The following is a 124,697-nucleotide window of genomic DNA, read 5'->3' as shown; positions in this document are numbered from 1 at the left end:
GATGCAATCCTGTGCAATGTGCTCTAGGTGACCCTGCTTGAGCAGGGGGGTTGGACTAGATGATCTCCAGAGGTCCCTTCCAACCTCAGCGATTCTGTGTGATCAGCTGGAGACTCAARGAAAGGGGACGTTCTTAAACTGCTGTTTTCATATCCGCTTTCTACCTTCCTGCCACCTCCTAAATGAAGAGCCCAGTCTGACAGACTTTGCGGAAACCTTTGGCTCCAGTTTCTGTGCACAGCTGGCTGCAGAGCGGTGCAGCTGCTTTGGGATGCAGGGGCTGGGCTGTCTCAGGAAGGAAATCCCTCCTGCCTGAAGTCCCTCTGCTTCAAAGGAAAATCACAACTGCCTCCTGCAGTTTGGCCTCGGTGCTCAAAGACAGAGAAGCATCCAAGTTATTTTTAAGCCTAGGTACAAAGCTGAGCTAAGACCTGTGCTGAAGGTTACATACTCTTCCTATTTTATTTTTAAGCAGTAGTTCAGGAGTGAGGTCAGACAGACAGAAAAGCAGCTCCAGAATCAGGATGCCTTTGTATCAATTCCTGAACCATGTGCTTCACAGTAGAAAGTGACTTTAATAAAAAGAGGATACTTTACATGGAACGGTTTTCTTCTTTCATTTCTTGTTAAGACATGCTTTTAGACTTTTGGTCAATAGCTATAAGGGTGGGGTATACATGAGAAACCCCATATAAAAGTCGGCATGAGACATTCCAAAACATCTCACCAGTTAAGACCAAACCATAAATATTTACTCCTCAGAGGATACTCATGAGATCAAACAGGCTGCTGAGACAATGCTGTTCTGTGCTAAGCCCACCAGAGTCAGGTGAAGTCTTTGATGTGTCCTCTAGCCAGCGTTTTGGTCATTAAAACATTCCCGCCTCTAGCTGATCATCCTGCACCCCTACTGGAAGTTACTGCTCTCACAGCAGTCGAAAGAATGGCCACAGCTGCCAAGACTCACAGACTTTGGCATCTCATTTCAAATCCACCTTTCTCAGCTGTTTGAGCTGAGACATCAGGTTTTATACTGAAGCGACTCCAGCACAAGCACATTGTTCTATCAAGGAAACTCTGCTGGAGGTGGAGTGGAGCAGACYGCTACGAGGCTCTGAATTCTTGCAATTATCGTAGCAAGGTTTGCTATGGGAAATTCACTGAAGACACGAGAGACACCAAGATACCAAAATGCAGCCTCTGGTACCCAAACCYTTTTAGTACAGAACACTCAAAAAAAACCCAAAACAAAACAAAACAAAAAAACAACACTGAACAAACAAAAAATTCCCACACCCTAATGGCTTTGGCATTGGGGTGTCACTAATAAGTCCTTCTGCAGGAAAAGAAAATGTAAACCTTTAGTTTCACTACAACCTTGGTTAGTGGCATGTTATGCTACACTGGAAACAWCAGATTTCAGGCATTGGCTTATACATGCGAGGAAATTTCTTTAAGAAAACTTCTTTTCAAAATGCACAAGTAACTGCTGAGAGTGTCAGTGTAAATAAAATAAATATCCCAAAGCGAAGGACACACCGTCCAAAGTTCATTTAATTTCATTTCTTGGTGCTAGAAAACACTTTGTCTCCAAATCTCCAACATAACCTCCTCATCAGCACTAGAAGCCATTATAGGCTATTTTTATTATTGTACTTACTACCTGCTGGTTGGATAAACAGGCACAAATTCCAAACAACATACAAGGAAATGCAAGCATCTTTAGGAACCATTTCATTTAGATCTGGCTTTAGTTAGTTCATCCTTCATAATTTTCAGGGATCTTTAGTAACTTGGGAAAAGTTATATGTAATTGTAATAGTAAAAGAAGAAAGGCATATTCTAGAATTGCAGCTTCAAACTGAATAATGCAACATACTACACCTTAAGTTTTTCTATGGTCAGCTTTCAGAGGGCTGGAAACAACTAACTGTTTACAAAGGGAGTAATTTAACTGAGATGTTTTTGCAGCAAACCTGCAAATATTTTTGCATTTTACAGTCTGCTGGATGACATAAGTGGGGACAAGAAAAACATCCATTCCAGATATTTGCAGCTAAAAACAAAATAAAAGCAAAAGGACTAAAAAGCAGTGTATCAAAATTTCACCTGTCCCTGCACTCAGGTCCTTTACTGGATTGAAGTAAAGAGAAAGAAACATGAGATTTCACCTTCCAGTGTGGCACAGAGTGCACCAAACCACTAAGAACTCATATACAAGGCAGACCTGTTCCTGCACTGGCATGACTCTAAAACAAAAGCCAGGCATTTCTAAAAACCATAACGATGAAACACTTGCACTCTTGGAACAGAATTAAACAGCTCAAAACCAGCAAGGGACTGCATGCTGTGAGATCTTAATAATATGTCCTTTTTGGCTCATTGAGTTTGAATAGGAAGACATAAAATTCAGAAATAAACGTWCATGCGTTACCAAAGGGAGTGCGCATAATGTTTTCTACTGGTTTGGCAGTGACAGCACTATGGTCTCATGTCCCAGGCAATTTATTAACTGAGAATCTCACATTAAATGTGTACCCTTATGGTAGCTGGCTTGCGACCAGGGAAAACACAAGACAGGGCAGACTGCTCCTCTCTCTTGCCACCATTTCTAGCAAACAGCATAGATTTCCCCTGTTGCTTTGCAATTTAACTCTTCTTTGACATCTGATTTACCTATTCTTTGACATGCAATTTAACTATTCTTTGATAAATAAAGCTGTGGCTCTGTTGGCAAGGGACTTGAATTTTCAGGGAAGGCCCTCACCCAGACAGCCTTTGTTGCTTAAAAGATTTGGGACAGCATTTTTCAGGACATATTAGAAGGGAATATGGGGGGGGGGGAAGACAAGACAGTGGGAATAGCATATCTAACTGTAAGCATCTTTGAAAGTAAAAGCCTTAGGGGTACATCTTTTCTTGTGGGCTGTCAAAAACTTAAAAATAAGCAGGTGAGTACTTGGATGTGCTATGCTTCCTGCCCTGTTTTGAGCCTTATTAACATATATGTATCAATCTGAAGGAGAACTGTATAACTAGAGATCTTGACCAGGAATTTCAGAAACAGTGTTGTATCCTGCTACCATGCTATATGTATAAAATGGTGATCCTTTAGATATTTGGTGAAAACAAGCAGAAAATATAACATGCGAGTTTCACGAGTTCCAAAATACAAGTTAACTTACCTTAAGCTGCTCTATTTCTTTAAACTTGTAAACTTCAAATTCCCACAGGTCTGTGTTTTTGCCAAGAATTTTCTGGCACTTTCTGGAAGGAAGATGAAAGGGGAGAAAACAAAGGTATGTACACAGAATAATACAAATGTGACAGCCTAGTGCAAGGCTTCCTTTCGCCTTTCTTCTCCCTGTCAGGACACTTTCAAAGGTCACATATTTTGGCAACCATTGCTTCAAGCAGAGTATGCCAGATTCTCCTTCTTTCAGATCTTATCTGCTCCATTTTCTTGCATCTAAGAAGACTTGACTGCCTACCCTGCATTCGCCCTTACTGACTAGAGCCATATTAATACAATTAGCCAATTTTTTTAAATCCCAGCTGAATGAAATTAAGCATTTAAAAGGATAAATGCATACATACATACATATATATGTACACACACACACACACGTGCGTATATGAAAACACAAATCCTGTGTAATTTCTGAGCCTTACTCTGGATACCCCAAACTGACTTTTTTTTTACACCCATGTAACCACAAATTGTTTTCTGTGTTACATGTATTGACACTGGTAAACTTAAACTTATCAACTTCCAAACTAAATGTCAGTTTTGAAAATCTAATGCGATTCTGAGGAATAAGGCTGTACTTTCAAAAATATTTATGTCTCAACTCAAATTAAACTTCAGAATGACTACAGTACTTTTTGGTTCGCTTCAGGCAGGAAAATACAGGACACACTAATGTATCTGTATGTTTTGAAATTCCAGAGCACCTGGAATATCTGTATCACAACATACTTCAGAATCAGTAGGTGCTTTCTCTTTTTCTCACACAGACACTCTTTACTAAGCAAAGAAAATCTTTAATAAGTTACCGAGCAGCCAGATCATACTCTCCTTTCTCCACTAGGTGATTTATATAGGCCAAACCAATGTCCTAAAGAGAAAGGGGATAAAAATAAGCCAGTACATATAAAAGTTTGGAGGTGAAGTACTTTACTGCCTCAGTGACTGTTGTTTCAGCAATATGCACTGTTGTTGGGTTAAGCACCAGTCCTAAGTAGATACCCCCAGTTCCCCATGAGCTGCAGGATCCACAAAACAGTAGAAATAAGATACTTGCCTAGACCACTCATACCTTCAAATTAAGATGYTCTTTTAAATATTTCTCATAACCTCATTGACACTGGGAAGGCCGTGCCACTTCTACATATTAAGGATAGTTCAAAACACGTAGCTGATCATTTGGGGCTCGTATTAGTTATCTCAAGAATAAAAACACCAGCAACAGCATGAGAAACCTTCTTTGTCAACACACAAAAAGTTTGCATCAGGGAAAAAGAAATATTTGTTGAGAATGTAAGTCGTAGTACTACTCCATAAAGTAAAGGAATTACTGATAATTTAGCAGGCAGCTCATTTTATTATGCAGTGATAGAGAACAGAAACTAGATAAGGTAACAGGCTTTTATAACTAAAAAGCACTAAATCACACTGGATGTGTTTCGCTTAAAGATCTGTGTTCATTTACATACTAAGTTCCCCTTAGAGAAGTTTATCACACTGCCCTGCTGTAAAATTATTTGCTAGGCGCTTAATATATGCATTTTCTCAAACAGTGARGCCTTCTTCTGCAATACCAACATTGGTGTAAAAGTCAATGCAGTCCAGTGTACCCACTGCATACCTTAAGAGTCATATCATTAAAAACACAGCATTTCCAGCTGCAAAGATGGCTGTACAATGACAAAAACTAACTGCCTTCATTTTCAGCAAAAATAAAGCATTTTGGAAGGTTTTCTCAGGTGCAACATAAAATTTTTTATGAAAATCCTGTGGGCCAATGCCCAAGTGATCAGAGAAGAGAGTAAAAGGAATGGGGCTGTAGGATCTCCAGTTATACAGGACCCTTGAATTCCGCTGAAGAGGTACAGAGGGGCTCTGAGCATAATTGTAAACCTGTAAAATCCCCAAGAAGAACAGACTTCTTGGGCACTGTGAATGTGGTGTCAGCAGTGTGGCCACTGCTGGGCAGAGAAAGCCTAAGTCCTTTTAAACACCTGTACCACTAATCCTTCACTTCAGGCTTGATGTCAACATTTTTTTTCCCTCAACATATTCCAAGGGTTTTGCATTAGATGCCAAACACTCAAAGACTCTACCTGTATATACCCACACTGACTTTCATCCTAATGAAACAAATTTTTTGCAAACCAAGAAAAAAGCTTTGAGTTTTTTTCCTACTATATTGCCTGGACCTTCTTTAGGAATTCTTTCTTTCTTTTGTAAAGGAAACAAAGCAGCTAAATCGTGCAACCTCTATGATAGCAGAGAGCATGCCATTAGGTCTTGATCTGACTTCTGGATTACACAAGAGGAAAAGAATTTTTAAGATGTATTGACATGTATATGTAATATAGTAGTAATCTGCTATAAATTAAACATCTGTACTAATACTTTGTACATAAGTACAACACTTCACATTTAAAGAAGCAGCAGTATTCAAAAAATATTAATGTGTTCACACCTAGGTCAATTTAAAGAGAGCTAAAAACTAGTGATTCTCTTGTGGCTGTTACATTATCTGTCCCCCACCTTCACCCCCATTGTTTTAAAGCATCAGTACCCTTTGTTGCTCTGTGAAGGAATTATAAACATGGGGAAATAACTATATAGGAGCGAAGGAGCTTAAATATATTAAAAAATGAGAATTGCAAAGTAACATGAGAGAGCTAGATGTGAAACCGCAACTGAATTTTAATAGGATTTAAAAGGTCTTCCATTTACCCCTCCAAAACTCCTGCCAAATCCTGTCACATGTACAAGGTAAAAGTTAAAGAGAAATGTGTCACCCCCCCCACCCATTCTCAAATATTGTAATACTGTGTTACTTGAAACAGCAGGAAATTTAATACAAAAATAAAAGCAAACAAAAAAGCCCATCAGCAGCAAAGTGCAATTTTTTTCTTTTTAATGTCTAGAGCACCTTCACAAAATCCAGATCCTTTTGTGTTTCACACACTAATATTGCTGCTGCTGCAGCTGAAATCAGGAAATTGAACACTAGTTGGAGTATGCATAACAGCTATTGTCTGGTGTGGTATGGAACAGGGAATGTATTTGTAGCATCTCACAGGCTTCTGAAAGAAATCAAATGCTTTGTTTTGAATAGAAGTTTTGAGACTTACCAAAATCTTGTGTTTTTTTATGGTTTTCTGACTTATCTCAGCTGCCATCAAAGCTTCCTATAGTCATAAAGTAGAAAAAAAGACATACCAGTCAAATAAATAAACCTTCAATACAGAAAGCTCTAGAACTGCATATATCCACTATTTTTCAGAGCATAGTGTTTGAAGCACTAGAATTTTTAATGCCATGGTTGGATGAACAGCTTTGAATTCATACTCAAACAAAGCAGTCAACCAAAGAGAAAACTATTTTTGTTTCCATCTGGGTTCACTCCACATTACTGTATTAGGATCAAATCTCCAGACTACAACACAACAGACAGTGCAATCTCATTGGATCATTTTCAAATGAGAACCCTTCACTATCAAAGCCTGTGAAAAAAATCATTRGGAAAGGAGGTGGGGGAAGGGTGCTTTTCTGTCCCCCACCCCAAAAGCCTTCTCCAGGCAGAATGATTTATTTTTCTTAAGTGCCACTTGCAGCTCTTCTACTTCCTTCAAAAGTACAGAAACAAAACTGGCACTTTTACAAAGAAAAAATGAAACCTTTAACAACACAAGCTACCTACTACTTTGAATGGCTTTCACCAAGACACATGCACACAGCTGTCACTAGCAAATTACTGGAGTCTTCGGGGACCAAATACTGTGATTTACTTAAATGGCAAAACTGCACTCATGATATGAGTTTGCTATTCAGAAGTGAAAGCATCCACAAGGACTTACACAAAACTGCATCAGGAATATCATGATTGCATTAACAAAAGGAATAAATGCTGAATGGCTTTCCCACATTTTTCTCCTCTTATTATGGGCATCCAACAAATAACATCTAAAGGAGCAAATGACTTCATGCTTTGTAGCAAGTGCTCTAAACGATTAATTCCAGGACATCAGAATCCAGAACACTGGGCACATGTTGATATTCCCTGTAAGGGTTTATCAGCAATATTTTAGGTGTTTAAATATACATGCTTAAACCCACCAATATTTAGACAACTAAATACTGAGTTGCTTTTTCCAAGGGAGCTGTATATCCTTGGTTTTTACTATTAGTATTGCTTCTTTCTGAGTAAGGCTACTTTCAGCACCAACACCTACAGTTTGAGCTTGTTTTATTTTACCTTTAAAAATTTCAACACTGGAAGTAAGTAACATGGAGCAATACACAGTGCCCTAAAACACCATTTTCATTCCATAGCAGAAGCAATTTAGAATGGGAAACTCCAATATCCTCTTTTTCTTTCCCCCTTCAGTATGGGTAGATGTAGCAAAATACCCACATAGCTCATCAGTTAACTGCTCTACTGCTTTAAAAATCAAAAACCCAGCTCTAATCAATTTTTAGTGACATCCAATACTTTTAACATCTGATGTTGTGAGCAGTATTAGCAGCCTCTAATTCAGCCACTTCATTGGGGTGCGATTCAGAAGCGTTGATCCAGTCAGAAATCTAGCAGTCCCTCAGAGACCACGGAGAGGAGCAGTAGCCCCTGTAGAGGCTGATTCCATTTCAAACCAAGCTGGGGTTATAGGGTGCTTTACTGCAAAGGTTTATCCTTGCATGGGCAACACCTGCCCTTGCAAGCGTTTACGCAGTGACTGTGGGAACAGGAACTCTCTCATTCAAATGAGCTTGCAAAGTCGCCCTCCCACCACAACTTCTGAACCAGGAAAGCCTGAAGAAAAGAATGTTGTAAAGATTACTTCATATTTCTTCTTTTCAAGAAGCCAGTCAATGTGGTCATCTTGGTCCCGTTCTTTAGCCACAACTACGTCTCTTGGGCTGATGATATAAAAAAGAGATTCACCTTCCAAATGCTCTGCAAATACATACACAATTTTATTATTATTTTTCCTAAAGTAAAGCCCTGTTTTTTAATACACTCTAGAGGGGGGGTTAAAAAAAGGAGAGGCAAGCAAGACAGCAAAGCCGTTCCTGCAGAACATGTTTGTTTGGGAAGCTGTATTCTCCAATAAATTAAAACTGTTTTGAATGGCAAAATAGCTTTCAAAAATCACTACAGCTTATTGCAAATTCTGATTCATCCACTATGTGTAAACTTTATGGTGGTTTAGAACACACTCTTATACTTTTAGAGGACTATTACACTACATAGCCTGCAATAAACTTATCCTCCCTATCAAGGTCAAGGCCATCAAAAGCACAAATGATAGATGCCATAACCCCTGGGGACACAGCACATCAATACAGCAATACATTTGCAATGCTATAAGTTAAGGTTATATGTATAATGCATTTGCTTATACCATAAGCCTTTATTTTTGAGTAAGCTCAAAGTAAAATGTACTCAAAGGTAAAACCAAGCACAGATGATTGCTCAGAATAGTTATTTTTTCTACAGAACACATGAAGAAACACTATCAATATTTTGTAGGTATGAGAATGAAATCCACCCCCCATTCCTTACAAATACGCGCATACAAATACCTATATAAATACCTATACAAATACATATACCCTACCTATAAGCAATGCACAAAATAATGCTTGTTTCAAAGCCATCTGAAAAAATTTAGACTTGTCAAATTAACTAGAATATGCATTAAGCAGAAAAGCACAACTGTGGGCATCAGTGTGCTGTGTTTAGGGACAAGTATAAAGCAATTCCAATGGAATGGCCAACTCTCTTGACAGGAATCAAGAGATTTTGGAGATCAGGAATAGATATACTATATTTCTAGCGGCTTAAGGGCATTGATATAGACAAAGAGGTCTGCCAAGCCTATGATTTGAAGTGAGCTGCCAGAGAAGTTGTTTAAAAACCAGATTCACGGATTTTAAAAGCCAGAAGGAATGTTTCTATATAACACAGGCAATATAATCTTCACTAAGAAATTCTGTCTCAGCCTTGCAAAGCATCTTTCTGAAATACTGCACATATATCAGAAAATCATCCCATCTTCATTTAAAACAAACAAACAAACAAAAAACTCATGAGCGATCAAGAAATCACCATGCTCTCCAGCATATATTCTGCTAGGTTTCAGTCTCCCCGACTGTTACATAATTAAACCCATCTTCTAGACAGAATTTGCCAAGCTCCAGTTTCTGTTCGTGAGATTTTACCATTCTGAGATCTGCTATATGCTGAGAGCTTTATCAATACAGAGAAGCTATCAAGGTGCATCTTACTGTTCAAATGACATTTATTCCATCTTTTGCTCTAAAGCAGCTTTTCCTGACACTGTCATTCACGTCACTATTTCTGAAGACCTAAATTTGTCCAAAGAGCCCCGAGAACTCTCGTAGATCGTATTCAATGTGTCTCTGTCAAAGGCACTGCCTTCTATGATACTGGCACATTACATGAGATCTATATTCCTCCCTTCCCCAATATGTCAGTCTTACTACATGGCATTATAAATTATGATGTTTAAACATGCCCCTCTTTGCAGGTAAACCAGATTTTTGCTCTCTAATATGAGAGATCCTTGCTGATTTCCACCTTACACTTAGGTCTCAGCAATTGTGTCACAAGGAGTTACAGACAGTTATTCAAGGAGATGGTACAAAAGTGACACAGAAGCTTTGATTCTTCACAGATGAAGTCTTTTTTTTTTTTTAACTAAGTTATGAAAGCAAAACAAAAAATATTAAGCTCACCTACCTAAATGATAATCTCTACATTCATTTTCCTGAAATCCTCTTACTGTTAGCGCGTCCGAAGAGATCTCCTCACAAGACTCARGTAAGGGTTGTACAATATCCAGTCTAGGTCTTGCACAACATTCCACTTCCTAGAAAAATGCAAACATCTTAGTAGCATCCTATACAGTTTACCTTACCAACACCAACTGACTGTCACCTATGAATAAGATTGAAATTCATCAAYTGCAAACATTCCCAAACTCCCAGTACCAGTATTCACTTTGCACTGGGTATTCAGTTGTGAACTATACAAGTTGTAAAGCTGTGCTCCACTGAGTAGTTATAATTGCAGCTGAAACACATAGGAAAGTTATTGCTACTCTTGGCTTGCTTCCCCTGACAGATCAGCACAGAGAAGGAGGCTTAGACAGGCACAAGTCTAAACTTTTTTCCTGAGTTTGCTCATTATTTTTCTGCTCTTGGTCACAGAAGTTTTCAGAGCTATCACAGATGACCATCAACCAGTGCATTCAACAAGCACTGGAATTCCAAAATTTAAGTCTGATTCTCAGCTGAGGTCATGCTCTATGAAACAATGTTATTTCGGTACTAGCTGGAGTTTAAAATTACACTTTTAAGCATTCAGCAGTGGTAGGGGCAAAATTAATTCTAGAATAACCTAAAACCCTCGGTATGCTGCTATCTTAAGTAACATGAACTTGGGAAGTGTAATGTAGGTCATTTTGTTAAGATGACATCATGGATTTTCATTTTATATCCAGGGAAAACTGCTGGCTTCATCTACCCTTAGTTTTAATTAAGTCAAGATCTAAGACAATCCTTTTTTATACTTCTGGCTGTGAATTAAAACTAAGCATAGAATGGAAGAACAAGATGACGTAAGAAGTGTCTTCACACTGTTTTTACCCTACACATTTGGCAGGGGCACCACTCATGTCTTTTCCTAGTTCAACTGTTCCAATTGCAAATGAAAAAAATCAAGCAAAGTCACAAGTTCAAATCTGATCTGATATGTAACAAATAAAAAGTTGTCATCTGAGAGCTGTGAAATCAAGCGTTAAGACCACCAGTGCTCCTCACAACCCAGAGCCATTTGTATGTAGGAAGCGGCACTTCTGCTGCAGGCTCAGCCAAGTAGGGCTCCGTTGAGCCCAAGACACTGATGAAGGGCTTCTGACCACACTGGGGCAGAGCCACGGTGTCAGAAAGAAAAATTCTTTCCTTGCCATGATTACTGAGAGGACTAGGAAGTTATCAAAGTCCAGCATCCAGGGTTTGCTGTTTGGTTTGGCTTTTTCTGTTTGCTTGCTTTAAAGGCAAATTAAAAACAAATACATGACAAATCTCTTTGCTCTGTTCTATTACTGTCACATTACCTGAAATTCTCTTTTCATCTTTCTTTCTTGAAGCAGCCAGAATGAGTTTAACCTTTCTCAGTTACTACCTGCTTTACACTAGCTCCCTTCCAGTGCTACTTTTCTGTTAATAACGGCTCCCAATTTCCTTGCTTCCTACCATTTCAACCTACCTTTTCTTCCCCCTTCCTTATCCCATTTGTTTACCTCCTTTTCTTTCACTGACTCTCAGGCACTAGAAGACTACTGCACTGGCTCTCTTGGGAAACACTGCTGTGACATTATTTTTCTCCTTAATATAAATAAAGAAATAATAATTTGACATCCTGCAGCAGAGCTAGGAGCCAACCCTATTGATTTCAGCAGCCTTGAGCATTTGTTTGAACCTACAGCATTTCATTGCCTAGCAACACGTGCACCAAGTTGCTTAAGGTTACTATGGTGATGATCGTCTAATGCAGACATCCCATCAAAGAGATGATCAAGAGCATCTGCCATTCTAACACTGCAACTTCAAGGATTTCCTCTGCTACCTCTCCTTTTATTTTGCAATATGAAATAAAGGCAGGAGACAGACACAGTACTCACTCACGCTCTCTCAGTAAAAACGACAGACACGAATTCTAATTTCTGCCTATCCACACAAATATCTTCATGTACACACTAAGGTCTTGCAAGCAAGGGGAACAACACTTGCAGTAATTTATCCCACCCCTGCCACAGTGACTCCTATTGCTGGAGTTGATCAACTTCACTACTCTCATTTCTTCTAACATGCAGTGTCAGCAAGCCCCTCCTGTGGCTAAAAACATCCTTCATTTCTTCTGCTAAACAAATACCAGGAAGAAAAAGAAAAAAGGAGAGAGAAAGACAAAAAGAAAAAAAAACGGGGCAGGGGGGAAGAGAGAAAGAATGTCTAGTGTGACTTTCTCTGCTTCCTGCAAGAAACAAAGGAAATCAGACAGGACTTCTAAAAGGTAAATACATTAGTCTTCACCATAACCTCTGTTGACCCTACTTGATAGGTCAAGGAAGTTTCAAGCACTGTTCACTACAAGCTGACTACAAATTCCCCCATAGATAATCAGATCTGCGCGCCTTGTTTAAGCCCCAGATTACAAGGCAGTTTATTGCTGTGAGGAAACTGTAACAAAAAGAATTACCGTTTTTTCTGAAATCTCCTTTACATAGGAAAGTACAACCAGCTGGTCACAGAGAGGTGCAAGTCCACTGATATGGAATTCAGTTTCGAACTGGAAAACTGGAATACAGGAAAGGAAACAGATTAAGTAAATAAATGAACATAATTCACTCCCTAAGAAAAACAGACAACTGAATTCCAGAGGCAAACAACAGCACACAGTAGAAGTACTTCAGAGAAACACAGACCCAATATGTATAACAAACCTACAGACTTCCCAGTTGGATCAGCAAGATGATGAAAAATTACATTTAACAGATTAAATTCCTCTAAGGGTTACAAAAAGAAAGGTCTGTGCTTCAGGACATGCTGGAGATGAGACATGTGAAATGAAGGGTCAGCTAGATTTTCCGTAATCACATTGGGGAGAAAAAAAAAAAAGCAAAACCCAAAACAAACTCAGTAAAGTAGGCAAAATATAAAACATCATCTTAGGTTGGCATGTTTGTAGCAAGTCATGTGGCCTTACAGAATCCCACCTGCTCTATCTGTTGGTATGACATAAAAACACAAAGATCATTATTAATTTATCATCACTTTAAACATCACAGGAAGATTTACAGATACACCCATTACAAAGAAAAGAAATGGTTAAAGAATAGTCCCTTTTCTTGTTCATAAACTGAAAATTAATTTCCTAAAATTGCTCCTGAAATCGGGACATTTAAGTAATGACTGTTTTGGGAAAGAGGTAGGAAAGAGAGCTGAATTGTATTTACAAAAGGCTTATTAAAGCAGAGTACTGCCATAGAAATAACCGTTTAGTTTTTTATTCTGCTGGGTTTACAGTGCAAGCACCAAACATTTGGGGAGCACTTTCTGTTGATGCTTTTTGTTGACGGGGCCCAAACCACAAGATGAGGAATTTGATGAAGCATCAAGATGTCCAAGCCATTTCGTGACTTGGTGCTTGTATTTGAAGAAAGATTTTGGTAAAAGCTTATAGGTATATCAAATGCATCATGATTTTCTCCTGAAACCTGTTTTTAAGAGAAACCATGTGTATAAAAGTTTTCTTGCTTGCTAACTAGCAAGCTACATTACTAGTATCTACTGTTTACTAAAATAGTTACTAATCATTTTAGTAAACAGAAAATGCAGCATAATGACAGTAAAAATAATTTTCTTTAACTAAGATAATTCTCTTCCTGCAAAAGAAGAAAAAAATACTGTCAAGTAAAGTACAGATTTGACAGCTGTCTTAATGATTAAGCAAATACAGTTTCTTATTTAATGCTTATAAACACTTTGACATCACTGGCGGATGAAAGCACGACATCAGGATAAAACACTCGATCTGTTCTGGGAGAGAACAGGGAGACATCTGTAATCCTGTATGCCATTATTTTGTTCTCGCCTGCAAGACTCATGACGTTACCTGGACTGGGGCACAGTATACCTTATCTCCAGTTTACAATTCAGTATTTGGGGGTTTAAAAGAATATGGAAGACGGGGGCAGGGGGGAACATGTTAAAGAAAAAACAAAGTCACATCCAGAACAGTGCTTCGAAGGACAGCAAAGAAACATTTATTGACAGTTTTTAAAAGTGACGAGAGATAGTCACTCTTAGAGGCACATAAAATGCTGATGTTTGAATTTGGGGAGGAAAACAGTGTGGTAAACAGTATATTTATAAAGATTACGGGTGCAGTTTTCAAAAATCACTGATGTTTCACTGACTTTTGCTAGAATTTCAGTGCCAGTGAAACCCACTTATAAATGTTTCCAACATCCACGTAATGGCGTATTTAGGATAAAGCAGTATTGCTCTTCAGCAAGACAAAAGAAAAGATAGCTGCAAGAAGTTCTGTTTTTAAATAGAGTTTAGTCTCCTAGGTTTCACTTTTAGCTTTCTTGCAGCTTGTCCTCCTCAAGAGGCATTGAGGAAACACAGTGCTCCAGCTCCAGCACTACAGCCTTGAACAACGAATATCTAGTATAGACGGTTCTTCTTGACCCAATAACAGTCTTTGATGCAATAAAAAAAAGTTTTATTGAAGAAATTATAGAAGTTATAGCAGCACAGACCACTAGATAGGTTAATCTGGCCTACTCCCATGTGGTTTAATGGTTCATTTGTTGTGATAAAGGGAGGGGGAGGGAATCCAACACAGATGTATTCCAGTAATGCTGTTAACTCGAAGAAGATCCAAAACAATTAAATCAAATGTAGCATACAAGTAAATGGGAATGACCTAGATATGGCCATGTGTTCTACATGTTTACGCCTGTCAGAAGAGAAGGAAAATATGCTGACATGGGATCTACTCTATGCTCAGCCTCTATGTAGAGCTGTCAAACAGATTATCAAGATATATAAAAAAAGAGAAAGCTGTAAACCTTTTCTCTTGTTCATTAAAAGAAATATGTGACAAATACCACACCGCAGAGATGGGACACTATGCTACTTTATTTATCCAAACTCTATAAAAAAAAATTATATTTTAGAGCTCCACATGCATGCAGTGGACTGAAACTAAAAAAAAAAAAAATCTATTTCATTTAATCAAATCTCCTAAAACTGCTCCTGCTTTAACACTACAGATTTATAAAGCAAAATTTTGGTTACAGAGATGTCAGAGGTTTTTGCTGTTGATTTCAACGGACCCAAGGTTTCAACATTATCTTTTGGGAAAGTAAGCAGGAAGCTGAACTAGAAGGCAGAGAATTAACATGAAACTTAACATGTAGGGGAGAAGAAGGATTTTTTTTTTAATTCTATACAATGTATGCAGGAAAAGGAGAAGCAAACACAGGCTAGTTTTCATGTAGCCCATTCATATATTAACAGCAGCACAGCCACAAAGCAATGCAAACTGGCCCCAGCCTAATTCTGGGGCGATTTTGGGATGCTGGGGTGATGTCATTACACACTACCAAATTACATTTTAACCAGCTATCTTGGGTAAATCTACAAAATTTGGTCATTGGTGTGGGCCACAGTATAGCATACCTGTAGTGTTTCTAAGATGGTAGCTCCACCACCAGTGCTTTTACAGGGCTAGGTTAGGTGTGCAAAAAGAAAAAAAATAGTACACARAATGGCATACTTTGATTAGCTATCATCAGAGTCATGTAATCGCATTTGATATAATATATTAAAAAAACATTTTTTCACAGTACATGCATTCAGTTCTAGCTACAGAACCAGAAAAGGCCTTTGTCCCATATAAGCATCATTTAAGCTGTTTTTAAATAGATATAAGCAAATCAGAGAGTATAAACATATACAAGGTTCAATTTTTATAGAAATAAAATTCTTACTTTTAGGTGTACTACCCAATATATGCATTAGTAAAAATCTCATTTTTCTAACATTCATATTTTTCTCTGAAAGTCTTCACAGATGAACACATGCTCAGGCTTTTAAGAATWTCCTTATTTACAACAGGTTTCTATTTTCCATTACACTCCAAAACTGTCTTCATATATTAAAATTTCCAGGACAGACCCAATTCTGAGTAGGAGCCTGAACACAAACCTCAGGATGTGCCCAGCTGAAGAAATGCCAACTGTGATTAAAAAGTAACAGTAAATTTTGGGGAAGGACCAAGGAAGTAACCCACATGAGTTTCCTTTAACTGTACATTGCTGCTCTTGAGTATCTTCAGCACTCCTTGTAAATTTTCACCCAAAATTACTCTATGGAAATTTAAGCAACTATTTAACTATTTATCATTACGGCATACTATTCTTCTTCTTGAACTCTAGTAGGAGGAGCAGTAGGGTAAACCTAAAATCAACAGCAGGTCCCATACCCCAACGATAACAGAACAGAATTTCTCAATCTATTCTTCTGAACTTGGAATTCACAACCTTCACTCTGTTTCCATTCAAAATGGTAGCAAGAACGGTCTTAAAGTTTCTTTTGATCTAACGCTGAAGGTTCACAATGTCTGCTTTGGAGAAAATTTAGCAATCGCTCATCAATCATTCTTAATACAAAACCAAATGCCATGCAGTAACAGGGATAAGCGTTTTCACTAAAGCAGAAGAGGGCAATGATAATGATACTATTAATTGAATGTGATCACGAAACAAAAACAAAACAAAACAAAAAAGACCACCACTCAAAATTCAGTCAGAGATCTGTAAAAGCCTCTGTGACTAAAAGCTGTTATCCCACTGGCTACCAGAGCAGAATGGAAACATGCAAAAATTTTACTATTAAAACAAAACAATTTCTCTCAATTACAGTATCACAATCATCAGAAACATCAGGAAAAATCTTTTTGGTCATGYAGGTCATCATCTTTCTGGTGTAACCTACTCTTTCAGTTGAATTAGTAAATGTTTTGTCCACTGTAAGCAGAATTACAATTTGTTGTTTTACCTGCAATCAGGCTTTGTGAAATGGAAATATGATGCTGAAGTTCTTATCCCCTTTCTATCTCACACAACAATAAAATCATTATTAGAAATATGGCAATCACCTACATAAATCTCCAGATACAGACATAAAACCTTTAAGGAAATCCCATGCAATCCTTGATGACTAATAAGAAATCAGAAGCTTAAATTTCAAAGTTTCAAAGTTGATTTTCTGGAAAACTCTTTTTTTCCATTAAACATTGAACTGAAAAACTTTATCAACCAATAGGAAAAATATTCAGTAGTGTGGTAGTCTTGACTAATTTTATCAAGGAACTTAAAAAGGATCCATTTGGCCTATGACATAACAGGATGGGTAATAGTCTAAGCGGAATTGGCTATACAGGGTTTTATGGGGGAGGGGTGGGGGGGAGAGGAGGAATTTGCTTTTCACAGAGTACACAGACTTGCTCCAGTGAAATGTTTGCATAAGTCAGCATATAAAGTTGATGACATTTTACCACTAATAATTTCCTGCTAACTGTATTCATTAATTAAGCTTTAAGTTCTACCTATATAAAGAGAAATATGCTGATATGGTAGGTCACAGTATCTCACTTTACAAGCCACATATTGGTGTGTGCCTTTTTTTTTTTTTAACGCCCCAAAATAAATATTCCCATGTTTTCCTTTCAGATGAAAAAGTACAATTACTCATTACTCAGTGGTAACCTGGCATGCATTTATGCAGCTTTTCCCCCACAAAATATAGATGTGTTGTTACATGCATATCCACAAAACATGCAAGTTTTATATCAGTAGGCTACTTCCAGAGGGACACACAGGGGAGACAATTGCTCAAAAGGCATTGCTGACCAGTTGGCACCTGGAATTAAGGTGAGATTCCTCAGATAAAATCTGGACTACAGTGAATTGAATAGGAAGTCTGTAATCGACTTCAAGTCTTTTACTGACTTTCACTGCTAATTTCTACTTTCCACTATTATTAACAACCTGAGTAAATTAACTGAGACACTGATGAAGTACTTCTCCACAAAAAAATATACAAAAACCTGAGCTACTTCACAAAGTCACTGGAAGAGTATTTAATGCTTGTAAGATGTCCTGTTTCACTTTGAAAAGGCATTATATTAACTGCAAAATGCTAATTAGTTCTTCAATAAGAAGCCTTCTAGCAGGCTCCCGTTGAGGAAGGGTTCCCTGTTCAGAAGTTGTCCAGTATTACAGCTTTTGTACACATATCAGGAGGCAGCACAGAGGTCAAACACTCTTTAAGAAAGATCACAATGGCATTTAGTCCACGTTAAGCCTGTAATTCAATACCGATATTCTCTAATCAATACAGTACTTCACTGTGGTAGCTGACAGAGCTAAACCGATACGATCTGCTCAGCTAACATGCATTCAAACCTAAGTAGAAACATTTCACTTGAGTTTATCTATGACACTGAATGAGGAGCCGCGTACATAATGAACTGCAACATATAGCCAAAGAGACAACAGAGAAGATTAGTAAAGAAAATCACCACTAATATACTGAAAGATGTAAATAAAGTTAGAGATGCCACATAGATACATGAAAACTGTATGAATATTTCATCTAATTTCTCTTACACAAAACCACAGCATCATCTTTTTTCAAAGAAAACAACTACCACTAGAACAGTTCAGTGGTGTTACATTCCCATGTTATGGGCAGCCTGGTTTAGGATCAGGGCAGATACCACACTTTTTCCTGCCTCTGAGTAAGTATGCTTGTACATTAAAACAGAACCAAAGAACAAGGAAGCCCTTGTTCCACAGTATTCTACGCACCTAACTTTGAGGAACTCACAATGCAGGAAATGCTCCGTTTCCTTATTTGCTGGGCTGGAAACCACTGAAGGGACATTTATGTTTTACCAATGCCAACACAGTTTACTACACTATTATTAACTCTGTGGAACTTTGATACCCTCAAAATGACTGTAAAACAGTATAAATCTGAAACTGTTGAGATATAGAAAACACTGTGTTGTCATAGGCTTCATATGTATTTCCCTGATAAGCAGAGAGCGAAATATGAATGCTTCCTAGTCCACCCTTGGTTTTCATTTCAGGTGCAAAATTGTAAAAGCAGAAAGAAAACACTAAACATGACAAAAGTTATACTGTGTTATCTGTTTGATTTTTTTCATGAAGTATGATGCCAAGATGTTATAAGCCAGAACATGAGAAGGATATTCAGCTATCCTGCCACTGAAGGATATTCTGACATTGTGTAAGTTCTAGACATTAAAAATACACACACTGAGAATGTATCAGCTTATGCATCCACTTAGCATACTAATGTTCTTCCCCCCCCCCCCCCCCAAAAAAAAAAAAGGCCTGGTTGCCAGTCTGCCCATGGATAATATCAAGATCTTCCAACCATGCATCTGAAAGTAAGTTTAAATCAGAGTAAAATTGAAATAGACACTATGGCACAATACAGGGCTCTTAAGAGCAGCTTCTACATGATTACATCAAAAGCTATTGTAATTTCCACTGAGACTTGAACAAATAATGCCTCCCCCCTTTTCCCTCCCAATTTAAAACCCATGCTGCAATGAGTGCTGCTGACAGCATTTGGCAGAGCTGTTTCGGTGCTCTGACCTGAAACCAGAAAGAAATCTCAAGCACATTGTTAACAGGTTAGTGACATAAAACACAGTCCTCAAAAATAGAAAGGATTTAGGCTGAAGGGTGTAAGATCAAGAAGTGACTTCCACAGAAATCTCTAGCCTTCTCTAGATTTGCACCTAAACAGTTTGATGAGAGCTTTTTATTATTTTTAATAAAGTTCCAAAAGACAGAGTCATGTAAGGCCAGTGTAAAAGTTGCCTCTGTTCATCTGTCATGTAAACCACCCCTTTTAATTATTTTCAAAAAGACTACTTACAGGTAGACAAAAGCTTATAGAAAGATCTGCGGGTAGAACTCAAGACTGAACTTCTCCTCAATTTAATTCTCTCAAAAATCCAGAATTCCAGAGTTAGTAATTCTTTTGGGAAATGTAATCTTAATCAACAAACAGCTTTTAAGTCTCAGTTTGTCAGGCAAGCCTTCTTCTCACAGTATCCAGAATTAATACAGAGTTTAATGAGTTTCCTAGTTGATTTTCAGGAGCTGTTTTAAAACTGCTCTTTTCTGAAATCATTAAGCCATATACATCTACGCCCTGCAACATTCTGGTCAGTATGCTGACACGAGACAGGAGTTTGTTTGAACACTCTAGTGTACCAACTTCAAGTCATTACAGGCAAGCCAAGGAAGCACAGAAGTTTTCACACTGTGGTCCACTCTGCTCTGCAGTCCCAGAAGGCCTACTTATCCTTCCACCGTTACCTCTTCAGAAATCCTTCCTCATCAGAAATTTCTTCTGGGGACACTGGAAACTTTTTGTTTACCTCCCCTCTGCCCCCAGCAAATTTCCTTCAAATTCCACTTTATGCTTTACTTCATATACATTTTTTGTCATGACTTTTTTCCATTAATCAGCAATAATGAAGTTTATTATTATCACCTAGACTGGAGAAATAAGAAAGCAAAGGAGAACAGACACAAAATGCAGAAGCAAAAAAGGCAACAAGGGAAAATTCAAACCAACTCTCCAACACTATGTAAAGAAGTGTTTAAAAAAAAGTGATGAACGATAAAATCAAACACATAATTCATTAAACTAAGGTCTATTTTCTCCTTAATATGCTACCACGATTATCATTTAACCAAGATGAAAAGACACATTCTCTGCAGGGATCTGTATGATGGGAAAGTGTAGACATCCGCTATTCACACAAGGATCTCTGATTTTGGAAGAGCACAGAATTTCAGACTCACTGAGATTACAAAAAACTACGCATGAGGACATTGTGACAACCTCACCAGCTAAAAATAGGAAGACATTTATGTTATAAGTACACATTGCCTCTGAACTGTAACAGCTTTTTCAGGCTAGAAGGCTAAAACAGACCTTTCAAAGCTTATCTAATTTTGAGAAGGAGAGCACATTCATACAATCATACCTATTTCCACATAGCGGTTCGGAAGGTCACGCATTTCACTGGCATGCCGTTCCTTTACCGAGCAAATCTAGGAAATAGATTTGGATCATTACGATGAACAAACTGTAACTCACAAAATAATATTAACTCTTTCCAGAAACTCTTTTCCTTATTGAGGCATTCTTGGACACGCATTTCTATATTTTGAAAAACACAGGCTGTAAAATAGCAATGATGCATCATTGAAGTAGAAAACAAGACAGGAAAGTTGTGACTGTAGCCCATAGCCTTATAAATATGCTGGGAAAGGAGAAGGAAAATGGACAGCAAGAGAGAAAGCATCTGCTCAATACTATTTCTTTACACTAGTACATGTSAGTTTGATTTTTGTATCTTCTCATACTTAGCATCTCATTACCTTACTATTTCAGTAAGAATATGTTATTGCAACTCACAATAAGAGGAAGAGAGTATGTACATTTAAAGAAATGCAAATACCCAAGTGTTGTAAAGCAAGCACAAAACACGGGGAAGACAGATGCCAAACTTAGACAAGCCTGCTGATTTGTAAAATTCAAAGCTTAATGCTGCAAAAGCTTTTTATGCTTCACCTACCTCACTTTACCCTCCCTTTCCATCGACTTCTAACAAGTACTTTTAATTTCCCACTGTGCAATGATGTAGCAATCTGTTATTAGAAAGCACCTAACAGGCTTGTAGCAAACCCGTGTCAGGTGCTAGTCTGAGCAAATCATACAGTCTGTAGTGCACAAGTTTGAAATGCCAGTTCCCTGCTGAAAGCAAAACAAAACTCAAATCAGCCTGTCCCCGCAACATTCTCCTCCCTGTCCCTTTTTTCCCATGGTTGACTGAAATTATGTGGCTGTTTTATCAGTCACAACCCCCTCCATCCCCAAATAACCCCCTCCAAAAAAATACCTCATGGTAAATTGTTCTTCCTTAATGCTAATCAAAAGAAATGAATTCACAACAGCTCTCTAAAAGCTTTCAAAAGAGAAAATCTCTCCAAGGCACAGAGGAGAGAAGCGTCCCTGAGGATTGCATTCACTGTGTGCTCACACACAGAAAACTGCCTGACCGCTGGGTGTCTATCACTACTCCTCCTCATGAGGGTCAGTCCAATGACATTTCTATGGCAGCAGGAGTTCTGCTGTAGACACTGCAGTCAAACCAAATTCTATTCTTTTCGATTGTCTTTGCTTTTCAGAAATAATCCTCTGTTTCTCTGTGATAACAGCAAGCATTTATTATAAAGACAGGTAATTGTACCTTTACTGAATTTCCCCAGCCAATAATCAGCGTTAAATTATCCTTCCAGCAAAGGCTGCAGGGATACATATCTGGGCGAAGGCTTATGTCGTCTCGAGGCACATTGGTAATTCTTTGCTTGGAGATCATGTCAAGTATCTTCACGCCCTGAAAGTTTAAACAAAAGAGAAATTTATTTAGTCTGACAAACTCCTACTCACCACATCCCAGATTATTCTGTACAGTAAGACAGTGATACAGTTTATGGCATAAGTTTCAGGGCAGATCTGTATAAACAGGGAAAGCAGTTTATACTGAAAGCAATCACCTCACAAGAGATGACAAAAAAGAATGAAGAGACTAGAATAAGTTAGATATTTTGAATTGACATGCAAAATGAAAAGATAACAAGTGAATGAGTGACAGACTACCAACTCCAGCCATGAATCAGTCCAGCATGTTGTGCTGGTACTACTACTGAAGGAATGAAAAAAAAACAGCTCTTCCAAAATAGTCCCTACAGAGAAGCAGAAATTTCCACCTTGGAAAAAGAAAAGATGAAGTAGCACCTCATTAACATAAAATAAGCCAACCTGCACTTCTCCTAAAATGCATTTTTACTCTTACACAATACAATAGAAACAAACATATTTAAATGACACTTAGTTTTCTTTGCTGTGATTTTTCACTGCCTCCTCAGGAAAGCTCCCAAATGACCAAAACAAAAAAAAGCTTTAAAGAAAGGAAGATTGAAGTCATTTTAGAAAAAATTAAAAGAGCCATTAATCAGATTTTTCCATGTTATTTAGAAAAGGTGAGCTGTAACCTTTCCAGTAMCAAAATGGAGATTAATTTCATGTTAAGTAATGATTCGTTTCTTAGTGATTTAAACACAGAAGTCCCCTAAATAAAATGAAACTCTTTGCTACATATTTCCTTTAAGCTCACCAAGCAGAAAAACCAGCTCTCATGATCATAGAAAAGCGGATGGAAGGGACCTTGAAAGGTCAGTGTCCAGGATGCCATTCCATGTTATGATTTCTCCGGTGACAAAATTGATTTAAGAGATTCCCCTGCCTGTTTCTGTTCCCCCCCACTGCAGGTTTCTAGGTCCTCAGCTGTACTGATTCAACTGTTCGTAAGTCAACAAGTCCAAACATGGGGGTCATGTTCTAAGCCTGGGTTTTCTTTGGGTTTTTTTGTGTGTTTTTTTTTTGCTTTTTTTTTTTTTTCATCCTACATCACAAGGAGCAGTAAGTGGCCTGGGGGTGGGCAGAAACATGCAGCTGGGGATGGGCAGGGGCTTCTTTAGTGATCTTTGTCACTGAAGAACTGCAAATGTGGAAAACTCTCCTACTGACATCTCTGAAGTTAACAGTCATTGCAGTCTCAGAAAAAACACTGTATACAGAATCTGCAGTGTAGAGAGCCCAGATCTCTGGGTAACATAAACAAGGAGCTTATGTTTTGTGTTTTCTAAGCTCATTTGATAAAATGTGCAATCTTCTTTGATCCATGTTTTAATGAAGTCTTTTATTAATCTTACTACTTTGTCTACAATCACGATTTTCAGATAAAAATGACACACATTCTGTTTTTCTACAATGCAGCAAATCTTGCATTAGGTAGACTAGTGTACTTTTAAAGTGCCCCAACACAACAGTGTAGAATCCCCTATAGCTAAAGCGTGCCATTCACGTCATGAACTGAAAAGACTTCCAGAGTCACCTTTCTTCCACGAAGCAGACAAAATCCTGTTGTTTTAATGTGAGATAGGCAGCCTAATGCCTTTAAGGATTTGGTCCTCAGGTCCCTCAGTCTGTAAAATTCACACTTTTGGCCATGGATGAAGGAGAAGGGGGCACAGCAACAGACATGGGTTACATGAGCATCTGACAGCAGAATTAGGCCTTGCCTAAATAACCTGGAGCCCATCTCAGAATATCCAAGGTCTAACAAGCTCACATACAGAGCGTCAAAAAAACTCAAAAAGCTCAAGAACATAAAAATTAGGTAGCTAAATACCAAGTACATTAAGTAGCAAGGCTATATAAGATTTTCTCTGAATGACTTGGGGGGGGTGGAGAAAAGAAAAAAGAAAGCAATAACCCTCCCTCAGCCTTGCTAGAGGAAGGAGAAAATTTTAAAAAGGTAAAGGTGGGGGGAAGGGAAAGACCAATAACCAAATATATTAATCTTTTGGAGGGCAAGTGTCACTTCATTTTTCATTGAAAGATAGGCCCTGACCATGGCTTTTTGTCTCTGACAGATGGTTCTCAACATTTTATTAGTATGCTGTGTTTTGATGTGGCACGTCATCTCTAGAGATAGCTCTCCTCAACTGTCCTATCTATTCCCAGCAGTTTCACCTAGAATATATATTTTAATTGTATGACTCTGAAAAGAACAAACCTGCAAAAGAGTTAATGCTATGAAGATCAAGTGCTCACTGAAGTTTCAAACCTAATGCAGTTATTAAAGGGGAGCACATAAACACAAAGTCCAACTCTAACAATTTCAAAAACTGTTTTTAAAGGAAGTAACAGAACAACTGCTTAAAGATATTTTAATAAATGCTTCCCTTTAGAAGGAGAACCACCCCTTGGGGGGGGAAAGAAGAAAAACCAAAACAGCTAATGTTTTCAAAAGTATCTGTGTCACATTTGAAAATAAAACTCTGGAACCTAGACATGTTACATACATAAAGTGTACCCCTCACTGCTGAGCTTCAAAATATAGACACTGACCCATCAATTAGATATACAGTGACAGGTGAAATGTAACACTCAGCATGACAACGATGGTTCCCTTTAAAATATGAATTATACTTAGAGCAAAAAGGGTCTACTTTCTCCTAAGCCTTTTCCAGTGGCCTACCCAAATAAGCAGTTATTACTATCATTTTCTGTAGCCTGCCACATTAGAAATACATACAGTAATGTCTCTTCAATACAAATTACAAGTTTTTTTTCTTTTTTTTTCCACATTAGCATTACTTCCTCAGGCAGCTTGCTTCAGTGGTGAAAACTCTGCTTTACAATAGTATATGGTGGCGACCTCCCTTAATGATTGTTTGTACAGCTACTTCTCTTAAATTTCTTCAGAAGCATGCAGTCATATGGAGAATGCTGAACAGCCAGCAGGAAATGCCAGCAGCGGGGTTGTCTGTGAAGAAAACAACTAAAACACTTTCCTTTAATGCCTTATATACTGGACTCTTCAAATGTATCATTTTTAAAGGAATATGTGGGCAATTTACATTATTTTGAGGCATTTACAAATATCAGTGTAGGTCAACTTTTGTTCATTTACCAGTGACATACTTACCATATTATTGGCCCAAGCAATCAAGTGTCCTCTCCATTTTACATTTCTTATATTTCCCTCTCCTTCATGTAAAACTGAGGGCTTCCATCTATTCATCCAACCTCTCTCATATAACAGCAACTATAAAAAAGTGCAACAAGAAACATTTCTGTAATGCAGTGCTGTATGTAAACACAGGAAGTGTTTTTTTGCTCTTATTCGGCTCTGATTCAAGGGTGGGGAAAACATATGCTTACCACAAAACAAAAGCAAACACAAGCAACCATTTTCACATATGACATTTACATTGAGAACTTCATATATCACAGAATTCAAGTTACTTTAATAAAATAAGCAGCCTTGCTATCAAGCTTTTCCAAAGAAGGCTAAATATAGCTAATTCCCATTTTAAGGATAAAAAGATTAAGGAATTTAAGAACCTAAACATACAGAGCTAGTGACAACAGTTACATGAGAAAGCTGCTAAAGAAAGTAGACTGTCTCACACCCGTCCACTGGTTTGGTGATGGGATCTTTCCTCCCTCCAAATAACAGGGGATAGAAAAACTGAGTCCCACATGTCTGGGGTTGTCATACAAAATTTCCTAAGAGCTGCAAGTGTGCAGCTTTTGGCTTGGCCCCCATGTGGAACTATCTGGCCTTCGATAGGGCTCTAGATATGCTGCGTATTAGTCCCAGACATGCAGACTGCACTGCAGTACAAGTGTTGCTGATTGCAAAAATTTTGTGATCGGGAGTCCTAGGTTGTCCAAACAAGGATTTTAGATTATTCTGGAATATCGAAAACCATAGGATATCATGAAATGCTTTGCAGCAGCAAATAAACAAACCCAACTATCTGCAGACAGTTTGCATGACAGTCCAACTCCTTTACCAGTTTCTTTATGGTTCCAGGAAGTTATTTAATAGGATTATAACATGGAGTCCCTTTGAGCGATGTGAAGGGCAGCACTTGGAGGGATACATCAAGGTTAAGAAACTGAAGCATCTGTGAAGGCTGTATCCTAAGGCGCCAGCCCTGCCAACCTGTGCCCAAGCACAGGCACGTACATGCAGACGCATGCACAACCTGAACTTCAGCTCACAGGATCGCACCAGCGCTATTAAGAAGTGTAAAATTACTGCCTGCCAGGACTTTCACCACATTAAGACCTACATTGAATTATTTTTTATGAATACATTTCTAACATTTCACATCTAAGATCCAGCTCTACATGCTTTATTATGTATGGCTTTCCCCCCCACTCCACATTTGTATAAAGACTTCAAATGATGAGAAACTAATTGTTTAAAATAATATTTTTTAATGAAATGCTATTTTTTTTAAATGGCAATTACTCCGACTGCTTCTCTATCCTAGAGCCACAAGAGGGCACCAAAGGACAAACATTTTCCCTCAAAGTTTAAACTAGTCACTCTCCAGGATGGTTGGTCAGAAAGTTGCACGTGGAGCACGCTGCAGACAAACTTTTTACTTATGTGCTTCCTGCAACTTTAACGCCACCAGAATAACTCGGTGCCCTTCACAAAGGTCGCATGTACCCAGCACACCTTTTGGAGAGCCTAGGGTATTTTCTCCCCACCTATGAAAAGGCTACTCAACCAATCTCCTAAGGGAGATGCTCTTGCGGAGCAACCCAGGCAAGGCCACTGMCGGGAGGGACAGCGCCTGCGCTCGGAGGCAGTGCCATGCAGAGGTATACGTGCCTTAGCAGCCTGCTAGGTGGATGTGAAACACGCAGGCAGTACTCGCCCAAACTAATTAGCTCCACTCAGACGCAGAGGGTGTCATCTAAAATTAAGTGCCACGCTGAGCCAGACTTGAGGATTATTTTGTAGCTCACAAATTCCTAAAGAGAGGCTTGACAGAAAACAAATTGCTACTCAAATGCTTCTTTCAATATATTCCAATTCAGGCGGCAGCAAATATGTAATATTTTCACTTGGACACACTGAACAAGGCTACTAAAACTGATGCACATGATGTGACAGGTAAAGCTGGCCGATGTCAATTATATTACCTGGAATTTGAATCTTTTCTGCTTATCACTGGATTGTGATTTAAGTTTATCACACACAAGATTCAGAGCAAGCTTGGAATGACTCTTTTCAGCTATTTTGTTAGTTCTCATGGTTTGTGAGCATTATGTTTTTTCTTGTCTCTCTACCTGAGTAAGAAACTGCAAGGAAAAAATAAATGACCTGAGAAAGACCTGGTGAAGAGGGGGAGGGGGAAAAAAATCCTGCCTCAGTCTATGATCAACTATAAGAACATGCTTAATTAAATTCTCAAACGAAGGCAGCAGAAGATTGCAGTCTGATATTGTTTGTAACAAAGATGGGAAGCAATCTGGCCCACCGGAGCACTCAAAGCTCCCCGTTTTATTCCAGGAAGTGCAATAGGTCTAACACTGAAGCCAAATTACACTCAAAATTATGGCTTCATTTAAAAAAAAAAAAAAATCTCAAATAGTATTTTAGTAATTTATCTGCAATGGAATTATCTGCTTTTTTTCTGATATACAATGTAATTTATTTATTTCTTACAACAGTGACACTTGGAAACAGTTATTGAACACAGAACTTCGCTACGGGTTTCGAAGCTGCTACCCACTGAACGCATTTCTCTCAAAAGACGCAGGCTAAGTTATTTCTTAGTCTTCCATTCTTTCTTCATATGGAAATGTTTATCGCACCAGAAAGCCATTTAAAACTTCAACAGAAGCTAGACACATAACAAAAAACTCCACTGTTTCTGGAGGAACTCCTCTTACCGCCTCCGTCTCTTTTTTTTTGTAGGGGAAAAATATTTTAGGGCTTTATTTCCCATAAATCCCATATTTTGGCAGTCAGCATTCACAGTACTTATATTTCAACAGCAGCCGCAAAATGAGTTTCTGGCACTCTCTGCAATACAGTTTGTATCTTCTTCTTTTTGATCTCCTCTGGCAAATCTTTCCAGTCCTTTGCTAAACACAGTAGCGCTTAAAACACACTTCCAGCATCTCTTGCATGTACAGCAACAATGATAATACAGCTACAATAACATAAATTGAACTTTGATTTCAAGGCTCCCCACCCACACTTCTTGATAGTACATTGCAATCTTCCAGTAGTTCACTACTAAAATTATTTTGCAGGTCTTCATAACTGCTTATGCTCACAAACCGGATCATTAAAAGAACAGACATATTGAAATGCATCACACAAGGTTGGTGCAGGACAATTTTTGATTCAAAGAACAAGTTGATATAATTCACTTGGATCGGTGAATACATCTCTAAGTATCTTTCACTACCAGCAGTTCAGCCTCCTCAGAGAGAGCTCAGAATGCTATTTGCAGAGTGCATCCAGTAAAGAGAAAAGACTAGTGCTTGGATTCAGTGGAGCCTGTCATGCAATTAACATTAATACTAATCACATGTAATCCCAGTCTTTAAACTACGTATAGGAATTCTCAATCCACTGAACAAAGAGGCAATAGGTAGTGACAAAAGGGAGAAATAATTCAAATTAATTTTTACCCCACCCCCAAATACCCCTTGAAAACACTGAAATAAAATAATTCTCACACAGCACAAACTTTCAAAGGAAACCTGCTTTTACTGAAGCACCATGCATGGCACTGTGCATGCAAAACATTTCCCTTGCGTTTTACTCCCCACAATCCCTTTGTTTTAATGTAGCACTTTCTTTGTAAAGATCTAGGAGTTCTGTAACAATTAATGCAAAAAAAGAAAAAGGCCGAGACTTTTAAATTTTTAACTGTAGAGCCATCCTTTCTTTCCTTACTGCAGCACTGTCATGTCAGTTTTCACATTCAGCCAAATAAAATCAGGCAAAACCTCTCTGTATTTATTCTTGTCCTAGTCTTTGTTTGCCTGAATGCAAAGAGGTGCCTACCTGTGGTGTGTGTTCTGCTTTTGGCACCTGTTTCACCAGCTCTCTCCTCAGCCAGGCAAGATCACAAAAACCTAACACATTACCATCATGGTTGCAAGCGATCAGTATAGATACATATTGTTTTAATACTAAAACCAGCGATGTTTACTGGCACAGCCAAGATTAACAGATAACTGAGAGTAACCCAGAACAGCATGCCATGTGGACTTATTAATTCTGCATTCATAGGAAAATATATAGCAAAAAGAAAAATTATCACTTGTGTTTGGAATAGGACTGGCCTGGATGAGTTCAAATGAGGCAGAGGCTCTTGTGGGCCTTAAGTTTTCAACTGAAGGTGGGCAACCAAAATATTGGCGAGACTTTATTGGTACAAAGCTCTTGTGCTTTAAGGAGTTGAGGAGAGGAAAAGAGAGGCAGCAGCAGAAGTCAAAGGAGATCAAGCAAGGATTGGAAAGCAAGTCTTGCAAGGACAGACACAAACTCTCACACATTTATGTACTTCGATCCTCTCTGCTTGCCACCTCAGACATAAAAAAAGTTTTCCATCAGGTGTTTGCAAAACACCCAACTGTAGATTATATTCAGACAGGAGTACAATTCATTCTCTCTTTACCCAAAGAAAACTTGTCCCTTACAGCACAGGGAGAATGTTTTGCTTTTCAGGATAAAGTGCACATCTGTTAAACACAGTCAAACATCTGCTTATTAAGCAAAGAACACATCACTATAGATCAAAGTCTCATTTGTTGAATAATACAGGCTACATCCAGGCATCATACATCATAAGAAGCAAACCGTAGACCCGTACTACTGTGGCTTGCTTGCTGCTACAGTTTGTTTCCTGTTTATGGTAAATTATCCAATGCATGGACAGAAATTGCCTTAGTATTTACTCTTTCTTCACTTAAACCAGACCTTTGAGTATTTACTGACTGACATTTTATAGCTTATAAAGCAATCTGCCTTTCTTGTCTGGTGCTCTTCTACCCAACGTAATGCCAAACAGCTGACTATCTGCTTTCTAAAAATGGACTGTGCTGCAAACAGCATCCTGACAATTTAATAATTTGTCAAAGTAGTCCAACCAGTTATTATGAAGTACATATCATAGGGTTCAGAGATAAAGGTCATCTACTTACTCACAAAGCAAAGTGCATCTGCTGACACTAAAAAGCAGACAATTAAAAAAAAAAAAAAAAAGATACATTCCCTGGCAGACTTGACTTTAACATACAAATTCCACTGCCCATAACAGCAGCTGCAGTTCTACAAGAAAGCTATTTCTCTTCCTGCTTGTGCCTTGTTCAGGACTGCTATTCTTTCAATGTATATGAAGTTGCTCTACCTGGAGTGGAAAAGAATTCAGAATATCTTCTTTTGTGTCTCGGGCAGGAGATACTGTGGGTCGCGCCCAGGATTCCAGCACTGAAATTTTATTTTAGATTTAAATATTAAATTTGCCCCAGGCAACACTAAATTCTCTCATCTTTTATAATACACAAGAAGGGGAGTCTAATGTTTAAACATGGATATCTACATGCTCAGATACTAATTCTGGGAGGATAAATGGGAACGAACAAATGTGTTGAGGCATATCTGCATTTTAAAATTGGTTCTCATAGTGTATCTTCTCCAGAAATACAGAACCATTCTCTCTATATATATAATTTATAAATATCACATATAATAATATATATTAAATATATCATGCATATGTATATATAGATATAGATGCAAATGCTCACAGTCATGGGTCAAATTTTTCACATCTATCTCAGCTCCTTAACCCTTAAAATCCAGCTTATTAAAAATGTTTCAAATTGGATACTCAAATCAACAGTTATTATGGAAAATCCATGCTCTAGGCAAAGTAGGAGCCCCATCCTCTAAGATGTTGAATATCCTGCTCTCAAACTAGCTTCAGAATTCATTTCCTGAATTTCCAGGCACTATCGCACCTGGTAGAAGCTCCCCCACAAAAAAACCTTAATTAACATACATTCAGCAGAGTGACTCAATCACTCCAGAAGATTCACCCTCCCACAAATAATATTACAAAAACATTCATGCCTGGTTCTTGATGTTAATCAAAACACGAAATAAAAAACCTCATCAATGCCTCCACCAAGAAAGGAACCTGCTCTCCTAAGTTATCTTTACCTAAGATGCAGTAGCCAATACCCTGATTTTGGAACTTCAGTATCCTTCAATCTTCCCTCGTTGTTGGTTCTACCTCTTTAACCCTCTGAATATAATGGATACTTGCACTGTGCAATAACATTCATTTAGTCTAGATGTTGGGAAAGACCAGTATTCTAAGGGTTAAGCAAAGAACACCTTTATTGCAGCTTTACCATCCTCATTTAGCTAGCTTTTTACCCTGTTATTTTTTAAGATTAGACCCTTTTTTTAAAAGGTAGAAGGTTATGGCCTTCAACAGCACAGTATTTGTCTTTTCCCTAGCTTTGAAGCTCTACTGTCTGCTCTGGACAGGAACGCCCTGTTATTTACAATATAAAGTATTATTATTGCAGGGTTACCATCATGTGCCAAGTCCTCACAATGGTGCTGTAGTTAATTGCAGAGATAAGGGTGAGGGGAGTGAGGGAGTGCTGCTTTTTAGTATGGTACCTATTGCTTCTCACTGAGCTCGTGCCAACATTTCTGCAATATCTGCCTTTTTTTCTAGGCACACATAATGCTCATCCATTGAAAAAAGTAAAGAGGGGGGGAAAAAAGCTTTTAAAGGCAAAATAGAAGGCCCAATAATAACCCAAGTTTAATGAAAGTTCTTTACTTAAAAAAAATATTTTAATAAGCAAACATTTTAAATTGGTTAATCAGTTCATAATACAATTAAACCTCTTGAAGGACTCTAGCCCATGCCTCATTAGGTAACTATATAAACAGATGCATAGTTTAACATAAGTAAAGTTTAACTTTCAACAATCTGTAATGATCTAACGGTCCCCCCAGGAATCACTGTTCTTAAGCCAGCTTTAGGTCAGGCTGCATTTCTAAGACATGGTAAATCTCAGGATCATACCACAATTCAAGCAAGTTCCAAACACCTTCCAGTGTTTGGGACAAGAAGCCCTATCACACATCTCCGAAGCACATTGGTTAGTGCATCCCTCTGCCTCTCAGTTATGAGGAACTGTTTTTTCCTTGAAAAGATTAACCAGGTGGTAATTTACTGTTATAGGCCCAGTTCATGAAAGTACTAATACTAAAGTATCCTATTCAGGCAGATGCTTGGCTATAAAATTAACAGGTTTAAGCAGATCTTTAAGTGCTCTCTTGAGATGAGACAAAAGGCTAATAAAGTTGGTGTAGGGTGAGTGTTCTTGTTTCTGTATGCATATGTGGTTTGGGTTCTTGATTTGTTTTACTATAAACCAAAATCAGCATGAAATTCAAGAAACCAAGAACATCCTTCTCATCTTCTGAAACAAAAATGTTGCTAGTGCAACTGGAGGGGGTTGAGTAAGTGTCCATATTCCATTCAAGGCCCTCCTTGAAGTGCTGAATCTCTGGCTCAAGCGATCTTAGCAAATGATTTTAAAAATATTATTTAAAATGATAAAATGTATAATGTTATCATCTCCCAGAACACCAAAAACCAAAGATACACCCCACATCATTTGGGCAAGCAGTTTACACCCTTTATACTCAGACAGAGAGCATCGCGTGAGGGTCACAAGCAAAGTTTTTCCCCTCGAGACTGCCCCAAAACGAGGGGTAGCCTTATTTCCATAGTAGCGACACAACACAGAAGAGCTCAGCCTTCCCGCAGCTCGTGCTCACTGCTCTCCCTGCCTCTGCACGGGTGGAGGAAGACAGCCAGGATGCCTCCAACAGCTGCTGGCTATAAGGCAGTTGAAGGCACTGTATCCACACAAAGGCTAAATGCATGGAGACCTCGGGAGCCACCGAGGTCCTGACCACCTACCCGGAGGTGCTCACACAACCACGCGACCTGCAGGCACAGGGCGAGGGGGCTGAGGTACGCAGCCTGAGGAGGTCTGCTTCAGGCCACCTTTTCCTTGCTCTTGTGGACCAACTCCTGCTGCTCCCATGTAACTCTTTGGCTTTATATTTAAGGAAAGAGATGAATAAAAAGCAGGCATGTTTTACAAAGCCTTTTATTTTCAGAAAAAAATATCTTAGATAAATAAGTAGGTGGAATTTAACTTTCTGAATTTTCACAGAGCATTTTGTTTTTATATAGGTATATACATTTCTTTTGGTGGAGAGGACAGAAGAGGAAGGGCTTCTACCACAAGCCAAGAGGTTTTGTTTGTTGGTTTTATGTATCAATAAAATCAAGTTACAGGTGTCGAGGGACTTATCTCAATGCTAAATACCTTATGTTTAGATGTCAATTAAAGTTTTCCTGAAGAGGAAAGTTCCTCAGCAAAAAAAACAATAATAAAAAAAAAACGCATTAAGAATGAGTATACCATTCCCCAGATGACAGAATATAAAACAACCTGTCAAGTAATCAAAGATAACCAAAGAGAATGTGTTAACTCCCTGATGCTTTTCTCTGTTCAGCATCAGGTGAACCCAAGTTCTTTTACCACCTGACGGAGCCCTCTTCTATTAATTCCCTGCTTCTTTCTGTCCATGCTACTTTTATCAGTACTAAAAAGCTTCACAAACTTGTGGCTGAGAAAGACATACAGTGACTGTGCATTATTTTAAGGACAACACCAACTCCGACCAGCAAACTCACTATCTTGAAAAACTGCTATTCTTCAAAACATATTGAATTGTTAATGAGAATTAAGTTGAACTGAGCACTAGAAGTCAGTATTTCTTACATGCTGGTAAGGGAGATCCAGCGCATTCAGTTTTATGAGTCTACAAGTGAGCACTGATCATCTTTAATTCATAAGAGAAGGCAAAAGTAAAATTCCATGAATTCAAGAAAGTCTTCCAAATCAAATTTTGTGTATTTTAGGTCAAAATATAAAATGTGATACAAGATACTTGTAGGGCCTGGAAGTATCAGTACTCTAGAAGTCAGAAATTACACCCTACACCAACAAAACACAGTAACGCACATTTAAAAGACCAAACTGCCCCAAACCAAAAGCTATGTCCTACAGATACAACTGTATGGGCAAGCAGCCTTTAGAATAGAGTTTGCACCTTTTACCCAGAGCCAGCAATAACACGCTTCCCTGAATTACTAAAAAACGCCAAATAAGATCTGATTCAGATACCCAGTATTATTTACTTTAATAAACAACGTAAGGGGAAAAAAAAAAAACCCAAACACCAAGACCAACATATATAGTAAAAGATCTGTATTAAGGTCTAACTTCTGTTCCCACTTCAACAAATTGAATAGGATGGAGAAAATCTGGCATAAAAAATGCAAATGACTTTTGTCAGAATATGAGGATAAAAGTATTTCTGTTCTCAAGTTCAATTTGTTACAACTTTTATTTGAACATAGGAAATGCACTATTTTCTCCGGAATTAATTTTTATTAAATGAGAATATTTTGGAATACAAGACCTAATTAGAAGGGAAAAAACACAGTTTTTCCTTCCAGGGTTAAAAACATAGATACAACCTTCTGAGCTATTTTTAAAAGCTGGTTAAAGAGAGCCTAAGTTCATTAGACTATGACTGCTTACCTTTTTTCCTCCTGTTACAAATTGCTTGAAGTGAGATCTTACAAAATGAGGATGAACAGCAACAATCTGAGTATAAAGCAGAAGGGGCGGGGGGGGAAGAGGATTATGGTTGAAATATAAGTTCACACGTCACAGGGAGGACTGCATCAATTTTTAAACAAGATAACCCTTTCTCAAATATCAAATATTACAGCCAAATTCTGCCTCTGAAGCAGAAACTAATCCTTCCAGACATCTCAATTTGGTCTTTAGTCCCACTGCCTTTTTCCAGAAAAAAAGAAAAATCTCCATATTGTAGGACACAAGCCTGACATTCAGGGTCATGTTACACAAGACAACTACAGCTCAGCCAGCAACAGAATGAGGGCTGTACAGCACGAGACTGCAGGTAGCAAGCATGGATTGAGTAAGTCTTCCTTGGCGCCTACCTAGAGAATACGTGTATCCCAGTATATTATCACACAACAATCATACAGCTTGGAATAGCTTCGTAACCTTCCCACACTAAGCACCAGCCTCACACCCTGACTGACCAACTGAGCTTGGCATGTTGAATCACAGAGCCAAAAGAAAAGGCTTTGTGTAATGTGTCAGGTGTGGGAGACAGTTGTAACAGCAGTAAGGCAGCAGGAGCCAAGTGAGTTGCATCTGATGTGTGTGAAAACTTAATGAGTTTATTTATTTATTTCCCCCATGAGCAGCAGCAACATGGGACACCCCAAACAGCAAAATGAAATAATTTCCACACACCACCTTTTCTTCTGCAAGAAAAGTTAAACAAAAAAAACAAAAAAACTTAGATCTTCCTATATGCCTGCTAGAGGTGCTTTTTAACAGCCAGACAAGACCACTTATCTCAAGCAGAGTATAACAGAAGTTTTCCCCTCACACAGAGTACATGAGCATGGCTACCCATTGCTTTTTCCCAGGATAGGTGTAACTGATATGAATTGGTTGCAAAATATCGACCTCGGAGTTAGCAGAACCCTCAGAATTTATATCACAGAACTATAAAGAGAGAAATATGTTGAGACAGGTAACAGCTGAAACAGGACAATTTCTCTTTCAGTTTGCCTTTTGTATTTGAAAAACTCAATAATTCTTCTTACAAAATCCGGATCAGCTTTCTTCCAACTTAACCAGATCAAAAGCGTTTTATTGAGACAGATAACTGTTTTCTAGTGACTTGAATAACATCACAAGGAAGCAATATTCCTCCCTCTCATTTAGTTTCAATGCAACCTTTCTGTTATTAAAGACAGTAACACAACACTTACTAAAGATTAAAACAAACACTTACTTTAATAGGACAGTCAAATGTTTCATGAAACTCTTCTGCTGAATATAATCCAAATACCTGCACCTAAAGAAGTATTAAAGCAAAAACAAGAAAAAAAAGAATTTACCTAATAACCACTTGACAATTGAAAGATGAATGTAATTCACTAAAAAAAAAATTCATGTTTAACAATTCAGAGTTAATTGAAACTTCTCTGGATTCCAGTATGGTAGATCTTTAAATATCTTCAGCTGTGCAAAAGTATTTAACTTTTTTTTCCTCCCCAAACACTGCAAGAACTAAGAGTTCCTTTTGCTTTAGGCCAATCAAATCTGTTTAACAGATACTAATCTAAGTAAGGTATGAGCAACACAGGGAAAGTAAATTAAAAGCTTTTCCTTTCCGAGAAGGAACTGGAAAGACTTTTTTTCCCCAAGCAATACAGAGATGTTTCAAGGAAGCTGCACATAACATTTTACATAGAAAAAAAGAACTTTGTGACAATAAAGCAAAACTAGCCTGAAAATCAAGCCCCATACCTTTCTTGGCATTTTTTCCTCCTCCCAAATGCATTCAGTACTATTTTATTTTATTCCATGACCACTGGGAATGTCTGTCTTTGAAGAATCCTCCCTTCTCATCGATGCTGATGTCTCAGTACATTTAATAGTCAGCATTGCAATTGTAACCATAGGCCATCAGAATATCTTTCTATCAGAATTAATCCCCCTGAAGAAGGCTCAACATAGAAAAATATGTTTCTACTGTCAAGAGAATTAACAGATTTTTAAATGTTTTCTTCTTTTGAATTACGAAAGATGTAATAAGGTATGAAGCGTAAGAAATATTGTTAGACTTCTTAGATGCTATGACCCTAGAAGAGGGCTTCTCAAGCTTTTTGCAAGCACAACCCTCCTTTAGGCTCATGTATCTTTGTGCAACATCACCTTCCCTTTCCTGTTTTTCAGATGAGATAGTGACAGCTCAGCTTCTCCAGAGTTTAGGAGTAAAAAAACCTGCAGTTTTTGCCTGAAGACCTTTGGCCATGAATTAGTAACAGATTTACTAATTATGATTTCCACAAACAATAATAACTGGTTTGCTTTTTAAAATGATTTTAAGAGATTTCCACCCACTCTCAGAAGTTGTTGCATCCTCAGCTGGAATACAGTCACCCCAACAGGGATGGATGCTGCTGGGGGGAGCAGGGAGGGAAAAGAGGGCCCTATATCCCATGGAGAGCATCAGGAAAAACTATCCGGCAGCAAATCTGCTTTGGAAAGTTCTCGCACAGGTTTAACCATTCAGCCCTGTTTTCTGGGAAAGGTAATCCTTTCACTAAATTCTGGTCTCCGTGTTCAAGAAAAACAGAACACAACACAAGACACACTCAGCAAAGATCTGCAGAACAAAAGCCAGGAAGTACCAGTAATGGGCCACAGAATAAGACTTAATGTCTCTACAAGAAGACCAATTCTGATATCACTGGACAAGAATCTACAGAATTCCTGCAGAGAGCCAAGGAGACAGTGCAAAAAATTAGACCTCAGGTAAACTACAAGATGGACCTTCTTCTCCCCCTCTTCCCCCCCAAAAAGTGTAAGAAGCCACATCTCAATGAGGAATTAAACCATCCTGCTCAAAATTCAGCAGTCTCAGTGAAGTGAAGAAACATTTCAAAACATCTCAACTCCCTTTCAAGCTTGTCTCCTGGATACATTTAATAAGCAGCATTATCAACTCTATCCATTACTCATTAGTGAATATACAGTCTCTAACAACATGCTTCAAAAATAGTGCTGCATGCACTGAATAGGGCTGAGCTATTGCTCCAAAGGATTGGAAGAAAAAAAAAAAAAAAAATCAATATTTGGAGACAGTGAGAAGCATCGCAAAGCTGTGATTACGTAAGCCAACCAAAGGGTTATATTTGAGCTGGGCCTGGCCGTAAGCCTAGAAAACCTTCGGGTTCATGTCTAGAGGATTTTGTTTTCTGGGTTTTTGTTTTCGTCAGTTGGCACAGTATATCCAATGCAACAGACTAAAAATAAGAAACAGAGGTAAGAAAGGAGGAAGAAAAAATGTAAGAGTGGTTAAAACACAAGACACTAAGCTCCATAAAATCAACCTGCTCAAAACAATAAAATTTGCCTCTCAAATTAAAACCAATTAATCAAAATTAACATTAGCAACAGTTCTTTCAACATTTTCATAATATTGCATGGGGTGTAGCAATATGATGTTTCTTTAACAGTTTGGAAACAAAATGAAGCCAGTTAATGGAAGAGGAAAAAACAACTCAGCATAAAATATGTGTTATCTTGTTTATTCTAGAGACACCATATAACAGTTTATGACTTCTTAATGTCTTTTATTCTACAGAGAGAAAGTGATTCTTTTGATATTACAAAGCTGTATTGGATTTATCCATTTCTACTTTCTATCCTTACTCAGATCATGATGGTTTTGGGTAGCTGGAAAAGGATTTCATGATAGGAGTCCATTATATTTTGCCAGTTCTCTCTGATTTTAATTATTCAGTATCCAACCAATTCAGTGCATCTAGACTTTGTTGTTTCTTTGCTTCCATATGTGAAAGAGGCAGCCAAATTTCTGGTGATCAAAACCTCAGGAAAACAAATACATTCTATCTAAGAGTCACATTTTTTGAATTATATGGAATTTAGTACTTCATGGATATTTTTAACATAAATGTTATTACAGGCATGAAATGTGACACTAAAATACATAAGAACAAACCTGTTTTCAATATAATATATATTTCTTTCTGTAGAAAAAGTTACAAGCCAAAAAGGGTGCAAATTATATTACTATTACATAATGACTTAACAGTGCCTTAGCAGAATTGAGAGTCAGACCCAGGTATTTCCTCACAGTCTACAAGTAGACACAAATGCAAAAACAAACTTAAAAATTAAAAAAAAAAAATCATAATTCTGAAGCTGCAGATGTGCTCGTCTTTTCTAGCACCAGCATCTCCTCTCATACCTTAATATTTCAACATCTAGCCATTTTCCCCAGCCAGTGGGCCACCCTTGTCCAGTTACAATTGGAGAGACCAAAGTGGTGGTGGAGTTTTTGACTTGTGTTCCTTTTATGCAGATGGTGACCAGCTGCAGAGTCCATGGTCAAGGAACATCTTCCAAGAACTGACTTTGCAGTACAGTAAAGCTGCAAGTGGTTGACAAGATACTAGCTGGCCAATTATGATACACAAATACCAGGCTGACATTAGGCCTGGACATTGCCTGACAAGAAAAGGGTTAGAGAATTTCACTGTGTTCATTGACTTCTATGCTCCCTCAGGCAACACAGCTGGTCCAATTCTACTTTGAGTGTTGGAAAAGTAAAAAAGGCAATACAGAAGAATAGATATGAGCAAGTTAGTTCTCATCATAAAGGCTTCCTTTAAGGTGACAAATTATTGCCATCTTCCTCATATTGGATACATTCTGATATGGCAAAATACATAAATCTTTTACAGTGGTCTAGAGGTCACACCTTCATTAATTCATAGAAAACACTGTATAAACCTAGTTGGCTCAAAATTCACAGGTCCTTTTATTATATTCTTTTTTGTTTGAAACTTATTTAACAAAACTAAACCGTTTCACTTTTGGGGTCACTATTTCTAACTATTTATCTGAGTTAGTGATGGCCTTGCAACCACTTGTACAACTGTTTTAATTTTTTTACAATACAAAAACTGCCATTGGAGCAAGTAAGCAGACACATGGGGTGTGAAGTTACCACCCAGAACCTGGAAGTGCTACATTGTCTGGCCAGGATTTTCAGCCATTCTTATACAGTAGCACAACATACAAATATTTGTTTTCACCCATTTTTTGCCTGGATTCTTTCACAGAGACACACCTTTCTGGGTCAAGTGGAAAAGTCTAACTTCTAAAACACCCAGATCTTTCAAGTCTCCAGATGCACTTTCCAATGTAAAATATGGTGAGGCAGCAATGTCCCTAGACTTTAGAGAGGAAAATATGATTAATATTGTAGTTGTGATTCTTCATCCAGCCTTGAACCCAGTTCTATATCAAAAACATCAGAATTCGCCCTTGTTTGGGGAAAAAAAGTTTAGACTGCTTTGTTAAGGTCACCTACTGGACCCACAATAGCTACTTCACTAATTAAAGACAGAATTCATCATTTAAAGTTATTACTTTAAATGTGTTTGTCCTTTTCAAATACAGTCACACCAGAGTAAAGATTATGCCTTTTTGCACATTCCTAAAATCARTATGCATTTTTTAACATTAATTTATTGTATGAAAAACGTGTGGCTTGCAGTCTTACTGCAATGTATATATTTCAAGTCAGTAATCCACAGCCACATCTGAGCAGCGTAAGAAGTGCTTGTCCCCCCCACCCCCTTCAAACATCCCAAACCAACAATGCTAGCTCAACATTTTTTTATTACCTTACATAATTACTGATCCTTCCTTTATCTTGCTTAGACAATTACGTTACTCTTGCTGCATTTCTCACAGGCTGTAAAATTCTACAACCCACTTTGATAGGCACTAGTATCCCAATTACTGTGTCAAGATACTGACATCAAGATATCTTTGAGAAACAAAAGGCTTGGATACATAAACTGGCTCCCTGCCTGTTGAGGAAAAAAAAAAAAAAAGCCATCTTATCTCTGAAGGAAAAAAAAGCAAATACATACAGTCTAAAGGGGTTGATTTCCCATTTTGCCTACTGCAAGATCCAGTTTTAGTTTTAATTTATAGAACTTTTACTGAATGGAATAGATACATTAGGATCACCAACACCTGTCCTCCCCCCAAGTCTACTCTGTAAAGAATTTTCTACTCAGCAAGTCAGATGTATACTGAGAAATGATTTAAATGATTTTTACTGCACTGCATTTGTCTATGAGCATTATATTCAAAAGTAAGCTTAAATACACCCTGTGCATTAGAATTTTCTCACTGTAAACCAACATTAGAAAAGACTGCCATCAACTTAAAAACAAAAAAGACATTCTTATAAGTGGAAAATCAATCACCAAAACCACTAAATGTCACAGCTCAACATTCCAGAAAAGCACTGATAATTGTTAGTTATACACTGCACAAATGATGTATGTCCTCAGTCAAGGAAGTAGGTGCTAGTTTTTTAGGAAACTGTACATATATTGATTTTACATTTATTTAATGTGGCTGTTGTAAGACACTTTATTCTTCTGATAAACTATGATTGCTTATCAAAAGATTCTATAATTCAAGAGAAACATTCATAACGTGTGTAAAAATGAAAACCACCAGCCCACAGAAATCATCCCCACAAAATCCAATTTTGTGGATTTATAGCAGAAAAGCATTAAACTACTGTCTTGCAGGAACAGCAGACTAGTCACTGAAGTATAACTGGCACAGCAGTAATGATTAAGGTGACATGTCCTCCTGCCACAGCTGTTAATCAGCTTAATACCAGTTACATTATTGACATGCTTGTAATTACTTTTCCTAAGGCACATTTGTGTAAAATATATTTGACTTAAATTTTGAGTATTCAAAGGTGAGCCCAGTCCCCCAAAATGGATGGTCAAAGTGGTGTTAAGCRTAGGAATTAGCTCCACAGGTATCACCATTATCTGAAGTTGATTACCGAGGACTACCTCCTTCCACATTAAATATATAAATCGTTTAGTTGTACCTTGCCATCTTCTGAGCATACACCCATGTGTTCTCCACTTTCATCCAGGCTGATCTGATTTATCTTTACTGGGCTCTACAAAAAGAAAAAAAAAAGAAAAAAAAAAAAAGCAAGCTTTTAAAGTTACATCAGCAATCTTATGCTTTAATCCCCCCAATCTTGAGATTTATGTATTAAAAGTTGTATAAACTTTAGTTGCACAAATCCAAAAAAACCCCATAGCATAGGTATTTCTATAATAATGCCAAAACATAGCCTTCTTTCTAGGCTTTTGCCCAACCCAGAAACTGGACATTTTTTCCAGCAACTTGCTTCAAGAATTTGGAGCCGTTATGAAGTGCCATGCTCCTAGAACTCAAGGATTTGATCCTGTGTACCACAGCTATTCATTAGGAACCTCTCCCGCTATCAAAACGCAGCATAGAACATGCTGACCATGGAGGCATCAAAATAACTGAAAAATTCTCCTGGTTTGGTCTGAYGGCCATACTGGTAATTATTTCTTCAGCAAATCCCTTTTCTAGCTTTCATTTTTGCCTGTAACTGTTTAGAGAAGCTAGTATTAGAAAGTATTGTAGTGTAACATAGGTGTAGTCATTCTTAGACAAATATTGAGATAAGCCTCAAAGCTACATCAATTTTAGTTTTCCCCATCCATTTAAGATATTCTTTTGGTTCTAACCTACACCGAGAACCTTCTTAACTACCATGATCCCGATTTCATCCTCTGTAACAAATACCTCATCATTTCAAGCATCACTGAAGGATCTTCATCCAAGTCAATCCGTTACATATTTAAGAACAACATTTCAAACTTTCATAAGATTTTGAATGGACTGCACCACAAAATACACATCAGTTATGTGATTCTGAGCATGAGAAAAGAGAGTTCCATCACATATTTGTGTGAAAAGAAAGTGTCACTGGAAAAGTGCTGGTGTTGGAAGGTCACATTAGATGTTACAAAACCGCATCTATAATATTACATGTCCTTATGTATGCTATCACAGTTGTAATTACACCCCCATAAAAGTTATAAAAAACTGTCCAGATGAACAACCTACAGGAGAAACTGAGGTCTTCCGACAGCTTGTGGAAAGCTGTTCCCCATAGATTTCCAAGAAATATCTAACTCGGGGAAAATTCAGTTTTCCTCATCTCCACTTCGGGGGGGAAAAAAAAATCCTAATGACATTTTCAATTCCTACAATTACTTTTTCTAATCACCATTGAACAACCACATCCTGCACTGCAGCAGTTTGCCTGATGCGTTGGGAATAGGATGCTGCAAGCCTTTTTGCTTTCCTGCTTCCTTATGCACAGGAGGCATCACCCTTGGTCTCACATTGGCTTACTGCAAAACGCTATGTGCAAGTATTGCAGTTACCGCCCATCACCAAGTGGTCCTCCCGCTGCGTGTTCAGTCTGCCAAACAGCACGCTGCTGAGGATGTAGTCAAACCGCCTTGCCTTGATTCATATGCTCTGGTGAAATTTTAATTAGCCACAGAGGAGCTATGCTGACTCGCTGTGTTTTGAGATCAGAAATGAGCACATCACTGACAGCACAGGCAGCTGGTCAGTCTTCGACAACCCCAGCATCACAGCCCATCTTCATCTGCTGACCTCATCTGTGCTTGTTCATGGGGGACCACCTCGTTCACTCTGCAATAGCTGCCCTGACTCCTCACAAATGCCAATGCAAGGCATATAAAGAAATATAGAGCAAAGGTCTCATTTCAACAGCAGAGAAGTACAAGAATCCCACCTATTTAGAACCTCTTTTGTGACCACCTGGTGCACAGGCCACCCTGAACATGCACCCCTGCACCACCCTATGTTTTATCATCTAAATTCCTGCAGTACTTCTTACAGTTCAACAGGTGAGTAATCAATCTAATAGGGGCAGAAATCCATCAGTTTCTTTTCCTCACAGGAAAGTTTGCCCTCTTCCAGGATGACTGGACACCAACATGTTTTGGTGACGTCAGCTGAAGAGTATGGCTCAAGCCCATCAGCCTGCTGGTGTGGTCAGAGTCCTCGTGGAAACTGCGACTGCCGAACGCTGTACACGGCTGGCTAATCCCATAGTTGGGGGGGGTGCAAGGATATGGCAAGACACTGTCAGATGTTAGCCTCACTTTCTGGAAGCTTTATAAAAATTGCCAGCACATACTTTTATTCCTGCCCTTACCTTACCTGCCTTTCTAAACTTCTGTTTTGCTCATCAGAGTGTAAGAGAAGAGTTTGTGTCTGTCTCGGGGAGGGGTGGGGGGAAGAAAGCCTGCACATCTCCACCATTCCCTCTACAATAACACCTTCAGCCTTGTAAAAGGACAAGCAAAAAAGAAATTCTAGATGATGTATGCAAGGAAAAGCAAATATGGACTAATTTCTTTTTTCTCCTCTAAAACTCAGGTTGAATTTGCACCGCTGCCTACTAGTAGGCTCTTCTGACAGGCCACAGAGCTCAGGAAATGATGATAAACCCAGAACTTCAAAACAGTCAAGCCTGAATATTAAACACATTTTTGGGGGGGAGGGGGGGAAATACTAGCAAAGGGAAGAATATCCCATGCCAGGAACTTCTTGTTCAGAGCTGAGTAACAGTCAAGCCAACCATTTCCAAAACTACACTCCCCTGGGCAACGTCCAAGATCTATGTCTAAAACTATCCAGAAAATCAGAAATTCAAAGACCATAGAAAATATTGGTATGTATGTTATCGAAAACAAAGTGTTTCTTCCAGAATCAGCTCTAACTCATCTTTTATTATCAATTATTTTATACATATGCTGCTGTACCAGTCAAAGCTACTTACTGTTTCAAATTTAGCCATATTCATATATTGTCAAAAGCAGGTGGATAATTTAGGGATTTCAGAAAACAGGAGCACAGATAATTTTGACAGTTCCCCTCCCCTGCTTTGCTTCTGTTTTTTTCTGGGGTTTTTTTGTTTGTTTGTTTTTTCCTCTATTAAGTGTTATCAGTTCAGTCATGGAGTCACAACTGTCTTCGCTTGTTTTTCTTAAACCTTATTCTAGATAATACCTACAATAGTTTTTGCTTTTTTTGCCTTTTTTTTTTTTAAGCATAGAAAATTAAGTCCCTTCCTGCAACAGCCACAGGTTGACAAAACACGAATTGCTCAAGATTAGAGAGGACACATGCAGTCACCACCTCGCCACAGTCTGAGGACTGATCGTTCTATACAGTTGCAACCAGATAGGCTCTGGGGTTTGGTCAGTTGATTGTTTTAAAGATACTTAAAATGAATTAAAAAAAAAAAAAAAAMCTCCAGAGTTGCAGACATCTTATTCAAAAATAAAAGTTTTAACAGCACTCTGAGGTCAAAGTACAAACCTAAAATTTGGAACATATTATTCCATAGCTATTACACAATGAATAAAGACAATCTAATCTTGAACCCTACACTATAAAAATGTGATTTCTTCACATAAAGTGTCAAGAAAATTACTTATAATTATTTAATTAGCACTATGCTGGGTAATTTTTTAATTTATTCAGGGCTAGATTTAGGTCAACAAAGAACACACAACTCTGCAGTCACAGGGATACTTATAGTACTGTATAAATAATATTAACACAATATTTAAAAAGCAACATAGTTCAAATCTAGCAATAAGGGGTATCCTGCTAGTTAGGGAGGGAAATATACTGAAATGATTAACCCGAGAACAGCATCAGAATTTTATAAAGTGTTGAAGTTCTAGTAAAGAAGGAAAAAATGCATTCAGCTGAATTTCCATTAGCTTCAGTTTTATTTCTGATGGAGACATGTTTGGAATTCTGGACAACATAAGTAAGTTTGACTGTTCAAAATCAATAATGTCAAGCGGGCATTATAGAACAAAAAAAATGTTACCTTAACGGAAGAAAGAAAAGTTTAGGGAGAAGAAAAAAGCTAGCAGGCATCTTGCGCATATAGATCTAAATACAGGCTTTAGCAAAATCCTAAATTTAAAGAAAGGAAACAAAAAACAAAAAAAMCCCCAAGCATCTACCAACAAATGCACCTCATGTGATAATCAATTACCTAACGTAAAACGCTTGAAATAAATGCACTTAGTATGGATTATGTCAGCTCTTCAATTAGGAGTGAATTCACAGCCACTCAGAAAGCTTCTTTTCATTGTGTTCTTTGTGGCAACTGCTTCTCCCCTGATGCTCATCATCAACCCACCTTATACTATCAGTCCCCCAATGGTGAACCTGAGAAATCAATCTGCTAATGTATAATTTGTAAAGCTTCTCTGACTAACAAATGGATAATTGATTCTTTYACAAATGCTGCATCCCAATGGGTATGAACTGGAATGAACAAGAAACATAAGACTGGATTTCACTCCAAGTCTGTGAAAAATGCAATATTTACAAGCTAGGAATCTAAATGTTTTAATAGCTGCCTGTGACTTCATGCCTCTTAGCCATGGTTAGCAGGCAAGCAGCACACACATTAGGAGCGTGAAAAGCAAAGAAGTGTTCGATCATACTTACAGTAAAGCTCATTTTACTTCAAGAAGTTCCCACCACTAATACAACCCACTTAAGCAGCACTTTCATCCACTCTGTAAGGATGACTTTCCTAAACTTTTCCTGAATTAACCCAAACATAGTCTAACTCAAGGTTTGGTATCATATATATATACCCCAAAGTTATCCATAGGTCTTTTCTGCTACATTATGTAATTATCATTCTAGATTTACACAACCACTATACAGCTGCTCTCCATACTACAAGCAAACTGTATGTATACAGCGTTTGAATTGTAACCAAAACAAAAAAAATAAAACCAGTGCGTCTCCCACAAGTGCCGACTCTTCATTTATTCACGTGCTTCCATCTCCACGACTTTCACATAAACAAGCATGTGTAACTTCCTTCAGAGTACAGCAATACGACTAATCAACCCACTTAAAATGTTAACGCACTGGAACAAGGGCTGTCATTTTTCTGTTTGTACTGTTTCCACCATGGTGGAGGTCTGCAAGCACAAAACACCGATTTATAAACAGGAACTGCCTCATCTACTGTCATGACATTAAATGAAGGTCTTTCGAGAATACAAGCCTTGCTCTGCATTGGATGAGGCACTTGCTCTGAACACAGCTCTGACTCTTCAGCTTTTACTTGAATAAATTAGAAGTTTTACACACATCACCAACAATGAATTATGAGAAACAGACAACGTCTTTAAGACTCTTAAAAAAACCCAACAAATCCCAAAACAAAAAAACCCCACCACTTAAGCAAGTATTGAATATCTAGAAGCAGTACTGAATAACAGCACCCACGGGTGCCTTTTCTAACCAGAAATTAGAACCTTAACACTTCTAGAAGAAGAAAGCCCAATTTTACTAACTTGCCAAAAAAGGAGGTTTTTATTTTCTAAGGACTTCTTACTTTGAGAAGTTATAGGAGGTGACAGCAAATGAAGTAAACAGTTGAATATTCTCTCAATATATATAAAAAAAAGGGGGGGCAATGGCTAAGCACATATATACTATGTATTGTATGTCCCATCTCCTTTGAGTTCAGAATACTGATGCCCAGAGACCTCTTGCTTTGAGGACCTTTCTTTAAAAGGAAGAAATTGAAGCAATGCACTTTATATGCCTCAGATATTGCAGTGCTGCACTGACTTATGCATATTTTTCATAGTTGTGGAGTTTTACGGACATAGTAGAGGGAAAAGCAACTCAGAAGAGCAAATTATGATGCTGTCTCATGATTTACATTTTAACTTAAGTTGCAAAGTACATATATGGCTATGTGTGTACACATGCAAACTTGAGAAACAAGATAGTAACACAAAGGTTTAAACTGAAAAAGCAGCTTTAAAAGTTACAGAATAAGCTGCTCACCACTCCCTGAAATAGAAATAATATATGCTGAATTTACAACACTTAAATATTCATTTGATGAAAATGTACTAATATCCACAGCAAAGAGGTTTTGTTCAACAGTACTGGCAGTCAAATTCTGATAAATAAGCGAGGATTCCTGCTCCAGTGCTTTTCCTATAACACTCTTGAATTTGTCACTTTCCAAAGGAAAAATGGGAGATCAAATTGGTTAGAAGAAAAGGGAGGGAGAAAAGCTGGGGAGAGTGACAAGGTCTGGGACATGGAAAAATAACAACATTAACTTTTATTTCATGTGCAGGAAGGCAGACCTTATTTACAAAAAAGAAAAAAAAAAAGACTGTCTCAAAAACCTGTCTAAATCTAAGGGAATATGAAGACAAGGAATCTCTCATATATGTTCTGAGAAAGTGAGAAAGACAAAAGCCTACATTGATTTCAGTATTTTTCACATCAGTGAGTCCCTTAATCTTGTTTGTCAACTACGGGGAGCCAAGAAAAAAAAAAAGCCAAAGAAAAAAATTAGCAAGGAATCTCCCTAAAGCTGGCACAGTTGCTAGATAATCAGAATGCTTGCTAGGAGTGATAGAACTACTATTTAAAATTAATCTGTATTGAAAGCTCACACCATTTCCAAGCAGAGTTTAACTGTTAGCTAATTTCTCACAGATCCAAAGCAGAATCTCGCATCTGTTAGAACACTGGTGCGTTAAGGATATATCCTTCCAAGAGCTCTGTGCCATAGAAAAACTACTCTCTCTTGCTCCTCTCCCCAATTCACCTTCCCCATTCATTCTGCAACTATAGGGCCTCAGAGAGGGAATCTGCTAAATCTGCCTCTACTTCTCTCTTGCTATTTGTATATCAAAGGCACCTGAGAGTATGAAGCAATATTCCCCATCACCTATCTCTGGGGAGGACCAAAGAATAGTTGGGGGCTGAAGGCTGCGCCTATACACATGCACCTCAGGGGACCAAATACAGAGTGGGAAAATACTATCCGATGAAATCTAGAGGCTCACCTCACCGATTTCTCTAAATGCTTTCATTTCTGGACTGTTCCCCAAGCACAGTAAGCATGGCAACTTCATCTTGGAATACTAACTTTCCATGCAGCCTCCTGAACTACAAATTGGGCTTTGGAGAACAATCCAAAAGACACACCTAAACTTCTGAGGATGAATCCTACTGGGGCAATTTCACAGGTTGTTGTTATAAAGTAACAATGCTCATGTCATTAATGTATTTAACAGGATTTTGTAGTATTCCACCCTCAAGAGGGGAGAGTATGAGATTTTCTCCACTTCTTGATAAACCATTATTCAGTGAAGCAACCAATGAAAGAGGCCAAGCAGGTCATATAGTGCACATTCTTGTCAGGAGAGGTTTTCTCTTTAGAGATTATTCTATTGGCACTTTGACCAGACAACCTTTAAACAAGCAATGAGGCTCCTGACTAGTCTTCTCAGGGGTCATTCATTGGTTTTCCAACATCATTTCCAGGAAAGTTTTCACAATAGCCATGATTACCACCCTCCCTGACCCAACACAGGAGAGAGGACATGACCACATGGAGCCTAGGATCCCTGCTTCTCCATACATTCTATTACAAAGCCATTATTTTCTCCACAAACACATAGTTTTCCTCCTTTTATCAGCTCCTGCAATAAAAAACTGGACTAAATTCCCTTTTTTTTTTTCTTTTTTTTTAAAAGGTTTAGTCTGTCAACCATTCTACTATAGAAGATGGTCTCAATCCACTGGCCACTGAAATCAGTGTCTGTCCAGCTGACTGAATCAGAGAAAGCAAAAATACTATGTGGGAAGGAACTCCCCTTCCTGGCTGAAGGAGACCTAACTAGTCATATTCTTGGCACAGTTAAATATTATACTGGGTGGTCAAAGCTGAAGTTCAGCCAATAGCTAAAACTGAAGTGCCATTTTCCACATAAACATCCATCTATCAATACCTGTATAGCCTAGCATCAAATAAGAGCCATATGCGAGAATGAATGTTTTCTGCTTGCTGAAAGCATTCTACTTGCTTTGGACACCAACTCTAGAATTTCCTTAATTTGCAATAATATCACTTGAGAAAGTCTCAGAAAACCTGGCAAAAAGATCCCCAACGATCAACTTCAGGTTTCTCATTCTTAATAGGATCCTAACCCACATTTGCAAATCAGAAAGATTTGGGGGGGAGGGGGGAGATGTGAGAGAGCACTCACATGAGAGGAAACTATGAATCATAAAGTGCACTGTAACTTACTGTAAATGGCATATCATATGCTGTATCCCCACTGTGACAGTAAGGTAGAGAAAGCTAAATGGCAAGATGAATTGATCCTGTACAACTTGCCCAATGCATTTACATATAAAGAGGCTCTATTTCAACACCAGCAAAACGTAGACATTCTTGCTTATAAAAAGCTTTACTTAGGGTAGATTAAAAAAAAGGCAGATTCTTCAATCCTTGTACTGCTCACATTTCAGAGCTCCTACCTTCAAAACTGCCAAGGCCTGCAGCAACTACAGACTTCGGCTGTCAGCCAGTTCAGGTTTACATTTTGGAACCTTCCAACACAAAAACACCAGTTTCTGAARTTTCTTAAACTTTTATTTCTCTGTGTCATAGGGCACTGAGTGGAACTAGCTTCCTAAAGCAGCACCACAGTGGAGACAATCAGCTTGGAAGTAGCTACTTTTGTTAAGAGCCACTCTTAGGATATTAATACTCAAGACAATGGTCAAATTTGGACTGTCCGCATTTAGCATCCTATCAGAAATGCAACAAACAACCACTATACACTCCGTCATGTCTTTTAAAATAAATAAATCTAATAAAGATTCCCTTCTAAAGTATGCAATTTACAAAGTTCATTATCAACAATATCTTACTCCCTATGGGAAAAAAGACTTAGTTATGCCTTCATGTTTTGTTTATCATATTATGTCCCTTTTATGTCATTCTATATTTTTAATAGTGCAGCATTTTTATTGTTAATGGAAACAGAGGGCTGTAGCTCTATCATTAATGTCATCTTACATAAAAGACAATGTCCTCTAGAATTCAGTTGCTTTGGACTTTCTAACTAGGAAAACATTTTCTAATGCAAATAATATTTTATTCATGCCAGAACTCTGAATAATTCTGACAAGCTAACTGCTATTATTTGGTATATGTGCACGCAAGTTCCTGCTATAGGGAAATGGCATCCAGATAAAAGATGCCATTTAACAAAAAGGAAAACAGATCTAAGAATCAGCAGTATACTAGATTCTTAGGAAACAAGCCTTTCCAAATCCTCCCTATGCTTTTAAAGGCTGTTAGGATTTAGAAAACATCTGTGTTATAAGTCTTTCCTCTGATAAAAGACTTCACCACTGCTACCTACTAGCTCTTTCACTGCCACTAATAGAAACACTAGAGCCACTTGGCCCAGTGGTCCAGTTGCATATCCAGCAAAGAGCATTTAGGGYGGGTATGAGACAGACGTGGCACAATATGCTTCTGAGACGACTGGAAAAAGGATGTGGCTAATGACTGAACACATGCCTTGTGCCAGTCACCATCACCTAGCCAAATCGGCAAGTTCCTCATGGGGCAGGGACATCCACGATGGCTGAGAATCCACCTTTGCTCAAACTTTAGCAAAGAGTAAAAGACAGTGCAATCTAGCAGCACCTACTCTTTTCAGGGACTACGCATCTGGAAGGCACAGAAAACCAAGTATAAATTATTTCTTATTTAACAGTTATTTGAAATGTGTTGGGAGGTTTGCATGGGTTTTTTTCCCATTATTCTCTAGAAAGCATTTAAGCCACAGGACTGCACCACCCATTTGGGCAGGAGGTCTCACCAAGCAGAAGTAAGGCTGTCCCTTGGACAGACACTCACTTGCATTAAAACCTTAATTTTTATTTTCCGTTTTGGAGCCTGTGTTCACAGTACACAGTCAGAGCACCATGCCTCATCTTGTACAAAACATGGAATTTYAGTATCCAATTTGTTAAGAGGCACACTGACACCCTACACAATACGAGATAGCCAAAAAAAAAAAAAAAAAAGTACTGACCATGAGAGAAATATACAGTAAAAAGAAATTCTGCAAGAAGAGGCCTCTACTTACTGTTTCATGCTCCTTCAGAAGTTCCACCAGCCTTGAATAGCCTCAGAAATGTTGCATGCTAAGACTTGAATTTCTCCCCAGTAAGAGAGACTTAAAAACATTTACATTTGTTTTCTACACTCATACATCACCTCTGAAGAATTAAGCAATTAAATCCCTTCTACTTGTAAAATAGGTTACACTTTCCCTACTCAGAGTAACACTTGCACAAGCCAAAACTTGCCCTAAGCTTGATGTTTATTAGAAGACCTCAAAATGAGGGCAGCAGGTTTTCTTGCCCTTTGAAAGGTTTATGATTTGTTACTTAACTAAATATGTTTGTACAGCTTTCTTCATAGCTACAAGTCCTTAATCCACAAGATGTCAGTTGAAGCAATAATTATATTAATAAATTGCAGACAGTCTAGAAGAAAGATGGGGAGGCATTTGGAATTAACATGCTGTGAATCAGTCCTGCATCATCCTTTGTCAGTAGAGTTAGCAGGCTTTTTTTGTTGTTGCCTTTTAGTAATAATTTTCAGTGCGTTTGACACATTTCATCTCACTCAACCTACTGAATCCTAATACAAGAGAAGAGCAGTTTGTCAAACATATATTATCTGAGGATGCATATCAGTTAATCTTAGGCATCTGACATTGTTGAAGACAGCCACACTGGTGCAAGCTGAAAACATGCTAGGCAAGGAGGAGAGGGATCATGCCAGAACACAAAGCGTTGTCACTGAGATACCAGCAACATCTAAGGCCAAACCCCCAAAACTCCTGTCCCGTAATTCCCCTTTTGATGAAGACAGAACTTGCAAACCTGAAGAGACAAGTGGTCCATCTGGTCTAGTATCCAACACCAGATGTTTTAAGAGCAAGATGAAAAAAGACTCTGTTCTGAAAAGATTTTTAATTGCCAAAGTTAGTCTCACAAGCTTCTGCGAAGCTTTCTGGGGCATAAACCAAACCACATGATTAAGCCTTTGCAGCACTACAGACAGTATTTATGACGTGGCATACCCACGTTATTTCACTTCTCAGGACATTACCTGATAAAGCACTGAAAAGACTTTAAAACAAAACAAAACATTCTAAACCAAAACTGTAATAATAGAACTTCTAGGGCTGCCGGGCTTTACATTTTAGTGTTACTTATAATATTTGTTTAGCAATTTAAAAAGCTAAATTAATTTAGACTTCAACGGGAAGGTTGGCCATTTTGGAGATGCTGCAACATATCTGTCAGTTTTCTCTCTCAAAGTTCACAAAAGCTGCAGACACGATAAAAGTAATAATGCTGCAAGTCCTTTGAGATTAATCCCTTTCTCTGCTTTACAATTTGGATCAAATCCTAATGCAAGTCAATATGAAAGAAAACAATTTACTATAAAAACAAAATTTAGTTTTGTTCAACTTCCAGCCCACCCGTATTATTGAACATGGTTACCTGTGATTAGGAGAGAGAAAGGAGATCAGGAGGACTAAGACTGCAGTAATGACAGTTTCCACATATTTTTAATATGAACTATTTTTTTCCTTTTTGGAGAGTTGTAAGTAGTAATTCCTCCTCCCCTAACTTTTCTCTCCACTCTAGGATATTGTTTTACTCCAACTCCAACTACAGCCAAGCGAAGAAAATCATCAAAACTCAAATCTGAAACATATCTACATGTTACAAGGAACATTTAAGATTACCATAAAAAAAAAAAAGATTAAAATAAAAATCCCTCTTTCCTTCCCAGTTCATTTCACATACTGACAGTACTTTGGATCTAGTCACTTTTAAAATTTCCTCTGCGTGTTGTTTCACAGAGTTAGATAGTTATTATTAAAATTACCTTTCTGTCCAACTAATAGTTAACAGAATTAGATGAAAAAATATTATTAAAGTTATCTTTCTAATTTGACTTAATAAAAAAATCAAAAAAGACAGACTGAGACTCAAATGCAGAATAATTCTGGGAATTACATAACTGATTTCTTCTAGACAAAAGGCTGCAAGTTGCTATCCTTACTACTCATTTCTGCCATCTCATAAGACAGAAAACACCTGCTAAAAAGAATCTTTCAAAACAAAGATTTGTGAAATTCACTTCCAAGGTACATAATTTGCTGCAAACAATTCCAAGATTTCAGTGCTTGAAGTAATATTGCCTGAAACCTTATTTTATTTACTCAGAACAGTATTTCAATGCTACTAATTTCCACAGATCAGTAACAATAGCTCTTTCTCCTATTTGCTACTTCACGGCAGAAGTTCACCACCGGAAAAGCTTTTCAGAAGAATTTGCTCATTCTGGACCCAACAAAAAAACAGATAAAATACTACTGAAGAAAATACTCTTTTGCCACAGAACGTTTACAAAAAAATGCTTTGCCTCTACAGGGCTCCAGGAAGTGACTGGATTTCTCATCAAGAGAGGGTTTGGGTCCGTTTGGGCTTTGCTTTTTACAGTCCAGTGGCACGCTACTGCAAATCCCATGAGAGGGGAGAAAGCAGACAGGGCGCAGAGGGAGAGGAGACAAGAAGGGAAAACCCACCAAGTGTTTTGCTAGTGATGTCTCTAGTCTGTAGTCCAAGACCTTTAAAAGTTCAGGTTAGAAGGAAAGTATTCTGACATAACAGCAGTCAGTTCAGAATGCACTCCTAGATCAAAATCAGTTTTCAAACTGCAAAAAAGGGAAGAAAAAAGCACCTTTTCCACCTGAACCATGATCTAATTTCCTCCTGTTGCACAGGAGACTTATACATTACAAAAAGAAACAGAAACATTAACAAAAGAATTCAAGCAACATTTCTTTTTCCTATTCTCTTTCCCAAAAAGCAGCTTTTACTCAATTAAAAAAAAAAAAAAAAATCACCACCATCTTTAAAAGAAAACAAGGCACAAAAATCTTTATTTTGAAGCAGGTAAAAACTGGAAAAGAGATAATTAAATAAGAAAATCTGTAGAGCAGAGAGTGCCAACCTTAACTCCACCATAAGAAACCACCCTCCTAGCAGCCACTGGTAGGACATTTTATTAAAGAAAAGCAAACAAAAGAAGAGGAGATTTGGGTGGGTATAAAGAGGATGGAGGGATTTTGTTCTATAGTCTTTAGTAGACAACAGGTCCCGTTATCTCTTGCTCTATGCCTAGGCGGTGCCCTAAGGCTTTACACAAAGATGAGGATTTCACCTTCATGGATCAAGGTGGGAGAACAGGGCCTTATCTGTCATTGATCACACACCCAGCAAAAAAATGGCAGTTCTACAAATGAACCCTTCCAAGCACCTGACACGGAGTAGAATAAATATAAATCTAAGACATTTAATGCCTGCACTCAATAGAAAACCTCCACTTCATTTTAACGGGCTTCAAGTCAGTCCTTTACTGGAGACATGGAAGAAAAGAATTTGGGTACATTTTAATCTGATCTTCCCCAAATAGATTACTTCGGAGGGAAAGAGGTTGTTGTATTTTTAGCAAGTAGCGTACATATAAAGTAATCAGAACTGTAAGGGAGCCACTGAAAGTGTTTCTGATGAACACACAAACAAAAGTAATAAGAGAACATCATTGAGCTTGACTTTCACTAATAGCCAGTAAGGTCATTGTCAATATGACCATTGCTATAGATAAAATTTCCTCCAAAGGTTGTTGGTAGGAGGCTGGGTTTTGGCTGAGACTTCTTTTCCTCCTTGCACAACAACTGCGTAATTAGATTTTTCAAAAATATAAACAAAACCTTTCACCCCTCACATGCAGCTAGCTGTGTCAGCTTTAGAACATGCATTCTCTTTGCAAACATGCCAACATCTTGTGATGGATACTCAGACAAGTGCTCACACTGCTACGAAAAACTGATGCCTGGCCACTAGATTTTGTGACAATGCCAGGAGAGGCGGGGGGAAAAAAAATAAAAATAAAAATTGCGAGTTCCCTCCCCCCACGGAAAACAAGGTGGTTGACAAAGAGATGTTTAAAAATCCATGATCTCCAATTAAAAGCTGTATTTAACACTCTAGAACAGAGCTTTAAATTTACCCTTTCATTCATCCTCTAATACCAGGAACTACAATAAGAAGAAAAGTCTGCCTCTTCTCCTTCAATCAATACAATCCCTTAAGAGCCCAAGCTTCAAAACATTCACGTAAAATATTAGCGTTATATATTTGCAGTAGATAAACTGAACCAGCAAGGCAATCAATCAATTTTCAGTTACTTGTGGCAACTAGATAAGATGATAGTACACACACTAACAATTGACAACAGTCACCTAATGAGCAGGCTCACACCTTATGGAAGCCACGACCCTTTGGAGTACATAATTAATAATAGCCTTTTACAATCATAAATATGTATTTCCTGTTCTGTCTTCATGATCAAAGTTTACTATATGTAAGCTGAGATGTGCTCATCACAAAAGCATTCAGGGCAACTTCTTTTTCCAAGGACCATACATTGTCTCTTGTATTATAGGGAGGGAGCTCATGAAATGCATTAGTAGGATTTTAGGTATAGCAAGAGCATTATTTATTACTTAGTACATCACAGTGTTTTTACATCCTAGTAGATTTGTTCTGAATAGTGCCATACTTACAACATCAAACTTCTGTGTGATGTTCCCTTGGACATCAAGTAAATAAACCTTGCCATAATGTGTTCCCAGTGCCAAAAACTGTAAAAGAAAGATTGGTTAAATAAACACAGGACACTGCAACCAAAACTAAAGCAACATTAAATGAACTCCAGGAYGTTTACCACATTAATGATTAGCAGCACCCTGGAAGAAAATATTCTACAGAAAAAGCTTATTTTAGCCTCACCTAAAGAATAAAACAGGGCTTCAAGCCCATATTACTGTGATAGTGCAAGTTAGCTGTCAGAATGAGTCATGAGGACCCTCATCTACTGACAACTAATGGTGTGTCTGCAGTTTGTACACATTGCCTGATGGACTGTGGCAGCAAATTAAAAATGCAGCATGAAAGCAAGGACTAACACAGACCTGAAGTAGTTTAAGGTCCTTTCCACAGCTTTGTTTAAATCATAATGGTTTTCTGGAGGGGGGTTATTTTTAATTCTCCTTCACCATTAACATAAAAACAAAATACTCAAGCACATGCAAACAGCCCGTGGTAGGCCATTGGTAACATACTGCTCAACTATGGAATGGTCTTTGACAGCGCATTTAAGCACAGAGATCAACTACTGGGTTTGCTTTCCTTCACGTGCTGTAACATTCCTAAGTTGAACATTTCCAAGACTAATATACTTTTCCTTTGAAACCTCCAGAGTTTCATCCTAAAAATAAACAAACAAACAAATCTCCACACAAATGTATGCACAAACTTATTCCGATACAAAGAAAGCGGCAACTGATTCTGAGAAAGTCTGCTGTTAATTGAACCATGTGAACTACAGCTAACCAGAAAAGGAAGAACTTTGGTACTATTTGATTTATGACAGAGGTTTCTTTTTATTCCCCCCCCTTCCTCTCAGCATTACTCAAATAGTCGAGGCTCTTCAATTCTCTGTATTTCACTGCATGTGAGCATGCTTCATTGCAACCTAAAATGAAATGTTCAAATTTACAGGCACTACTAAGCATGTCAGTCAGGCAGCACAATCTTTAAAAAATAACCTTACAGAAAGTCAAGGTTTAAAAGGATTTATCAAAATGGAATTGCTTAAAATGAAATTTCAGTTCAGGCACTTAAAATATGAAGCTATATTAAAAGGAGTCAAAAAAAGGAAAGAAGGGGTTCATTAGAAATTCATCCCCTGCAATGCCTTTCACTCCTGCAAGGTTGCCTTTTTTCAGGAAGAAAAAAGTCCCCTGGGTAAAAAAATCAATACTGGTTAATAAAACATCAGGTGTGCAGACATAACTAGGTATGACTATTCCACTGCACAGGCCTGCTTGAATGCACCAGGTGCCATGACGATTAGTCATCCAGTGCAGACAGCAAGCCTGGTGAAAATATGATGCTTTAGCACTGAAAAGAAAATAATAATAATAATTCTGGGGGGAAATTAGTCTGTATACAGAAGCCAGATTTTCAGAATTCCCAGAAAAGTTGAACTGCTGTACTCAGATGTGTACTTTACATAGTACTACATAATTTTGCTAATGATGATGCTTTAGCAGGGCTTTTCCTGCTAAAACATGAAAAAAAAAAAAAAACCCTCTCAAAACCTATAACCCACCTTTACTTTTAAGTTCTCTGTTGTAAGAGACCTATTCCTAAAAGACTCCAGTGCCTAGCTTCTAACAATATTGATCCTTCTCATAAATAGTGTATCTAGTTTGCTGGAAAGCTAAAAGTGGTTGGATACTTAGAAAAGCTTTCCTGTATTGTCAGTCTTTGTAACACTATAGTTAAAGCCGCATCTGTACACTTCCTTATAGAAAAATCCTGTTTATCTCTTGGCCTTCAAAATTTAGTTGAGGCTGAGGAGAAAAAGTGATACAAACAGGTCACAAACTAGGAACAAATGCTTGCAAATTCTCAAAATATCTGTTTAATTCTAAGTTGTCAAAAACATTTAACACAGACTTATTGTTTTCATTCGTACAGTTAAAAATACAAGCTTCATCTTAAGATCCTCTTCAGCCATGGCAACAGTCTGAATAAGAGAAACACACAGCACCAGTCAATCTAAAAATATAGCGAAATAATAGAGATAGATCCCTTAACAATAACTCTTAAGGAGCTATTATTATCAGCTGTGAAAAAGTATAACGTTCAGAAAACAACTACTATGTTTTACATACTTCTGCTAATAGCTGCTTGATAAATCATTAACTCTGACACTTTAAAATGCTTTTCAGCAGTCCTCAATATTTTAAGATATTCTTCAATATTCAAAAAAAGACAAGAAAACTCAGAAAACAAAAAAACCAATTGCTTAAATCACTAAAAAGCAGTTGAAGTTTCTTCACTGCAAGCACAAAAGAACAATTCTGCATAACTCAAAATTTCTTTACTTTGCATCATCTATTACTTCCTGGCTTTCATTCTCCTGTATATCTCAAATGTTAGTGGTATTAGAGCATGCAGGTTTCCTCTCTCCGGACCTTAACATATCGACCCAGGGGAGGGGAACAGGGAAGTTTAAGACACAGACACACAGACACACAGACACACAGACACACACAGTAATTACTTTCTTTCACACTGTATTAACAGAAATATATGCTAAGCTGGTGTGATCCGGTCTGTCTTCAGTGATTCAGGCTGTACAAATAAGCGCTGTATAGGCCAGTTTCTTTTCTGACTAAAGGAAAGTTGGGACTGTATCCCAATTCTAGTTCTTCATACTGTCCCTAATTAGAATCTAGCACGTACCTTCCCAGTAGCTTATCTAAACATCCCACCTACAAATCACCGCATCTTGAATTCTCACCTCATTTTCTCACTGAGAGAGTATGATCTGTTCAACACAGGCTTATCACAAGTTTTGTTTATATTATTGCTGGCTTGCACCACTTCTCTACATTTGGCAGTACTTTTATAAAGAAAAATATTGGTGTGTTATAAATACAGATAAATTCATAAAAACACATCCCTGCCCCAAAGTCATATGGTACCTTTTCATGCACTGTCATGCAGCTGGCTGCATCTTTCTGGAGAATTTCAGTCACTCCATTAGAAAGCCGTTCATACTTCAGCTTAGGTTCTTCTTCGCTTTCGTCTTCCTAAATTTTCAACAGTTTAAGAAAAAGAGGGCAAGAGGAAAAAAAATGTTTAAAAGTTGATTTTAAATATAAAGAAATTAAAAGATACCCCAAAACTATCACACAACAACAGCTGAAGATGGAGCGCTATTATCTCTTAACAACAGCCACTACAATCAAAAGCCAAACTTTCACATTTTTATCATTCCAGAGCACCTGGGTTACATTTTTTGTTGTTGATTTTTCTTTTACTCCAAAGTTCTGGATGCAAACAAAGACTGTAAAACAGCATATCTATTCAGCTGCATTGTAAGAGGCATTTAGTTGATTTCTAAAAAGCAGGGGGAAGAAAAGAATATGTGTACTTAGTTAAATAAAGTTAGTCATTCCCAATTTGGAAGAAAAAACATAAAAGGGATGGGTATGGAAAAGTTGATGATGATAAAATAAAATATGTCACTATAGCCACATTTAACTCTAAGCGGAAGCATGCAGGTTACAAGAAACTTCAAAGCCTTTGCAAGATGCTGCACCTCTGTAGGAAGGACAGACACAAAATGCTGTGAACAAAAATAAAAAGAACCCACTAAGAATAACTTAATTGTATAAAACTCGCCAATGAGTTTATGTTCAAAAAAAAAAAGTATAAATATGTTGTTTCGAAACTGTCTGGAAAAAGGAACAGGATACAGTATATTCCTATGGATCACCTAAACCATCTATTACATTTTTAGGAACTTTTCCTGAAAAATACCTAAGTTTTCCTTTGTTTTTCCTTTCAAGCATGTAAGGTATTATCACCCAATCACTACTTAGACACACCAAAAAAGACATATCAAGTGGCACAGAGTGAACAAAGARGAGACTGAGCTAGAAAACAAAAGTGGCAAGCTCACTGATCAAAAAACACCCAATACGCTTATCTTTTAGGAAAAGGAAATTCAAGGTGCAAAATAGCACTCTGCTCATAGGCATCTATCCAAAACAGATGGCCTACTGAAATACAATGCCAGAAAGGGATTTCATAAGCTTCAGCTAATACTACACATGCATAAATGCACACACACACATCCCTATATATATACACACCCCTTCTTCCTCACTGGGAAACTATACCTGCAGTAACAATCCCCTACACGTATTGCTAGTTGTAGTGAACACACCCCCATTGAGTGTATTTCCCACGTAAAACATTTCTTTCATTCCTAAGCAACCAGAATACACCAGTGCAGTGCTCTAGTAAAGGAGCTCCTGCTTTCCCCACCAACCGCTGCTTTCCAATCCTGGCATAAAAACCACGTACAAGAATGCACAATGCCAGGCTAGAGCAGAAGCACTGCATTCGTGCAACATTTTATTGTACCTAGTGATCTAAAGAGAATAAATTCTGAAAAGAGATAGCTGAAGAATAAACTATTTTATTTAAACTGCCTTTGGAGTACTAAAACAAGTCTTTTCCAAGTTCAACGTTGTGGCCATTTTCAGCGCATGCTGCTATCATCCATGTTAATACATACATACTTTCATAAAAAACACAAAAGCCCTATGGAACTATGGAAACATTCAATATTTATTACCATGCATTTATTTCATACATATGCTGCAAACAGAGGATCTTTTAAAATGTTATTTGAGAGTTTTGTGACAGAATACAAATGAGATTAATATAGGGATGTCAGCAATCCAAGACGTAGTTGTCTGAAGTGAGGTGTCAAAATGTCCACCAAGAAACAATTTTATTCAGTAAATCTAACACCGAACAAAGTTGTTACTAGACAGAATGACAATGTCAAATTACAGGGCTGTATATAAATCAGCCAAATTACTTGTGCCTACACATCCTTAATAAATGACTACAGGGTTGAGGTAAAGGCAAGGGAAAAAAAAAAGCACACACGATGGAAGGAAGGAGTAAGGATGTATATGTCCATTTTACAGCAATTAATACATTACTGCATTTCATACATCTCTTACAAAGATTACACTTGAAATGCATGGGTAATCTTTGAATAAATCCATCAAAGTAAAAATTGAACTCCAGTCATCTAGTCTTTCTAAGATCCCACATGTTGCGGAAGTCTGGACATCAAATGTGCAACCAATGTGAAAAGTTAATTCTAGTCTCTCCAGTATTTTGCATAAAAGCATTCATCCATGGACCATTAGATAAAGTTACTGAAAATAAGTTTCGGCTGTCTTATTTATGAGTTAAAAATAAATAATTTTTCCTGCACATGCATATACAAAATACATACACTTTCAAGAGTCAGTGCACTGAAGTATTCTGCCAGGCTTCAAGAAAAAGTAAATACAACGGAAACTTCTAATATTAGGCAAAACGATGTACCCATTTCACACTTTCTTGACAGGTGTCGTGTTAAGTAAAAGTCAAGCTAAAAGGTGATTTGGAAGGGGGTGGTGAGGGCTTTGCTGTAAACAAAGAAAAAGGTGATTTGCAAAAATATAAGATTTCTCTATTGCTACAGACTCTAGCTCATATATTAAATGCATTTGATGCTCTCTTATCCTGAATATCAAAGTTTAATCATTTTAAGGTATTTTTCTATCAGGAAAAGCTTTTACGGCACTCTGAACTTCTAAAGTAAACACAAGCCAGCGTTAATAAAAAGCAAATCAATAATTTCTGTTAAATTTTAATAATCCTGCAAACCTACAAATAAAACCATCAGCAGCCTGAGTTGAGATGACAGTTGGCTGTGTTTCTATGACAACCTAGAGGACTAGTACAAGTCCTGACTTGCAGCAAAGCTAAGATATAAACAGTGACATTTACCCCATACAAGAAAACTCACAGCTTTCCTTAAAAAAAAAAAAAAGAAAAGAAAAAAAAGGGGGGGATCAATTTCTCAACTAACATGGATTTTTACTAAGTGTATGGCACTTCTAATTAAAGAGAAGTCCTTTAAACCATCCTAGAGGAATCTAAACATTTGAAAATAAATTTCATAGCACTGCTTCTTGTACCACCACTCAACACTTCTTCTGTATTTTCTGCCATAAAAAAACAAAATCGAAAACCCCACAACAGCAAGTTCTGAAACTCTTGTCAAACGTACTGAAAGGAAAAACAAACATGCAAAAAACCCCACACCACACACACAATTTTTAAAGCACTCCACAAATGGCAGGTTTAAATTCTGAAAGGCAAAGAGACCCACATAGCTGAGAAGTGGGAAAGCCACCTTTGTTTGCTTTAAAATAAATAACAACATTTCTTCAACCACAGGAATGCTAATTTAAAACTCATTTTATATTTATTTTTCTATTTGCCTTTTACTGCTGAAGCCAACAGTAAAAATGCTCAAAAAATGCCTTGAAGACCTTTCTCCAGGTATCCATAAGTATTTCCCATTGAAAGAACATTTCCAATTGAAAGATTTACTATAATTAGCTAGTAAGACCAAACTAAACTCTTTCCTATTAAGAGCTCTTACATCTTTCAGTGCTGAATTCCTCAGATAAATCAAATTCCTCTTCCCATGCCTAGCACCTAAATATGAAACTCACTGCCAACCCTTCTTCAAGGGCTGAATTAAGAAACTGAGAACAGCTATAGATGTGCCAATAAGCTCTCGAAAGGCCAGTTTAACCATGAGGGAAGCTCTTCCACCTTTCTAAAATCAAGTGCACAACTTTCTTCAGCTGTTCTCCCTCTGTCTTTCCTAGCTCTGCCTATAGGAACCACCACAGTGGTAACCCTAGTCGGGGGGTGGGGGGGGTGTCTGAAATCAGTCCTCACCAAGAAAGTTTCCAGAATGAACCTGTGGGCAGTTCCTTGAGTTATTCCATTAGTGCGCGTTTGCGCCTGCAGCAGAGGATCTGCCCACAGGATACTCTGTCACATGAACTACACGCTCTACGGATTGCAGATACTCTAATTATGTTACGGACATGGACAGAAAAGTGTCATCCTTCCTACATGATTTGTCCTCTAAGTTTTTCAAAGCCTTCATGGAAATAAACAGTGCATGCATTGTAAGACAAGTGCCCTTCGTCTTCGCTGCACCATCTTCCATCCACTTCCCAGCAGAGTTCCAGTTACTATAGGTGCTCATTCCAGCACTGCTTACACTCTTAAGTTTTGACCCTGCAACGTACTTAAACTCAGGTAGAAAGATACCCATGGTCTAATCACTATAGTGATCTGAAAGGAGGCACACTCGCATCCTACTTCAACAAGGCCCTTAGCAACACGTTTCTTCTCAAAAAGCCATGCCTTCAAGGAGGAAAAAAACAAAACAAAAACCAAACAGCTTATTTTCATTTTTGACTTTCACACTTTCTTTCAAATTCCTCTTGATTTCAGAAATTATAAGAAAAATGTTAAGGTGGCTCATTTCCTGCTAGTTTAGAGGCCATTTAAAGTGCTCTGCTGCTGTGCATCTGAATAGTTAACATTTAAGAGACATTCTAGAAACTCATTAAAAACGAAATGAATGCTGCTGAAGAGCAAGACAATATTCCAGCTAAAAAGTGAGAAGAGGCTACTTTGTAATTTGTAAGACTAACTCTTCTTGACACTTAAATGCAGGAAATATCTGTGGAGACCCGTGGAGACCCTCCAGAGAAGTTGGGACATTTTAAAGCAGTCATCACTATTGCACAGAAGAAAAAGAATGAAACTGTTACACTTCCAGAATTATTAGTTTCAGAACCATGTGAAAGTTTCAAGTAGAACCAAAGAAGTCAACTCCATTTATTTTTTTTATTTTGTAACACTGGTCTTAATGCCTCCTTTAGGCTGGTAAAGAAATTACATGATTTTTGTCAACTTTTATCTTCTCCAGGTCAGGTCCCAGGTCTTTTTAGGACCTGACAATCTCCCTTTATACTGAATCAAGAGATACTGAAGCACTGATTTACAAACATACCTGACTAGGTTTGCTAATCCCTACTCCCCCGATTCTTTAGAGAAAAGACTTATCCAAGTATCTCACAAAAGCAGGTTCACTGTGCCATTAAACAATCACCTCTAGTTCTCTCTAGCCAGGTCATATTTAGCCTAAGTGTGAACCAGATAAAGCCAAATAAAGAGATTACCAGACACAAGTCTCCATATTCCCAGTAGCGCTCCAGGAATGTTTGTGCGCATCATATCTAAATTGCTTCTTTACTGCTTTTCCACAGCAAGATCTACTTCTTCTAACAACTGTATGCTAAACCACAAAGATTTTATGCATTTTTGTACCTAAAGGCAGTAATTAAGACTGATAAACTGTAAACTAGTTTATCAGTTAGACACTCTTTTTTCACCTAGGATGATAAACTGGCTTTTCAATCTGAAGTACAAATGAAACTGCAGGTACAACAATTGTTCACTGCAACTCTGTGCAACAGGCTCGTCTCGCCTTGGTCTTGCAATGCCAATGGAAAAGGAAATAAATGATTCTGCCTGTCATGATGTTGTGTAGCTTGGAAAATGGTACACGCCAGGAGATAAACCAATCGAAGGAAACACACAAAACAGAATCTACATTGATTCAGCCACCCACTTCTGTCTTACAGCTTTTAGATACAGGGTGAGCAACTCCCTCTCATACTCTTTTAGAAATATTATTTTAACCCCAATCTGGGGGTGAAAGGGTGCCAAGCTAGGCAAAAAAAAACAACCAACCAAAAAAAAAAWATATATGACAGAAGGTTTCTATGACTCGCTCAGTCTAGAGGTGTGCAGCTTTCACAGAGGAATAACAGATGGCCACACAACTACTGTTTCACTTTGCTGAATGTGGAGAAAGAAAGGTGGGCAGGCAGGGAATACAGAAAAGCATGCTGGCTTCTACCCACCCACAAGTATGCTTCTGCATTGCTGACTTTGCTGGGAAAAATTGGTTATAGGAAGGTTTTCTTCTCTTAACTCCATCACACTTGAGAGCCAACTTAAAACATTATTGTGTTTCCCTGGACTTGTGGCCTTAGAGATCGAGGTTGAAGAGGGTGGCCTACTTTACAAACACCCGTCAATCCCCTCTATGTTCCAGCTATCCAAAGCTAACAGTTTACGGGTGCTGGCTCCCAATCTACCACCACTTTTATGAGAGCAGAGTCCTGAACCCTCATAAACAAAAGGAAATACAACCTACCCCTCCCCTGACCTCCCCTTCCAAACCTGCTCTATTTTGTCCCCTGGTGAACCTCAGATTGGCCTTTGCAGATAACCTACTCCCTCCCCTCAAACACTTCAAATCCTCCTAGCCAGGACTCCTACTCCCAATTTCAGCACCTTCCAGTGTGCCCCCCAGCAATTCCTGTTTTCTTACCCTTCAAAGAGTTTCCAAAGCAGCACAGCCACCACATCCTCAGTGGCAAGCTCCCTTCTAGCCAGGCAACACTCCTGGCAGAGCAGCATTCCTGTTTTGTTTTGGTTTTTTTTTTCCTCCTCCTTCTTCAAACAACAGAGTTTAACAACTGCTTACAATCTGGCATAAGGCATGAAACACTTGTTTGCAAAATACCAAAACCCAGCATGAACAGCTCAGCAAACACATTAACTTTGTGTCTAAGGAAAAGCAGCATGTAGCTTCTTGTCCAATAGCACACCCAACCCACCTGACCAATACGTTGGGAGAACACAGAGAAAAAGATCCCTGAACAAGATGATTTGGAAAGGCAGAGCATTGCCATACTGCACTTACTTGTCATCTTTCCATGCCTTATCAGAGCACATACACTTCAAATACACGGGAGGCAAAAGCAATTTTATTTTAGTAAGTCAGGTATCACAAATGCAAATAAACATACTTCCCATTTGCAATATATGGGAATATGGCCACTGAATTAAAAAAAATTTAGGAAATATCCACTACAAATGAAAACATTACACAGTAGTGACACATGACATAACACATGCAGGAGGATTAATATTCATAAAGTGGTTTTAGACATTATTAAAAGGGCAAGCTGTAATAAATTGATACTGTCTATTGATGGATTTAATGAAGCAGCATCATAACCTTGCAATACAGTTGGGAGATTTCTTCAACTTTCACCCTAGATCATGTTTTAAACTCCTGAGTTTGGTCACATCATTGAAAGTTTCATTCTCATTATTTTTAGAGATACTCAGAAAAGGTTGTTCAGTAAAAGAATGGGGGGGGGGGAACCCTCCAAATCTTAATCTACTAAATGGCTTACCCTATTTCACAATTTTAAGTGTGACAAAACCTTGGTTATAATTATGATGGGGTAAATGGGCCTTCTCCCTCTCTTCCCCATTACAGATTCCCATATAGCAGTTACAAAACGCTCAGTCTTGATAAATCCTATTCTTGCTTTACGCCTCCTGGCTTTAGATTTTCATCTGTGTTTTGGAATCAACCTGTATACTGGAATCAACATATAACCTAATCAATATAAGAAGGGATCCAACAATATATTGGATATTTATCCGCTTGCCTCTGCCCCAAAAGAAATGTTTTTGTTTCCTTACAGTAACTCTCAGTAACCTTACCCACTATTAACACATGCTGCATTAAGCATGTATACCAGCAAAGTCTTCCTCTTCCTCAATATCATTTGGAAAACTTACTTTATCTGAAGGCAATGGCCGGTTCTTGCCAGAAATGAGGGGAGGAGGGAGATTTGCCTTATGAAAGTTTTAGAAGTCAAACATTTCCGTTATAACATCTGACTTCTTCAATGTTTGTTTCTATCATTACAGTTTTTCATGAAAGCCCTGCACAAAACAACATATTGCCACCCATTCTGACATGGGATTCAGAAAAGCCCCTGGCCAAACTCAAACATTCTTCTCAAAAGCAGCATTTAGGTCCCAGTAGTTGTGAAAAACATTGTTATCTTTGATAAATAGTAGCTGGAAATTCACAAAGATTTGCCAAAATTGTTTCATTTCATAAAAAAAAGTAGCAGATCATTACCTTGCATAAATTGAGAAACACAGAAAGAAAGCGTGATTTAAAAGTACACTCATTCCTAAAAAGGTAACTCAGAGTCATGTATTAAAGATCTTTAAGCAGATGAGGCCATAATTCCTTTTTAAACAGATACCTGCATTTTAAAATGATGCAAACACCACACCTTACCTGCTGCCCATTTCTAGGTCTTACCCTAACTTCTTTAAAAGAAAGGAAAAACAAGCCCCAAAGAAAACCTTCTGTCCTCCACTGTTTTGGCAGATATATCCATTTGTGCTGAAAGAACACATGACACAGAGCAAATGAGGAGAATTCTAGCAGAGGAATACATAACTATTGCCAAGCACAGCTTTGTTGTTGCTGCTTCTCCATCCCTAGAATAGAGCTCCCAGACTTCTGTTCCTGTCTCAGTGATAAAGGGATGACCTATGCTATTTTCAGAATTAGGATCATGACTTAATTTCTCTCAATGCAATCAAATCTCTAACACTAGAAGAGCGCTAAGAAAAACTCAGACTAAAGCCTTTAAGCTTCAAAAGCCTAGTTTGCTACATAGTGCATGAACGGGAACAAAACATGGTTGCAAACTGTTGGCATATTTACTGTGCTGAATTTAAATATTGTGCACTACACTGGACCCTCTAGAGATGAAAACTTATCAAGAGAATGTAACCCCCTTTTCTCTATAGCTTTCACATTGATAAGTGTTCCCACAAGAAAATTTTAAGAAAGCAGAGAACTATTTGGTGTAGTAAATCAGAWTAGGAAACAGCCTTTCATCTTCAAGTTACTGGTTCAAAAGCAGGTAGATACATATTGAATAAAAGCTATCAACATCCAAGGTCTTGTTTATTATCTTGCTTAGCCAAAGTTTGGAAAGCCAATTTCCCATACAGAGCCATATTATAACATTACTCATCTCAAGTGACATCCTGGGTAGTAACATCAACAAAGACGCAAGTTACTGCGGATGGAAATGGGGACACATTGTCTTCTCCAGAAGAGACCTGGTTATTTAAACAAGTTTTGTGGAACACTTGCAGAAGAGTGCAGAGGAGCACAGACTGCTGTATTCTGACACTATATAAATGTGAGAATTAAAATAATTTGGAATAAATATTTGATTACTTGGAATAAATACTAAAAACTCTTTCAAGTTTCCAACCTGTACAAGAATTATTTTCTTTTCTACAACCACTGCCATACAAGACAATAAAAAGCATAAGGACAAAAAACTTCTAAACCATGAAGTCACATCTCTGATTTATGCTGCTAAAAATCTTGTCTTCTAGTTCTACAGCAGAAATACAGTATTATCATCTCAGTGAAGGAAATGAAGTGAGTAAACTCCCATGCAGTTCCTTTATGATTCTTTGAGAGGCAAATCACCAAAATCTTCCCAGTATCTGGCTGTAAAATTGGCAAACATGGATTAGGATGTTGAAATTTTGCACAGCAGTTTTCTGTTCTCCATACACATCTTCTGCAAGGATTTATTTAATCCCTTGACCTCTTTTGGAAAATGCAGATATACACCAGGAGCAAGGAATTATGATGATATGGTTGCCTGTGAATCTACATTAAAACAGACCGCATTCAGAGTATGAAATAACACAGATGAAAGGCAAAGCAAAGAGCACTATTTCTTCTCAAAATCGTTGTGGTATAAAGGAAGTCACACTATATTTGCAGAACACTAACTGAAGATTCACTCAAAGTCTGAAGGAGCTGGAGATCAGTCAAGTTGTGAAGCAGCAATAACGCAGAGACGGCATACTGTTCATGAGCAATCATCATAAATGGCACATTAAAAAAATAAAATAAAGTCCATACAGTATGACTTGATTTCACTTCAACTGCCTTCAATTTGTTTCATCGCACTGGCAGTTTTGCGCGTGGCAAAGAATCCCTAGGAACATTTAAATCCATTTCAGTGGTTCATCAGCACATTATAAGTCCAGTCACATCAATTGCACCATACTGGGGCAGCACAGGGTAGAGTGTTTTTATCTTCTGTGTCCAAATCCAATTCTAACAGAGAAAAAAAACCAAAGACAGTTCAAATCCCAATGAAACTACACATTTCTACTTGTACTTTCCTTTCGCTGAGTAAGGAACTTCAGCAAACATTTGTTTCCCTTATGAACACTACCCGAGCAGTCCAGTTGCCATCTTGTGATGTACTGTGTATGAATACCCTACAGTGCAGTTTTGGGAAGTGCAGTTTTTAAAGTTACTTTCATTCACTCACTACAGCAGAAGAGCTAGACGGAAAATAACTGAACTGCCCCTCTACTTTCCTTTCGCCAACCCAGACTGTTATTCTACCCAGATCAATGGATTTAGTACTTCAGAAAGGCCACATCTGCATACTCTGTAAACATACTAGCTTTGCAATTGCATTTAATTTATGTAACATGCACAGCAGCACTTTTACATTTTATACATTCCACAACAGGTAGATAGAATGGGCACTTCTGGTTAATATTAATAGCTCATTAAATGAAGCATCTAATTTTCACTCAAAACCAGCAGATATTAAAAGAATATAGCAATGATCCATTTTTCCTGCAAGTCAATCCTCTAACGATGTATATTATAATGTTAGTTATGAGTCTGCAAACTTGTTTTTCAAATTAAGGTATGAAAAGATTCCATTTAAACTTCAATAAATAATTCACAATGCTCATCCTACTGACTCAAATTGATAAATTATTTGCATGATACATTTTCTCATTAATAACAAGGAGAACTTTCTATTTGGAATTTATATATCTTCTCCTTCCATCCTCATTCAAAAGGCCAATTTCACTTAAAGCCATGCAGGGGGAAGCAATCTCTCTTCAGACTGCTCAGGTATGTGAAACTATGCTTCCTGAGCATTTTCTCCCCTTTTTATGTTTTCGAAACACTTGAAAGAAAAAAATGGCAAGCTAGTGTAGAGATACTCAATAGTATGGAATGGAGATAGGATGAAATGAAATGACTTGTCAAAGGTCACACAGGAGACGAAAAGTAGCAAGTTCAACTCTGAGTAGCCAAATCTACTTTTAATTCTTTTTTTTCATTGTTGCAAAAATGGTGATGCCCCTTCAAAAGCTACCAGCCACACAACTGCTTACCTCTTCCAGCCCACTGCTCAACACCCCATATTGAGAGTACATTTTGATGGAAATAAAGGATGACAAGGAGCTTTTTCTACCAGATGCTTTATTTACTTGAAATGATTTAATTGCTTTGACCTAATCTAGACCCAACCTACAAAACTAAGATCTGGAGTGCACTGAAAAGGAAAAGAAAACATCAAGGCTTTCTAGTTGCCTCTTTCTCAGGTTTATGTATTTCCTAACTGTGCTCATGCTCAGATCACAGTTTTCAAAACCTTAAAGAATTAAGGCACTATCTCCTCAATGTCACTGAAAAGAGTATATCTGAGTGAGGAATATTTCTAGGCTAACACAAGTCACTTGAGCACTGGGTTGACAAGGAATTTCTACAATACTTTCCCCTCTACAAATTCTCCTAGAATTTATTAGTACAGTCTTTAATAAATAAATTAATAAATACACTAAATGAAAGACATATCTCTTTCACAGGGGTACCAGTGATTGAAGATCAGAAAACAGGCCAGAAAATATAAGACCAGGAGACATAAAAATGGAAGTGCTAGAATGGAAACACACAATAAGAAACACTACAATGGAGAGATATAATCACTAAGAACAAAACAAAACAAAACAACCCCACACAAGTACCTTACAAAAAACAGTAATGCACATATTAAAGAGACATTTTAATTCTGATAAAACAAAGGATTATTTTTAAAAAACTTTGACAGAAAACATCTGCACACATCTGCCTTTTGTTTTTGTTTTAATAGGCCAACACAAAAAAGTACTGCAGTGCTGTACAAACAAAAAAAAGTCAGTGGAACTACTTACATAATTACAGGATCATTTTATAGGACTTAACACTAACTGTGTGATTCCACTGAGACTTGCTCTTGAAAAGGTCCTCCCTGTTACAGAAATAAGTACTGGACTAAAGGCAATCCATTCAAAGCTGCAGCAGCAAATTAGAAAGAAGCAGAAAATAATAAATAAATAACCACATTTCAGTACAGAGCTTTGATTCCCTCATCAAGTATGAAGGTTCTATTTTCAGCTACTTCTGATTTCATATTATCAATACCTCACACTTATAAATGGGGTTTGATATTCTCTCATTACTTCTCAGAGGCAGGAAACTACTGCTCCATTTTGTAATGGGGTGTCAGGGGGGTTGGAAAGAGGCAGAGCATAATTAACCTGTACATAAAGTCTGAGGCTGTGACAGATGCTGAAGGTCTTGGATCCTGGAGGCATGGTTCAAGACATTCATCTATAACATGCAAGTTACCTGAAATATCTGTTACTAATTTATGCAGACCAGTAATTTTCCAGGATGCAATATAAATATATGCTCTTATCAGTACAAATTATATCTGAACAGGAATGTTTTGTGCGCTTTATGTACAGTGAAGACAAAAATAACATTCACCTGACCTCACAAAACTTCATAACAATGTCTCAAAATGAATCGTGACTCTTCTCGTATTGTGCCGCTACAATACACTGGCTTAGTAAATCAACGCACTCTAGCCACACAATGCAGAACAGCATGGAGGTTCAGAGAGATAAACTTCAGGGAGGCTCAGGTGGGATTTTTAATAAGTTTGCTTTGAATTAACAGATACAAAAGCAGCTCCGGTCTTCAGAGGATGCAAGTGATTCATGGGTGGATTCCACAATACATGCCGTTGTGTATGCTTCTATACTATCACTATCCCATGTTTTAAATCCAAAAAGATCTCTTGCTTTAAATTAAAATAAAAATTTGTTTAAAACACTCCATAACAGCCCATTATGTAGCATAACAGGATTCTCTCATTAAAAACAAAGCTTCCAACGACAAATGTACAACCTGAGCAGCAGCAACAACTTTAGGTCAAGAAAAATATTGTCCATCTCATTTTAACATCATGATGCACTGCTAGTGAAGAAGCTTAATTATTTACTTATACATATATTAGTATAATCTTTTGCTAATCAGCTAGCAAGATCTAAGAAGTACCTGCCTGACAGAAAACAGTTTAACTGTAAAAAGTAAGATTTTACAAAAATAGACACATTGCAAGAAAGAAAAATAATTTGAAAACAGAAATTCGGATTCAGGCTATACATAGTTTATTCAGACTTTTTTCTCCACAGTTTATGAACAGCCAAAAGTCAGATTACTTTGTTGTCTATTTTTAAGGTCTCATCAAATGTGACAGTCCAAACATGCAGCTCCAGGTGCTGTAAAATAAAATTAAATAAGCCAATGAAACCACATTGTGCTAGGACTTTTCAGCTAAACAAACCAACTCAGGCTCCGACCTAAATGCAACATGTTTGATGATTAGTCAGGGTAGGGAGAAGTAAAACAAATATACTTCATAAATGCAATTAAAAACAAAACCAAAAAAAAACAGAAGATACAAAAAGAAAATGGTTGTGCTTCCAGACTGCAGTAGAAATACTAGCAAACCAAGTAGGTTTCTCTTGAGAATGAAAATACAGCTTTAGATATACTGCTTTCTCATCATATCATGGTAGAATAAATAGTAGTCTGTCTATATGAAAAAGCTTATATCGTTTATCATATAAAAGGATATGAAGGAAAAGTTTAACTTCTACAGTAGTTACTAAGAAAAATCTGTTACATTTCCACAAACCCTGATACAAATAACTACCACTATCTCTACATCAAAAGGTCTGCTTAATATATGAACTTATGCACTGCATCTGCTAATTAATACCTCTGATTTTATACATTCTGATTTAAACAGCTGGACAGCATTAAACACATTTAAGCAGCCTTACAAATTCAGTTGGAAACCAAGAGTAGGAACCAAACTTGCAATGAAGGTCTCTCAGCTGATGTACATTCAAGAACATTATTTTTGCAGAATCTCACATCTGAGACCTATTATAAAGCTCTACCATCAAGTCTGGGCAAATGAGCATCCTGGCATTTGTTAAAGAACGTTCCATTCAGAACAAATCAAGCAGGTACCAAGTTAGGATTAACATGTTATTTGTTAAGAGCTAATAAAGGAACAAAACTAAAGGAGTTGCTGCATCAGAAAGAATCATTGTGTTGAAGTCTTTAGGGATAGCAGCATAGAAAACAAAAACATTTAATAATTTTTTACATATCCATTTCCCACAAGGATATTAATTATTCAAAAATATGAACTTATAACTTATCTTCCTCCACAATAGAGAAACTTTCTATAGCATAACTTGGACATCTGTGTCATACTTCCTCTGAAAACAATAGTAATTATTTTCAATTTTATGAAAATAATTTTGACAACCTTTACTGCAAGACCAATTGTATATGCAAACAACTTTGTTATGATTGAAGACACAGGTCTACAAAATCTATGCCATAAATATATTTTATTGATGAATAAACCAGGACACGGACTGCAAGGATTAGAGTCCAGGATTCCAGTACTGTAACCATAAAATCCATCCCCATTTACCCAAACTGTGAGACACCCAAAAGAAATCATACAATTTTATGATCACTAGAGGCAAGAGTGAAGCCTTCAGTTCAATCTTATCCCTGTCCATATTTTAAATAATACAAGCAATCACTGACAACACTGACTTTGTGTTTTTAAAACTATTTTTGTTTTTTCTTAACTCTATCTGAATGATTACTAGAAATAGTTTAGTGAGTGATGTAAACATTAAAATTGTGGAAATGCTTCAATACTTCCTTTAAACACTTTTTAAGCATAGTTTCAAAGTATCATTTGTCCAGCCAGCTGCACAGTGTCAAGACACTACAGACTGGACTATTCAAAGAAAATTCATGGAAAGTGTTCTCACTGGATTGTTCTTTAGATCCAACATCCACACTCTCAATATTAATATTTTCTTTTCACATCTCTTCATACGTGAAATTAATATCAAAAATAGACATCAGCTTAAACAAGGGGCTTGTTGAAATTTTATAACCTTCAATTTCACCAAAACTGCAGAATGCCTAATTTCTCTAAAGGCTAAAAACAAACAAAAAATTACCTCCAAAACAAAACACACAAAAAAAACCCTTGCAATGCATCTTTGACCAATTCTACTGTCAAAACGTATTTGCAGTGGGCTGAAATGTTGAGAAGCTTTTAAAATACTATTAAAAAAAGTTCTCTCTTGCAATAGGCTTTAAAGAACATGAAATTTGACAGGTAGATGGCTGTATTCACTATTTTGTGAATGTCAGCCCTTGAGAGATTACTATTCTCCATAACACTGAGTACTTGCCACACTCACTGTCTATGCGCACTTCGTATCATAGAGTCCCAGGCACATCACTCCCAGTTGCAGGGCAATGCAGTTCTAAAATGAAACCATCTCATGCTGGGCAAAAAAAGTCTGGTCAAAGCAGCTGTTCCACGCAGCAGCCTGAAGGGGCCCCTCTGCCAAAGAAATCTCTGCTTCTCATCAGGAATGCCCTAGTGTACCAATACAAAGAAGCAAGAGCCCCCAAAAAAGGCGTGGGGGAGGGGGAGTTATCCCACAAAATATACAGCCACCATCCTTTCCAAAAGATTCTTTCAAAAGCCACCACCACCTCTGCAGGACTCACCATCCTGGAAATCAGGATTTCTGCATGCTCAGTGCTTGAACCCAGATCCCAAGCATGAATATTTGGCTCTAGGTGAAGAAAATCTTACCATCAGACAGTCCATTAAAGTTTCCGAAGACGAGGAACCACTTTCATTTAGATACTATGCTATGTTTTGTCAAGGTAATGCCCTGCTCAGTTTTCTGTCCTTTCTGGTAGTCACAACTGCAGCTGCTCAACTACTCCCCCCTTCTTCCTCCCTGTAGTCATTGTAGACCACACTAAAGTCAAGCAGGCACGAGACCTCTTGTGGTCTCTTCAAGATAGATTTGGAGCTAGTGCACTGCTGTCCCAGGACAAATTCTTGAATTCTCTGCAGCTTCCTTTCTTTCCGTACCCCCACTTCTTCCAGCAACCTACAGCAAGGCAGGCAAACCTCTCAAGAGCATAAGCAGATTTTTGGCACAATGCCATCTCAAGAACAGAGACTCAACAGAACAAGATTAAACACAGACTGTAAAGATATAACAACAACACCGGAATTACTTGAATATAGTATTACTGCATATATAATTACAATGTCAATTAAATTTTCATTTGATCAAAACAGAAGTGCATGCAGTTGAATTTTTCTCCCAATATAACTCACTATACTAAAATTGGATGATTTTTTTTTTAATATAAAGTAGCATTTTAATAGCAAACCACAGCTCCTTTTTAATCATTAACCCCAGCTTAACATTCGCTACTATAGTACAAGCACAACTTCTAAATAAGCAGCTGTCAGAACAAACCAATAAGGGTAATATTTTTCCCTCCATACTGACAAAGGACTAGCACTGAAACCAATTCAGGTATGAAGCATTTTAAGGAGGCTTACCTCAGATTCATCTGTTGATTCTTCATAAGACCTGGTTTCCTGAAAACAATACAAAGAACAAAGGGAAAATTAGGTAAGTACATATATAACCTAAACAAATGAGCAATATTCCCCCTCTTAAGTACCTTTCTAACCATCATTAAGAGACAGAAGACAAAGTGGAAGCAGCTCRGAGGTTCAGAGTGATTCTGAACATGTCAGAAATGATTATCCTCCACATTCATACCCAGTTTGTGCTTACACTTGTAATTTAGTGCCACACTGACACTCAGTGGCACCAGTTGACTGCGATACTACTGTTGGTTACTCTAAAAGAGAAGGCAAAGTGCATCATCTGAAAAAGTGTCAAGTCCCAGGGAAAGTTTCACTATCTCCCCCAGAAATGGTAACAAATTCTGCAAAGCAACTTCCCATGCCTTGACACACAAGGCAGAATGCCATTCTCAAGTTATCCATAAACTGGCTTTGGTATTCAGCTATCAATATACTTATCTCAAAATAAAACTAATTTCAAACCATTTTCCATAGAAATCCATCAAGAATGCGAGTTTAATGACTTTTCCTTCCCATCCCTCACCAATGCAAACCCAAGTGCCTTTCTCTTGCCTTTGACGCAACTGTACCTTTAAAACCTCTCTCTGGCAAGATGATGAATCTTACTGTACTACAAAAAAAAAATTTAAGTCAACTCCTGCTAATCTCTCACCTGTCCACTGGTAAAATCTGCTGACGCAATGCTTCCTCAAATAGGTCAGCAAAATGAAGATTTACTTAACGTATTTATCATTATCAATAGCAATAAAAGGTTACAACTAATACGCTGACAGTGAATGTAAGCATTTTAACAACTCATGATACAAACAAAGAATGAGCATGAGAAGAGGTGGTGTTTCAAATTTTATGAAGTAATATTTGGACAATAAGATAAATAGGTACAGAATTTCACAAGAGAAGCCAAAAAAGAGACAGTTACCAACAGTGTAAGGAGAAATGAAAGGGGAAGAAAAGTTACTGCACTGATGACCAGTGTCATCTTTAGTTTGTCACACTTATTTATTTTCCCTGTTTATAAAATGCACTTATTGTGACCTCAAGGCAGAAAGCAGATGTCTCCTTTGCACTACTGGAGGTTCACCTTTAATGACCATCACACCTGATTAGAGATATGTATGGGGGAAAAGAAAGGCAACATTTCTATTTTCTATTTGAAACTCAGGGTAAGGTGTTACCACAATTACTGTCATCTGTTTCCCATACTTTGTTTACTGCAATCAGGTCTACCTCTAAAACATACATCCCATAGAAGGGCTATCTGTGTAGTCTATATTCATGACATGATTTCAGGAATGGCAAGAAGAAATATGGGAGGCAAGGGAAGATGAAGAGACAGTAAAATCCTAGCATCCCTTCAAGCTAAGATTTGACTTTGGAAGTATAACTGGCTGCCAGTCAGTCTCACAGTCTCTATTCACAAGATGCAGTCACCTTTTGGGACATAATGATTTTATTACACAGAATCTCTGTGCATGTTAAATTCTACTCAACCACAACAACCAAATGATGACAGAGCTAAAGTATAGTGATGTTACATCAACAGCCTACAGGTTAAGGTATTACAACACACAAGGTACAATGCAAAACATCACCAGATTCCTAACAGCAAAACTGCCTTTGATTCCTGTAGAGCACAAGATGCCTAATCAGCCCTTTATAGAGTAAAACTATTAGATCTATCATTTTGATATTTCCAATTTTTCCAAGAGCTCTGCCTAAACTTAGAAAGGTTTTTGATTACATCTGTGCCAGTCAAGCTACACAAACAAGGAACCTTAGAGCAGGTTTATTCYATATCAACAGAAGAATTCGTTTGCTAAAAGAAAACATTAACCTGCACTCCCAAACAAAATAAGCTGTTACAGCAAGTGACATTTCTGCTGGTACATTTGAGACTTGCTAGTGCAGCTACATCACTTATATTATTTTCCCATGCTTCCAATTGTTCTGGCTATTCAGCAAAACACAAGTGTAGGCAAAACCGGGGACAAGAATTTTCAAGGTGAGGTTACTGCATAACATCACACAGACAGATTGACACACACACACAGTGGAGTAACAGCCGTCTTGCTGTTATACCAGTCAATCCTTACATCCTCCTGAGTCACTTAAAACAACAGAGATTACAGTAAGTTCCAAAGATGCCCTTGCAAATAACAACTTGCAAAATCTTGGCCTACAAAATCAGGACACACCAGAAATTGACTCAAATAACCAAGCTCTGTGAACCAAGAAAATATGAACTTCTTCTTTTTTTTTTTTTTTTTAAATCTGGGACATATCCCTCCTTACTGTACTCATAAGCCACTGCAATTGCAGCCACTAGATTTCATAAATTGTGTATATACACGGGCATATTTTAAATGCTTCATGGCCTTTATGCTTTACTAAAGAGAATGACATGCAAAAATTCAAAGGGAGTCCTAGCTTAGAAAAAAAAGGCATAAACTGTATTTGTTCCTTGACAAGAATTTAGCTGAAGGTGTTTAGACAGGCAATTGCTAGACCGTTACACAAGCAACTGCTAACTCACTATGCTAGCGACTTGCTGTGAAAAAGATTTTTGTCCCACTCCCATAGGCAAACTAGAGTACCAAACTGCAGTTATAACCATCCTGGAGTTTTGTTATTCCCTCCTCTCCCCCCTTAAATGTATGAACCAAGAGGATTATCCCCCACTTCTACTTTTTAGTAGTCTCATAACTGTGAACAGGAAATCCCTCATCAGGGATTAGCAGGCGATCAGAATCCCAAAATATGTAGGAATAACTGTCATTGGTAGGTCTGTCAGACTCTAGGGGAAAATCAGCAGTGCTGTTACTGTACACTTCAGTCAGCTGGCAAATGCTGTTGCTCAAGCAGCCTAAGAATAGAAAAAGGGAACACAGATGAGAAAACCACAGAAATGTAAAATAACCTCTGACTTTTATAATCACTCACTTAGAAGATCCAACATAACTTCTCAATAAACTCTTAATCCAGCTTTCCAGTATGATGATATGGGGCTTTCCCTTTTCCCCTCCCTCACAAAAACAGATGTTATCAACTATCTTTTTAGGCCCATAATCTGCTGGGAGGGGAAAATCATAAAACCTGAATTTCAAAGAAACTGTGCCATCATTTACCTCCACAGACAACCTACAGATCCCTTTCAGTAGGGGAAGGCATACTCTACATACAAAACAAACAAGTGAAGAAGATAACTCTTACACTATAGCTCAAAGAGAGCAAAACACAGGCTGTTTTAATCTCTTACATTTTTAAATAAGATAAGAAGTTTCATCAGAGTTGGTTTTATCCCAAAAATTCTTTTAAATGCTACCACATTTAAAAACTTGCTGAATCAGACAACCAAATCTCCCCAGAAGAAACCAGCCCTGCCCAATAAAACCCACGGCAACAGGAAAGGTGGAAACCAGATGCATAGTTACCAAATGCCAATTTCCAATCAAGACTGATTTCTTTGAGAGAATTTAAAAACTCTCACATTTAGGCATTCAACAGAGACAAAAGTCATGCTGCCCAGCACTGCCAAAAAAAAAAGTTCAGTAATGAAATATAAAAAAGTTTTGAAAGCAGTAAGCCACTTTTTTTTCAAGCTTTTATCATTTTCTTGGGAGAGCAGTGTTTTATGAGGAAAGTCATTTCAGAGAACCATGGGTCACAAAGTCATAGAATAAACACCCAAATGTTCAAATTTTGTCTCAGAAAGAAATTCCACTATTGAGATGAATTTGCCCATATCTTCTGTACCACTTTCCAAAAGAGAGTTTCTCAACCATTTTAAATGGACTCTTCTCTTCCCTCAGCTCCTTAATCCTTGCTCTACACAGACACCAGCTGCATTTCAAAACCCACCATCACATCTGACCCCTAGATGCTAAGGGTCCCATATGAGGGGATATCTAAACAAACAAACAAACAAAAAAAAAAACTTTAAAAAAATTATGATGCTAACACCCTACCAGTTCTATGGTTTGGTGAGAGTAAGACAAGAGAAAAAAATTATTTTTGAAGGGAAAAAAAAATCTGTTTTCTGAGACTGAACCATGACTGAACATTTCAAAAATTGCTTAAATATTTTTTTGCTGTTACATTCACACACAGCATGGTTTTAAAGTCAACCATTTTCATACTTTCACAAAGATCTCCGGAGCTCTTCTTTTTGTGCGTAGTTTCTGCTGCACATCTACACGTATATGCACAAACCGAGCTACGACACTAGAGCAAGATTCAGTCCTGACCCTTGCGACGCTCCGGCAGGGCCAGCCTGCAGGCCTCAAGGCACCGCGGCTCCAGGGGGAGGCCCGCCAGGCCGCCCCCTTCGCGAGGGCCGTTGTGGCGTTTTAACGCCGCTTCAGCCCAGTCAAGCAGGCGGCCGCTGCGTCCCTCCGCGCCCGCGGAAAGCAGCCGGGGGAAGGGGAGGGCGCCGCCGCGGGCCATTACCCCGCCCAAGAGGCATCGCTGAGCCCCTTTATCCCCCTCCGCACACGCTACCCCACTACCCCTCTGCTCTCAGAGGCCCCCCGGCCCGCTGCCCCCGGGGCAGCCTCCTCACGGCCTCTACCTTCTCCTCGGCTTCCGCCATGGCGCGCCCGGCGAGCCGTCATGCGAGGCGCAGGAAGCGGGCGCGCCGCAGAGGCACTCTGGGAGATGTAGTTTGGAGGCTTGCGGCCGTCCTTCCCCTCCCTACCTCTTCACCCGTCGCTTTTTTTGCTGTTTATTTGCTGCGGGGGAGATGCCTGCCCCTGTGCGAGGGGCCTCTGCTCGGTCCCGTGAGGCGCCAGGGGCCGCGGGGCGGCGCGGGGCGGTTGGCGGCCGTTAACGGCGGCTAACGGTGGCGTCGGTCGGCTGCGGCCCCGGCAGGGCAGAGGCGAGCCTGGGGCCAGGAGGGCACCATGCCACGCCATGAATTTCCCGACGCCTCCTTTTCCTTCCGCTCTCCTTTAACTGTAAGCAAAAGACCTTTTTAAGCTAGATTCATGGCATGCCAGGAGGTCGGGCTTCCCAAAAAAGCCCCCGCCTTTGGCAAGACTCAAGATGGCGGAGGCAGTAACCAGTGGAGGTGCCTCTGGTGAGTGGCAGTTGGGCAGCAGCCCCAGCACGATGGTGCAGGTGATGCCAGGAGCCAGCTCCCGCATTTGCCACATTTCATATTAGACTGTCCATTCTTCAGGACAACAGCTATTTATTGGCATCTATCTGAACACCCCTCGATCAAGTGCAGCTCCAGTTTCAGTTAGATCTGCTGGCAAGACACGTAGCAGTCCTGTTCTTTCTGTACCTTTACTGGATTTGTTAATATTGAAAGAGTCCACACGCATGTGAGAGGAGGAGGATTTTAGAAAATCTAAGCTTCTTTCTAAAACTCTTAAGAGCTGCTGCATTTCCTCTTTTAAAACTTAAGATCTGAACACCTTGTTTGCATTCAAATTACTTTTTTACCTTAAAAATATGACCAAGCTAAAAGGCAACTGGCAGTACTTCCTATCATTCAGGTTTTGTCAGTGGAGCTATTCTGTATCTAAGGTGGAGCAGCAGTTAATGCACCAAGTCCATACACGCGGGACCAGTGCCAAGAATAGGCAGGTCAGCTCCGGCCATGAAAGAGAAATCTTGGAGTATTATACTAGAACTGAATGAACGTAAGGACATACAATGAAAGTTAATTGCAGAGAGTAGCATTATGGATATGAAAATCATGCATCATATCATTGTCATGCATTTAGAAACTAATAGCCAGAATTTCTACTGAGAGAGATATGGCTGTCCTTTAAAAACAGCCTGAGAGGTTGACACTGGGATGAGAGAGAACTATCAAAGTTAACAGTTGGTGTCAGTACAAGAACATGTAGATATAACTATCATGAATACGTTGCGTTTGGAAATGACATAGTACAAGAAAACCCTTCATTTCTGATCTATTACCAAACATCTATGTACTATGAGGGTACCATGGCTAAGGAGTATGTAAATGTAATCCTGGCTATTTAAATTAAGGGATATCTACAGAGAAGGAGATGTTTGGCTGCTGTTGTGGAAGACGTTGAGACCTCATCAGGAACTAACAGTAAATTTCAAGTCGCCTTTGCTCAAAAAGATTAATTCAAACTGAAAGGGGGCAAAGGACTACTGAAAGGTTCACAGAAATTTAGGGTCTGTCGTATTGGAGAAAACCAAACAAAAAGAGCTTGGCTTCTTCAATCTAGGAGCTGTCTAGGAGCAATCAAATAGGAGCTGAAGAGGAAAAAGAGCTACTAAAGGTATGAGATCAAATAGGTAGCAGCTATTATCAGTGCATTTAGGTTGGGAACAAGAAGTAGATTCCCATGTATCAGAGGAATGAAGTCCTGTTGAAATCAATGAAAAATCTACCGTTGCCATCCATGTAGCTAGGATTTGTCCCGTAATATGTAATGCACAAGCTGTCTTACCTGGTACTTGAAGACTGTGTATATCTAATGAAAGGAAACTTTCTCTGATATGCTTTTTTCCACTTTTAGGAAAAAAATACTTAGGGGGTTTTTGCTCTTTGTTTTTGGTTTTTTTCCCCCTAAACTGAGACATTTTGTGGCATTTTTTAAACTGGAATGAACATTAATAACAGACTTTATAAATGCCAAGAAAAACAGAGTGTAATGGAAGGGATGGCAGATCTTGTGAACTTTGCTATTATAACACCTAACGGTACATTTGTTACAAACAGAGTAGCCAAGAAACAGCTGTTCTTGTTTCACAACACATAGAGTAAGTGGTATAAACAATGGGATTTACTTACAATGTGCTACTTATTTCTGGCAGAAACGCACAAAACTTTTTTTTTTTTTTCTCGTTTAGACTTAAAATATGAATTCAGTCTGCCATGATTTTAGGTTTTCATTGTGTCAGGAAAATTTGTCAGCCTCTGATTCTGACACCCCTCTATCCCACCTCCCCCCCAAAGTGCTGAGAGCCATCAAGTACCGATGACGTCAGTGGGATTTAAAATCTTTCAGCACCTCCCACAAAGCACTCAGCATCCTGCAGGCTCATGCCTGAGAATATCCCAGTCAACCTTTGGAGATAAAATGCTTAAGCATAGTTCAGCATAAGTGGAAAATACAGCACCGCCTAAGGGAAGTGAATGTTCTATCCTAACAGTAAAAAATACTATCTTTCATTGTCTGCCAGCACATAGATCTGAAGTTTTGGTTAAGTCCGTTCAACAAGTCAGAGATATTTGGGACCACTAGTCAGATTATGAATATTTTGAAGTTTAGGTACAGTGTTTTGGCTCAGACACGTCTCAATTGATAGTCTGGCAGTTGGCAGTACGTTTTTTGTGTAGTTTTAACCTGGTTCACTGAAAATAAGTGACTTAACACTAAAATAAAGATTTTAGCTTTACTGCAATACTTTCAATGTTCGTAGTACCTATGTTAATGCAGAACTTCCAGCTGATGGAAATTCTTCATGGCTCTGATAAAAGGATGCTGATAACCCCATGTTTGAATGCAGGACTTCCAGCTTTATAAAATTCAAAAGTCTGTCAGGAGTTTCTAATTTATCTTTTGCCACAGAAATCAGAATTATCATTGAAACTTGGACCTTGACCAACATTCAGATTCCCAATACTGATAGAATTTTTATCTTGTACTTTAACACACTTTCTTTCTGACTACTGCAAAACGTAACAAGTAGCAAGTATCCATGCCATTTGGTAGAGATTATTGTATTTCAGGCTCCAAGAGCTCTCAGCTGCTTTCAGATAGGACTGATTCATCCAACAAAATATTCAGCTGGGTTCTCTCCACTCTCACCACTACTTATTCAATAAAAAAAMCCATGGTGTCTGTAAGTTAATAGCATTTAAAAACACTATGCTAGATAAAACAGAGCTGATATTGTTGCCAGAACAATAGAAGTTCAAAGACTTTCCTCTTTCTGTTTGTTTGTTTGTAGAAAGAAACTTGCAAAGGCTTTTCTTTTTTCACTTGCTATCAAAGAATTATTTTTGTGAACATACTTCCAATTTGTACCATAGCTTCCATGAATGTAACCTTGAATATGTTCAGGAATTCCAGACTTTTTATAAAAAGGATCCTATTCTACCTGTTAGCATTATATTGTTTTGCAAATGTTTACTTTTTTCTTCTTAGTTCACTTTTAACCTTTCTTTTATGATGTTTCCTCTTGAAAGAAGTATCTGAACAATGAATATGAAAACCCTCTCAATTATAAATCAGAATACTAAATATATATGGTTTAATGTTTTGAAGCAAGATTAAGCAAATCTCTTGCAAATATAGGGATACTTTCTTCCCCAGTTGCTGTCATTCTCTTTAATAGAAGTATTCCTGGGGCAGATATTACGAGTCATGAATAGAAAAGCCCTGATTTTTCAAAGTCCTGTGCATATGAATATCTTCCTGTATCATGGATAGATAAACTGCAGCCAATGGGGCTAATTATGCTCATAAAGCTAAGCTCATGTGTAAGTCTTTGTAGGATTGTCATTAACAAGTATAAATAAATATATTTTTTGTTAAACATGTAGTACCACATGAGCATCATACTAACTGTAAAGTTTACTTCCGTGTAAGTTGTCATATCACCAAAAAGGTAAGAAATGGAAGTACTTGTTACTGCTATGTCCCACCATTGCAGCACATTTAAATTAAGTTTAAATGATCAGCCATTTTCAAGAAAATGAGAGCAATAAGAGTATCAGAAAGATTATTACAAATTCTTTAAAATAGTTGTTCTGTGTTCCCTGGCATTTTAAGACTTTTCAAAATTATACTGAAATTATCTTCAGTTCCTTGAGGAATAACGTTTTCCTTAGTCTATTCTTTCTTCCTCTGACCCTCACTCCCTTTCCATGTCCCTTCTGCTCCCTTTCTTCATCTCACCTCTCCATTTTCAGGCAATCTTTATTTAAAGATACCTTTTTTTGCAGCGTAGAGCACACAGGGAAGATGAAGAGTGAAGAACAGTAAACAACATAAAGCCTGTACAATTATCCATTTATTAAAGATAAACAAAGGTTATATATAAAGGAAGAGGTAGTAAGGGACCCTCTTAAAAACCTTATAGTTAAAAACATTAAGGGCCTGGGAAAGATGGAGCAAGTCTGAAGCTGAAAAATTATTATACTTGAAGATAATTTCATAGATCTACAGATTATGAAGCCAGAAGGGAATAGCATTGTGATTTAATCAGAACTCCTCCATAACATGGGCCATGAGGTTTACCTGAATTAATTCTTCTTTGTGTCAGTTTTTTATAAAAACATTCTAACCTTGACATAACATTACCAATTATATGGAACGCACTGCATCTTTGATAAGCCACTTCAAGGGCAATTATACTTACTGCTAGGAAAAAAAAAAGAATGTAAAAGGAACTTCTTAGTGGGTCAGAAGGATGATCCAGCTAGCCCAGTACTTGGTCTCCATTCATGGCAATAAGAGATGCTCTTTAGGGAGAGCACACGAGCCTGACCACTTCTAAACTCCACTCCCCCTGCATCACCCCAGCATCTGCCTGAATGGAACTAGGCATGTTAAAAGGCCCATCCCTGACTACTCTTTTTAGTATCTGTTAATTAACCTGCTGTTCATGAGTTTGTCTCTTTTGAACCTGCTGATACTGCTTGCTTCCACAGTCTCCTGAGGCAGTGAATCACAGAAGTTCTCTTCCTACTGCTTAAAGAAATTCTTTGTTTTTTTCTGTTTCAAACTGATTTGCTATAATCTCCTCCAGTTTTGAGGAGTACTGCTTGGATCTAGTGTTGCAGGACTAGGGTAACAATTCCTCATTACTTCTACTTTGAGTTTAAATTTATCTAACTTTAGTTTTAAACCACTTCATTATGTCCACTATGTCATCCTCTATCTGTAACTTTAGAGTCCTGTATTATCAATTTTCTGTTCCCCATGTGAGTTCTTGTAGCCTAACATGAAGTCACTTCTTAATTGTCATTCGTTAAATTAAATATAAAGATGCCATTGTTTTATGTTCTGCCCATCATCTTTGTGACCATTGTCTGCTCTACATCCAGTATATTACCATCTTTCCTGAATTGTGTCCATCAGGACATGACTCGATATGAAACTAATGCAAAATACTGACCACTTTTGTATTTATTTTTTATTGAGAATAATTCTACCATTTCTTTCTATCATGCCTTCTTAGGATTCCTTCTCCTTCCTAATAAAATTAAAACACTCCTTTTTATTGTCTTTAATTCTTCTACTGTTGACTTCTTTTTTTGTTTCCCATAATATATATTTTTATGATTCCTAGCTTTAATTTAAATTTTTTGTCACTGAATTTTTCTCTTTGAAATAAATTATAAAAAAGGAAAATCTATAGATATAAACATGTAATAGATCCTTTCACTACTTCCATGAGGATATTTTGATTTTTGTTGTCTTGTTGTGGAGTCCTAGGTATTCCTTTAACAGTTCTCACTTATCACTTATATGTTCTCCTAGCTGGTTATTCATTATTTTCATCTTTTTAAAGCAATATTAGTGTTTGTTTCTAATAAGAACAATATTGCATTGTCATACAGAAATATAATTTGAGTAGTGAGCATTTTCATCAAAGAGAACACTCAGATTGTCCTAATTTAAAATTAACCTATAGTGATTATAACAGTCTTAAGATACTGTTTGGTCCAAGAGTCTCAAGAGCTAGCTTAAATGTGATTCTCATGTTCATAGTTAGGTTTCTCTAGCTCTTAGCAATTGGACTTCATAAGTGCCAAGAGCTGCTGTCCATCTTTATAAGTGAGACAAATTATTAAAGAAAATATGTATTTAGTCAGGACCCTAAATCTGTAATTTATGATTTTATAGTAGTTTTATTAACATTTCTGCCATTTGGAAATGAAAATCTAGAATCCCAATTTTCAAACCTTCAGTCTAGGTTAAGATAATTTTTACAATGTATCTGTCCTTATAGCATGACCTTAACAGAACTGTTTGTTACATTCTGTATGTTATTTGGCACAATGAAGTCCTCATCAATACAGAGTTCTTGGGACACTTCTGTCTGTGTTCTATAACCAGGCTGCACCAGCAAGAGAACCCCGGTTCCTTAGCCTATTGGTGCAGACTGGCTTAGCTTTTTCATGAATTTCCAATTGTAAGTACCCAAAATGATGTTGGTGGTGCCTTATTTTATGATGCTGAGACTGGTTTCATGTCCAGGGAGGAGACACTAAGGAAAATATGAAGGTGCAAAGCCTGCAGGGTAGTGCTGGAGGACAGTCTCAGGGGGAAGGAGCTGCACTTGATGTGGTCTACTGTGATATTATCAGTCTATAGCAGATCCTGGAGCAAACTGTCTTAGAGGGCACTCATTTCCTCACTCCAGATGGGAGCCCAGGTTTGAACACATATGTGTACGGTTTGGATGATGCACCATGGCACTGGAGGGAAAAAGTGAGCCAAACTGGCAGTATGGACAATACACAGAATCATTTTGAGGTCCTGTGGTTTTGCTAGATACAGGGATATTACTCAAGTGGGCTATCATATTTCTTGGGTTATTACAAATCTGCATAAATCTCAGTAATATACTGCTGCTTTCACAAATGCATGCCTCAGCTACTTCCAAATATTGATCATGGGTAACCAGAAAATGATGTAGTGGTAAATTTACCAATTGCTTTGTGTGGTGTGCATTTCCTTTCAAAACAGACCACCTCTTTGAAAAGCATCTTTCCAAATGGCTTACCTAAAGTCATGCGTTACAAAAATCTCTTTTCCAAATCCTATTCAATAACAATCTTCTATGCTATCTGTGCTACAGTGATACACAGACATATTTTGAATATGATTTGTCTTCTTGCATTTTAATCTAAAGAAACAGGAAGTTTCAGGATACAATAGAGCAAAATTAATATAACATAAACTTTTCTTCTTTTAATCTTAAATTTCATTCATGATGAGGGTTTTTCCATTGTTAATAAACATTCACTAGAAGAGTCAGAGGCAGCAGCATTTATTCAGGTACCTTAGACAAGTATTTTGCAAAACTATTGAAGAAACAGATTACCAACATAGCAAGTTTTCATCATATTCAATCCTGAGAAAAATGAAATATCAGATATTTATATATACAGTGGATAGATGAGCTGTCATTGGAATATGAAGCTTCTCTTATATTTGGCTTGGGGTCCCTCACTGGCTGTCTTGAAGACACAGTAAATCACTTTCTTTGTGCCACTTCTTCACACTGCTAAAGATTTGCAGTTCTTTTGAAAGTCTTTTCCACCTGAAACAAAAGTGGTATTCTTTTTGAACTTCTCATATTTCCTGTGATTTCAAGGTGAAAACCTTACAGATTACATGTATTCGCAAAGTAGCCCTCTCCTACCACACACCAAAAAGCCCCTATAAAGTAATATTTTCAGAAGCAGCTGTTTATCCCTGCTGCCAGGGAAGTTGATAGGAGTTTTATTATTGATTTTAGTAGGAAGAGATTTAGACCACCATTTTTTGCTTTTAAAAATCTCACTTATTATGCTTCAGGTAATTAACATGTCAGAAACCATAATGTTTAAAATTTAGGTACAGATAAAATGTAGATACAGCTTGTAGATACAGAAAATTCCATTTTCCTTGGAACTCCTTTGTATCTTGCTTTTGACTCTTAGGAGTCAAATCACCAAAGCCTGGTCCAGCTTTCTCCTATTCCTTTTCTTCACAAGTATTATTTCTTATAATTATTTCCCCTCACCACTTCTGATCTGCTCTGTTATTGAAATTTTTTAATGGAGTCAATGTTAAATAGATAATTGGAAAATCTATATTTTTTTTACAGTGAAAAACACTTTTCTTCTTCTTCTTCTTGACATACACTTAACCTCAAGGAAAAATACTAAGCTTTCCACTTACTTAAATAGTGTACATAATGTACAGGAGATGATTGATGAAGTTATCAGAGTTCCTATCTCGGGAATACTGTATGTTTTCCATGCATAATATTCTGGTTATAGGAATAGAGCATATTACTCTAACATTCTGAAGTACATTTTTAACTTTTCTATCTTTGTGTATCTATTTTGTAATACTGCTTAACTGAGATCCAGTGAGTGAAAGGAAAGAAAGAACTAAAAAAATGGAAGAGGCAGGAGAAGCAACAGAATATATTAATTAAGCCACAACTAGCCTTCTTTTAAGCAGATAACTGTTGATACTTTAGTCTGACAGGTGTGACACAAAATTCTAGTTCCACTGAGTTTAATGGGAGTTTTGCTTTTCATCAGAAAGGGGTCAAGAGTTCACCCAAACGTCCCTTTATTCTCAGTTATGACAACATAACTGAACCGTCTTCATTTTGGGAGAGATTCTGCCAGTTTCATTCATGWGAGAATCCCAGTTAACTTTCCTTTAGCCCAAAACATTAAATTAAATGTGGCACAAGCCTGTGCAGTCCAATGAGTGCTAATACATTTCTGAGTTATTGGTGCTACCTCCATCCTGGGGTGCTACACTGTTTGAGTGAGGTGCAGAATGGATCCTGGCTGGCAGAATAAGCCCATGACTGTCTCAGTGAACTCCACTTTCCTTCAGTTGTGTATGTCGTTCACACAAACAATCATTTACACTTCCAGAAAATGTGCCATATTGGTGATTGTTATTAATCATTACACAGAAGGATTGATTTTTATTGGCCCAAGGTCCTTTTGCCTGATTCTGGCTGTGAAAGAGAGCCTTCAGTTCTGTGAAACTTATATTTGCACCCTCTTGAAGACCCTTTTTACATTGCCAGGAAACTAAAAAAAAGGCCTCAGCATAACTGAGGATTAGACCATCAGTTTATTGCCATTGGGCCTTTTAATCACAAATTCCTATACCTATGAGACAATCTTTCCATTTACTGAAAGTACAATCCTCACTGTGTTGTGTTTTCTGATGTTCTAATCATAACCTAGCTTAAAAAAAATCTCTTAAAAACAGTTCTTTTTTTCATTACATCCTTACCTGCTTGTATCAACCCTCTTCCTCTCACAGCTATGTTTTCCTTCCCATCTTTTCCCATCCTCTTATATCCCCTCAGGATTTGACCCTAGACCACATAGCTGAAGTCTGACAGTTCACCCCAGGACAATCCTTGATTATTATGAAGCAATGTCAGAGTCAAAATCCAGGTCCCTGGGGTGCAGGATAGTGCCTGTAAGTGGTGCCTGAGGTAATATATGGACTATTTAAGTATCTCCTCTTACCTCCCTCCACCACGAAGTGGAATACCTTTTTAGTGAAATACATTCTCAATTAGTTTTATTTTGATGTGGGAAGCATACCCCATCCTAGTAATATATCTGCAGATTTAAGCAAATTCAAATGTTAGGCTGTTGAACTTGTGTTATCTAAAGGCTCCTGATTTAAAAAATGCTGCACAACCCACCAACCCCTGACATGGAAACAAAACTAATGAAACATAAACAGCCCTGCTGAAGTCAATAGCCCTTACTAAGGAAGTGATTCACCTCCAAAGGTTTTAAAAGATATGAGTATTTCATAGAGAAAAGGCTGCACAGCTTTTAGAAGAATACACAGCATTCCTGCAGCATGTGGTTATAGTATAAAAATGTTAACAAGATGATTGCTCTCGACAATGCATGTGGATAAATACAGCTGCCACATGGCAATAATAGGATGAGATCCTCCCCAAAAGCAGTTTTTTGAATTTGCAATAAATTGTTTCCATTCTTCTCATTCTTTAGCTCCAAAGAAGGTATTTTGTGGATAATAACACTTTTATGAACTGTTGGGTCAGGTATTGAGGGGCTATAACCATTGCATGCCACGCATTCATAGCAGCAGGAGAATGCCAGTCCTCACCTTCCCACTTCACTTAAGTAGATTTTTAGTACAATGCTAAGAAGCGGCCTCAGTTTTATCTGTGCCTGGATTGCTGTCAGCATTGGTAGTCACAGGTTACCAGCAACACTCTTCTCCACATTGCTCACGGCCAGGCCAGAAAATACCTACAGTGCTTGAAAAATGTTATCATCTGTTAGCTTCATGCAGCATCCATGAGGAAGAACTTTCCATTTTTCAAGTGGGGAAACTGAGGCAAAGAACAATCCTAATTCACTCAAGAAATACACAAAGGAAAATCTCTATCTCCTGACTCCCAGCCTTATGCTTCAGCTACAGGACAGCCCTTCATCCCTTGATGGCCTGCTTCAAGTATTGCCTTTTTCCATTAAGTGAATATTGATTTTGTTCTCTTGCTTGAAAACAGAATAGAAATTAACATGGCTCTTTTTGGTTACTTCATTGTTTGTGAACCACTTGGGAACAGTATTTATTAGTTAACTGCCGTTGCTCATCCAATGGGGTACTCACAACCTTTTTTTCCCTGTGGTATGTGTTAAACAGCAGCTATTAGGAATGTTTCTCTGTGACAAAGTGCCAGGCTTCCCCTTTAACTATTTAGCATCATGGAGACATTCCAGCCCCGAACATATAAAACAGATGATACAATTTAGAAGAAACAGGACTGGGGCACTCAAAGATCTTGTTATTTATTTTATGAGCATCCTTATTACAATTATCTATATTGTGGTAGTGACAATAGCATGCTACTTATTTTCGAGCATAGATGAGAGCATACAATTTCTGTCTGAAAGAACAGACTTCTAATCAACACAGAATCTCATCTGAATTCTGTCTAATCCCTTGAAGTAGCTGGGATTAGTAAGAGATGGGGAAGATCAAAGGGCGATAGGAAGACATGCACGTGAACTGCCATGATGAGGGTTGGCGGTGGCAGGCAGAGCACACTGGGATATTGGAGTTTTTCTAATATATCTAGCACTAGTCCTGAGGGATCAGTATACAGATCTGCTCTTTCAACGGATACATGCCATGTTAATTTGAAGTTTTGTCAAATGGGGATCAAAATTACTTGAGTAACAAGCCTAACTATTATTTCCTAARGCAATCTTTGTGAGAAAAATTGATTGGGATGATAGTAAGATAAAGTCACAGGAGTTGAATGCTATCTTGTGATGTGCCACTGACTCACTAAATGATACGAGGAGACTCGTTACACTGTTCTATACCTCAGTTTCCCCATCAATGAAATAGAAGTAATGAAATGTACTGATTGTAGTGAAGTATTTTGATATCTAGAGATGAAAAGTCCTAYGAACTTGAGGCTCAATCCAGAGCTCTTTGAAGTCCTCAGAAGGCCCCTGATTCAGCTGCCTTAATTTGCATCTACCTTACTCTACACGTCACCCACTATTCTCCCGAAATTTGGAAATGTACCAACCAATGCATTGCTCAAAGATGGAAAAATATATTCTCCAGCAATCATTATCATTATCTTTGACTATTTGACTATTCAGTTTAAATTTACAAAACAGCAGTGCAATATATGCATTCGGATTATTTGTAATATTTTTCAAGATCAAGGTGAAAACTTAGAAGATGGAGAAGGAAAAAACCCAGCATGTTTCCTTGACACCAAAGAACGAACTCTGACAGAAACAAGCTTCTTTTTTTTTATCTTTCTTCTCTGAAGATAGATGAAAAAGATCAGGAGAAACTACGTCTCATTAGAAGTAAATGCAGTCTGTGGTAATCCATACTAAATTTACCAGGTCGTATCTTTTAAGAAGATATTAGGCACCAAAGGGCAGGTAGTTAGATTGAAAAAAAAAAATGCTCAAAAGTATTTAAAAGTTGATGTTTGATTTTTTTTTCAGCATTATAAATGAAGTGGTACAGACTTTCCAGAAGAATTTTAAATCTTTCAGTGTGATGGGTAAGGTGAGAGAAGGTTGTAAGACAAATGACAGTTCTGCTCATTATTCAACAAAGCTCACAACAAATGAAATGGGTGCCTTCAGAACATACTTTGTTTTCTTTTTCTGGAGACTAAGCAGCTTCTTTTTGCTAAAAGAGAAATATTATCTTTATGAAAAAATATTTTTCCTAATCAATATTTTTTTAACCTCTGGGTTATTACTTCCTCAAATCTCTTTTTAATTTTTTTCCCCAAAATCGGTCTATGTACTTTAATGAAAAATCTGCAGAACAGACATATGCTATTGTTCACATTAAAGCCTTCAAATGTTATTAACTGTGATGGGGCATTACTTGTCTTCAGCACATTTTTCTGTAATGTATCAAGTTCTTGGGATGTATGTCTGTGTATATATATAATCGGAAGAGGAAAGAATTAGCTGTTGACAGAACAGAAGCATCCACACACTGGTTAAAGATCCACAAAATACACATTCCATGCTGTGCCACATATTCCCTGCATCATCCTGTGTATGTCACTTAGCTTCTTTCTCCTTCAGCTCATGTATCTGTTAAGTGGGCTTAATACCATAGGAATGTTTGTGTGTGCTTCCTGACCACTTCAGATGCCTGCTGCCTAATGGAAACTTTTAAAAATTACTTTGCTTAAGCTTCCTGTGATTAAAAAATCATTGAACTCTTTGATTTTCTCATTTTTCTTCACTTTTAGAATAGAAAATATGCAAAGAGTATAAGTAGTGATTTACATCCAAAAACCATTCATTATGCCACCCAGCAACTCCAAAACTCCTGAACTCCAGAAGCATTGCCCACTCCTGCCAGGCCACTCTTTCACATCACAAAGCAGCTTAAACTTTCAGGAGTGCAGAACTCCAGTTTACTTCCATCCGGACTTTGACTGTTCAAGAGCTATTGGATTTAGCCCAACACTATCTCTTCTGGAGCTCTCCTTCCAGATCTAATACTAGTTGATGGGTTCTGAATGTATACCCTCTAACCAGATGTAGACTGTACATCAAAACACAGCCTTAGATGTTTTATTATTTCTTGAGCTCTGGCCAAAACAGGATGATGAACACTGTGTTTCAAATTGCTGATGCTGTTGAAAAATGCTACAATAAAATATCTCTTGCTATCTTTTGTACTTGATTACCAAGCTGAAAGCAGGATTTTATAACAAATGGCAAATCATGATCACTTCCTTTGCTGTGTCTGTCACCTATCTTATCTGGAGAAACTTGGACAACTTTTGCCTTGTTGCTGGGCGTAATTCCAGTGTGCTTGTAAAATATCAGTATTCTCTGTCATCCCACTACCAAGTTATCAGTTCTCCCTACATTCTTCCCCCATTCCCCAACCTTTTTACAATCTTCACTCTTTATCCCACTTGTGGTGCGGATGCACTATTTTATTGAGCCTATATCACACACTTGATCACTCATGTAAAAGAAAATGGAAGGCCAGTTCTCACCTCACTCATAAACATGGTTAAATTAGAGTCATGTCCTTAACCACACTGGACCCACTTTGTGTTGCAAGTCAAGCTAAGACCAGAAATAAGATTAGATTAGAATAGAGATGAATATATGAATGGGATTACATGGTATAGCTGTATGTGATATCATGAGACCAGACTTGATTTTCAATATCCTTTCCCAGCCTATGTGCTATGTAAAAATGAGACTGTTTTCCTTCCCTCCTTTTTAATATTTATTTATTTATTTATGAATTTTTGGAACTTTTCCAATCTGGGAGATAGTATCTTGCTTTAAAATATACACAATTTTGATATTTCTTTTCTTTCACAAATGATATAAAGGATATCTTTCTCTTTGTGAGATCTGAACTGACTGGAGTGTAGGGGGATGTCTCCGCTATTGTGAGAAAGAATGTGACATTCCAACTTTATATCTAAACTCTTCTACAAGTTGAGGCTGTTCAGACTGGAGGCCAACTGTCTCTAATCAGGGCATCTACTTTGAATTCTTGTTTCAAAATTGTTTATATGTAAGATTTTGGCACTTTGTCCTATGTCTGAGAACATGATCCAGTGCCTGTTGAGAGAACTAGAAACATTCCCATCAATTTCAATTGACATTGCATCAGAACAAAAGATAGTAAAACACTCCCTGGATTCATTTTTCAGTCTCCAGTTTCTTAAGGTTACTTAAGTGTGTGGAGCTTGAATAAATCATTAGAGAGGCAGAAAATATCTCTAATGTTAATGTCAGGAGAATAGCTTTGTTAGCAAAACATACAGTATCGTTCTTGTTCATGGTGGAATGAACACATCATTGGATTGAGCAAAGGAAAGCCAGTAATGACAGTTCTGGTTTTCTAAATATAATTAAATCTGGTGTAGTGGAATAGGTTCCACCACGCAGGTAAGTAGATGAGAAAACATCTTATAGTCAACAGACACCTCAGTGAACTCCATGCTCCTAAACAAAATTTACAAAAAACAGTAATTCCAGAATCTTTCTTAACGTACTTTCTGTGTCATTTACCAGTTCACTTCTCTGCAATACTGACAAAACAAATTATGTACATCATAGTTAATGGCTCAAAAATTAAGACTCTGATCTTGCAATAAACTCAGCTCAGGAAGCTTCTTCAGTGTGCAGGTAGCCTTGCTTCACTTTGGAAGACAGAGGCTGAAGATGTCAAAAAAGTCTCATCTTCATCATGACAATTTTTGTCTCCATCAGTAATGTTTCATCTACTTCAATCAGATCTGGTTTTGACAATGATTAGCCATTTAGAAATAGCCAAATCCGCCATTTGCCAGTACAGAGTTTGCCAGTAGCTGAAAGGATTCAGTTGTTAAAAGTGACCATTGATTACTGAGAAATTCAATGATGAGAAAGATCATTTTTCACCTTACTATTCTTCCATGTCTTGAGAGACAAGATGAATGGCTTAGAAACAATCACAGCGTCCCTATGCCTCCAAAGGAATTGTCCTAAGAAAGAATGGCAGAGTTTCCAATCCATCTTTGCTGTCTGCTGATGGAGGGTCACCAGAAAAAGACATCACCAAGGTGATCCCTGTCACCACAAGTGAACAAGTGGTGAACAAGGGTAACCCCTATGAACAAGAGTTAATTTGCCATGATCTTAGCATTTGGCTAAAGAACCTGGAAGGCTGATGCATGTTGCTGGAACAACACCACATTGCCCCAGTAAGGTAGCCTCAATCCATCAGATGGCAGAGAGCTCACCATTATAATTTTAAAATAAAGATTGCAGCATTCTTAGGATGGAAAAACTCAATTGTAATTAGAAGCCTTGTAACTAAAGTCTGTTTTCCTCTCTAAAGCTAAAAAGGTTTCTTATACTGGTAATACGTTCCCTCTACTGCATCTGTCTTGCCTGGTTGGACAGTAAGAGCTCTGGTTCAGGGTCATCTCCCTCTGTGCATGTATAGTCAGTAGCACTGTGGAGGAAGCCTGTCAGAAGTACAGGAAAGCTTCACTAACCAAGAAACATGTGATGTTCCAGACAGTAGCCCCTTGCCATTAGGTTTGCTTTCTTATCCGCAGTGTGAATTCAAAGCAAGTGGATTCAACCACAAATCACAAGGCAGCACTCCTGAAAAGTGTCCCCCTGCCTCCTGCTGGTGCACAAAGCACGTTGAGACAGGCTTACATGTGCAAAGATTCATATGCAGCATCCATTCATAGCTGATGAATACATCAACTCTGGTGATAAAAGTTACTGTGGGGGAAAAGTAAAAAAACAAAAGGAGGGAGAGAGAGACAGAGAAAGAAAAGACAAAGGCAAAGGGAAAATTCTCCCCAGTGGCCAGTCAGGAAGAGAAACAATGGGGTCTCCCAGACAAGTGACTCCTCTGGGTGTCCTCTTCAGCACAGCAGGCCCATAATACTTTTCCAGTAGTAACTGCATAGTTTTCCTCAGGAGCTGCTCAAACTCTATTTGTTCCTCATGCTTATGATGCTTTTAGCACTGATTGCAGCATGCTTTAATAGGGGCAGTATTGCATGCTGATTGGTTGTTAAGCTTTCTGTGTGCATAGAATTGGGTAATACTTACTGGATTTTTAAATCACTAGAATCTATTTTGTTATTCACTAGGTCTTGTTTTTCCTCTAATGTAAACTAAAAGTTACAAAACAAGGGGTAGGAAGGGGGGGGTGCAGAAAGAACGGGTGGCAGTCACTCCTGTGAGAAACCCAACATAACAACTTCAGGGTTGCAGGTGCAAGGCTATGGGAGCAACAGCACCCAGCAACTGCATGAGAAAAAAAACCCTGCCACAAGAGCTTAGGCAAAGGGTTGCGTAGCAGCAAAGGAAAGGCCACCTACAGAACTGCAAGTGGAAGGCCCTTAGCATTACAAAGGTTGAGGCTTCTAAAGCACTGTGCAACACCACAGTAGCAAGCCCTGGTTTCTTCTCATATGCTACCTAACCTTCAGTTTATATTGCATCTGCTGCAAACACAGGATCTTAGCCAAGTAGTCCCAAGTTCCATTATAGCAATAGTCATAATGATTAACAAATAACCTAATGATTATCTTCTCTTCCTGTTTTCCTGATGTATCCTGCTTGCTTTGTTTCTGCTCCGGTACTACTTCTAGAACCAAACTGATATTTAATCATAACAGTGCATAATAAACACCACTGTTATCCTTTGTCTGGAAGTTTTCTTCTAAAGCAAAAAATCATGCCTGCTAGCGAATGAATACCTAAGATACAAGCTTAGCTCAGATTAGCATCTGTGTATTCTTTTAAGACCTTTTTTCCAAGCAAAACAAGGTACAAAGTACATTCCAAGGTCAAGTTCAATAGCAGGAAATCTCCAGCTGACAAGAGTATATAGGATAACTGATACAGGCACATGCTGGAGAATGAGAAGTTGCAATGAGTGAACATTCACCCGCAGCTTTTCCCTCTGAAGCGTTAATACAGGACCACAGGAAGCTTCTGTTGTTTCAGCTTCTCAGGAATTACAGGCTGTGTCTGTGTCTTGGTGGTATATTAAACAGAGACTAAGCAATGCCGATGCATAAGAAGAGCCTCCTTCTGACATGCTGAGCAGTTAAGGGACATTGGCACCTCACAGGGTTGGGCCTCAAAGAAAGACATCCCTATGCTTTTCTAAATTTGGATATTTTCTGAAATAGGTATTCAAGAACAGCTGTTCTATAAAGCTCTATTCCAAAACCTTTTATTCCAGAAGAAGATTACATATGCATAGGAGGTAGAGGAGGAAGGGTGAGGGAGCTCACTAGCCCAAGGAAAACTGTGCTAATGCCAAATCTCTTTCAGAATTTATGCTCTGGTTTAAACATAGACAGGAAATGTGGGTAAATCCACGAGGCAGTGCAGTTTACAGAGATATTTCTCTTTGTTTTGCTCAGGGCTGAAGGGCAGACAACTTCCCTACCTCCTGGTCTTCTCGAGAAGCCACTCTGTCCCCTTCCCACTTGAGTGCTGAGCTGCTTCTGATGCTTCTGAGCCCTTTCCCACCACCAGCTTCCAGCCAGGATCTGATAAGTGCAGGGAGTAGTTTTTCTGGAGTAACATAATCCAGATGTGTATGCTTGAGCATGGAAAAGGTCAGATATGAAAATCTGGTAATCCTTTAAAGACAGATTTGTGCTTTTGCTGATCAAGGACCAGAATCTCTGCCCTACTTCCATATCTTATTGTAGCATTCTTTTTCTCCTCATCAGTCAAGTACCAGCAAGACTGGTCTTTTCTTTGGGTCTGATCTGAAGTCCACTGACATCAATAGAAATAACTCCTATTCAGTTCCACTTTGACTAATGTTTAACTTGTTTCTCAGGTTTTTAACTGAAGTAAAACAAAAGTTAAAACAATTAAAGTACACATTAAGTCTCTACCTTTCTGTGACCCCTTTCTCCTCTCCCCCCCCCAAATTATCCAATGCAATGAGATGAAGCAGATTTTGAGATAATTCTCAAAAAATTTAAAAAATTGCATTCTTTTCTTCACCATTACAAAATGTAATTTAAGCACTGATGCATAGAAATGCTACAATTTGCAATCAGACATTTTTAAATGCATGCCTCATTTATTCATTTATTTTAACTATTTTTCCATTGCCATATCACTTTGGCCTTTTGATATTTTAGAGTGGAGAGAAGGAGCAGTTCTGCAGCAATACTGACTAGCAGAGAGTCTCAGTAGAGTAATATTGCAGTGCAGATGAACTATAAAAACAGATGGTGGCTAATGGCAGCTGAATTAACAATAACATCATTATTAATTGAGAGACATTTCTACAGAGCTCTTTACCCATGGATGTTGGAGCACTTTATAGATAGATTTTTAAACTGAGGACTCTATTTTGCCTTTCAGTCGCAACACAACCAGAGCACAGTCCTGGCAGCTGTAGGTAGCAGTCTGTGCTCCATCTGTTATGTCCTACATCCAGTCAGTTCTGCTGGCTTTTGTCAGCAGGTGAGATGATGGTATCATATGTTGAATAAAGTATGCTGTACAGGAAGACAGCCATTATCACACTGCTCAAGAAGCAGAAGGACTTTGGGGAAATTATTCTTCCCTTAAGCCAAGGGTGTTCTTTCTCTCTTTTTCAGAAGAGAGTTATATTCCTTCCCTGCCATACTCAGCAGGCTTCATGAAACATTTGAGTGAAGAGACCATGTCTGAGTGAAAAGATTACACTGGTGGGTTGGGTGGCTAAGTGGGCACATTGATCTGAACTACCAGCAAGAGTGAACTTCTACTGACTTCAACTTTAGGCTGTGTACGTATAGATCCTTAGGTGGTGATGTGCTCAAAATCAATGAACAATGCTGGAAATATTAACTTTAGTAACCTGGTGCCAGGTGCAAGATCTTGCAAGACTTGCACTGCTGTGATAAGCTATGAGAATGAGAAGCCATGCCTGAGATGAGGGAAGGTTGTACGCCTCTGTATCCATAAACACATCTTTATTGCAGGACGTCATTGATTACCCTCTGGTTTGCACATGCTAAACAAATACAAGATCAGAAGCAGAAAAGTCAAAATTCCGATTTAAAAATGAGAAGTGACAATACGCAATTTACTGTTGTGTTATGGAAACAGCATGGGCAGGCGCTTAAACTAAGACTCTTTTAGAGCTAAAAAAATGGGTATTGCCACAAGACAGGAAAAATCATGATTTTTTTTTTCTGAAGTGGCAATAGAAACTTTCTAGCTATTTGCAGTTTGACTTCAGACATCCATTTGATAATCCTCTTTTCCCTCAGTATACATTGTACTAAGTGCAGACCTGGTGCAGTGCAGATAATGGTGTTTTCTGCAACCTCGAACCAAATTCTAGAATGTGAAAGAAATTAAAACAATCCTGAATCTTGCTGTAAAACTGTTACAGAGATGAGAAGCAATTATATGAGATAACTCTATTCTGCCTTTAGAAGGAGAATATTTAATTTTGCTCTGCCCTTTACCTCTTTTCTTGATAAAAATAATTACTTAATCTTGCAAGCATAGAAACTTGTTTTCTTAAAGATCACAAAGAAAAAAATCCCTGAAGAGTCAATAAAAATGTATAAACAAAAAGAATAAAACAGATTCTACACTCAATAAGAGTTAAACTCTTGCAAGTGAAAGTGAATATATTTCACTAATGCAGGTAAGAATTAGAAAACAGAAGTCCTGATGTTTTCACTCTAAGATTTCAGGGATTTTAATTTCAGTAATGCTTTTGGGTTTTGAATTGTCATTTTAGCTCACTTTCTGCTTAAATACGTAGCAAAAGCAGCAATATAAAATCATGAGACATATTCTTTTACTGTTCTTGTTCTGTTGTGCTTTTGTATTAATGAAATCTTTCCAAGCAACTGGCATGATTAGATTCAAAGCTTTTAAACAGTTCAGCATTGCCTGTGATCACAAATGCTACCTTTCAGTTTGAGTGTCATGGACAATAACTAGACTGCATAGCTGCAATTTGTCTCAGCCCTTCACTGAGGACAGTATTGGAATAGAAACCTTTGAAAAGATCATCTTGCAGTCTCTCCATTTTTATTTCCTCCAATATCAAATGTTATGAAATTTTTTAAAATCACCTGTAAAAAAGTCAGCAGATGGGCCACAGCTTCTTGTTGTTGAAATGATGCCAACCCTGTTTTCTTCAAACCAGGTGTCTTCCAAAGCATTAAATTATGCAAATAAAAAAAAACGCAGTGTACCCCCTTCGATTTTTTTTTCCTGAACCCTCGCTGAGTTCATTTCTACTCCAGGAGTGTTACAAAGCTTCTGTGTTAGAAAATCAGTCATTAGCAGCCCATCTTTCAGACAACTAATATTAGCAGTGGTGCCAACACAGGTTACAGATCCTGTTAAGGAAACAAGGACTGATTTCCTCCCCCTGTCCCTCAGCCTGCCCATGAGTCCACTAGACCATTACAGGTTCTAAATGAACAGTTCTGTGCTTTTGCTCAAACTCTGAATATCTATGTGTTTCTTGGCTTGTTGTAAGATTGTTGGTATTCAAGGTACACAGTAAAACTGAGGATGATTATAACACTCGATGAAGAGACCCTACACCAGACTTCCATTGACTTTATGAGTGCTCAGTGAATTTGACAACACTTACTTGAAGTTCTGAAAGAGAAAACGATATTTTTTATAACCAGTTGCTGGAAATATGTTTTATAATTTTCTGCACTGATAATGTTCTGTATAATAGAACATATTTACTGTACTGATAAGTTTGAAGCATGAACAAAATTGCAAGTCCTCAGAGTGTTCAGAAATTATGAGTCAGGACTGTAAGGCTGGCTTAAATTACAGAAATTAAATACGTATATGTTTAATTTGTCTTTAGTTTTTTCAGGCTATGATAGCATAGTGAGTTCATATTTTCAAGATTTTCTTTACACATACTAGTGTTAGAAGTTCATGTTTTCAGATGAAAACTGAGATTCCCATGCAGTAAATACTCCTGGAACTGGAATTTTAGGAAAACCAATGATTGTGAGACTCTTGACAATTACATTCATCTAATCTTGTGGGCTATTTTGCCTTCCTGAAGAACATAAGAACTGCCATACTGGTTCACACCACAGGTCTAGTCAGTCATACTCTCTCCAACAGTGGTTACTCCTGGGTGTTTAGGAAAAAAGTGTAGGAATAACATGTATATAAACTGATCTTCCTGACCTCCTACAATTAAAGACTTAGGCAGTTAGGGTTTGCATCCAGACCATTATGTTCCATAGCCATTAATCTCTCTCATCCTTTTTTGAACCCTTTGACTTCTTTGATACCTTTGGCTTTCATAAAATCCTGTGGCAATGAGTTCCTTAATTTAATTACATGCTAGTTTTTAGAGTAGCTTTGTCTGTTGGAAATCTGTTATTTGATCATCTCACTTGCTTTTCCTGAGCTCTTGTATTGTGAGCAATGGTGACCAACCACTCTGTGTTCCAATTGTCCCCACCATGCCTGTTTGTGAGCATCTTCTATTCTATCCCTTCTCAGTCTCGACTAGCCTAGCTTCTGCTTTTAACTCATACCTCTGGAGTCCAGTCCTTAAGAGACCTTACTCCAAGTAAGCATTAACATTTTCCTGGTACTCTTCAGTATCCACCGTAACTCCTCAAGAACCATTCATCCCAAAGGCACAGACATTGCAACTTCAGTCCCTTGTAAAGAATGTGATTAGTTGTGAACATCTGGTAACCAGGAAACTATGTTTGTGCACCACAATAATTTTTCTGGACTGCCAAATGGCTGCAATTGACTGCAGGAAGAATCTGAAGTGGCCCTATTCTGTTATTTTTATACTCCCTCTTTTTCTACTCTTCCAAAAGTAGTAGGGAATAGTGTCAGCTACCAAGGCAGTAGAAAATGTCAATACCTACTTTACCTATCTTGTTTCAGTCACTTGTGACAGAGGACTTGGGAGCCACTTAGTCAATACCCTAATGGAGATGCCTGTTAAAAATACACTGTTATCTGGTTTGTAGTAAAGAAAATAAAAGAGCAATGTACAATGTAAGATGCTACACAATGTAAGATGCTACCACAAATCAAAATGGTGGCATTCTACAACAGTTTTGTCTCAGTGTAAATGACCACACATGAACTGGGCAATAGGAAATGAAGCCCAAAGTTTTCAGAAACCTCTGGCAACCAAAGACTTGGATGTTTGTTTGCAGTGCTACTGCCTCAGTTCTTTTAAAACTTTCCAGTTTTCGTTCAGTGTGCCAGTGAACTTGTGATGATGTTCTAACCCTCACTCACCTCCCTTGTTAGATATGAGAAAATCATATCAAAATGGAGGAAAGAAACAGTTAATTCTGGTAGTTTTTAACATGCCACTTTCAACAGAGAGCTGCATTATGCAAGCAGGGATAGCAGTGAGGTGCTAGTCAGGGTCACCTTTAATCTAAAACACCCTGATTTCTCTTTGTTATTCCCCAAAAGTTTGGAGTAAATTATTTGGAGGAACAAATATGGAAGAAAATTATATCCATTCCTTGTCCCAAATATCTACACTTCGGTGTTCAAGAGTCAGGTCTTTTTGTTCCTCACTGGCCCTACTGTCCAGGCTGGACCTCCATAGCTACCCGATCCAGCAGACTCATTTCCCTCTCTACACAGAAGTTCTAGAAGAAACCAGGGAATCTTCTTGCAAACATCATCATCTTAGCTCCAAAACTTGGACTCCACATTCTCTCTCAGCGTCCCAGCCTTCATCTGCTATTGCCAGTGACTGTTGTTGCCTTTTTTCCCATCCAGATACTATTTCCACAACCATTCAGTTGCTCATCTCCCATTTCTTTGCTTTCTTGCTTCTTATCCTCCATTCTGCCTAAGTTTCTATTTCACATTTTCTTTTCACCCTCCTCAGTTTCCTATTCTCCACTTGCCTGCCTTCCCAACCTTCTTCATTTAAAGGTCCCTTTAAAAAAAGTTTAAATGAAACATGATGTAGACTAAATAAATTTTCCAAAGATAGATTCAACTAATAGGATATGCTCACAGCTGACCCAGTCAGTTTAATTTGGTTGTATGTCATTCCTTTTTTCCACAGTTTCTTTAAATAGTGAACAATTTGGATGGGAAATTGTGTCTTGTTATGAAGTAAGTGATATAATGAGGCCAAAGTTCAAAATGGTGTGCAGCCCTGATAAAAATGACCATGAACGTGAGCATTCTTGTTCTGAATGGCTGACAGCAGATGTGGATTCTGTATAGTTCTGTTCTGTCAAGAGAACTATGTTCCTGCAGTTCTCTGTGGGGCATCAGGGACAACTAGCAGTTTGCCTGGATCCAGCGTAATGTCAGTTATGTGACAGTCTGGTACTCACACCTGTAACTACTGCTTTTACATTTGGGTACCTCATTAGATGTGGTTGAAAAATGGAACCTTTTCTCAGTGGATTTAGGGTTTTTTTTCCAGCTGTTAAAGTTCTAGAAGTAAGGAACTGAGAGAAAATAAGAGGTTGAGCAGCTAGCTGAGAGTTTGAGTGGAGTGAAGGATTAATGGGGCAGTTTTTCTGAACTAGCCACGTGAGAAAGGAGCCAAGTCTTGTCTATTTTTAGAGTAACTGCAATAGCGGCCAGCAACAACCCGTGCACAAGGAATTAAGGATTTGACCTTGGTCTGTGGTAGGAAAAATCCATTCAGGTCCATTATGATGTAACAATACTATTTGATTCAAACCTGATGCAAAAGTATTAGCATAACATTTTAAAATCATTTTTATTTATATTTTGCCTTTTCTGGTAATGGGCGCTCTTTTAGTTAATGAACAAATGAAGCAGCACAGTGATTATTAAAAAAATCTCCATGTTCTAATTTTACTGTTGTTATGCACTTTGTACAGCTATATTTCTTGACTGCAGCAAAACTGGTAAATATATTGTAGGCATCTCTATTTGATTACCAAATCTCAGTCAGGCAGAGTCAGGTCACAAACCTCCAATGGACAGATATGTGTGAGTTTTTCAATCAGATCTGACAGAAATTAATTTGAAGCTAACATTTCCCTTTGAGATGCCTTGTGTGTGTGCTTGTGCACACAACACTAGCTTTTTCTTTCTGGAAGCTCTTAAAGAGAGCCCCGATTTTCAGGGAATAGCTTTTCCCTTGCTGAATAGTAACAGGATTTGATATTATATAGGACAACATCTTTGAAACTTTGATTATCCCACCAGAGAAAATACTTTCATGTAAACAGGTTAAAGCCATGACATTCTTTTTTCTGACTCTGAAGAGATTTATCTTGTGGCTTTATTCTGCTTCAGATATTTTATTTTATTTCTATAACATCAAATGCTAACACTGTTCAGCTGGTATTGTTTTGTTTAATGTCTCTGTAGCAGGCACTCATTGAACTGGGGCAGAACACAGATTAAGTCACCTGCAGGTGGGTGGGTGAAGCTTTGGGAATAGGCAGAAGATTAGACATTGTGATATTCAAATACCGTACTAGTAGATTGATTCAAAATGTATGCTACATCAAATAGCCCAGCTCTGCACTTCCTTGGGCATTCAGGCCCCCTTCTGCACTGTCCATCAGAGTTGTGGCCTTTGCCTTGGTCCCCGCTACCTCCTTTCCCTCCCCAGAGCAGGGATGATGCTAACAGAAGGGGGTCTCTGTTGTAGCAAGAGGAAAGGACAGGCCCTAGAAGCAGATGGTAATCCTCCTCTGCTTCCTACCATAGAAAAATATTGGAGCATAGCAGGGTTGCTACATATGTGGGATCAGAGGAGATCCATGGGTCCCAGGAGAGAAGATCTGTGGAGAGTAAAGGGTCGTGTAGCTTACATGAATGAAGATAGGGAGGGGCAGTCTCCCTCATGAAGTGGGATACCTTGGAAAAGTAGTCAAAGGAGAGAGACTGTGCTGCGTAGAGGGACCTGTACTCTTAAACAGATGGAGCTGAGGGCATAAAGGCCTTTTAAGACCACCCCGACCTCTTCATGAGCTACCATCCCAAAGGGAGAAGTTCTCATCCTCCAACAAGGTGAGATCAGCTGGAGGCAGGAGACTGTAGGGGAGAAAATAGAGACTTCCCATCGCAGTGTCCCAGCTCCGACTGACCCATTGTCCACAAAGATGGCATCATGACATCTGGTGGCACTGAGGTTTTTTAATGATTTAATGATTTTTAATGATTATTGTGGAACAATGATCATTGCTAGGTGGATATGATTAGCTGCAGAAAGATATCCTAACCCAAAGGCTAGCACACTGATAGCACAGAGGTTGACAGTGAAGAATCCAAATGGATCAGGGTTGGACAAGATGATCTCCAGGGGTCCCTTCCAACCTCAGCGATTCTGTGATTCTGTGATACTGAATTTCTAGATTCTTTCCAGCCACTTCTTACTTCTCCTATGCCTGCGAATGAGAATAACAACAGCCCAGCAGACCAGTACAAAAGTGATATATAGTACTTTTAATGATGGGACCTGATTTTCCAGTTCTTATCCTGAGCAAGTGAGCTGTCCTTTGTTGTGGTCTATTGCAGGAACTGGAAAGGTACCAAGGTAACCCCCTCTTGTTTTGCTCTGCCAGACCTCTTCACGTGTTGTCCATAAAAGCTGAACACAAAGGAGCCACAGGAGGGCAGGTACTGGTGGAGAACAAGGCTCCGGCTCCTGCTGTGTGAGCATGAGGTCCTGCTAAGGGACCAGCCCTGTAAATGAGTGAGGTCATGGCCTCACTATGCAGAATTATAAAACAGTACATGGTTCTGTGAAACCTGAGAKGAGAGAGCTTTATCCTGTCTACAGAGATTCCTAGAGGATGGAGCACATGTCATCTCTTCCCAACTCTCCAAAGAGTCCCCCAGCAAAAACTAGGCAAACTAAGATGTTATACTAGATGTTTCTTATGTGAGGACAAGAAGGGGAATGAGGTAAAAAATTCCAAGAAATAATCTGCAAGGAATTTCAATAAATCAGTTTATACAATTTTAACTGTGAGGATGTAAAATCTACTATCAGACTCAAGTTGTAGCATATGCAGTAAATACTAGCTTAATGTGTATTCATTCAGTCAGTGTCTGCAACTGTCCCAAATGGCCTTCTCTCTGAAGGCTTATAATGTTTTTATTATGGCCCAGAGAAGCATCTCTAACAATCAGGAAGGTCTTCCTGAAGTAAGTAGAGAGGGCTGTTAACCTTAGCTCAAAGAATCTATGCTCTTAAACTGATCTGCTGTCCTTGATCTGTGAGGGAATTTGTATTGATAATATGTGCCATTAGGAAAATTGCAGTTCTTAAAGGCTCTGCTGAGAGGTAGTTTAGGTCCTAAACTTTTGGAGAGGGAGTGAATGTATTTTTTACAGTGTTTACGAAACCTAATGATTTTATGTAATGGTAATTCAATGGTATGAATTCTTCTCATTCTCCTTTCAGTGTTTTCAGTCCAAGTACTGAAGCATTGTGCGTTAACATCTGAACAAGAAACTGATTAAAAATAGAAGGGTAGTGTATTTTTTGTCCAATTTGAAACTGACTATAAACTGAAAGCAGAAAGAATGAGAACTACTCTGAATTTTAGGATTCTCTCAATTTTATTACTGTTGTGTCTGGTAGCATCAAATGTTTTTACTCTTTTTTTCCCCCACCCAAATATATCCATTACGATCTCAAAACCCCATTTCTCAGAAATAGTTCTATTTTGTGTATAAAACTGCTTGAGGGAATAAATTTGCAGAGCAAGGCCACATAGGTCTTCCAGGAATAGGGACATGTGAAGATAGAACTCATTAAAATCACTGCATGATACKACTTCTACAAGTTACATTAAGAAATAATCTCTAAGTGTATGTACTTCATGCATGTTTTACTTTGCCTTGAAAACCAAATGTAGTTTAAGCACTCAGGGACACCACAGGCATTTGCCCCACTGAAGATTCTGAATGCAATAAGCAAGGACTGGACATATCAACAACAAGTTGATATAACTTGATATAGCCTGTGACATACAAAATTAATAATATTTTTCATTTTTACACTCTGTCCAACTTAATTCTGATCATTTTAAAATAAAAAAGTTGATCCAAAATGCTTTGTACATGAACCTGTGATTTATAATGTGGTTCTTTTTGTATTCTCAGGAGATGTAAATCACCATAGTTTCATTCACTTTAAGATCCTTCCCTGATTTATCCTAGGTCAGTATTTGGTTTGGAGTTACTTCCATTTAGTCAATATTCAGTTTCATATGGTTTCTTTTACTTCACAAAGCATATATTGATACAATGCACTTTTGTAGTCCTGCTCCATTTTCTTCAGTTGCGGCTTTTTTTTTTGCCATCAGTCCCCTCTTAAATGCTTTTACCTGCTCACTAGCTAAATCCATTCATCCTTGAAAAATAAAGGAGTGTTCTGCCCTAGCCAGAAGCCTCCAGTCTCCACCTCTTCATTAGTGTATTGCACTGTGCCATTATCCGAGCTTGTTCTCTTCATGGCTGCTGGCACCTGTTTATTTGATGCAGCATATCTCTCGTTGTAGGCTTATTAGCATCCATGTCAAGACAATGTGTAAAGTTCTCCTCTTTAAAGACTGATGAATGCAAACAAGTAGAGAACAGAACCCATGAGCAATCTGTATCATTTCACTGCCACATTAATACTTCTAACTCTAATTGACAGGGTAATTAAAATCCAAAGATATCCCAGGAAAGCAGCCTGGGTAGCTGTGATCATGCCATGTAAGTGACAGAACACATTCTGTGAAATAGAATCAAAATGGCTTCTCTGCATTTTGTGTCACCAAAGCAGCTGTCCTGATTATTCACATCCTATTAAGTGCGCTTTGAGCATGTCATAATCAATTAAAAATAGTTGTCATTTCACATAACAGTTTTGGAACTTTGAAATGAGGAATATCTTCCTCGGGACAAAGACTCCCAAGGGCTCTCCTCCATAGGGGCCCTGTCATTCACCTGCCTCTCACTCCTCAGGTCTCTGACAGTTCAGGGTCAGTCTTCCATGGGAAACCTCTGCATCAAAAATGCAGCTTTATTGCCCTACTGTCTCCTGAGCCCCTTCCCACATGCTTTTTCCAGAACCTGCACCCATCTCTAGTTTTCTCTCAGTTGCTACCAACACTGCTCCTATTCTTCACTCTCTTTCTAGCTTGTTTCTTTTATTCACCMTCTCTTGTATCACTTCTTCCCACTTCCTTCTTTCCCTAACAGCACATACTAAGGAAAGTTTTGATGACATTTCTTCTTAGTTCCTGCACTAGGAGAAATGATTTAATGGAAAGTTTTGTTACATCCTAGGTACTGGCTCACTTTGTAGGAAGGATGCCTCTACTTTCTGAAGGGAGTGATAGCTGTGGATCGTCTCCAGCATAGGTAGAATTTCCAAAGAATTTGACCATCTGAGCAAATTTGCAAAGATGTGTGAACTGCAGCTTTTCAATGTCTTCAGGTAATCCAGTTTAACTGGGTTTCCATGGGGTGGCAACAAACACATCTCTGACACTTGCAAGGCTCAAAGTTCAAGACCTCAGACCAAAGCATGGACTGCTTCTGCACTAAATGGTTGCAAATCTTTTTGGTGTGAGAAATACCAGCTCATTTCCCCTTGGATCTTTCTTTCCTATTCTCACTTTTAGAAATGCCTAAACTGTTTCCCCTGGAAAAATACAATAAAAGAACCTAAGAACAAGAATACTGCATGAAACCAAAGGTCCATCTAGCCTAATACGCTGTCTCCAAAGTGGCCAACCATAAATGTCTAGGGGACAGTATATGAGCAGTGCAAGTATACTTCTGTCAGGGTCCTGAGGGTGCTAATATACCTTAATGGCCCTGACCAGCCTCACCTGGGACCTACACACATAGCCTCTACCCCCATAGGCCCAAGGGCCCCATTTAAGCTCAGGCACAGGCTTTCAGTCTCTGTATGAGCTATGCTGCTGATGTGCCTGTCCCTGTCTCCTGGATGGACCTGGGACTTATGCTGCGGGTATCTGTTCTCCTAGCAGGACCCCTGGGCCTGTAGCTTGTCTCCAGTTCTGGCTCTGTCACCTGGATAGACTTTGGACCTATGCTGCAGCCTTATCTCCAGCCCTGTTTCTGGCTGTATTTCCTGCTGTTCCTATCACATCCCCTGGCCAGACCCTGAACCTGGCTCTTGCCCTTACTGTGTTGGGGTCTGTTGCTGGAGCCTGTTACTAGCCTCCAGCTCAGACCCCTTGGGATGGTGCCCTGCTGGTGAGGCCTGTGATGGGGTCATGTGCGGCTCCCAGTTCACCTGTGGCTCCCAGCTCACCTGCCCTTAGCAAGTGGCCAGCCCTTGCTGTGCCCTGGCCACTTCCTTGAATGTTCTCATCCTCCAACATCTTGCAGCTCAAGCACTTCCTGAGGTAGTGGGTATCTTAAGTCTCTAGCAACCTGTTGGTGGATTCCCTTCCATGAACATACCATGCCCTCCCTTTTAAGCTTCCCATTTCTGTAATGGGAAATGGGTTCTGCAGACAGAAATTGATCCTCAGCAGACATCTCAGTGTTAAAGGCTGGCAAAGAGTTATAAACGTCTTAAAGCAGGGTCTTAGAAAAATATTAGACAAACCTAAATATAGATTTTGCTATTAATTGCAGCTATAATAATTATCATCACTTAATGACTCTGCCATAGACATATAACAGTTTACTGATAGATGAAACAAACACAGGAATAATTAGTATGTGGCAGCTATTCCAGTAGCTCAAACCTATCATGTTCTCACTCCTGATCCTGTGCAATACACAGCAGGATATAAAGTGTGTAACCAAATGATGTGAACTGACTACCAGAAGATCAAACATTTCTCACTGCAAGATGTCCTAATGTAATGCCAGGAAGTACCTCTCGGTAGATAGTATACTTTTTGTTTGACAGATGAAATATTCAAACATCATCAAAAGTGCTTGGAGCAAGAGAAGCAAAGGTATTCAGTTACATCATTTTAATTTAGTTTAGTTTAGTTTAGTTTTTTAATGGGAGAGAGGCATCTACTAAGGAGTTGGGCATCTAAGGGATATGTATTTCTGACTGTACTACCCATCCCTACTGCCAGATCTACATGCACTTCTTTTTGTCTCTGCCCCTGCTCTCACTTGACTTTGTCATGCTGAATTGGGAGGAATGGCTATGCAAGATGAACAGTTTACAGCTTGAATAAATGAAAACGGATATATCAGTGAATAAGTTGTTAATACTCACACACAATGTGACACTACCTGCTTTTCCCCATTGGTGTGGTGACAGCATTACTGCTTTAAATAGTCACATAGTTAATGCTGTGACGGATGAATAAATCCTTATTATTCAGTGAACAGAAAAAGATGCCTTATTTTTGGTTTCTGCTGTCCTTGTCAATGTCAAGTTCCAAATCCTGCCAATGATTCTGCAACAATTTTGAAAAAGACCATTCCTTGCACTGTAAGAATAGTCTTTTTGTTCATTCATATTTCTTGGCTGCCTTGCTTGAATGGTGTTGGCTCAGCCAAATATTGTCTACTCCTCAAATGATGTAAATCTCTGTTATTGTCTGGGCTATGTTCAATAAGGAGATGGCTTTAAAAGCCTGTTGTCCCAGATACTGCAGAAGAAACCATGAGATATGAGGAATGTGGTTTTATTAGACTGCTGTAGCTAGTAATGCATCTGGGAAGTATATTCTTAAGACTTACCAGTCAATGGCATTGTCTCTTGCTAATCCACCTCACCTCCTGGCATGTCTTTCCCACCACAATTTTGTTTCACCTGGGAGAGGGCGGACACTATCTCGTCATCCGGCTAACCAGGTTCCATCATCGTTGCTGTGTAATCATATCACATCACTTTACATAAGAGGAGGAGGAGGCTATCACTTCACTACAGGGACAGGAGGATCCACAGCGCCCCCCCCCCTTTTTTTTGAACTGCCTTTTTCTATCTGATATAAATTCTTGTTTAATCAGAATCTGGAAGACCTACTGAGCAATTGCCCTCCCTGAGGCACAAGAAGAAATTTTCAACCAAACTAACTTCTTAGATTGAGCAGGAAAGGGAGAAAAATTCATGCCACCTTCCCAAAGATACAAGGCATGACAGCAAGCATCTTTTCAAACAGAAGGAAATTTTTTTTTTTTAGAGATTTTCTTTAAGCAATGCAGAACAGTGCTGTGGGCAAGGGATCCTTCCCACTGGCTGCACAGGAATGAATAAGATTTAGATTATGCTCAGACCTTGTTCCAGCAAGGCAGGTCCAGAGACATCTTTTCCCAAATTTTTTTTCTGTGATTGAGCTAAGCACTTATGAAGGGAAGAAAGTGCAGTTGTTAAAGTGACTGAGTACTTCCTACTAGCATAGAAAGAGGTTTTGGTAGAGTGCAGCTTTGGGGGACGGAAGGGTCCCATAAATTATGCATTAATAAGAACTGGAAGAGCCAAAATAAGGAGAAGCACTTTTTTAAACAAAATTCCCCTCAAAAAGCAAAAATGATTGACCAGAATGGACTTAAACACACAGAGAGAAACTGTATTCCATGACTACCTCTGAATATACAACCATTCTCTTGAAATGAGCATAAACAAGAGCAGAATTTTGCTTGTACAGAAAACCCACTCACATATCCATGAAAGTCAAGATGCAAAATGCAATATTAGGGTCTGTTTGGCAGAGAGGGAGAGAGAGGGAGGAAGAGCCATTGACAGCTTAGAATTAGGCTTGTTTATTTTCCAAGTGTGGAAGACCAAACCTTGCGTGTTTAACCTGTTCAGCACCTGTAAGTAAGGGCCAGTACAGTTGTGAGGTACAACAGCTTGCTCTGACCGTGCTTTGCATCCATCACTCCAGAAAGAGGAAGAATAGTCCCCCTAGTGTACCAATGCTGTAAAAAGCAGGAGGATTTCTTGCTTGCTTGACTAAACCAAACTGCTGCAAGTTCTGCTATGGCATTTGAGTAACTACATGAAGATACTATATTAAAACCCTGTTTCTGTTCATCACAAGGCTTGCAGTTTTTAAGGCAAGGAAATATAATCATGAATACCAAGCAGAAAAAAAAAAGTATTTTAACACATTTTAGTGATGAAGTAATTAAGTCTTGCATTGCTGTACAGTTCTAACTCTCAATTTCCGCACCAAGGAAATATATATTATCTTAGAAGAAGAAAGGGAGAGTGTTAAATACTGTAATGCTGTTTGCATGAGTTCTTAGCTTTGTAGCTAAGAGCTAAACTCAAGCATATTATTCCAGTCAAAAGTAGTGTTTTAATGTTTTTATTGCATACTGTAAATAATTGATCACAGAAGAAGCAAATAGATTCTGAAAAAGAAAACATTTGGTCTTGCTGGGGACTACCACTTTTCCTGGATTTCAGAAATCCAGTGTGCAACTTGGCACAGAGACTTTGTACCACTTTGAACTTGCACTCTTACAAGTGAAGCTGTAATTTAGGTTCCTCCATGTGTAAGCCTTGACCATTACCCCCCTCTCAATAGTTTTAGGTCCAACAGCGCAAATCTGGCCCATTGTGCCAGGTACCAGAGTGACATATAAGAAGGTTTTGCTGCAGTATATTGCTGTGGCACCATAAGTTTTCCTTTTGGGTAGACGGAAGGAGATCCAGTGATAACAAGTTTTAAAGGAGAACAGAATGTCTCTATTATGCATACAGCACAGCTGGTTGGGAAGCAGTATTTGTCATTCTGTCCTTCAACAATTTTTCTCAAGTTGGCAACATTAGAGCCAACCTGGCCTGCCAAGTTCCCCTTTGCACTCTGCTCTGCACCTAAATCTGCCCTGTGGCAGATTACAAGCTACCTTGTTCCCTCACCTTTTTCACTGCTGACAGGGGAGCTAAATCACCTTTCGAGGAGAAAAGAATGGGGGAAGGGGAGGAGCAGGGATACAGTTCTCAGAAAGTAAAAAAGACAATATTTGACTGACAACTCTTAGGAAATGGTCAGTGGAAGGCCCAAAGGATGAGCAATGATACTGGGATGGTGCCCAAGGATGGACAGCCTGCAGGGCAAAGCGGCTGTGCAGTTCCTGTGGGATGAGGCAGATTGGCTGCTGGAAAAAGCCTTCTGCTCTGCAGAGGTAAGGGCAGCTGGAGGGGTAGCAGAGGAGACTCTTGCAGCTGTTAGGGTTAACAGTGATGCCAGTGACTTATTTGCATGCAGAGACATTGGCTGAACATTTGTTGCTGCTTTTCTTTTACATAGTAGATTGGTATTTTCTGAGAGAATAGATTAATCTTTGTAAAAAGAGTGGCTATATATCTCATTCTGGGAGAAAAAGCGGGTTTTGCCACTCTCTGCATATATGCAAGAGCATCTGGATTTTTTGTTGGTGTGTAAGGGTGCAGCAGATTTGTGTGTACACAGCACTGTGCTCTATTTGTATGCTGGAACATATGTCTAGGTCAGTGTCTTTGCTAATAAAATCCCCACAGAAGTAATTGTGAGCTTTGGTTCCTTAGAGAAGTTACGGAAATTTGAAAGGTGTGCATTTCCACTGCAAAAAGGCTTCTCCTGAAAAGAAACCATAAACATCTTTAACTTTCCTTTCAAATTCCTGTATGATATTTGCCTTCAGAGTGTTTGTTTTCCTGGAGACAGCTGAGGCGAGATTGCCTCTACTTACTTCCCCATTCACCAACTGTATTTTGGATTGCTCGTGATGATATGGATGATGATTATGGCCTCCACAACATTGCCTGTTTTTTTTCTACAGAATCGTCCTGAAGGATGAAACCGCAGCAAATTCTCAGCTGACCGAAAGGCAACCCAAGGTATTAGTTCAGCGTGTTTTCTTCCATGAGTAAGAAGCAGATAAGATTTCAGCACAAATGGTGCATTTTAATTACGTTTATAAGTGAAATGCAGAGCAGATGTTGAAAGCACCCTTTCAAGTGCTCCTTCCTCCTCCCAGAGGGAGAGTTTCAGTGTCAATATTGTACATCTCTCTAAAAATGCTTGATTTGAAAACCTTTCTAAGTTAAAATATCTTGTTGGCCTAGAAGCATTTCTGGTTCCCTGTGCACCTAAGTGTGAATTCCTTTCTTGCATCTGATTTTTGAAAGAGATACCAAGACTTCCCTTTTTAACTTTTTGCTTAGCAATTAAAAAAAATGCATTATAAAACCTGGAAGAATGCAAAGCAAAACTGATATTCCTTGCCCATCTGTACCCATCCACTCACCCATGCTCCATCACATCCTAACCATTCCTGGGTGTTGGGTCTTAAAATTATATTGTAAGAAATATTTCACCGGTAAGTGCTATGCCTAAAAATGGAATATTGCTAATATTCTCACATATATTTGGCTATCACATGCTAAGATCAATATTGTCAATAACTTTAAAAAAGAGATAACTTCAAAATACTGTCAGAAACTTATTTAAAATGGAAAGGGTGCATAATATTAAGCTCAGAGACTAGACTGCTTTTTTTCTGCACTTTCTCTTCTGACAGTCTCTGAAAGCCAGCTTGTTTGTAGTAGTAATATAAATGGAATTTCAGGTGGGCAGAAAGATGCACTAATATTTATACGAAGCTGTAATACTGCAAAAATAATATGGGCTGTTATTCTAATATATTGCTAGAAGTCTGTATTGATCTTCAAAGGGTTAAAATGCTACCGGCTTACATTAATGTCACCCTTCAGCAATCACTGGCCAATAATATATCAGCAATCAATGCTGTAGCATGTTGTTCACGACACAGTTTTTGGAGACAAGTGGCTGATATATTTTGACAAGAAGAAAAAATAGTCTTGGAAATTCTTGCAAATCTTAACTCAGAGGAGAAGATATATGAAAGAAACTGCTTCCATTAGAAAAAATGGTAATGTTTGCCATCATAAGTAACAACATTTTATGTCAGTTCAGTGGAGCAGTGAATGAACCAAAACTCTGTTAACCTTCAAAACTGAAAGGATTCTGTAAGTAGGATTTACATAGTCTGAATATTTTATATTTTGAGTGCTCATCACAGCTCGCATAAACTAATACTTAAATATACATTTCCAATAAGGAAAACATTTGACTTTTGATGGAGTAAAGCAATGACACACATTTTGAGTTATGAGTACAGATACAGGTTTCTCAGCCCCTCCTCCTTTCTTTCCTGTCAGTAATTTTCTTCTATCAAGTTCTCGTTATTTGTACATGTACAAAGAAGGCAACGCAAGACTGTTCACTTTGACAAAAGAAACTCAAAGAAAAAAAAATCAAGAACTCAAACAGCCATAAAGCAGAAGTACAAGAGGGGAAATAAAAAGCAGAGGCTGTGAGAGAACACAAAGGGTTAAAGTTCTGACCACTGTCTGCATATATAAAATTATCTCATCTTATCTGAAAAGTTTAGGTTCAAAAGAAAAGCCTTAGTTTAAAATACCTTTTAGGTTTATTAAATCTTTAGGCTGAAGATTACAGCAAGTGTTTTGTCTTTGGTGAGTAGCTGTTTGTCTCACTTTATTTACTTGGTATTGGGTATTTGTCAATGTCATTTCATATCTGCAGAAAATTCATACGTTATATGGAAGTATGTATGTGTGTGAGTGTGCTGAAGGTCACATGACTGTTTCATCCTATTTGGTGGAGCAGCTTGACTTTTTTTCCTTTGCTTTTGGTGATGGTTGTGAGTGCAGAAGTTGATTGACAGATGCATGCCAGAAACCCCCATTCTCCTTTTCAAAGACTACATATGATGGATTGCGATCTTTCAGCTCAGCAGGACACAGGGACCCTGCAAGCTGTAATTGGTCAGGTATGGAGTCAGCCATTTCTCAACTCCCCTTTTATTTTTTTTTCACAAGGGTCTAACCATATGATTCACATAATTCATATTTACAGTACCATCTTTCTATCTGTATCTTCAGCTACCAGCAAGTGTAGTAGTGAAAGTGAGAAAGGCAAAAGAGGCACAATAATCTGGCCAGGGAATCACTAGTTAAACCTAAAATACCATGCTTTTCTTCCAATAAACCCAGTTTATAATTTAGTCTGAGCTTTGCCAAAACAATCTGTTTATTAATTTACATTTGTATTTTGTTTAAATCTGCTGAAGTAGAAGAAGTGAAGAGTGAAAGTGTTGTGTTTGCTGGGGAGTTGCTTTCTATTTCTAATGCTGTTCATTATTTCTGTATTGACTGTATTCCTATACTACATGCTGTGGATTTTTCTTTTTCTTTCTTTCTTTCTTTCTTTCCTTCCTTCCTTCCTTCCTTCTTCCTTCCTTCCTTCCTTTCTTCCTTTCTTTCTTCTTCTTTTACTCCTAACCCAGATAATGTGTGATTGAGCTTGGTAAATGTAGTAGTCTTTGCTGCTGCAGAGGGGCAGCCTGCAAATTAAACACTGCCACAATCTGAAAGGTCCAGGTGGTCTGCTCGTGCTTCCTAATGCAATCCAGCACAACAGCTTTAATAAACAGCTCTATTTAGTTCTCCCTCCCTGTATCCAGGGAAGTGAACTGGTCTGGGGCTGCTGTGATGAAATGCCAGAAGAATATCTCTCAAAGGCCTCACAAGCTGATTTTTAGAGCTTTTCCGTTTTGTCGTCTTTGTCTTCCAAATGGGTCAGTGAGTCCTTCTCTTTCTGTTTTGTGATTTCTGATAAGCCTGTAGTTTTTATGTGTGTTTTAACTGTGCTGTTTTGAGCTTAGCTGGAAGAGAGAAGAATCATTGTCTTTTCATTTGCTTCAAATAATAACCTGAAGTGGGAAAAGAAATTAAATTATTTTGTCCTGTTGTACAGGGAGGGTTGTTTTCCTGTGTATGCAGTCGCAGTCGGAAAAGGGTGTCTGTTTTTCTAACAAAATTTTAAGTGCTCAACACTTTCTAATTAGCCACTGACTTGTAAATCAGTCTCTGGCAAAGGGTGTTTTTGAACTCTCAAAAGTTTGTGTTTTTTGCATATGTTTCCAGTGTAGTGAACGCATGCTGCTGAAGTGATGACACAGTATTTGTGTTCCCTATATGTTGATGTAATGGTGGAAAAATACACATCCTACACACTGTTTTCAACTAAATTATGGCAAAGCACAGAAGTCCCTCAAAGCACATGGTTTATTAATACCATCATACACAGTAATGCATTTCTAGGCAGAAAATGTCAGATATGTAATACCATGTTTACCACAGACTTTTATTTTTTTAAATATTTTAAAAATAGAAGATACATTTTTTTTATTAAAAATCCCCCAAACATTAACAGCTTTCTTTTAGGCAGTCTTATACCTAAAAAGTGGGGCATGTTTGCCAGTATTACATTGCATGAAAATATGTATTTTAGAGAGGGTTAATTACCTTTTTGTGTAAACTTGTTCAGTGTTAAAGAAATGTATTTAAAGATCTAAAGCAAATACAATATGTGATTTGAAAGCAAATACAACGGCAAGGTTTTGCACAAGTACAGTTGACAAAAAATGTACCCTTAAAGCTTGATAAATCTCAAAGCTTGTAATATCTCTTTAATGTAACTTTTTCTTTGGCATGTAAGAAATTATAAGTTAGCTATTTTATATTTAAGGCTTGTTAGGTCCATTAAAGTGTTTTTGATGATGGAAAGGGTATGAGTATGGTTTTTGTGTGTGTGGCATTCCGTATTTCATTAATTAAAATAAGTTCAGTGAATGTCTGGAAAAATGTTTATATTGTGTGTTATTGTATTTCATTTCCTAAAAATCAATAACAAGGGCATGCACTTCAAAGAAAAATACATTTAGCTATTTAAATTCTTTAGTTTTTTTAAGTCAGAATTTATGGATATTATTACTGTTCAACTTAATGTGTTAGGTGTTTCAAACATTTTTTAGTTGTATATGTGTGCATATGTAGATATTATATGCATAAATGTGCACATCCCAACATGTTCATAAACCCACAGAATTTTCAGGTATATTTTTTGTTTTGACTAATTTTCCTCTGTTTTGTCATTATTAGCTGTGTGTGAAGATGGAACAAAAAGTTAAAAAATATTAAACTTATTTATTTTTTGACTAAAAATTATATGCATTTTCTAGTTGTTGAATGAAGGAGTTACTTAAAACTTGGGAATCATAAAGCAATCACTATAATTAGCATACATTGCTGAAAATAGAAATACACTTTTTCTATGGGCTACAATACAGAGCTGATAACTCTTCTGAAAATAACTATCAAAAGTCGTACCCTGTGCCATAAAATCTTTCCCAACATTAAGTCTATATTAAGTACTGATAAATGATGAAGATTTGCATGTTCAGTACATGTATATTTTTAGAAGACACTTTCATTTCCTGACACTGCAGTTTTAGAAAAAGTTCTTAAGAGTTTTTGTTAACTATCAAACATCAAAAATCAAAAACTTTAAATAAATGTTTACCATTTAGCCTTTTTTATTTCCGAATTGTATTTTTCTCCGGCTGTGAGAACTAAATTTTGTTTTGACTAATCCTGCAGATGTAGCCTTAAATTCCATCCTGTTTGCTGCTAATGGACTGTGAACTTACCTAGTTAAAAATCCAAACTATACACGTATCTCTCTACTCAAATAGAGATCAGAAATGCTAGCAATTATTTGTAGTTCAAACACTAGTCTGTGTATGGCACAAAAGTAATAGCAGGAGCTTGCTGATTTAAGGGTGTTTTCAGTGCAAAGTACTTGTTCATCATTAAATGCATTTTCCACTTTTTAAATCTTGATTTCATCCCTCTCCAAAGTGTCAGTGTCCACAGTGGCTCCCACTGGTGATGGCAGCAGTAGACAGTGCTACAATACTAACCATCATCTAGTACCTGGGTGTACTGACTCCAAGGTGCAAAAGTGCTTGCCTAGCTTCCCTCTGGATTCTTCCTCCCCCAAGCAAGCAATTAAACAGCCAAGTACTCTGAAGAACAACCTCCTTGCCTGGCGTGTCAAGATCTAGAAGCTCATTGCTCATTGTGATTTTGATTCATAACTGGAGCGTTTGGTACGTAACCCCAATCCCTGTCAGCAATAGTCTGTAGCATCCTTCCTTGCACGCTGAACCACAATACCCATTATTATTCCTTCAATTGTATTTTGCTTCTACCCTTTTATACAAACAACTAGCTAGATTTTGTGCCATTCTCCCTGTACATCCTGAGCTGACCTAAATGAACAGCCAATTAGCTGCATCATCTAATTATTCTAATTATGCTGCAATTTTTTCTACCTTCTGTTTTTTCTATAATCTTTACTGCACCTTTTTCTTCTGTTTTTTTTCCCCTCTTTTTTTTTTCTGNTTTTTTTCCTTCAGACCTGAGCTTGTGAGTGACAGGTTAGTTCATCAGCATTACAGCCCTCCTGTTTTTGTCTCATCTCATGCAGACAGGTCACTGTGTCCAATCACCCTTCTGGCTGTGCTATCCTCAGGGGAACCAAGGCCAGCCTGCCATCTTGATCCACAGGCCTGAGGGCCTGGACTGGCTGCACATTTCTATGTTCGCTCGTTCTTGCAAATATAGTAAAACAGAAGGGGCTTAAATTAGATCTCTGTAAACTGAGAGGAGGCAAATTAGGTAAAATTCTTCTTCAAATAAGCAGGCATTTGTAGTTATTTTTATGTTTGAGTTCTCTTTCTACATATTAACCCTGTTTATTTTATAAATTTCAATGGTTTCCTACATGTGATCTCATCATCTAGCAAAAGCTATTTATGCAAGGGTAAACATGTACCCTTTTCCCAGAGAGAATTCTGCTCTGAAGACCAATATATGAGATGGATACACTGCTGCAGCCACTCTGGGTCTTTCTGTTCTGTTTTAGGGTTTGTTTGTTTGTTTGTTTGTTTGTTTGTTTTTCCCCCCATGTTTAATTATTATAGAGCAGAGGGGTAAATGTTTTGGAGAAGCCAAGTCATTTCTGTGACTCTGGTCACTTTTCAAAAGTTTGATCTCTTGGCTGTATTGTTTTGTAATGCAGATCAATACATATGCAGGAGTTTAATTTTTACTCAGTGAAGATCTGATCTATAATGTTAGTCTGTCTTGAGCAATCTTTGAGTGATTCCTCTTACAGTACTATAAAAGATCTTTTTCTCATGGAATACTCATTCCCATCTCTAATATACAGAGGTGCATGTAACATATACAAATTGAAAAGAACCATCTCATATTTAAGGCCTGCTTTGATAATTTAGGAATTTAGGAATTAAGCCCTTTTGTCTACAGTTTGGGACAAGTCCTGTTCTTTCTAGGAAGATTAGCCTCATCACAGTAAGCATGACTACTTGCATAAGGAAGGTCAGAGTATTTGTCCCCTTGTCTGCTTAGTGAATGACCAGCACAGATATTGCTGTTCTTTACAGTCGCCAGCAGTTGTTTTCTGCAGTTGGAGCAAGTGAGAGAGGGACTTATGGACAGGTACACGCTGAACATTGTTTTCAGTAGTAGAGAGACAACGTAAACAAGAATCGTGTTGAAAAACTTCAAAAACATATTTTTTAATATTTATGAACTAGCTGGTACTCTGATAATGAAGCATTCCATCTCCACAGAAACACACTGTTTTATATGCTCTCTAGCATAGTGTGTCCTTAAGAATTATTATTGTAAGGAGATGCAGGAATGTGGCTGTAATATTTTACAGTATAAATATTTGTTGTAGAGGAGTTTGGATCTTGTTAATTTAATATATGTAAATTCTTTGGTCCTAGGCCTGGATTCCTACAAAAGAATGTATTTCTCTGTTGACTTTTCTTTTTATAGTACAAAGGATGGATTTTTATCATTTTCTTTCATGCTTAAAAAGATTTTTCTTGTTTTCACACCAATATCAGCTTTTAATTGAAATCAGTCCTCTAAAAATATCTTTAGTCATTGTATCCTATTGCATTTTGATGTTCTTTTCCATTCTGTGCTACTCTGCTGTCTCATGTGTTAGTTGGTGGGTCAGGCCAATTACGGGGTCAAATCTTTAAAAAGCTGTGATTTACACTCTTTGTGTATTCACTATTATTCTAATTCCAAGAGAAAAATAATGCATGTGAGATGACCTTTAAATTTCTGGGCAAGCAGCACTCATCCAGTGATGTAGATTTTTATCTTTTGGCAGTGCATTTACATTCAAGTACCTCTGCTGTTTCCTAGATTCTGGCCTGATAAACTAAATACCAATCTGGGCCACTTCTGTATATACAGTACATGGAAGTGACTGTACTGATCCTCTTATCTTGCACTGACCTGTAGCTGTAACAAGACTTTTATTTTTCTCCTCTGATCTGGACTGCAAGTCAAATGGAAGAAAATAAAAGGACAATTGAAGACAAATTGTATACAGCATTTTCAACATTAGATGAGGGCATGGCAAAATATTTTTGTGTTTACAATTTACATCTCTCAGTGGCATTTGTTTGTGATGCTTCTTCTTACCCTGAAATTGTAAAACTGGCAGCAAGAATCTCAGATCCTTCAGTTCTGCTTATATGCATGATTATATCTCATTAAAGCTAACAGGACTTAAGCATGGGCTTAACAGTTAGTCAGTAGATCTCTTAAGCACATATGAGAGGTCTGTAGCTGCTATACCTTTACTTTCATGAGTAACACCTGCTGCTTCAAGGTTCATGCTACAATACTGAGCTCAACAGGACTCCTCACATGAATAACACTTTGCAGAATCTGGTCCAACTTGTCTATTGAATAACTGTCATTACTAATAAATATAGCAAAGTCTGGTTTAAATGCTAGTTAAATAATTGCAATGCAAACTCTTTTGTAATTAGAACTATTAGGATTAAAGAGAGTAATTCGAGACTCTTGAACCTTTTTATTTTTCAAGGATGTCAGGGCTACAGGTAAATGGACTGTAGCTTCAGGGTTTTTGTTTTATCGTTGGATTTGAAACCTCTGTGATATGTAGGACTATTTCTTCAAAAGGGAGAGATTAGTTGTTGATATTTGCTACAGATTCTCTGTTGACTGGTAGTGCTGTTCCATAGGAGAGTTTTATCTAACTGTTAGATCAAAAGAAAATTTTGAAGATCAAGAGAACGTTCTAAATTCCTAGCCATTCTGAAAAGTAGCAGTGGGAGAAAGCCTAAAAAAGGCAACCCTAAAAGCTTTATTCCAAGTCATCCTTACATGATCAATGGTATAAACAAAATTTTCACAAGCAGTTTAGATTTTGTAGTTACTAAGATAATAAGCGTGCTATTTCTATTAAAGAGCAGTACACTTTGTATATGTCATACTACATTATACCCAAACTAGGTCCAACAAGTTCTTATGCATAGTCTTGCTTTCACTCACATGAGTAACAGCCATTGATGCCATTGGCACTGATATGTATACTTAAAGTTAAGTGTTTCAAGGAAGGGAACCTTGAAACCTGATCTTCCTCTCAGGTGCAGTTGCACTGTTGTCCCATACCTTTTGCTCATGTGAGTGAGGATTTACAGGATAGGAAAATGATACATGCCCTTGTCAAAACATAGATGGGTTTTCTTGTACCACCTAATTGTAAAAGAAAACCAGTAATTTGATAAGCAACTCTGCACAATCTTACTTGTGTAATTCTTGATCCTGTGATTTTTCTGGTGTTACCTAAACTACTTGCTAAATATGATTTTTTTTTTTTTAATTGATAACTCTTTGCAGGATGAGGCTCTAAATGAGAAGTAACCCCCAGACAGAGAATGACATTGCAAAGAGAAACAGGTCCTTAAGCAAAAGAAAAGAAAATGTTAGAAAGGAGCCTCCAGTCACTGATTCCATCAAGTAATTTAGGGATCTCAGACTCATGTGTTTAGAAGACACAAGAGCTTTGTTCATGTTTCATGTGCAATGGAGTAAGGAGGAGTTTTACTGGCATAAAAAGCCTGATTTAAAAAAAATGGAGGATTTAGCCCATTTCTGGAAGCCATCTTCTGAAAAACATCACAGCAAAGACTAAGACTAAAGCAACTATATTCCCGATCAACACATTTCGTATCCTGATCTCCAACCTCTGACTTAAAATCACATTGTCTCCCATCAATGGCAAACTAGCATCAGCTTCCACTTATTCATAGTATAACACAGGTGATTCAGGGCTACCTTTTGTGTTTAATTGATAACATTAGAGAATTGTGCCTGATTATTACCAAATCCAGCTTTGAAAATTAAAAAAAAAAGGGGGGGTTGAAGCTGCAAATAGCACTGCTAAAGTTTAAGGCAGATGGTTTTAAGATACTGTCATGACTGCTGCAGTTGTTGACAGTGGAGACAGATGCTGCAAAGTCCTGAATGTTTTCAGAATCCTGGATTTCCCACCAGATTTGTTAGGTGGGATTCTGTTCCAGCAAGACCTGAATGTTTTCAGTTTCCTTTGAAGGCAGGATCAGGCCCTAAAGCTCCTAAGGGGAAATCTTTCATTTCATGTTTTGTTCTGCTCAGACATTGCTAATGAAGGAAAAACTGAAAGGTTTCTTGTGAAAATAAAATTGTTAATGTTTAAAGTGAAAGAAAATCCTCTTGAATAAAGGAGATGTATGCTGCTCTGGGAAATAAACAGCTATTACAAGATTCTTTGCCATAAGTCTTACCTTCTCTTCACTATGCTCATCCCTTTCTGTGTACAAAACGTGCTTCACATTCTTCAAATGGATTATACAAAGCAGAAATAATATCTGCAAACAAGAAGCTCTCAGTCTTTTTGGAGGAAAGGTTGAAAGTTGTGGCAAATGTAAAAGTGGCTTCTAATGTGGAAGAATGAAGCAGAGAACATCAAACTCATTTCACTTAGTGTCATTCATGATGATTTATCATTATAGTCAGGGCAAACTG

At 38.1% G+C, this 124,697-nt stretch overlaps 2 protein-coding genes across 2 annotated transcripts in view; one reads left to right on the top strand and one right to left on the bottom strand.

Annotated features, from left to right (window-relative positions):
- Positions 1-3,176: 3,176 nt before the first annotated feature.
- Positions 3,177-80,848, bottom strand: VPS41 (VPS41, HOPS complex subunit). The gene is made up of 16 exons (XM_026082012.1): positions 80,765-80,848; positions 76,144-76,182; positions 59,623-59,730; positions 56,629-56,706; positions 42,045-42,119; positions 36,369-36,431; positions 35,069-35,134; positions 25,512-25,631; positions 22,206-22,352; positions 20,937-21,003; positions 12,522-12,619; positions 10,002-10,131; positions 8,077-8,192; positions 6,370-6,426; positions 4,057-4,118; positions 3,177-3,267 (listed from the first exon to the last, which is right to left on the bottom strand). The coding sequence occupies exons 1-16, from the start codon at positions 80,783-80,785 to the stop codon at positions 3,177-3,179; spliced, it is 1,338 nt and encodes a 445-aa protein (XP_025937797.1). The 5' UTR covers positions 80,786-80,848.
- Positions 80,849-116,593: 35,745 nt separating this feature from the next.
- The window catches only part of POU6F2 (POU class 6 homeobox 2), a 311,703-nt gene continuing 303,599 nt past the window's right edge, over positions 116,594-124,697 (top strand). Inside the window, exon 1 of the mRNA XM_026082027.1 lies at positions 116,594-116,698. Coding sequence (XP_025937812.1) covers positions 116,594-116,698 — 105 coding nt within the window. The remainder of the gene's footprint in view (positions 116,699-124,697) is intronic.

The sequence above is a fragment of the Apteryx rowi genome, unplaced genomic scaffold (assembly GCF_003343035.1).
Source record: "Apteryx rowi isolate R43461 unplaced genomic scaffold, aptRow1 scaffold_565, whole genome shotgun sequence".
NCBI classification, from domain to species: Eukaryota; Metazoa; Chordata; class Aves; order Apterygiformes; family Apterygidae; genus Apteryx; species Apteryx rowi.
This window is presented reverse-complemented; position numbering and strand designations above follow the sequence as displayed.